Raw genomic sequence first — 135,679 nt, forward strand, 5'->3', positions numbered from 1 at the left:
TCTTGAGCAGTCTGCAAAGAGGAGGAAGTTAACGTTATCATTCCTAGTACTGCAACATCTGCCCTCCTAAGGGTGTATTCGGACAGTCTGGAGGAGGCATACATTTCCATATACATTATCTCTCCAAGCAATTTGTTAATTTCTGAAGACAGAGAGTGGGACTTTGAGGACGTAGGTTGGAACTTGGGCCCAGGAGTCAGGTGGCTCTGTCTGTATTTCCTCGTGTACTACCAGTGCAGTCTTCCAGAGGAATTTTTGAAAACTTCAGTTTCCTCCTCTGTGAGGTAGGATAGACACACTTACCTCATGGGGTTGTTGGGAGAATTGAGATTATGCATGTTAAGTGCTTAGCACAGTGCCTGGAACAGTAAATTTGAAAAATGGAAGCTGTTGTTACTATTATTAGTCTCCCACATCACTTATCATGAGGTTGGGCATCTAGTAGGTCCTTAGTACATCTTTTTTTAATTTGTAAATTTTTATTTTTTATTGAAGTATAGTTGATTTACAATGTTTCAGGTGTAAAGCAAAGCGATTCAGTTATACATGTGTGTGTATATATATATTCTTTTTCCAATTCTTTTCCATTATAGGTATTTATTACAAGATATTGAATATAGTTCCCTGTGTGCTATACAGTAGGTCCTTGTTGTTTATCTATTTTATATATAGTTAATACATCTTTTGAGAATCAAATAGATTCTCCTTCTGAGTTGAGAGTCTACAGTGGGCTCAATAGATCATGTCCACCTGACAAGGTGTCACTTGTGCTCTCTGACCTCCAGCCTGAAATCACTGCAGGAGTGAGGCTTCCACTGCTAGTAGAGGACGCTCCTGCACTTCCAGCCCCTTGTCCCTTGGCTCCCTGTGACATCACATCCCAGTGCTAGTGTGTGCTCTGAGGCATGTCAGGTGAAAAATCTCAGCCAGATCTTCTGTGTCTCAGTCTGAATGTGTGTGAGCAAGAATGAGACTGCGTCAGGTGCCAGGGGCAAGCTGGCCAAGAGGAAGGGCCCTGGGTGGTGATAAGCAGGAACAAGGGAAGGGGCACCGTGTCACACCACGACACACATCCTCAGCTCCCCCGCTTCCATGAAGCCAGGTGTGAGGAGGCCTCCTAGTCATGACACACACTCCCCAAGGTGCAATTTCCTGCAGCCCCAAAAGTTCAGTTGAGATGTGTTACGTTGGTTTTACATAAAGCCAAGGCCACCCCATCCAAACAAGAATTCAAGAGATGCAGTCAAATGGCCATATGTATGGCCAAGGGGATCCCTGCTCTTTTGGGGGATGCGGTTTGAATCAGGCAATCGCTTTTTAAATTCCATGGATAAAACACCCACAGCTTCTAAGATTCCAACAAATGTGAAAAGAGCAGGTTTCTATGATTCTAGATCTTTTGTCATTTCATGAAAGCTTGTCAAGGCTGGATCTGTGCCAAGCCCTGTGCTGGGTGCTGTGGACCTGAAAGGGTCCTCAGCCTGGTGAGGAAAGCAGAGTGACCAGACACACTGTGTGATCAACACTGTGAGAAAGGCATGATAGGGGAATCCAGCCGACATGGCCAAGGAATAATTCATTTTGCACAGAGAGGACAGAAAAGCCAACTGGGAAGAGTAGACAGCGGCCAGACTCAGAAGCTAACCAGACAACTTGCATGATCCCTCAGCTATATGACCTTGGGCAAGTCCTTCAACCTCTCTGAGCCCAACCTTCTCACGTGTACAACAGGGCTACTATTCCCTATCCCAAAGGGACTGTTGTAAGGGTTAGAAATAACACATGTGAAGGATCACAGCCTATACATAGGAGCTCAATTTTTTTTATTTCTTAGAAAAAGTGACTCCTGATACATGTTGGAGGACAGGCAGGAACTCATCAAGCAGACCAGGAGGGAAGAGAGGCCAAGCAGAGATCAGGTGCTGCACGTGCAGAGGTCCAGAGGCTCACAGGGTAGAAGGTGCTGCCGAGGAAGTTGGCAAGGGACTTAAAGGCCAAGCCAAGGAGCTTAGACTTGATTCTGGGGGCACTGAGGGGTCATAGGAGGTTTTCAAGCAGGGGAGGGACAGCATCAATGTGTGGGCTAGGAAGATGTAGTCTTCTGGCCACAGTGCACAAAATGACATGGAGATTCTGCAAGGACGAAGACCAGTGAAGAGACAGAATAATAAACAGCCATGAGCCAGGGAACACTAGCTGCTGGGCCACAAGTGCCACCCATGGTAAGGATGTTGGCACATAGTACTACCCAGCCTGTGTGCAGCAACTCGCACACAGATGGGGAGCAGGGCCCTGCTACTCTGCTGGAAGCTTTTGAACACATGTTGCAGGTAACACAGCCTCAGTCATTCCTTTATTCAGCAAATCTTCACTGAGTACCTACTATGTCCCAGGCACTCTTGATGCTGGAGATTCAGCAATGAACCAGACAAGGTCCCTGCCCTCAGAGCTCATGTTTTAGTGGGGAGGTGGGTGCCTAAACATACTCAGTTACAATTTAGTCACAATTGCTATGAGAGCTACAAATCAGTAGCAAGTGTTTTGAACTGGAGGGATTCTAAACCTGGTCTCCCAGAGGAAGTAGCATTTAACTGAAGACCTAAAGTCTTGAGAGTTTGTCAGGCAAAGAGTGAGGGAAGAGAGCTCCAGGTTGAGGGAATAGCATGTGCAAAGGCTTGGAGAAGCAAAGGAGCCTGGCACATTTGAGGAACTGAGAGGCCAGTGTGGTTGGAACTCCCGAGATGGAGTGTGGTCAGGGTGTGGTGCAAGACAAGGCTGGCAAGGTCCACAGGGGCAGACCAGCAGGGCCTTCCCAGCCATGTTAAGGGCAAGTTAAGGATTCTGGGCACAGCTTGGCCTCCAACGCCAACCTACACCAACCCAAGCCACCTTTCATCTGCTCTTCTGGGTCAAGCCCCCTGGCCCCAGAATAGCTCTTCCCATGACTTTCCTTCCAGTCAAGAATTTTCTCAACCATTTCAAGTGTCTCTTGTCATCACTTCCCAAGAAATTCAGTTCCTGCGGGACCAAACCCTGGCTCTCCCAGGAAGCATTTGGCAAGGTTTCAGGCACCATCAGGTAGCCCATGTTATGCTGGAATATTTACTAAGTGAGTGTGTGTTATTATCCCCATTTCATAGATAAGGAAACTGAGGCTTGGAGAGAGAAAGCACACAGTTCTCTCTACCCGTGGAATTTGGGGAGCTACGTGGCTGTTAGAATCCTATGATTCTATGACAGGGAGAGAGGATGCTAAGGTTTAAGGAAACATGGAGATTTCAGGGTTCCAAAATTCCACGATTCTAAGCCTTAGCGCTCCAATAAACCAGGTTCCTGATCTGTGCTACCTAGTCCAAGTCTGGAGAGGCAGGCACCACCCACGAGCCCTTTTCCACCGGGTCTCCTGGGTCCCACCTCCTGGGTAGACCAGCCAAAGGATGCAATCTGGGCGCCCCCCGATGGCCAGGAGAGAAAGGGAAGGAACGCAGTAGTCAGGAGCCTAACACCCAAGAGCAAAGCTCTGAGGCAGGGACAGGAGTGAAGGCAGGGAGCTCCAGGCCCCGCCCCAGAGCAGACTTCCTGCTTGGCAGACAGCCCGAGCGAGCTGAAGCGGCGGCTGCGGCAGAGGACCCCAGGAGCCATGGGGTGCACGCGTGATGCCATCCTGGATGCGCTGGAGAACCTGACCGCTGACGAGTTCAAGAAGTTCAAGATGAAGCTGCTTTCAGTGCCGCTGCGCGAAGGCTATGCACGCATCCCACGGGGGACGCTGCTGCCCATGGATGCTGTGGACCTCACCGACAAGCTCGTCAGCTACTATCTGGAGGCATATGGTGCCGAGCTCACGGTACTCGTGCTGTGCAGCATCGGCATGCAGGAGGTGGCGGAACAGATGCAGGAGACCTTGCGCAAGGGTGAGTGCGCCCCCTCCACACAGGTCCAGACCAGTATCCCCTCTACACCCTCCTCCCAACCCCAAAGTTCGCCTCTCCCGGAGCTTCCGCTTCCTGTTTCTCCTACCGTTTAATAAAATCCTCCTGCTGGGGAGGCTTCCCACGCCTGGTACTGACCATGGCTTCCGGACCAAGAGACCCCTGTCCCCAGAAACACTTGGGAGACACCACTTAACATTTTCTTACAGGCCCCGGAACCACGCCAGCTGGGATCAAGGCCCCTCCCCAGACAGCAGCCAAGCCAGGTAAAGCCTTCAACGCCCAACCTCACCTACCTGGGCACCTCACCAGCCCCGCCCCACCGTACCCCTGCACAGCCTATCTCTTGTCCCAAGGCCAGGAGCACCCAAAGAGCACAAAGCTAGGCCAACCCTTCCCACCCACCTACTCACACACCTCCTGGGACTGAGCCTGGTTGGGAGGAGAAAGGGAGACAAAGTTAAACTCATCCCACTATAGGTAGAGTCCTGGTGGCATGCCATGCCCACCTTGAGCCCCACCGCTTAGGGTTGCATTCAGGGCAATTTCTAAAGAAAACCTAGTGTTCAAAGAGGGCCAGGCTCCAGCACCCACCCTGGTCCCAGCTCATCTCCTCTCCTCCCTCCCGCCCCAGCACTGCACTTTGTGGAGCAGCATCGGGCGGCCCTCATTGCGCGGGTCACAGACGTGGACGGGGTGCTGGACGCCCTGTACGGGAAGGTCCTGACAGAGGAGCAGTACCAGGCAGTGCGGGCGGAGCGCACCAATCCTACCAAGATGAGGAAGCTCTTCAGCTTTGCTCCAGCCTGGAACCTGACCTGCAAGGATCTGCTCCTCCAGGCCCTGAGGGACACCCAGCCCTACCTGGTGGTCGACCTAGAGCAGAGCTGAGGCATCTTCCCCGGCAGCGGTCCCACAGACAACCCCTGGCAGTCCCAGCCAACTTACCTGGAGTCTCTGATTTTTTTAAATATACATAATATGTGAAAAACCAGCTTGTACTTGGTCTTCCTACTTCCAGCCTGGAAGCTCATGCAGAGCTGAGCTACATATGCAAGCGCCGCAGCGGCTCAGATGAAGCTCTAGTCTCTGCCTGTTCCTGGGGCAGCAGGCTCCCCAAACACTTCATCCTTCCTGCCTAAGTCACCATGGAATGGTCCCTCACTCACCATTTGGTGGCTCCCTTAACGCCACCCCCAGAGGGTCTGCCCTTGAGACCTGTGAACACAAGTTAGCCTTGTGGTCAAGGTCTAAAAATTAAAATAGAAATATGTACAAAGGGCCTGGAACTGTGGGGGGCCAGACTTGACAGATGCATCTAGAAACAGACTCGTCTGCCAAGCTTCTCTTTCGCTTTTTCATAGGAAAAAAATTTGCAAAATGAGAGCAATTTTCAGGGGAAGTGACAAGAGTACCATCTAAGCAGGAAAGAGCACAAACCACCGAGTGTCCCTAGGGCTCCTTCTGGCACGGACACCAGCAGGCGTCACTCCTCCCTCTGCTCCCTCCCACACGCTCCAAGAGGTTATAGGTTACACTCTGCCCAGAAAACATGCCAACCACAAAAGCAACTTCAGGAAATGAGCTCTAGTAGCTGTTCCCTCTCTTGATGAAATTGTGCCCACAAAAGAAAATAGGAGTATTTATTTCCACAAAACAGCACTTAGGGAGCCTTTCCAGAGGCTGTTAGGGAACCAGATTCTAGGACCACATCCTGAGTACACTTTGCACCCAACTTCTTTCTGGCCTGCAGGGGGTGGATGCAAAGCAACAGGCAGGCCCCAAGGAGGCCAGATATCCTATCCTTAGGAGTCAGATCATCAGACTAGGCGATCCAGATATGAGGGTACAAAGTGTGCCATTCATAACAGACCAGCGCAGAATGAAAAAGCTGTATGAAGGCTTCACTTGGAACACCCTCCCTAGACACAACTGACAGATGCAGTGTTTATCCCCCTCCGCCCACCCCACAGTCTAACACTTCCCTATTCTGATGACCAGATCACCAGAGCAACAGGAAAAAACAAGTTGTTTACTGCAGGAGGAAGCTACCAAAAAGCTAAGCTAATGACCACTGTCAAGGCTACAGCGACATGGGACTGCTCCTAATGCCATTTAGGACTCCAGGAGGAAAGCTGAGCTTCCCCAAAAGTGGGAATCAGCCCAAACACTCAGGATCCCGTGGGCTCACCTTCTTTAGCCAAATACCCCATAAAATAAATGATGCTCCCCATTCTACCCTCAGCCCTTTTCTACCAAGTCTTCTTAAATCTTATAAACCAAGACTTAATCAATCCCTGAGATGTGTTTGCTCACTTATGTTCTGAAGGAACTTGCCATTTCCCAAACTGAAGTTGTCTTCCTTTTACTCTCCCCGTATCTCGACATATGGCAACAGCAGCAGCCTAACCAGAAAACAAGAAACACCAGCATGTTCCATAAGGCCCGTAAGGCCCATAGTCAGTCTTCCAACTTACATCCAAACACCTTCCTTTTCAACTTCACTGCCCCCATCTGGCGTATGCCTTCATGTCTTACCACAGCAGGCCTCCTGATCTCCCCGCTTCTAGTCAACCACCTTCAAGGGCCCGAGTATTGAAAACTGATGGAAATGGACTCCCTTCTAATACTAGCACACCTAAGCCCCGCTTCCAGCCTAACCCTGAAAAACCCCATCCAACCTCTCCTACCTTCCTCTTCACATACCAGATCTCAACACTACTTACACCCCCTGCCCTACCGCACGCTGATCCCCCGACTCTGGATACCTTGAAACCCAGCTGTCCTAGCATGCCCGGAGAGGGCCTTCCTCTGGGCTCCAGTGGCACTTTCACCTACTGTCCCTGTGGTAGAGCAAACCACATTGACACACCTATTTTCACACAGGACTCTCCCATTAGAAACCCATAAAAAGACATCTTTTCAACCTCTGTACAGTGCCTTTCAAGTGAAAAATAACAACAGCAGTTACTGTGTATGTCTACTGTCTTAACAGAGGATTCTTTTTTGCACTTCATAGGAACCTAATGCTTCTCATGAGATGGAGCCATAACACTTCCTTGCACAGCAGATGCTCAAACGGAGCAGCTACAAAAACTAGTGCCGGCCTGAGGCAAAAGACACCGTTCTAAGAAACAGCTCCCCTAAGTTGTAAGACTTCTTGGGGGCTTTATTTTTCCTTTTTATCTGGTGGGGGAGTGGGGGAGAAGGATGAGGTTCAGAATTCTACCAGCCACAGCGTACTGGTTAAGGGACACACTTCTGCAGCCAAAGGACAGATTCAAAATCCCTGTTCCACCTCACTCACCAGTTATGAGACTTAAGGCCAGTTTGTACCTCAGCATCCCATCTATAAAGTAGGGGTAACAGGACACAGCTCATCACCTAACATCAACTGGCCCACAGCGAGCACACACTGGTGTCCACAGTGATCTCCAGGATGTTCCTGTTCCTAGCTGTTCAATGGCTTAGGCTCCTCAGTCTGAAACAATCAACATTTTCTGCTCAAACCTCTAAGCATCACAAAACTGAAAAAAAAAAAAAAAAAGCGTATCAACAGGCAATGTTCGCTGGGCCTGTGCTAATTAGAAAAAAAACCGACATGCAGAACCCAGCCTTCCACAAGTGACCTTTTTCTTAGCTCCTGGCTTCAACTGTCTACATGGACAGTTTTGTACAAAACTGAGTTCCCCTTTCCAGACATGATGGGGGGAATTAGCAGAAACGGAGTCTCTGCAGAACTTCAGAGCGTCGCCAGAGAGGTGACAGCACCCCACCAGGACCTCACACCGAGTTAGAACCTACGTGCTAACCGCACTGCCAAGCGACTACACACTGCTAGAGAGGATATGCCTCTGCCACCTCAGTCAGCCTGTGACAGTTCGCAGAAGCCTTCTCAGAGGGATGTGCCTTTTCACTCAGGGAAAGAATACACAGGATGGGCCCGCTTCCCCTCAAATTCTGATTCAAGAGGGGAGAGAAAAAAGAACAGCCATCAAGCTAAATCTGACAGGTTCTTACCTCAAGCAGGCTGCAGTGAGGCCCTAAGGATCCTGCACGGAACAGCTACAAGGAATCAGTGCAATTGTGCAACACTGCCACCCTGAGGTGCGCGTGCAGAATGCTACCTGGAAAGCCTGGCTCCTGCTTCCCTTCAGTTTCTTCTTCCCATACCCACCCCACCCTTCTTGGCATTCTCTACTGGGAATGGCCTAAAGCTCAGTTCCCCACTACACACAAGGAATCCCCTATCTTCGACCCCATAGTCCAAGCTCCCTTCCTGTCTCCAATCCCCGCACCGGTGGCTCTCAATTATCCTTCATGTTAAAGGAGCCCTTCATGCTAGCACTACAATCCCAAGACACTCCAAGGAGCTGAGAGCGCACAATCCATCCACAGAGCACTATTCCCAGACCCAAACTCCTCTGACATACTTCTGTTCCTCCCTCAAAAACATTTAGGAATTTTAAATTCAATGGTCTCTTAAAGCTCTAACTGCTAACACCATAGGATTGAGGGCCAAACAATTTCTACAAGCCCAAAAGTCAAACCTGCTGGCAAGATCCACTTGACACTACTTCCTCGTTTCTTAAAACGCCCAGCACCATGAAGATTACCGTCTGCATGGGAAGGTGAACAAGATACTTTTGGTGAAAACCTCCTAGCTCTGAATTATTTCAAAATAAAAAGTTAAAGATGAAAGGAAAGAGGCTAAGTATTGGAGGGCCCAAAGGCAGAAAAGGGAGTCTGGAAAGACTGGAGAGGAATGGCTGCAGATGGGACCTCACACTGAGCTGAGCCTCTCACAGACTAGAGGGAGTGAGACCTGGTTACAAAACCCCTGGTGGAAGACTGACAGGAGACTGAAGTGGGAAGCAACATACCTAAATAAAGATGTTAATGTATTGAGTCTCACAGGAGCTGGACCCAGCACTGACTTAACCTCAGCCCTATATCCAAGTTACTGAAATCCAGCATGTGATGGGGATAAGGTGAAAAGCCTGAGAACTAAATCAGTGGAAGCAAACAGACCCACAGCACACTTCTCCCCACCACAACCTACCCTCCTCACTTCTCCCTAGTTAGCCTGTCCCAATTCAAAAAAGCCAGGTGCCTAAGTGCTTCCAGACTGCAGGCCATTTTCCATAATTCAGTAATAATGTATTCTTTAGATCTCTAAGGACTAGCCTAAGATCCTCATCAGAGAAATATGACTGGTTATCACTGGCCTAGTGCTTACAAGAGAATGCAGCAGAGGGCCCAAAGTCCAACCCCCTTGAGGTCTCACTCCTATTTTCTCGCCAATGGATAAGCTGGCACCAGAACCAACAACATTCCCTCTGTTGCTAGTTGTCGTCATCCATTCTTTTCTCCTGGAAAAGGACCCCAAACTGGATCTACCCACTAGACACTTGGGACTCTATTTTCTTTTACTTAAGAGTAAGGCCAATCACTGAAGCCCTTTAAAGGACAAGAACTAAATACTAACAGTCCCAGTCAGTAACTGGGTCTCACCCAGAGCTTCAACCTCCTTCACCGCTAGCAGTAGGGATGAAGGAACCACACAACCAAACCCTAACACCAGAACCCTACCAGGTGAAGCACATACAATAAACTTCTCAGAGACATGGTTAGTGCCATTCAAACCAAGCATCACTGTCAAGAAAGCAGATCAAGAACAGCAGAGGTAGCTGAACACACCAGGGGGAGAAACAATGCCATATCCTTGGCTCTAATTCTGAGGGTTTCTCAAGTGTACCAAGTTCAGTAAGCCAAAGGAAAGCACTGCCTGGAGAAGCTCAGCCATTCTCCACCTACTCTTGGTAGAGCACCTCCACACAGTAGGGAGGATAAAGCAGCTATTCCTTTTGACAAAGCCACAGCTTCCGTCTCAAGTCACCAGAGATTGGAAGATGAAACAACTCTTAAGAGAACACTTACAGCATGCTTGACAATTTTAAACCAAGAGAAAAAGCACTTCCCACTAGGGTCCCAGGCGCTCTACGAGCTGTGCTTCTGACAGCAAAGAAGCCTGTTGCTGTTGGCTATAACTTTCAGTTCTGTATAACTAAAACTGAACTGCTTGGCAGGGATGGGAAAGTTTTCTAAACTCAGTTTGAGCTGGAAAAAAGGTGGAGGGGGGGCGATTTTTGGGGTCAGGAAAGGCACGTAAGGTTGACGGGCACTGGAGTCTGAGGTTTCAACTTATCGGCCCCAACCTTTGCCTTTCTCAAAATTATCAATGACCTCAGCCCTCTGGGTATAGGCAGGATGTAAACATGACCCAGCTAGACCACTGTCTCCCTACCTACCAAAGTCCCACCTTCAGGAAAACTAATGGGGCAGGTCACCCTGAAATATAAAGAACTGCCTCTACCTTACTTTCCCAGCTAACCTTCCCCCCTTTACCATCTCCTCTCCTTCCCAAGTCTCTTTCCCTAAGATTTAGCATCCTCTTAAGGCCTACGCAAACAACGTTTGGGATAGGAGTCTGTCCCCTTCAGAACAATGACTTCAGAACGAAATGCCAAGAAATGAAAATGAAGTGAGAAGACAGGGACTCCATCCTGGGGTCGACCATTTCCTGAGAAATGAGAGCCACATCACCCATGCACTGGGCATGAAGTGAGCAAGGCCACGGAACACCTGCCATTAAGTAGGTGCTCAGTTACTCTTCTTCCTGCAAAACACCCAACTGGCTAATAACTATGTGCTCCAATCATGATCAAGCTTGAATACCACCCCCAAAGCAACCTAATTTGTTTGAGCCCCACTCAGAAAAGTGCCAGAAGAGCCAAGAGGCCTTAAAAAAAGAACAGAACTACTGTAAATAATAAACTCACTAAAACCAGCATGTGAATAAACATGGTAAAAGAAAAACTTCCAAATGGTTGGACAATTCTGGGCCAACACACATGTTTCTCATTTACCCCTTTCATTCATCTAGTTTTTACCATAACAGAAAAGTTTAATCTCTACTTTCAAGGATACACTTGACCTTTTCTCCCTGAAACAAGTATCAAACACTTTATTCCAGTTCCTGCTAAGTGGGAACAAATTATTCCAGTTCCCACAAGGCAGGTTGATCTGAAAGAGGAAAACTCCCCACATTCTTGACCTGGACATCAACACTCCAGGACAGTGAAGAGGGGGAAGAGGAAGAAAATTTAACTAAAATGATGGTTTTTAATGGGAACCAGAGATATGGTTACAATTACATAGTCCGACACAAAAAAACCGTGGGTGATCAGGAGTTGGAAGGTTACAAAATAATGAGGGTAACACTGGGTACAGGAAGAAAGCTGCTCCAGAACTTCAGGAGCCAGGCTAATACGGCCTCTCCCTGCGATCCTGTCTGTGCTCACCCCTGCAAGAAAGAGTATCCATTAGGTCTGAGTTACCAACCTCTCTACCCACCCCACCCCCGAAATCCTATCTGCCCCTGCTACCCAACCCCAAGAAATAGCACCTATCTCCCTAGGTAGAGAGTATATGGGAGTCTACAGATTAGCTCTCCCACATAATCTTCCTTCCCTACCCACTATGGTTACAGTCTCAGCTTTCCAACCTAGCCCTCAAAATGAAACCACTGTCCCAAAACCTTGCAATCCCATGACCTCTGTTCAACTGTTCTACTTTCAATTTAGAGTCTTACTTACCTGGAGTCCATCTTGCCAGGGCCAAAGCCACCTCTGTCCCCACCACCCCGGCCCCCTCGGAAGCCCCCACGGTCCCCGCCTCGGCCTCGGTAGCCGCCCCGATCATAGCCTCCTCTGCCACCACGACGATCATCTCCATAGTTTCCCCCTAGGAAAAAAGAAATATGATACATCCCCATATCACATCACCCAAATCCTTCCTACCTTCCCTCTAGCCTCCTTTTTGATCCCAACTCCTTATCACCAGCTCTGCCTCTTCCTTACCCATATGAGAGCCTCCTGGTCCCCCTCCTGGGCCATCTGGTTTAGGGGCCTTACATTGGTTGCATTCATTCCTCCAAGAGAAGTTCATGTTCTCACACGTACTGAGAAAAATAAGACAATGAGTCAGGGCCGGGGGGCGGTAAGACAAGACCTAGAATTACGAACACTCCAGTTACCTTACGGATGGATACGTGAGGAAAATGAGGCCTCGGAAAAGCAAAAGGGCTTGTTTCTCAGGAGCGAGCCAGACAAAAACTGCAGGCTACTGAACCCAGTCCAATACCTTTCCCTCTAGAGCTACGTCACCTAGGTGACTCCTGGCCAAGCCTGTCGAAGTGTACCTTTGGTATCTATTAGTCGGAAAACACAAGCTCTACCATAGTACCAAAGGGCACACGTGCAAGACGGCTGAGAGAAGAATTAAAGAAGTTTCACTCACGGATTAGGACACTTCCAGTCCCCAGCTCGCTGCTGTCCTCCGCCGCCACCGCCGCCACTGGGGAATCCTCCTCGGCCACCGCCGCCACTGCCACCACCTCCATAGCCTCCACGGCCCATGGGTCCTAGTGTAGACACAGTAACAGGTCTGCTCCGCTTCCAAGTTTGCTTAACCTAACCTTCTGTCCCATGTAAACCCTTACCACCCTCCCTCCCCTCTCTCCCCATCACCTCTTACGCCAGCAGAAGTAGCTCCTCACCTCCTCGTCCTCGGCCTCCACGACCATTGCCACCACCCCGATTGAAGTCTGCTCGCCGAGTAGCAAATGAGACCTTGATAGGATTCCCAGAGAATTCTTTACCTAAAGAAATAAAGGAGGCATAAGGAGACTTTTTATTAAGACCTGTGGGTCCAAAAACACACTTGGTACAATCAAGAGTGGACTCCGTCTTCTTGTAAATGTTTACAATCTCATGAAACGTAAGAAAAAATAAGACCACACCAAAACAGGGAGCGTTGGAAGACTCACAGAAATCCTCAAAACACAGGCCGTTTCCCAAAGCTAGTTGCCCTGTCCCCCACCCCTGCCAGCCTCCTCATACGTACCATCAAACCAGTCAATAGCTGCTTTAGCAGAAGGTGGGTCATCAAATGATACTGTTGCCTCTCCCTTCAGCTTGCCTGTTTCCCTGTCTGTGTACAGATTAATCATGGGCTGTCCTGTTTTCTTATTTGTCTGAAGAAATCAACGTGAGATAACATCAGTCTTAAGACAGCACTATCATAACCATACCTTTCTATTTCATGTAGCTTGAATTAAAGCCATCAACTGTTTCTCACTTCAATATTAAAAGATGAAAGTAAAGATTATAGACTACAAATTCAAAAGTTTTAGACACTCCCTTTTTTATCAATTGTGCCTCTTTTGTGTTAAAATGTGATTCCCTTTAGAAAATGGCAAAGGCTAATGTTCTTTCCTCAACAAATTAAGCAGGCAACCATTAAGACTTTTTTTCCACTAAGGTGTGAAATCCAAAAGCCTGCAGCACTGATAGAAAGCACCCACTCTGCTCCACAAGTACCTTAATGATACCAATCTGCTTGAAGTAATCAGCTACAGACTCAATTGTAACATTCTCGCCCAGGCCTTGAACGAAGATGGTGTTGTTGTCTGAATTATCCTGTTCTGCTTGTCAAACGCAGAAAGAAACATGAATTTGAAGAGAGAAGCAAAGGTAAAACAAGTCAGTGACTCTTAATAACTTTAATACTTGCTATTTCGCTTTCAAAGAAAAAAAATTGTAAAGCAAGCAATATACTTTGGTTTAGGTCAGACAAAAGAAATCCCCATCCCTTCTATTTTATTATCTGAGTACCAGTATGCCAGCCACTTCACACATTTAAACTTAATTTTACAACTACCTTTTGAAACATGTTGATACTCACTAAAGAAACCAGGGCTCAGGAGTTAACTGCCCAACCACACAGTATGTACACCAGTTGTTTGTCAATGTTAAGACCCCCAAGTTAAGAAACCTATTTTACACTAAAATCCAGTATATAAACATAATTAAAACAAAAAATACACTAAGTGCTTCCCTTTCTGTGTCTTTTTCGTTCAATAATTTGGTTACGATCCCCATTTTTAAAAGCCACTGCTTTAACTGAACCAGCAGTTCAGGATTATGGTCCACACACAGATACATCAGCATCTCCTGAAACTTGTTAGAAATGCAAATTCTCGGGTTCCTCCCGGACCTATTAAATTGCTGGGAGAGGCAATCACCACATCAGGTATTTCTGATACATGGCTCATTTATAAATCACTATTAAGTATAGCTACACCTGAACTCCCTTCCCCACATTTTCCTTCTTCTCTACCCCTGTTCTTCAGATCCCTTTAAGTTTCAAAGAACATCCAGGGAAAGTCCTGATACCACTTGAGCCAGTCCTTCATGCCACCTCTGGACTTACCAGAGTCATGACGTGATCCTTGGTCCCGAGGGCCTTAAGTGACATGAAAAAAAAACAAAAAACAAAAAAAACAAGGAAAGAGGAGCCGTTAGTCAACAGGCTGAGAAAGACAAGGAGAAAAATTCACACCAAATCCAAACTTATGCAAAATATCAGGTTAAGTGCTCACAGCCTCACTCCAAACCCTGTCCTGGGTTGCCTGCCCAGAGAAAAATCCTAGGCAGGTCTGGGGAAGACAGAGGCCCCTTTTCTTAAGATCTGTATGTAACTTGAGTCCCCACAGGGACAACGCCACACTTCAGAAAATGCTGCCTCCCCCAGCTCAGGCTGGGAAATGTCCTCAGCACAGACTGGGAGGGCCAGGAGGGAGACCCCTTGAAGTTAACAAACCAACTCATAGCTTGGCCCTGTTCTCTCACCCCAGAGAGAAATGGGCTCACCACCAGCAATGTGATATGCATCCATACAGTTACTCCAAACTTTAACACCAAAGACACTTATCCCTTGTAGAACAATTTTTAATTTCATCTTTAGAAACCATTCTTAAAACCATGTTTGTTTCCCCCAAAACCACATGAAAATAAAAATCATACATAACAGCTATTGTATTTTTTAAGCATGTCCCAGGGAACAGACCAGAAATCTTATTTCCATAATGCAGCCTCTATTTTTTTTCCAGAGACCATCTTTGACCAAAGTTTATCTGAATTCATCATAAATATTGTACCCACACTCAATGACACCTAAATCATGAACCCAAGCCTTTGGCTTTAAATGTTGAGACAAATCAAGAAACCTTTTGTTAGTTAACCAAACCAGAAAAGTTCCAGCTTACTGGGAGACTTCTCAAATTTGCCATTTTTCCATGAATTCAGTTTGTGCTGTTTAAGACCTGGTTATTTCCCATGAGCCACACATACTCCCAACCTTTCTTGGAAGTAGTCCACACCTTCCTTCCCAGAGCTAGTTTCTATTTGCCCATCTGAATTGAGTTTAAATGCGTGTATGTAGAATCGCATTGACACCATTCAGTATTTAATATATAAATATATACCAACTTCACCATCCTCAGGGCAGGGCAATAGTTCACATCCCTCGTCCAGAATTAAAACATTTGGAGATATTTACATACACATACATACATACACACACACACACACACTCACTCACACACACTAACCTCGGACACACTGATCAAAAGGATCCTAAAGCCAAGTGGGCCCCACGTGGTCCAGCACACTCTCCAGTTTCTCATTACGGTGCTCACTAAGTGCCGGGTGTGGCAACACTCCTGTCAGAGGCCTACTTAAACACCTCTTGTTTAACCTGGGTCAAACCGAATTGGTACCAGATGCCTGCTGAGTCTTACCCCTGCCTGCCTCCAGGTTAGCACACATCTGGCAGCAGGTGGCATTCTACCCCACCCCTTTCTGGAGGTGGTTCTGGACACTCCAAAACCTTTGACACTTAAAACACGCTAAGACATCTGCAAATGAACAATCAGACAAAGCATTGCTGGGAGTTGGGAATTTTGGAAACTCTGTTCACTTACCACCAAATTTATTGAAGCCACCACGGTCACTTCCGCTGGAGAAGACAAGTTAGAAGAAAGGACATGAAGCTTCCAACGGCTACAAAAGGGCGGTTTTTGATTTTGTTCAACATTCCCCAAACATGGGTAGGTGTTTTGGGAAAATGGTAATACAAATGGCTACTAAAATACATTCCCCTTCCTGACCACCCCTTGTCTGACCTTTGAGCATGTCACACACACGTGTGCAATTTCTCAGACACAATTTTTAAGGATTTTGCTTTAAAAGGTTATATATCTATTTCCTCTGGAAAAAAAAAAAGACCCATTTTCCTTGGTCGTTCTTCTGACGTAGCAGATGTTTTTTCCTCTTGTGGCGACTGGATGACAACCCAGTAGTTGGTTTAAAAACCCTACCCCCGATTTACCCAGAAGACATTTCACACCAGGCTGGGGTAGCCCTGAACACATTTTTGTGGTTTTTTGCTTTGAAAGCAGCAAGCAGACCCAACCCCGTTCCATAAAAAGTCAAAACCAAAGGCAATTTCCCCTTAAAGCGAGACAAACTTAACTAAGCCCTACCCTAACTACTGAGCTGTTTTTGATCTCTCCCCACCCCCGGGGTCACCCCTTCTACACTGTGAGAAGAGCGGAGTATTTTGCAATGTCACCTTTCATACCTGTGGCACATAAAATGCAGAGCAAGTTAACAGTCACATTAACAGTTGTTTTTCTTTTTAAAGTTTTGCATTAAACACACGCACACAACAGAGTTTTCCTTATTTTGTACGGTTTTTGAGATTGCCCCCACCCACCTCTGAATACTTACCATACACAAACTCTTTTTAAAAAACCTACTTTTCCCCAAAAAGGAGTAACACACTGACATTCCTCCCCTCTCAAGGGAGACAGAGTAGGGTCCTTCAAATCATATTTACCAACAGATTTGACAAATGCTTTAACATCAAATCTAAGGTTTTACTTCAACTTCAGCGGGAAGGGGAGGAAAGAAGGTCCAGTTGGGCAAGTAACCAGAGGAAGAGGGACAGTGGAGCAAATAGGTGGGATACCACTGTCAAGCGTACTGTATTTTGTCCAAAAGGTCTGCACACTTCAGGTAGCCCCATGAACCAAGTCACACACAAAATCATTACTGTCAGTCAAATGAGTGCTCGTGGATTCAAATGACTACAGAATACAGAGAGAGAGTAGCCAATTCCTGGAAGCTCAAGTCAGGTTAACCATTTACAACTTCCTCAGAGGACACGTGGGAATACAAGTAACAAGTTTCCCTATTACCAGGAGTGGGATCATCGGTTTCCCTTGCAGACAAAGAAGCCTTTACTTCCATTTTTCTTGCCTAGGATATCAATGACTCCAATCCATATACACCCATGTTTCTTTTTCTTCAGAAATAAAAGTGTCAGTACTCAAATCTCTATACAGAGGTGTGGGTAGAAGTTCAGGCTCCCAAGTTCTCACAAAAATAAAATGGGGATGTATGAAGAAGAAACAGTCAATGCTCCTAAATCAAAGCCCTCACAAATCCCTAGAATAAGACTAACCATGCACTAAGGGACTAGGCTTCAAGGGAGATTCATGCAACCCTCCACACTGCTCACTGATGTTACTCCCTGGCTCACAAGACACCTACCCCATGCCGCCTCTGCCTCCACGGCCGCCTCCACGACCTCTGGGTTCATAGCCACCACTGCTGCGGCTGTAACCACCGCCACCGCCCCGGCCACGGCCCCCACGGTCTTGCTGGCCTCCCCCGTAGCCGCCGCCACCACTCTGGTCCTGATTGCCATAACCGCCGCCACCACCACCACTCATGGAGGACTGATCTTGGCCATAATTACCTGTCAGGAAAGAAAGGATGCCTTTAAAAAACACAAAACAGACTGCAAGGTGGCATAAAGCAGTTCAACTGCACCAGGTGATAAATTACAATAAAAATTAAAATGAAGCTAGGAAACAAAAGCGCAACATTTTCAAGAACCCTTTTAGGGAACGGGTCGAGTAGGATACAATTCCTTACAAAAAGCAGGTATGAGACAAAGCTGAAGACATCTCACCTCCACCACCCCCTCCACCTCCACTGCTGCTGTTGTACTGGTTCTGCTGCCCATAGCCCTGAGGGGGATTATAGCTTTGCTGCTGTCCATAGCTTTGCTGCTGTCCACCATAGCCAGGCTGTTGGCCATAGCCCCCACTCTGGGGCTGCCCATAGCCGCTGCTCTGAGAACTGCTACTGTAACTACGGAAAAGGAAAAAGCAGAATCATGCCAGCATGTCCAAAACCTTCTTTCACTTTCAGTACATCCCATTCTCTGTACCCAACAGAGGCCACCCCCGTTAGTCCTCATGCTCACTCATGCACCCCTAATCTACCTCTCCCCTCTCCCCACAACTCCTTACCTTCCCGAAGTGCTGCTAGGAGCTGGCTGCTGGCCATAGCCAGGGTATGAGGACTGCTGCCCGTAAGACGACTGAGAACTTTGGCTACTGCCATAGCCACTAGTTGAGCCATATCCCTGGGGAGTTGACTGTGTGCCATAGCCTGCTGAAAGAAAAAGGAAGTCACAAAAACTATGATCAAAGAGAAAAGGCAGGGAATAGGTTGAAGAAAACATTATATACCACCTAATGCTTCCCATACTTGAAAAGTCAGCCTCTTTGAAGATGCCTGGAAATCTTGCAACTCACAGTCAGAGATTACCTTTCTCTCTTACCTTAAAGTTTAATATTCCAACTTCTACCAACTTCAGAATTCCAATCTCATCCCACCCACACCAAAGCCAGCCTCGAGGACCACCACTAATCACAGCCCAAGAGATCCCTATTAATTAACAGAATTTTAACCTGCCCTTTAAGTGTGCAGTACAAATAAGACAACCCCATATTATTTACACTTCAGAACCTCAGGGCAAATTCCACCTCCTGGTGTATCATGTGATATACAGCAGTCTGACTTCAAACATCTTCAAGGAAGTCATTTTCTCCCTTTAAGTACCTGAAAGTTTTCTCCCTTTAGGCAATACTCCCCCCGCTCCGCCCTCCCATTTCACTTTCATTCTTAGGGGAAATGGGGAAAAGTGCAACATAAATGGAAAAGTAAAAAGTCAAAGAAAATAATAGGAAACAATTACAAACCAATTAAGTATTTTTGTTTGAAAGGACTCAAATGCTAAAGTGCTTTAAGGGTCATAGACTGGTTAAAGCAAACATTTCAGCACTGCTTAGGTTTAAAAAAAGCAACATGCAGAAAGAGCAGGAAGAGGTGGGGTGACCCACTAAAAGAGACTCACTGTTCTGGGTCTGTCCGTAAGAACTACCATAGCTGCTCTGGCTGTAGCCTGAAGTGTCCGCTGACTGGCCGTAGCCACTGTAACTCTGCTGTCCATAGGGCTGACTGCTCTGCTGGGAATAGCCCTGCCCAGGCTGGGTTGGGTAGGCCCCATAACTGGAGAAAAAGACAAACCGTGCTCTCAGAAAAAAAACACCTTAGCCACCCTTGCCCTTTACAAACTTTGGAAGCCCAGAAATGACACTCACCTTTGGGTTGCTTGTTGAGTATAGTCTAAAAAACAAAAACACAATTATATTACCTTCAACCATCCCTAAAAGTAGACTAGAGCGAAAAGTCTTAACTCAAGCTAGCTTTGGAGCCCCCAGAGAGGAAAGTCAACGAGGCATAAATTCCCACATGAAACCCTAGTTGAGAGAAGCAATCTGGCAGACCGTAGTCAAGTTTTCTTACAATAAAGAAAAGCAAAAAAAAAAAAAACAGCGAATTTCTACAGAGACCAAGAAGCCTTAAGTATTGGAAAAAACAAGAGTCTTGGTGAACAGCTACAATTTTCTGCAACTTCAATCGATGTCAGGAGCTGCACAAATTTGCACACATTTCCTTCTCACACCCGCTCGAAGACGAAGATATCACCAAGAGTCAAGCTAAAGTCACACAGCTGCTTCAGCAGAACAGGTTTTAATTCAAGCCAGAGGCAGAATTGTTCGGAACGTAGCCTCCACTTTTTCAATCCGAAAAACAAGAATGTCTCCTAAGAGGCCGCCCTTCACCCTTTGCCCAATCTTGGAGACTGGAAACGGGAGGCTTTTAATGCAAAGCTAGCCAACCAAGAGAAGAGCGCTCTTTGATCCCAAACAACAGAGATCACCATCAAAGAGCGGTCGCCTCGGGAGGCAAGTCGACTGGTACTCAAGTCCCCAGCCCTGTGGCTCCCCACGAGTGCGTTTTCTTATCTCCTCCTTGCCTGCCTCGGGGCTGTGGGGAGACTCGGAGAACCGAAGGAAGAGAAAGCGCTTTTAAAACGCCACATGTTAGACGCACTGGCCAGATCCACTCGTCTCGCCGGTACAGGAAACGAGGCGCTTCCTCCCGCAGAAAAGGGCAAAAGGACCGGGAGAAGGTGTGGCCTCGGGCGGCCGTTCCTTTCGGTTCCCACCTCCGAGAGAGGAAATTTAGGCGGGAAAAGCCTCGGGCCGGGTCCCCAAGTCCGTTGGACCACCCCCAGCCGTTAAGCGCGCCCAAGCCTCCGCCCCCGCCCGCGTGGCAACCGAGGCGGGAACGAGGCGGTCCCGCCCCTTCCCGAGGGACCCCCGGGGCGAGGCCCAAACCGGACGCGCGCCGCGGAGCCTCCAGCGAAGGGTCTCGCGACAAAAAGCAGGGCCGACACGAGGCGGGAGGGGGGGTTCGCGCCGCCAGAAAGGGGGGAGGGGCCAGCAGAGCGCGTGCGCGCTCCGAATGCCCGGATGCAGCACTGCGACAAAGCGGGCCCGAGCGCGAGGCTGGGGATAAGGAGGAGAAAAGGCTACAGGGACCGGGCATTTCCATCCATGCCTCACGTTTCCAATCACCAAGAAGTGTCCCTCCCAACCCTCACCTCAAGGATAGGGGCTGCGAAGGGAAGACCTCCCGCCCCACGCCAGGCGCCAGAGGAGCGAAACAAGATGGCGACATCGGCCTCCCCCTTCCACCCCTCTCCGCTGCTTCCCGCCAGTGCTGCGAGAAGACCCTACACGCGATCGCCGCCCAGGTCCCACCGAAAAACAAAAGCCCGACTGGGAGGGAACGAGGCCTGGAGCCGGCGCGCCACCGCCGCCTCGCGCCCTTACATACCGTTTGAGGCCATGTCCGCGCACGCGCGCACAGGCCGACGATCAACAAGATTCCAACACCACAACACCGACGCCTCGAGGACTGAGCAGCCCCGCCTCCTGCGTCGAGGTTTATGTACGCCTCCCCGCCTACGCATGCCGGGGGAACGCACCAACTGCGGAAAGGAAAGGGGGAATCGTGGCCTACTCCTGCCACTATTCAGGGACTATAGAGGACCCTAGCAGGCAGAAAGGAAGCGTATTAACTAAGAACCTTGCAAATAATACATATAATCCTCTGTTTTTCTGACAAAGAAGTTAAATTTGCTTTGCAGGACTAAGCCCACGATTCACCCCACCCCTATGATGGCATAATGGTACGGCCCGATTACCCTCTGGGGGCGGGGCGAGGGGCCCAGGGCGGTTGCGGGCGGAACTGTAGTCAAAGCCGGGAGTCGAGGGGCGGGAACCGAAATTCCTCAGGCTGGCCCCTTTCACTGGGCCTCACTTTCGCTCAGGATGGAGACCTCCAGCGCTCCATTCCCCTTACACTGCATCAAATGCATCTTCCCTCCGGCGCCAGCCTCCCTCCTCTGGCTCTAGTGTTCCTCCCTCTCTGGCTCTAGTGTTCCTCCACCGACCCTCTCCCTGCGTCTAGGTATTCACTCATCGTCTTTCAGGCTTGAGTCTCCTGAAGTCCTTACTAGGGTTTGTAGATTGTGACGTTTGCCATGAAAGAAAGCATGGAGTTTACCCCGGACCCTTGGGTCCTAGTCTGGTCAAACACTGATCGCCCACCCACACCTTCACGGCTTGGCCCGTGAGTAGCTTGGCTTGACTCTCTCTTGGAATGGAAAGCCCAAACCCTCCGGATCTCAAAGAGCACTGAGATTAGATCAGGGATTTCCCAGCCTTTTTTATTGATAAAGGGCTACTCTTTATTCTCCTGAAACCCTACCGAGGAACCAATGTGGAGATCCAATAATAACTGATATTTGTATAGAGCTGAAGTGGTTTCAAAATGCACAATTAATTGTTTTCCCATTACAGTCTTATGAAGAAAGTAAAGCTATCTCCATTTTACAAGTAAGAAAAATGAGACTCAGGCTGAGTGCAATCCATGATTATAGAACAGCTAAGGGTCAGGGGTCCTGATTTGAATCCAGGTCTGTGTGGCTGCAAAACACTCCTTATGTTGGTTATGTGAACACTTTGAAGTGTGCTGAAGCCTTTTCACTCCCTATAAGAGCAAGGACAAAAAGTGAAATTCAAATTAACTTGCAACTTGCACTCTAATCAGCCTTGCCTAGAGAAGGAAATTTGAAAGTATCGAATAAAACAAGACAAAGGAGGTTATTCCTGGTACATGTGCCATGCAGATTTTCCTTCCCAGCTTACCTGTGACGTGGGTTCCAGAACTTCCTTTGTAGGTTAGACACGTTTTCCTAGAGAAATAATTGTGGGCTATGCCCACAAACTTCTACTAAATTCGTGACTTAGGCCCTAATGGCCCTTGAACACCCTGTCACCCACCCCACTCCCACTGGGAGGGCAGTGTGACACTGGAGTGAGGGCAAACAGAGGGAAGTCCATCACTCATTCATTCATTGATTCTACAAATATTTATTAAGTACCTACAGTGTTCCAGGGACTGTCCAGGGTACTGAGGATGCATTAGTGTATAAAATAGATGAAGCAATTTAATAACAAAGCTAACATATAATAATAATAATATTTATATATAACATATTTATAATAACACTTTGATAAGGCTTACTAAGTATCAGGCAGTATTCTGAGTGCTGTAAGTATAGCTTGTTTAATTTTATTATTCACAATAAAATGTTGACATGAGGATTACCTTTTACAGATGAACAAAAAGGCATGGAAAGGTAAAAAGCTGTGCCCAGGCCTACACAGAAAGTGGCAAAGCCAGATTCCCAACCCAGGCAGCCTGGCTCAGAGTTCCTGCTCTTAACCCCTGTGCTTCAGCAAACATCGCTTGAGCACTGCATAATATGTACCAAGTCTGGGGCAGACGTAGAGAGAAGAGGATAAAAAAATCCAGTCCCTGAGCCACTGGAACTTATAGCCAGTGGGCAAGATGTGGGTGAGACCCACAAACCCCAAAGTGTATTTGTTTTTTGTTTGTTTTTTTTTTGCGGTACACGGGCCTCTCACTGTTGTGGCCTCTCCCATTGCGGAGCACAGGCTCCGGACGCGCAGGCTCAGCGGCCATGGCTCACGGGCCCAGCCGCTCCGCGGTATGTGGGATCTTCCCGGACCGGGACACAAACCCGCGTCCCCTGCATCGGCAGGCGGACTCTCAACCACTGCGCCACAAGGGAAGCCCCCAAAGTGTATTTGAATCAAATGTGGTAAGTGCTGTAACATGGAATCAAGGACTGTGGAAACTCTTCTGGGAGAGCAAGTCATCCATCAGGTAGACAACCACAGAAGAGGAAAAAGAGGTGGTGACATTGAAGCCAGGCCTTACAGGATAAGTAGGAGTTCACCAAGCAGCAGAGGATACGGTGTAACAGGCAGACGGAATGGCAAAGTCAAAGGCGTAGGTGGGGAAGGGCATTCATGTAGCAGCATGGCAGGGAGTAATAGGCTCAGACTGTGACTTCTGAAAGGCTACCTCAAGTGACTGTTTCTCCAGGCTTATCTCTCTCAGTGGACCTCTCCTGACTCACGAAACACGGGGGCCTCTCACTCCTTAAAAGTCTCCTTACTTGGCATCCCTGCTCCGGGCCCTCCCCCCTTTCCCACTGTCCATTTAGCTCCTTCCCTGCATTCTCCTTCTCTGCTCGCCCTGCAGATAGCAGTGCTCTCCAGAGTTCTGTCTTCAGCCTCCTTTGCTTCTTCCTCGAGACTCAAAAGCCCCAACTGCAGCCTGGTGTGAAACGCAGCCCACAGACAGGTTGTCTGTAGCCTACATGTTGTTTTTAATTTTTTTTAACCATTTGCCAACACTAAAAATAGAGAAAAATCCAAACTTCTGGCTTTTCTTGAAAACTGGAGGCTCTGGCCATCCAGGGCCCACTTTCCTGCAGGGCAAGTGTCAGCTGGGACAAGAAGCTGCTGGGGCATGTGCTTGCAACTGACCAGAGTCTCCATTACTTCCTAGTATTCCTGACATGGAAACCAGAGTCTATTGCCATTTATATCAAGTGTTTAACGTAGTTGTTCTTAGAGTGGAATTAAAAGCAAGGGAAAATATTTCTTCCCTTCAAACGTAAGAAACCAAAGCAGGTCCTGGTTTTCAGGCCTCTACCTGGCCCTTGGAGGCGGTTGAGTTTGTGATTAGTTCCAGATGAGAGGTTCTTAATCTCTTTTTGTGCCAGAGTCTAGTGAATTCTGTGGATCCCTTCTTAGAATATTTTTAAATGCATAAAACAAACATTGTAAGAATACAAAGGAAACCAATTAAATGAAAACAGTTATCAAAATATTTCTTAAAAACATCTTCATGATCAAATATTCAGACCTGATAGCATAATATCTGAATTTTGAAGTAGAATGGAATGTAAAAAATGTTTTAAGATACCTGCAACAGCTGCAATGTGATATGAACATTTCTGAGATTTCTGTTGGTGTCAAAGACCCAGACACTGCTGTGGTTTGTTGCCTATAGACAGCCTATTGAGAAAAATGCTAAATGTCAATTGGAGGTTAGAAAAAATTTAAATGTACTCTTTCCTGTCCAAATCTGTGACCCCCCTGATGCTATTCTCAGACCCCTAGCAAAGACTCCAAGTTAAAAATTGGCTCTGGAGAATCTCATCCACATCGTGCCTTCAGCTCCCTGATGTGTAGGTCCAGCCGTGATGCTCCTGAGTTCCACGCCTGTCTCTTGATCATCTCCAGCCCAATTTTGTCCAGCAGATGCATCACGCAGGATTGGAGGCAGCAGTCATTTGTGGTACATTCAGCTGTTCTGGCCAGCATAGCAGCCCAAGCCTTTGGTCCATCAGGGGTAGCTCTTGTGCAGGTTATAACATCCTTAGCATCACTAATATCAATGGCATGAGGCAACAGCACTGGAATTTCCACTAGAAATTTCCTGTGGTGTTGTTGGACCCTCAGCCTGGTATCTATTATTGGCTGGGAAGCATCCAAACTTGACTCTTAACCTTCTCAAAAACTTAGTCACCACCTTATAATCCCTTTCTGCTTAAACTAAAATAGATTATATCATCTTCAACTGAGAACTCCAATTTATACCATTGTCATTGCAGCACTGCCTATATATCAAAATATTAGAAACCACCTAAGTGCCTATCAATAGGGGATCTGGTTAACTGAGTTATTATACAGCAAAATTTCTCGATCTCGGCACTATTGACATTTTAGGCCAGATAATTCTTTGCTGTGGGGGACTGTTCTGTGTATTATAGGATATTTAGCAGCATTCCTGGCCTCTACCCATATTGGATGTTGGTAACGACCCCCAGTTGTAATAACCAAAGTTGTCTCCTGGCTGGAGGGGGAGGGGGTACAGAGTCACCCTAGATTGAGAACCACTGTGATACAGCTATACCATGAGATTAAGAAAATTAGATAGATCTAAGTGTACAGACACCATGAGATTTTTTTTTAATGAGGTGAATCTAAATGCACAGATATAAAGACTATCTAATCTCTATTATTACTGGGAGGAAGGAGCAAGGTACTGGACAATATGTGTGTAATATGCTATTATTTAGGTTTTAAAGTGAGGGGGGAGAGTTACTGAGATGTGTATATATATATATATATATATATATATATATATATATATGTTTGTTTATGCATAAAATATCTTTGGAAGAAGAAAAAAACTAGGAACAGTGGTTATTTCTGGGGAGGGAGTCTGAGAAACTTGGAATTGAGTGTATGAAGGAAACTCACTTTTCCCTGGATCCTCCTTTATATTTGAATTTTTTACCATGAATGTATATTGACCAAAAAGAAATTGACTCTTACAGAGTGCCATAGCAGTAGGTGGTAAGAGGATGTTGTAGGGTGGGACCAAAGAAGTTTGATTAGTTTCACAGTGAGCAGTGGAATGGATCAGCCTTCCCTATAATAGACGTGATGACTTTGCAGCTGGGAGTCTACAAGACGAACAAGGCATCTGTCAGCCCAAGAATGGCGTGAACCGAGGAAGGAGGAGCCAGCTTGACCAAGGGCCTGTCCTCCAGACACTGTGGCTGGGTCCCTGCCTACAGGGCTCACGGGGAAGAGCAGGCAACATCCCTCTTCTCAGGAACTTTGAGAGGGATGGAATGGGGCTTTGGGCCAGACCTGGGCAATTCTAGCCTGCAGTGTGTCTTTGTGTGACTTGGGAAGACATCCCTTCCTCCAGGCCAATACGGCCCAAGCAGGGCCCAAGGATTAGCGAATAGAGCAGGAGCTGAATTTCACTCAGCCCCTATTTGCCTCTTGGAGACCAGTTTTCTGCGGGACAAAACCCATACCAACCTAAGCAGAGGCCCTGAGGTGTAAGACAACTCTGCTATTTCCGATAAGTCAAAATAAGAATAAAAGAAAGTGACCTTGTAGGTCTAAGGTGAATATCAAATGATATTTCCATCTGCAAATCACCTGTAACTGGGCCTGGAACACAACTGCATGAATAAATGTCCTTTTCTCTCTCACCCGTCCTTCAAGATGCACAGCTTCAAGTAAGAAATAATTGCTTTATTATTTCCTTGGGCAGCGCCCAGGACAGGAAGTGCCGCTGGCTGAGGGGGCTGGTGGTTAACTCAGTTTCTGTGTCTCTGTGGGAAGTTGTCATGATAAACGGAACTGGGAAAGTAAATACTGGGCAGCTCACTGGGCTGTGCTAAGAGAAAACCTGCTTGGACCGGCTAGAAAAGGGCCACACAGTTCACTGGGTCTGAGCAAGAATGGCAGAAAGCCTCCTAGGAGGCAGAGCCAGGAGACAGAAAGGACGGGCGAGGAGTTTGGTGGTCATGGTGACACCAAAGGGCACAACTGTCCTGTCATAATGGCACATCCATTTCCAAATGGGTTAGAGGTCCCAGGGGAACAAACTGGCCAGCCCCAAATACTGGTACCCGGTTCATGAAAATGAAACCTGAAAGGCTCTGGTGGCATTTCCACATCATTGCCTGTCAGGGAGGGTGTCTCACTCTACAGCCAAAGGAAAAAAGAGGAGGGCTGAGAAAAGGTAGCAATACAGGGGCTTCCTGAGAAATAAGCAAAAAATCTGAAAAAAACTTTATGCTTGAGTTGTTTATGCAAAGACCTGAACATGCCCAATATATTTTGTTCAAATTCATTTGCATATTTCGACAGGAAGATACAAGTAAGAGAAAAGTTCTCCTTACTTTCTTTGTGGGGCGCCTAAAATGAAAACTACACATATAAAAAATTGTTTCTAATGAATGTCCAAAGGAACTATCTAGAGCCTTAAGATCCACTTACGTAGTTTTAATTTTTCTAGGCCACATTTTAAGAAATAAAGCAAATCAGTGAGATATTTTACACTATTATTTTTTCAAGCTATGTCTTCAGATCTAGTGGGTCACCAAGATGAGCCTAGCCAAACTGCAATGAATTCTGCTTCCAACTGAACAGCTTTTGAGGGTTTTTTTTCTTTTTAAGAATTTTGCCCTAAGGCTCCTGCCTCTTAGCTGATTAGAAACCAGAGAACTTAGCAACTCCTCTGCACGCAGGCTTTCTGTAGTTTTGGCGAGCAGGGGCTACTCTTCTTTGTGGTGCACAGGCTTCTCATTGTGGTGGCTTCTCTTGTTGCAGAGCACGGGCTCTAGGCGTGCAGGCTTCAGTAGCTGTCGTGCGTGGGCTCAGTAGTTGTGGCACACAGGCTTAGTTGCTCCGCAGCATGTGGGATCTTCCCAGACCAGGGCTCAAGTCCGTGTCCCCTGCGTTGGCAGACGGATTCTTAACCACTGCACCACCAGGGAAGTCCCGCAACTCCTTTTTTTAGTGAAAGCTTCATATGAAACAACTTAGGAAAGTGTTGCTTAAAAAAAAAAAAGTGTGAAAAACATGGCATAGTAAAACTGAGAGATTTGCTTCTCATTTCAGGGGTTTTCTTTTTTTTTAATTTATTTATTTTTAGCTGTGTTGGGTCTTCTTTGCTGTGCGTGGGTTTTCTCTAGTGGCGTCGAGTGGGGGCTACTCTTTGTTGCGGTGCACGGGCTGCTAAATGTGGTGGCTTCTCTTGTTGCAGAGCACGGGCTCTAGGCGTGCAGGCTTCAGTAGTTGTGGTGCGTGGGCTCAGTAGTTGTGGCTCACAGGCTCTAGAGCACAGGCTCAGTCTTTGTGGCGCACAGGCTTAGTTGCTCCACGGCATGTGGGATCTTCCCAGACCAGGGATCGAACCCATGTCCCCTGCATTGACAGGAGGATTCTTAACCACTGCACCAGCAGGGAAGTCCTCAGGGGTTTTCTTACCTGATGGTCCTTACTGAAATAAGAAGACATTATGGGTAAATTTGGCTTTAGTAATTTTTAGGTGGAGATGTATTTCTTCTCTTCAGTAGAAGAAACACATCGTTCCGTCATCCAGAAACCTAACCACCATTGAGTGTAAAACTGGAGATACAGGCATAGTTTATTATTGTCCACAGGGAAAAATAATGTAGCTGTGCTCAACGTAATTGTCTGCTACTTTTTCTATGACAGTAGGAAAAACCCTCTGAACCAGTACCAAAATTGTGTGGAAATTTGCTGATAATCATATCAAAATGTATCTAATTATAGTGGAGTTATGAGGTTGTAATTCACCAGGGCTTGTCTATTTCAGAACTTCCTTTTACTAGTGCAAGACAGCAAGTAGTATTTGCAATGATGGTTCAAATAAACTCTCTGGGTGAGAGTTTTCCTGTGTCATCTTGAATTCATTTCTAGAACTCTTATTCAGCAGTGTTACCTATAGAATGTAATAAGCATTTGAATATATTCAAGTACCACAGAGTAATTGGAATTTATCAGGAAAACTTCAGGATGATCTAGGATACCCTTGTTCCAGCTTTAGCCTAAGTTTTTTTTTTTTGTTTTGTTTTGTTTTTTTTTTGCGGTACGTGGGCCTCTCACTGTTGTGGCCACTCCCGCTGCAGAGCACAGGCTCCGGACGCACAGGCTCAGTGGCCATGGCTCACGGGCCCAGCCGCTCTGCGGCATGTGGGATCCTCCTGGACCGGGGCACGAACCTGTGTGCCCTGCATCGGCAGGCAGACTCTCAACCACTGTGCCACCAGGGAAGCCCTAGCCTAAGTTTTTAATTACAGTTGTCCCTTGAACAACACAGGTTTGAACTGCAGGTGCACTTACAAGCAGTTTTTGGTTTTTGTCTTTTTTCCAATAAATACATACTGTAGTTCTACATGATCTGCGGCTGGTTGAATGGTTAGGTTTTGGAACCATGGATATGGAGAGACCTCGTATACAGAGGAACCACGTGTACAGAGAGCCGACCCTAAATTACAAGTGGAAGGTCAGTGCCCTAACCCTGCCGTGATGTTCAAGGGTCAACTGGATTACAAAAAGCAAATAGTTGTGCAGGACCTACTTTAACTATTAGTTCTCAATAATTCAGACTTTTACTTTAGCCTCCAAAATTTCTAAGGAATGGACCTTTAATTTTTAATCTCTGTTCCCTAGAAACACTGTACCTTTCAAAAAGAGGCCGGAGGGGGACCTCCCTGGTGGTCCAGTGGTTAAGACTTCTTGCTTCCACTCCAGGGGGCGTGGGTTTGATCCCTGGTTGGGGAACTAAGATCCCACAAACCCTGCTGTGTGGCCAAAAAGAAAAAAAAAAAAAAGGCCAGAGGGCAAATGGGCACAGACCTAAAGATAAAGCATGTGCTGAAACATATTCTGATGTTGAAAAGTGTGGGAAAACTGGAGAATCATTACATAGAAATGGTAAAATAAAACACAATGAGGGGCTTCCCTGGTGGAGCAGTGGTTAAGAATCCGCCTGCCGATGCAGGAGACACGGGTTCGAGCCCTGGTCCAGGAAGATCCCACATGCCGCGGAGCAACTAAGCCTGTGTGCCACAGCTACTGAGCCTGCGCTCTGGAGCCTTTCAGCCATAGCTGCTGAAGCCCACGAGCCTGGAGCCCCCGCTCCGCAACAAGAGAAGCCACTGAGAGCTTCCCTGGTGGCACAGTGGTTGAGAGTCCGCCTGCTGATGCAGGGGACACGGGTTCGTGCCCCGGTCCGGGAAGATCCCACATGCCGCGGAGCGGCTGAGCCCATGAGCCATGGCTGCTGTGCCTGCGCGTCCGGAGCCTGTGCTCTGCAACGGGAGAGGCCACAACAGTGAGAAGCCCGCGTACCACAAAAAAAAACAAAAAACAAAAAACACAAGAGAAGCCACTGTAATGAGAAGCCCGCGCACCACAATGAGGAGTAGCCCCCTCTCGCCACAACTAGAGAAAGCCCGCGCGCAACAATGAAGACCCAACACAGCCAAAAATTAATTAATTAATTAAATTAAAAAAAAATACCCACAATGAGGGACTTCCCTTGTGGTTCAGTGGTTAAGAATCCGGGGACTAAGATCCCACATGTCGTGGGGCAACTAAACCCAAGTGCCACAACTAGAGAGAAGCCCACAATGAAGACCCAGTGCAGCCAAAAAACCCTCTAAAAACAAATAAAAAAAACCCAGTGATGTAAGTACCCCCCAGCAACACAGGGAAAGAAATGACAAGGAACTTCCTGTAACAGGAGAGCCTGTGATTTTATAAATGGGATAATATAAAAATAGATTCCAACAGCAAGAACTCCAGTTGGCATGCTGGGGGACCTTATGGCCATAAGTGTCTGATGAGCTGGCTAGGAACACCGTTGGAACCTGCAAAAGGAGCCGAACGGGAGCAGCAGAGCAGAACCCCCACACTGCTTCAACAGCCCTGCTGGCCGTCTCCTCTGAAAATTATATCAGTACTCTTGAAGCCCAGATGGATGGGCAAGGATACACCCCTATGAATGAAAGCTAAAGCTCTGCATAGCACTATAATTTAAATGTATACTTTGTGTAATAATACATGTCATAAAACAAATATTTGGGGGAAATGTGTATAGGTATGAAAACAAAGAAAGGAAGAAGAAAGGAACCCCCAAAACCATTTCTTTATGTAGGTTATATCTATCTATATTTACTGTATTGGAAATTAAAACTGATAATTTTTTAAAACACAAGAACACATTTCATTAGCCATCGGAGAGATAACATCATCACATGTTACGTAGTCTCTGGAAAACTCCAGAGAGTGAAAAAGCAAATAACCTTTTAGTATTATCATGAAAATAGTTTTGATCTTGCAGACCCTCCGAAAGGGTTTGGGAGCACACAGAGGTCCCCAAACCTCACTTTGAGAACTGCTGTGCTAAATTATCATGCTGTGGTAATAACCCCAGTATCTCAGGAGCTTAACACACATAGGTTTATGTCTTGCTTATGCTTCATGTCCACTGAGGGCTGACTGAGGGCTCTGCTCTACATCATTCTCATTCTGGGGCCAAGCTGAAACATTGCTTATTACTGGGGCAAGGGGAAAAAGCCAGTGCTAGAAGGTCCCAGCATTAAAATTCTGGCCTGGTAGTTGCACATGTGTTGGAGGAGGTCATGGAGAGGAAGTGACCACCAGTTGACGTCAGGAAGCTGGACCCAGTCTTTTGGAGGCTCCTCACCCACACCCACCCCCGTCCTTGGAATGTACTCTCTTCCCATTGTTCCCACAGTGGGAGCTATTACAAGGAGGTAGCCTTGAGAGAGTATGGTGTTGCTGAGACCATCTGGACAGTATACATGACTAAACCCAGTTAAGGCCTCTATATAAACTTCTAAGATTCTGGCTGACAGATGTGGAGATCTACTCATCTGTGGCCGCCCAAGACAAGCCTCGTATGTAAGTTCCCTTGCTTATTACACCTGCCACCTACCAATCTGGAGTCTGGAGTGGTCTGTTTCTTTCTTCGACCTCTCTTTGCCCTTTGTTTATGGGGCCAGTTGGTGAACCAACAACATGGCATTTCCACTTAGAGCTCATTGGCCAAAACTAGTCACATGACTCTAGGGGGCCCGGAAGTACAATCCTGCCATGGGAAGAGGATCCTTTCTCCTTGAAGAGATTTTTCTTTTTATTTCTTTTTTTTTTTTTTTTTTTTTTTTTGGCCACACAGCAGGGCATGAAGGATCTTAGTTCCCTGAACAGGGATCAAACCCGTGCCCCCTACAGTGGAAGCACAGAGCCTTAACCACAGGACCTCCAGGGAAGTCCCCGGAACTTTTCTTTTAAATAGTGGAAGAAAGTCTTTCACAGAAGCTCCAGCAGAGTTTCCCTGAGTCAGAACTGAACCAATCACCGGTGAAGAGGAGCAGTGTTGCCCCCAAGTGGCTGAGACCCATCCTCATGCACCCCCTGGGCAGGAGGTAGGGGTCCTACATCGCTGGACGTATTGCTGCCCACCCAATGGCTGAACAAAATTGGAATCCAGTTAGCAAGAAAGAAGGAGAGGAATGGCTGTGACAATCTTCCCCTCTCATTTTTGTTTTGGTCTGCTCTCCCACTAGCATCACGAATAGTGTATTGAGACAGGCAGGAAATATACTTAGGGTGTATCTCTTAAAAAGGAAGATTTGCACCTACAGTAACACTTGCCTAAGAGATATCAAAACCGGATATTGTATTTCATCTCAACCAGCTGAAGCTAATAAACAGGTGTGGCTTTAGACTGACCTTGTATGCCAGACCCTCTGACTGGACCTAACTGAAGACTCTTTCCCTACCAATGAGCAATGGGACTTGTTTTAACCAATTGGGTCAGGTGCCCTCTGTAGAAAACTATGACAAATACCAATCCGTTCGAGAGCAGGGCCAGTCAGGGTCACCAACAGACCACCATCCCTACTAACACCCTGATTGGCCCAGCTTGAATCAATTCTCCTAGACTAAGAACTGGCCAGGGAGGTGAGGTTGTGCCTTTCAAAATGGCTGATAGGATGAGATTGAAAAAAACAGTCAGGGACCTGTGTCCCCAGGCATTGTGGGCCATACTGAGGAGTTTGGTTTTATTATAAGAGACTTGAGTAGCCACGGAAGACTTTTAAGCAGGGGAAAACAATTTTTTAATTTGAGTTAATATCAGCTAAGGCCTCACTCCTGTGGATCAGAGGAGCAGATAGGAGGAAGTGCTACTGGAAGCTGAACAAACAATATAGAACAGCAGGTATACAACGGGATTTTCTGCAATGATGGAAATGTTCTGTATCTGTCCTGTCCAATGTGGCAGACGCTAACCCCATGTGGCTATGGAGGCTTTGAAATGTGGTTAGTGCAACTAAAGAACTGAATTTTAAATTCTATTTAATCTGAATGCATTTTAATATTAATAGCCACGTGTAGTTAATGACCTTTGTATATCTTTCCTTCTGTTCAAAAGTTCACTTTATGCCACTCACTTTTACGAAAGACCTACTTTAGTAACTGTTTTTGCTAACTGAAAGATATACAAAGAGGGTTTCTGCTTTTACCAAAAAAAAAGTGAAAATAGTGTTCAGTGTTTGCTGTGAGCAAGCTATGTCCACCCCAAGCAGCGAGAGTGGCACCACCAAGCTCCTTCCTTGGGAACTACACTCAACATTTCAACATCAAGCTCCCTTAGCTTTGAACTACGTCTGGGAGCATCTGTGCTTTCTCTGGATTTATTTCGTGCAACCGTTAGCAAGAGGTATTCTGAAGTAATTGCTTCTTTGCTTTACGCCATTTTGGCTTACGAAAAGTTTCATAAGAATGCTCTGCTTTCAGAGAGCAGGGTGTTGACCTAAAACAAATAGACTGCCAGATATTTCTCCAGCAAAGATGAATTTATTCGGGATCAGTAGAGAATTGTAATTCAGAGTCTGCAACCATGGCAAGCCACATGCAAGTCCCCACATAGCAAAAGAAGGAGAACTCTTTTATAGAGGGGAAAAGAAAGGTGGGAGGGCTATAATAAACAGAGAGTATATGGCTTTTCATTGGCTGAGTCCTTGCCAGGAAAGAAGAGGAATTTTCTTCTTCCTGTTAGACTCTACTATGGTCCCAGGGTATGGAGCTTCCCCTCTGGTCTTCCAACTCTATTTAATTGAGGCTTCTCTTTATTAAGTTTTTTTTTACAGTTCCTCCTTTTGATCAAGTTGTTTTCTCTGAATGCATCACTGATCAAGAGTCAGGTTTTCTAGTTTCAACAGCTTTTTGTCCCACAACACCAGGAAGGACCTTTCCTGGGTATAGTGTCTCTTGTCAGAGGGAATGTACACAGATTGGAAACCTGTTGAGGTCACATCTGGGTAACAAGGAGGGAAAGGAGGGAGAACTCTCAGTCACTTTCAATCTCAAGTCCACCTGTCATCAAGATCATAGACATTGGAGATCATCTGAAACATTATGTCGTCATCAACAGTTTGGTGGCAAACATCCAACAGGCCTGGTCTGGATATCTTGGGAAAGCTGTCTTATCAGATGTTGTCTCTTTCAGTTCTAGGAACTCTTTACTTTCAGGACACCAGATAATGTGCAGGTCCAGTCAGGGTTCAGTGCTTCCTTTAGGTGTGTCACATGAATCCAAGGGTCTATGCCTTGGAGTTTGACAACCCAACAGCTGGTTAGCAGAACCTGATAGGGGCCTCTCCAGTGAGGTTGAAGAGAGTTCTTCTGAAGGTGTCTTTTCCAATAGACTAAATCACCAGGTTGCAAGATGTCATGTTTAAGGTCTTCATCTCCCAAGGGCACACTGTGAAAAGATTGCTCTACCAAAGTATGATTATTATTATTTCTTTAAACACTTTTCTCTTTTTTTTCTTTCTCTTTATTTATTTCTTTTTTGGCTGCATTGGGTCTTCGTTGCTGCATGGGCTTTCTCTAGTTGCTGAGAGCAGGGGCTACTCTTCATTATGGTGCGTGGGCTTCTCATTGTGGTGTCTTCTCTTGTGGAGCATGGGCTCTAGGCGCGTGGGCTTCAGTGGTTATGGCACTCGGGCTCAGTAGTTGTGGCTCACGGGCTCTAGAGCACAGGCTCAGTAGTTGTGGTGCATGGGCTTAGTTGCTCCGCGGCATGTGGGATCTTCCCGGACCAAGGCTCGAACCTGTGTCCCCTGCATTAGCAGGCAGATTCTTAACCAGTGTGCCACCAGGGAAGTCCAGCATGACTATTTTTAATACAAGCAATTATGCCTTTGAAATATTGGAGTATCTCTCCTTTTATCAGTTGTGGGTCAAAAGAATCAAGAGACAAGTGCATTGGATGACCTGTGACTATCTCAAAGGATAAGATTCATGGGTTCCAAAAATGCGTGGATCTGAGATTTAGAAAACCAACAGCAATGCTTTTGACCAAGGTATTTGGAGGGTCTCTATAAACTTTACCAATTGAGTCTTAATAATGCCATTAATGTGTTCAAGTAAACAAAAGGATCGAGGGAATTCCCTGTCAGTCAGTCCAGTGGTTAGGACTCCATGCTTTCACTGCCAAAGGCCATCCGTGGGTTCAATCCCTGGTCGAGGGTGGCATGTACAGTGAAAGTTTTGTAAAACGGGCCAAACAGCACAGACTTGTTGAAGTATGTGGCAAATAAAATGGGTTCCTTTATCACTATGAAACACAAAAGGAGTTCCCCAAGTAGGGATAGTTTTTTCTAAAAGGATTTTAGCCACAGAAGAGGCAGTAACCTATCTACAAGGGAAGGCTTTAGTCCAGTGTGAAAACATGTAGACCATGACTAAAACATTTATACCTATAAGATGGAGGAAGTTGTATGAAATCCATTTACCAGATTTCAAATGATCCATTAGGCAGTTTAAAATGTCCAGGAGCGGGCTTTCCTGGTGGCGCAGTGGTTGAGGGTCCGCCTGCCGATGCAGGGCACACGGGTTCGTTCCCCGGTCCGGGAAGATCCCACATGCTGCGGAGCGGCTAGGCCCGTGAGCCATGCCTGCTGAGCCTGCGCATCCGGAGCCTGTGCTCTGCAACGGGAGAGGCCACAACAGTGAGAGGCCCATGTACCGCAAAAAAAAAAAATGTCCAGGAGCAGTACGAACAGGCTTCCCTGGGTTATACTCAGACAAGTGGGACAAGTGAGGTAGGCACTTTTTGTGGTGTTGTTAATGTTTCCTCATCGATATTGATTCATGAATGCTATTATTTTATTAGTAGATCAATGGTTTAATGCATGTACAGTGGTGAAAAGTGGGAATTTTAGAGTCTCCAGTAGGACTGGGTTGTTATTTGACCCAAACCAGAGCCTCCTCTTTTTATCAAACCAAGAGTTGTTGAATTTCCAAACTTGTTTTTCCTTTTCTGAGGCCAATTGTTGGGGTTCTCTAGCCAGTTTTTCTAAGTTATCCTTTGGGCGAAATATTCCTTTGGACCATGACAGAGGTTTGGCTGCTCTTGGTCCCATTAAGGACAGCATTCTTGTGGAAATATAAGCAAAGTGATTTTCCTTAGCTTCTAAAGAGTCATATTTAGAATGCCCCAGAACCTTAATAATAGTTAAAGTGGCAGGTAAAAGTATTGCATCCAGTAATTCCTGAATATAAGGGCCATTTTAAATTTTATTTCCACTGGAAGTGAGAGGAAGCCATGTTGCTTCCACAACATTCCAAAATCATGAACTACTCCCAAAGCATATCTACTATCAATATAAATATTGGCAATTTGGGGGAATTCCTTGGAGGTCCAGTGGTTAGGACTCTGCGCTTCCACTGCAGGGGGCACGGGTTCCATCCCTGGTCAGGGAACTAAGATCCCACATGCCGCGCAGCACGGCCAATAAATAAATTAATTAAATAAAAATAAATAAACAAACATTGGCAATTTGGTCCTTGGCTAAAGAACAAGAACGATATAATTCAGCCTGTTGGGCTGAAGTAGCCATCGGTAAAGTTGCTGCCTCAAGACAACATCAAAAGGAGTAGCACAGTATACCGAGCATGATATGAGCCATTGTTACCTTTTAAATAAGAAACATCCGTCAACCATGAGAAGTCAGCGTTATCCAAAGGAATTTCCTGCAGACCATCACAGGGAGTCAGGAGGTGGTCCATCAGTGTTAAGCAGTCATGAGGAATTTCATCAGTGACAGAGTGGAGAAGAGTAGCAGGGTTAAAATTATTACAACAAAAAAGAGTTATGTGAGGAGGAGCAGTTAACACAAGGACTTCATAGGAGGTGAGGTGGTTGACTGAGAACTATTGAGTGTGGTGAAAATTCAGGAAAACTTCTATTGCATGAGATACAAAAATGGATAAAGGGGATCTCACAAGGATTTTCTCAGTGGTCATAACCAAAAAGGCAGTGGCTATAATGGCTCTAAGGTAAAGGGCGTATCCATGTGCCACTGGGTCCAGTTACTGGCTATAACACCCTATGGATTGATGGAGGTCCTTGTATTTTCGGGTGAGTACCCTAAGTGCTCTCTTTTCCCTTCCTTTTCATATACGAAAAGGAAAAGGTGAATCTGAGCATTGGGATTCCCAAGGTCAGGTATGTTCATCAAACTCTCCTTTTAAGGCCTTGAAGTCTATGTTGTCTGGCTCAAAATTGGGTCAGCATTATTATTGCTGACTAAAACATACAGAGGTTTGGCCATAAGAGAAAAATTTGGAATCCAGTTTCATCAATTACCAACTAGCCCAAGAAAACCTCCCAGTTAACTCTTAGTTTTTGGTTTGGGGAAACTTAGGACACAATGAGTCCTATCTAGATCCAACTGTAGCCTTTGTTCTCTTATCAAATGCCCTAAATATTGAACCTGGGCTTGGGCAAACCGTAATTTTTCTTTGGTGAATTTATGTCCCTTTAAGGCTAAAAGCTTTAGCGAGTGGATGTTGTCTTCCTGTGAGGAGGCTTGAAAAGGAGAGCAAAGAAGCAAATCATCCACGTATTGCAACAAAATAAAACCTCTAGGGAACTTTATATCATATAGATCAGCCTTCAGGATTTGCAAGAAGTAGGGACTCTCAGTAAAACCTTGAAGCCTTGAAAACCTTGGCCCTCAGGTTTCTCACTGGTAAAACTGGGAGTCTTACAGGGGTTAATACAAGGGATAATGAGGTATTGAACCTTGTAATCTTCTGTTATGGACGTTATGCCTTGAAGGGCTTCTTGACTTACAGGGTATTGAATAATTCTGAGAAGAGGTTTTGAGGAACCTATTAGAATTTTTTTAATGTATTTTATTATTATTTTATTTATTTTTATTTTTGGCTATGTTGGGTCTTCGTTGCTGCTCACAGGCTTTCTCTAGTTTCGGCGAGCAGGGGCTACTCTTCGTTGTGGTGCGTGGGCTTCTCATTGCGGTGTCTTCTCTTGTTGTGGAGCACAGGCTCTAGGCGCACGGGCTTCAGTGGTTATGGCACTCTGGCTCAGTAGTTGTGGCGCACGGGCTTAGTTGCTCCACGGCATGTGGGATCTTCCCAGACCAGGGCTCAAACCCATGTCCCCTGCATTGGCAGGCGGATTCTTAACCACTGCGCTACCAGGGAAGCCCTCTATTTGAATTTTGATGGGAGGTGTGCTGTGACTTTTGCCAACATCATTTGGAGATTTTTTCCCATAAGAAAGGTGGTAGCTGATTCAATAGGGACAAATGATCAGTGTTTCCAGAATCAGCTCTAGCACTGTCAGAGATGGAAGTCATAAAGAATGTCAAAGGGTCATTTGGTTCACCTGGTTGGTTACTTTGATTGAAATTATTTCTTCCTTTTGAGAGAGAGAAATTCTTGAATGATGCTTCTCTAAGAAGTCTCAGCCTAATAAATGGGTAAGAGCAGAGGAACTAAGTATAAAAGGGTGTGTATCTCTCAAAGGGCCTAAACAAAATAAATAGATTCAGAGACAGAAGCGCCCCTCTTTTTTTTTTTTTTTTTAGCTGTGTGACATGTGGGATCTTGGGGTTGAACCTACACCCCTGCGGTGGAAGCATGGAGTCTTAATCACTGGACCACCAGGGAAGTCCCTGAGGCAGGAACTTCTTGAGGTTCATTAGAGGTCCTCACTATTTGAACTGTGTTAGCACTCTGAGGCAGGGGCTGTTTTATAATAGTGGGGTCAAGAGTAGCTCTGGTGTCAGCTAGGACTGGAAGAAATTCGTCCCCAATCCGGAGAAATGTTTCTCCAAACTGATTAAAAGAGAAGTTTGGGAAGAACCCCTGTAGATCCTTGGAGCCTCATCATTTTGAGAATTAAGAGGATGTTGGAAAGACTGCTTAAAAGGCTGAAAGCATCTAAAGCACTTAAATTTGTAACAATCTTTTTTCCAGTGTCCTGTCTCTGGAATAATAGCAGAAACTAGGAGGGTTTGGGCTTCATTTAGGAGATTTCATTTGCTGGAGTTGAAAATTAAGAATTTTGGCGGTCTTCCTTAAATCTGAAGTGGACGTAGTTTCCCATTCCTTTCTGGTCCTTTTACCTAAAAGGGAAAGTTCCCATCTCAGCTCATTAACAAATATAGAGCTAAAATCTACCTGGGTGGAATCAACATCTAAAGGAAGGGCCATCTTTTTTTTTTTAAATAATCTGAAGCCCATTGCAGTAGCCATGAACAGGTTCATCAGATTTTTGTGTGCAAGGTTGAATTTTGTTCCAATCAACAGACTTTCAAATTTCCCTATTGAGTCACCTAGCGACTGTATGAGCCTGATCATACAATAAATTAGCAGGCTAGTCTCCCAGGTGTAATTCTAGAGATCTGTCAGGATTTTTCTAATTATTTTCAATTTTCATCCAATGCTGGGCCTGGCCTTCACAAACAGGTGTAGAAAGTGGCTGATAAAGGAAATCTCCTGGCCGTCCAATTGTTAGGACTCAGCGCCTCCACTGCCAAGGCCCAGGTTCGATCCCTAGTTGGGGAACTAAGATCCCACAAGCTGTGTGGCACAGCCAAAAAAAAATTAAAAAATAGCTGACAAGTCAGAGAAACCAGGTTAGTAAGTCTGAATGACTTTATTAAATTTCTCAGCAAATCTGTGAGAAACTTCAGTTACTTTGGGAAAATCTTTGACTATGGCTTGCAGTTCAGCTTTAGTTCAGGGAGTATAAGTTATTAAAGGTTTAGCCTCTGGATCCTCAGAAGGCTTAATTTTAAAGGAACAGATTCTAACAGTTCAGAAGAAAAGGGAGCAAGGAAATTTTCATAGAAAAGGGGAAGTTCAGGGAGAGAATTGGTACTGGGGAACTGAGGGTATAGAGGAGGCCTAGGTGGTGTAGGAGGGAAAGAGGAAGTTGGTCCCATAGACAGAGACAAGATGACACCAGAGGTGGCACCTAAGACAAAGAAGCCAAGGAAGAAGAGCCTGAGGCTTCCGGAAGCATGTTTTCTTTCTTTAATCATTTGTTGGGGCTTCCCTGGTGGCGCAGTGGTTGAGAGTCCGCCTGCCGATGCAGGGGACGCGGGTTCGTGCCCCGGTCCGGGAGGATCCCACATGCCGCGGAGCGGCTGGGCCCGTGAGCCAAGGCCGCTGAGCCTGCATGTCCGGAGCCTGTGCTCCGCAACGGGAGAGGCCACAACAGTGAGAGGCCCGCGTACCACAAAAAAAAAAAAAAAAAAAATCATTTGTTGGCCTCAGTTAACCTTAAAATCTTATTTTGCAGAGAGGCAATTTAGACTCTAAATAATGTTGGGAAGCCTCAAAAGATCAATCAAAATAAGCATTCCACTCAGTTCTGGAAACATTTGAGCTATTGTAGTCCAATTTGGCTTTAAGGAAATTAAGTTTGGGAATTTCCAAAGTTCCCCATCATGGCCATCGATATTCTAAATTGCCTTTGTTCAAGTTGGTCAGTTTAGTTAGAAATGAGTATGAGGAAGAACTTCAGTTTTGAAACATAAAATCAGCTAGAGTCCCTAGATGTGGGGCACTCTCAAAATATTTAGATAACCTGGATCCCATTTCTCAGAAGTTTTTCTCTAGAGTAAAAGAAAAATTTTCAAACAGCTTCAACAGCTTCCAGCTTCAAACAGCTCAATTCAGACAGCTTGAAAGCTAATATCAGCCAATTCTAAGGAAACAGCTTGGACCCAGAGGAGCCAGGCCAAAGACTTTTTCAGCCAGTTTCCAGAGAATACCTTATTCCAAAGGAATAGGCCAAAGGTGGCAAAACTGGCACAGTTTAAGTGAAGCAGCCCCTCTTCCCAAAGGAATGGGCCAAAGGCATTTTCAGCCAGCTTTGGTTAAAACAGTCTGATCTCAAAATCAGACTGAAGTATCAAATGAGTACTCACATGCAGAACAAGGCCTTAACTCAAAAGACAAAACCTAAAAATAAACCCTGAATAAATCCTGGAAAGCTTCAAATGCAAAGAGGGTGTGAGCTCCAATCCAGGAGAAAGATGCACCTTCAAACTCCAGGGTTGGTGAGAAAGCACTGAGTGAAAATGGGCTCAATAGTGGGTACCACACCTGTCTGCTCAACAGCCCCAGAGCCTTCAGGGATCTTCTCTGGTCTCTGTATGGGCCACCAAAATGTTGACCTAAAATAAAAAGACTGCCAGTTATTTTTCCAGCAAAGATGGGTTTATTCGGAATCAGCAGGGAATTCAAGCCACATGCAAGTCCCTGTATAGCAGGGGAAGGAGAGCTCTTTTATAGAGGGGAAAAGGAAGTTGGGAGAGCTATAGTAAACAAAGAGTCCATGGCTTTTCATTGGCTAAGGCTTTGCCAGAAAAGGAGTCTTTTTTCTTGCTGTTGGGCTCTGTTTCCTGTTGTAGGCCCTTCTGGTCTCCCAATTCTATTTAATTGAGGTTTCTGTTTATTAATTTTTTATAAAGGGAAACCTGAAATAATGTGCCTGTTTTTTATTAATATAATCTGAATGGGTTTCTATAATCTACAGCTTCCCTCCTCATACACGCTCTCATTTTAGATGCTTAGAATTCAGAAAACCCAAACAGACTACAGGAGAAATATCTGCTACGGTACGAGTACCCAAGGCCCACCATGCTTCATCCCCCATCTTTACAGAAGGGTCCAGAAGGCTTCCTGAGCCCAGGCCTCCAAGTCAGGGCCTTGTTGCCACAGTTGCTTCTCAAAAATCTTGCCCTCACCCCCACCCCAATCATCTCCTGGCACCCTCTCTTACACCCAGGGGCTAAACCGGGCTCAGCCACACCCGTCCACAGCTGCTCTCCTCAGAGGCAGAGGGTCTCTCTCCCAGACCCCAACACAGATCATTTCCTCTTTCTCTCAAGGACCACCCTCCACATGACATAGACCGCACCTCACTAAAATGAATACTCTTGAAGTAGGGCTGCTCATTTGAGACCAAAGTGCTGAGTCCTGGGGCAATTTCTGTCTCCAGTATGCCTCAGCTGCTTGGGGAATGTATTGGAGGAAAGGAAGTGGGGAGGCCCAGGTGGTGATCTTGTGCCAGCATGGTCCCTGGAGACCAGGTGATAGAGGCAGGGGATGGGAGTGTCTGGTAGAGTGAAATGGAAAGAGGAGCAGTTACTCTTTCCTGCCACAAGCGGGAGCTTCAGGCGACATCTTGACCGTACCAGTCAACTTGGCTTCTGGTACAGAATGGAGTCAAATATGTCAACTTTTATCAATGGTCTCTCAAATAGTCCCACTCAGAGGGACACTGCACCGAGTTACATGGCGTGTGCATTTTAGACCCCATCTCAAATTATTTTGGAGCACATTCCAGAAAGTCTCCTTCTTCCAAGCGAGAGACAACAACGTAGTAACTTAGCAAGGCAATGTTATAGCCAAGGGAATAGGGTTGCCAAATTTAGCAAATAAAAATGCAGGATGCCAAATTAACTCTGAATTTCAGATAAACATGAATAATGATTTCCCAAGTATTGCGTGGGACATAGTTATACAAAAAACTTGTTCATTGATTATCTGAAATTCAGATTTAACTGAACATCGTCTATTTTACCTGACAAACTTACCAGGGGTTACATCCAATTTTAATAGTTTTCCAAACTAAAATGTTTGCAGCCTTGCTCTGTGATGACACCCTTCTGGTGTGCGTTAGAGCAGACACCCCAGATTCTTTTCCAATTTCTGCACATCTTCACAAGAAGATGCAGCACTGTCCAGCTTAGTCACATGGAGTGTATGTGGCCCCGACCTTAACCTGTTGAAACAATCTCCTGCCCCCTCTGCTCAGCACCTTTCAAAAGCTTGGCTGGGAGAAACCATATTTTTTAACGATTATCTCAAGAATGTCTTTTTTTCTAGGTCAGTGATAATCAACCTTTTTAGTGAAAAGGCCAATTCAGAAAAAAAAGTAACTTGTTACCAATTTTTTTTAAAGAAATTATCTTTTTTATCAGGAATGTAGTATCAACAACTTTGCTTAAGTGTGCTTTTATTGTTTCTCCAATCAGTAAAGGGCTTCATTCTTTTGGCTAAACTTTCAGAAACTACATAACATGCCTGCTCTTGTGTATCTGATGAAATGCTCCACCTTTTACCAAAGCTTGTGGTCTAGGAAAGAATTTTTGGAGCTGGCTCAGTTGTTTTTCTTTAATTGACCCTGGAATTCACTTAATTGCAAAATGTGCTTTGTCTCTTTTTATTCAGGCGCAACGACCACACAGTAAAAGTGCACAGAGTGTGCTAATCTTAAATCTCAATGAAGTTCTGAATTTGTATACGCCTGAGTAGCCACCACCTAGATCAAGATATAGAACTTTCCTGCACTCCAACAAGTATTTTTGTGCTGTTCCCAGTCACTACTTCCACCAGAGGTCACCACTATTCTGACTTCTATAATCGTTGATTAGTTTTGTTCTTGAATTGTATATAATTGGAATCATACAGTTATTATACTTATATTTGTTGAACATATTTCTGTGAGATCCATCCATGTGGGTGTACATATCAGTAATTCATCCTTTTTCATTGCTGCATAATATTCCATTGTATGAATATATTACAATTGATTTATCAATTTTCCTGTTACTAGGCATTAATGTTGTTTCTGGGTTTTGGCTCTTATGAATAAAGCTTCAACAGACACTTTGTTACACTCATGTCTTTTGGTGCACTCATTTCTCTTGTGTCTAATCATAGAGTATTGTTATTGGGTCATGGTGTAGGTATATGTTCAGCTTTAGTGAATACTACCAAACAATTTTCTACCCACCCTCCCCACCCCTCAGCAGTGTATGAGAATTTCACTCACTTTACCTCTTCACCAACATTTGGCATCGACAGCTTTTAAAATTTTAGCCATTCTGGTGGGTGTTTGGTGGAATCTCTTGATGATTTACATTTTCATTTCTCTCAAGTCATCTTGCACAGCTTTTCATATGCATATTGGCAGTTGGGTGGCCTCTTTTTTTGAAGTACCTGAGAGTCTGTGGTAGGTCAGCTCCAAAGATGACCCCCTCAAGGAAGCATGCCTTCTAGTATTCATACCCTTTGTAATCCCCTTCTCATTGAAATCTGCGCTAGGTTGTGACTCTTTTTAACCAATAGAATGCTGCTGGGCCTCCCTGGTGGCGCAAGTGGTTGAGAGTCCGCCTGCCGATGCAGGGGATACGGGTTCGTGCCCCGGTCTGGGAGGATCCCATGTGCCGCGGAGCGGCTGGGCCCGTGAGCCATGGCCGCTGAGCCTGCGCGTCCGGAGCCTGTGCTCCGCAACGGGGGAGGCCACAACAGTGAGAGGCCCGCATACCGCAAAAAAAAAAAAAAAAAAAAAAAAAAGAATGCTGCAGCAGTGGAGCTGTGCCAGTCCTGGCCTAAGCCCCAAGAAGGCATGGCAGCGTCTGCTCTAGAGTTCTTGGGAACTTCTGCACCACCAGTAAGAAGTCCAGCTGCCTTGCTGGAGAGACCATGTAGAGTGACTACATGGAGAGGAGAGACCTTGACATTACGTGGAGAAGGAGAGAAGCCCAGCCATCCCAGGTGAACAGCCAGAAGTTTCCAGCCCCAGCTGCATCCGACTGCAACCACAGAGACCCCAAGCTGGATCAGCAGCAAAACAACCCAGTGAAGCCCAGTCACCCCACACAACAAAGAGAGATAATAAAATGGGTTCTGTTTAATTAATTTATTTATTTATTTATTTATTCAAAGTTTATTTATTTATTTATTATTTATTTATTGAATTATAGTTCACTTACAATGTTGTGTTAGTTTCAGGTGTATGACAAAGTGATTCCGTTTTTCAAATTCTTTTCCCTATAGGTTACTACACAATATTGAGTATAGTTTCCTGTGCTACACAGTGGGTCCTTGCTGTTTATCTATTTTATATATAGTAGTGTGTATATGTTAATCCCAAACTGCTAATTTATCCCTCCCCCCTGCCGCCCTTTCCCCTTTGGTAACCATAAGTTTGTTATCTGTGTCTGTGAATCTGCTTCTGTTTTGTATACAAGTTCATTAATATCATTGTTTTTATAAATTTATTTTATTTTTGGCTACGTTGGGTCTTCGTTGCTGTGCACCGGCTTTCTCTAGTTGCGGTGAGCTGGGGCTACTCTTCATTGTGGTGCGCGGGCTTCTCATTGTGGTGGCTTCTCTCGTTGCAGAGTATGGGCTCTAGGCGCACAGGTTTCAGTAGTTGTGGCTCGTGGGTTCTAGAGTGCAGGCTCAGTAGTTGTGGTGCATGGGCTTTGTTGCTCCACAGCATGTGGGATCTTCCTGGACCAGGGCTCGAACCCGTGTATCCTGCATTGGCAGGTGGATTCTTAACCACTGTGCCACGAGAGAAGTCCCTGCTGGTTTGTTTTTGAAGTATAATTGACCTACAACACTGTGTTACTTCCTGGTACACAACATAGTGACTTGGTATTTCTGTACATTTCAAAATGATCACCACAATAAGTCTAGTTCCAATATGTCACCATACAAAGTTATTACATAGTTATTAACTGTATTCCCCACACCATACATTTCATACCTGTGACTCATTTATTTTGCAACTGGAAGTTTGTGCCTCTAATCTCCCTCACCTATTTCTTTCCTCCTCCCACCTCTCTTCCCTCTGGCAATCACTTGTTTGTTCTCTGTCTCTATGACTCTTTCTGTTTAGTTATGTTCATTTATTTTGTTTTTTAGAGTCCATATGTAAGTGAAGTCATATGGTACTTGTCTTTCTCCGTCTGACTTATTTCACTAAAAGTAATGTCCTCTTAGTTCCATCCACGTTGTCGCAAATAGCAAGATTTCATTCTCTTTTATGGCTGAATAATATTCCATTGTATATATGCATATCTTCTTTATCCATTCATCTATTGATGGGCACTTGTGTTGCTTGCATATCTTGGCTATTGTAAATAATGCTGCAACAAACATAAGGTGTATATATCTTTTCTAATTAGATAAATACCCAGGAGTAGAATTGCTGGATCATATGGTAGCTTTATTTTTAATTTTTTGATGAACCTCCATACTGTTCTCCATAGTGGCTGCACCAATTTACGTTCCCACCAACAGTCTTCAAGGTGTCCCTTTTCTCCACATCCTCGCAAATCACATGAATCCTTAAACTCAGAGAACTTTTTCTGGTTTTGGCCAGAGAGGAAGATGTGAAGACAGGAAAAGGGTCAGAGAGATGCAACATTGCTGGTTCTGAAGATGGAGGAAAGGAGCCATGAGCCGTGAGAGCAGCCTCTGAAAGCTGGAAAAGACAAGGAAATGAATTTTCCCTTAGAGCCTCCAGGAAGGAACTCAGCCCTGCTGACACCGTGATTTTAGTCCAGGGAGACTCATGTCAGAATTTTAACCCTCAAAATTGTAAGGTAATAAGTGTGTTGTTTTAAGTGACTAAATGTATGGTATTTTGCTATGTCAGTGATAGAAAACTAATACACTAGTTGATCTATAATTTCCCCTTCCACCAAACAGATCAACAGTGAACTGTGTGTCCATGCACTGCCTCTCTTACCCAAAGGCATCCCAATATAATTATTTTATTGACGATGTTTGATTATGGTGTTATGGGCTGACATTCAGCAGCACTATAAAAGTCAACCTTATGGGGCTTCCCTGGTGGCGCGGTGGTTGAGAGTCCGCCTGCCGATGCAGGGGACACGGGTTCATGCCCCAGTCCGGGAGGATCCCACATGCCGTGGAGCGGCTGGGCCCGTGAGCCATGGCTGCTGAGCCTGCGCATCCGGAGCCTGTGCTCCGCAACAGGAGAGGCCGCAACAGTCAGAGGCCTGTGTACCGCAAAAAAAAAAAAAAAAAAAAAAAGAAGTCAACCTTATGAAACTCCTTGCTGTTTTGTTTTTTGTTTGTTTGTTTTGCTGCCCCGCGTCATGTGGGATCTTAGTTCCCCAGCCAGGGAACGAACCCACGCCCCCTGCATTGGAAGCGTGGAGTCTTAACCACCGGACCACCAAGGAAGTCCCTCTTTGCTGTTTTTGCCACCGTGATACTGTGGAGGAAGATTTCATTACACCAAAGTGTCCCCTCCATGAGTACTTAAGGAGAAATTTATTTTCTGTCCTAGTACCTGGAAGAGAGACTCCTGCTTGGGTTTCCCTCTGTGTTAGCTATTAGAAAACTTAGAGCAGTGATTCTTAAGCAAGGGCATACTGGGGTGGAGCAACTATCAGAATCACCAGGGCAGCTTTTGAAAACTACACTTGCACTCCCTCAGAAATTCCAATCTGTCTCCCTAGAAGAAAGTGTTCCCTCTTGCTCCCACAAGATGCATTGCTTTGGGGAGCCCCTGTCCTATTTAGAAAGGTCTTTTGGGTTGGGGAAAGGGTAAGAATTATTGTCTTGAGCAGCAGTTCTCAAATATGGTCTGGGAACCCCTGTAGGAGCCACAAGACCCTTTCAAGAGGTGCTCAAGGGCAAAACTATTTTCATGATGTCAAGTGTACAATGTAGGTTTCCAAAGGATTTTTTTTTTTTTTTTTTTTTTTTTTTGCGGTATGTGGGCCTCTCACTGTTGTGGCCTCTCCCGTTGCGGAGCACAGGCTCCGGATGCGCAGGCCCAGCGGCCATGGCTCACGGGCCCAGCCGCTCCGCGGCATATGGGATCCTCCCAGACCGGGGCACGAACCCGTATCCCCTGCATCGGCAGGCGGACTCTCAACCACTGCGCCACCAGGGAGGCCCCAAAGGATTCTTTTTTAATGGCGGTTATTTTTTTTCTTTTTTAAAATTTATTTTTGGCTGCGTTGGGTCTTCGTTGCTGCACGCGGGCTTTCTTTAGTTGCGGCGAGCGGGGGCTACTCTTCATTGTGGTGTGCGGGCTTATTGCGATGGCGTCTCTTGTTGCGGAGCATGGGCTCTAGGCGCACGGGCTCAGTAGTTGTGTCGCACTGGCTTAGTTGCTCCGCGGCATGTGGGATCTTCCCGGACCAGCGCTCGAACTTGTGTCCTCTGCCTTGGCAGGTGGATTCTTAACCACTGCGCTACCAGGGAAGCCCTCCAAAGGATTCTTGACACATGATGTCCCGATAGACTGGATGCAAAAGCAGATATGAGAATCCAGCTGTATTCTATTAATCAAGACACTAAAAAAGGTTTGCAAATGTGTAAAATAATGCCACTGTTCTCACCTTTTTTTTTTTTTTTTTTTTGGTTTTGGAAATGTAGCTGTTTTCCATAAAAATATGTTATTTACATTAATATAATGAATTTCTTTTTAATGAATTAATATGTATTTCAAGTATTTCTCAGTTTTAATTTCAAATGCAGTAAATATTGATAGATATAAGGCACATAAGCGAAAACTCTTCAGACTCCTCAATAATTTTTAAGATCTCTAAGGAGGTCCTGAGACCAAAACACTTAACTGCTGAATTGGAAGCAGTTTGTAGGTGAGGGTCTTCGTGGCGCGCATGCTTTGCATTAGCCACTCTCCACACCCTCCTCTTCCTACCTTCTTTTTGCCCATGCCTCATTTTTCTGAGTGTTTGTTGAATAAATGACTGGTTCTTTATCTTTGGAGGGGCAAATGCCTACAAATAAGTGCTGGGGGAGACTTAGAAACCCGAAGATTGTGTTAACAAGTCTTAAGTTGTTATCCTAAAACAATACAACAGCCAGTTATTTACCAGCAAAGTGGGTTTATTCGGGAGCAACAGAGATTTGCCATTCGGGACATGCAACTATGTCAAACCACATGCAAGCCACGTAACGCAAAGGAGAGTTAACTCTTTTATAGAGAAGAGGGGGAAGTTGAGAGGGGCTGTTATAAACAAAAAGTCCATTCGAAGAAACTGGGAGTTCAAAGTATAGTGGCTTTTCACTGGCTGAGTTATGACAGTCTCTCATTGGCTGAGCTGCTGCCAGGCAGGGAGAAAATCTTTCTTCCTCCTGCTGGGGGTAGAAAAGTAGTGTCACTTCCTGCTGGAGATGCAAGGCGATGTCTCTTCCAGTTGGGAACTCTATTGACATCAAGTAATATGTGCGTGAGAGCTCCCCCTTCTGGCCTCCCGACTCCATTTCAGTGAGGTTTCCCTTTAGTAATATTCACACGACCACGTTGACCTTCATTTCCTGCCACGGACTAGCTAAGGTTAACAACATATCAGCTGAATCCAGTCAATCAATTCTTGGGTCTCTGTATTTGCATTTCCTCTCTCCCTGATCACTTATTTTCCTTTACTCTTGCTGCCCTGGGATTGTACTTCCCAAAAAAGAAACAGCATGTAGGCTTTGCCTAGGCCTCTGTTTTCTAGGGAAACTGGACTAATAGAGTATTGTTATTATTAGCTTATGTTATTGATAAGAAAATAGATATATTTGTGTGGATACTTTTTGTTTGACCCTCCATTTCCATTCCCCACATTTCTCCATCCTGATCTGTTCCCCCAAAGGGTGACCTTTATGGACCACATCATGGGCTCCCTTGCACTCTGACTTCTGGTAGGTTTCAGATGATGGGAGGAGCTGGCAGGTGATCAGAGAGTAGGAGAAGAGTGAGATAGGGACTTTTCTTTCCCAGCTCCCTCCCTGCTGAGCTACAGGTTGATAAAGGTTGCCTTCCTCCATTGAAGGCACTCCTGTTGGCTGGCCCTCTCCTACAGCCCAGCTCTCTCTTTCCCGGTTCCAGTATCTGCTCCCTCTCTTTGCCTCTCTGTTACTGCTAGCCCCCGGGTGCTTCACCATCCCTGTCGGTTTCCCTGTTCCCTGCCTACACCTCTGTAAATAGTTCCTTCATTAAACTCTCCTCAATTCCTCTTCGAGGCACCATATTTCTTAGGTAGACTCCTACTGAATATACTGATGGGTTGAGTGACTTTCCTAAGGTCACACAGAGTAAGTGGCAAAACAACTGAGAGTACTTACGCTAACACAAAGAAGGGTGGAGTCTTTCTCGGCCTTACCAGCCTGCCCAGCCCCCTCCCAGAATCCTATGTCCTGCCCAACCTGCCGGAATCTGTGATCCTTTTGTTGGGATGGGATTGAATTCCCTAGGGCTCCCGTCCCAGACCTGGCCAGCAACTCCAGTAACCAGAGCTGTGTGAGAAGAAAAGGCCAAGCCATCGGGGTAGCCACACCCCAAAGAGAGGTGAAGTCTCAGGTGAGTCACGCCACTGAGGGGCCACTTTCTCTGTCCCAAGGGCCACTGCTGACCTGCAGCCCTGCCTCACCAAGGACCCAGAACTTTGGCCTCCCAGCCCCTGGCTGTCCTCTCCTTCCACCTTTGTGGGTTCTCCCACCCAGTAAGTGTCCTGGAGCAAGGACACCTGCCCCCAACACCCACACAGGGCCTCTAGAGACGTGAGACGCGCACAGGGCTCTGGGTGGGGACTTCAGGCTCCCTACTTCCTCCTTCTAGCCCCAGATCCACTCAGATTCCCAGAGATGGGCTCCAGCCAGGGAGGGTGGGGCTGTCCCTGGGACCATCAGGAGTCACGGGCTGCCTAGGCAGACAGAGCTGTGGCCGGGAGCAGATCTTCACCCATCTCTGTGCCTCCAGCTGACTCAAATGTACCATGTCCCAGCACCTGCTTCTCCCACTTGCCATCCTTGGTAACCTCAGGGGACAGGGCATGGTTGTAAGGGGCCTGGCTTCTAACCTCTGGGGAGCTGGAAAGCGGGACTCCAGGGGTCTGCCTGGGGAGTGGGGTGTCAGAGGAGGCAGGGGAGGAGGACATCAGCGAAGGTGGGAGAGAGGCGTCGGGAGGGGAAGGAATAGCATATGAGAGGAGGAGGAAAGGAGGCCTGGGTGCCATGGGGGGATGGAGAACCTGTAAAGCTTGGGGGGAGGGGGTCAGGGAGGGCGTGTTGTGAGAATAGGTCTCCAGCCTCTTCCTGCCTCCATCTTTCCAGCCATAAGCCCCATCCCAGGAGCCTTCCAGGACTCAGGTAAGGCAGCTGGACTAGGTGAATATCACCCACAGAGGCAGAAAAGATGGGAGGGGTAGCATGGGTGCTGGCAGGGCGGCTGAGAGGGCAGCGAATTGGGGAAGAGGAAAGTAGGAAGATGGCAGCTGGGCATTGTCAAGGGCTGGATGTCACCAATATCTTCCTCTTTTTATCCTGTGACTCCCAGCTCTCAGTCCTACCCAAGAAGAACCTGAAGATCTGGGTAAGGAAGGGTGGGGGGCTGGTCCTCAGATCTTAAAGGAGGTTAAAGCTGGCTAAGAGATGAGGGAGGTGGAAATGATCAGAAGCTTAGAAGTGCCCAGGTTCTCTTTGTTCCCTGTTCGGGGGCAAACTGAAGTGGATTGGGGGATGGGGCTTTGCCCTGAGTTACCTGGGCCTCTGGCTTGGGGGACAGGGGCAGGTGATGACCTCCACGGTATCCCATTGCAGACTGCGGTCGCCCTGAGCCCTCTGCCCGAATCATGGGGGGCTCAGACGCGCAGCCGGGCACCTGGCCGTGGCAGGTGAGCCTGCATCAGGGCGGGGGCCACATCTGCGGGGGCTCCCTCATCGCCCCCTCCTGGGTCCTCTCGGCCGCTCACTGTTTCGTGACGTGAGTATTCGCCCACGTCCAGCCCCTTTCTTTCAAAAGCCAAGCCCGCCCCGCAGCTGGGTCCCGCGGACTCAGGCTAAATTGAAGCCCAGCTACCCCCGCCTCCCGGCCCTCCTGAAGCTAAGTGCTCTGCGGGGTATCCAGGTTCGGAGTGTGGTGAGGCCGCCAGCAGACTCCGCCCACCACTCCACCAAATATCCGAGTCTGAATTCCACCTTTCCAAAGCCCCCCATCAAGCACCTCCAAATCGCAACCGCTCCTCCCCCTTTCAGAAGTCTGTCTCAACCTCGATCGCCCCAGCCCCGAATCTGGATCGGATTCCGCCCCTCCTGGCTTCCCGCTGACCCCACCTTCATCCTGGTTCCAAGTCCCCAGCCCCACGAGGCCTGCCCCCTCCATGCGGTCCACCTAACCCCACCCCGGCCTTGGCCTTGGCGCAGGAACGGGACCTTGGAGCCCGCGGCCGAGTGGTCGGTAGTGCTGGGCGTGCACTCCCAGGACGGGCCCCTGGACGGCGCGCACGTCCGCGCGGTGTCCGCCATCCTGGTGCCGGACAACTACAGCGGCGTGGAAAGGGGTGCCGACTTGGCCCTGCTGCGCCTGGCCTCTCCCGCCAGGCTGGGCCCCACCGTGCGTCCCGTCTGCCTGCCCCGCGCCTCGCACCGCTTTGCTCACGGCACCGCCTGCTGGGCCACGGGCTGGGGGGACATCCAGGAGGCCGGTGAGTGGGGTGGGGGCGGGGGCGGGGGGGTGCGTCTCAGGAAGTGGGTTATTGGTGAGGTGGAGGGTACCAGGTGGGGCCCCAGGGCAGCCCGCACTGGACGCTTGACGGGGCCGTTCCTGAGATGAGGCTGTAGGAAGAAGAGCGGAGAGGAGCAGGAAGGGACATTGGTTTGGGATGTGGTGGGCGCAGAGATAAAGATATCCAGGAGGCAGCTGGAGGGGACCAAGCTGAGCCCTGGGGAACAGGGGGCTGCATTCCTGACTCACAGCATTTCTTCTCTGGTTCTGCCCACAGACCCCCTGCCTCTCCCCTGGGTGCTACAAGAAGTGGAGCTAAGGTTGCTGGGAGAAGCTGCCTGTCAGTGTCTCTACAGCCGGCCTGGTCCCTTCAATCTCACTTTCCAGCTATTGCCAGGGATGCTGTGTGCTGGCTACCCAGAGGGCCGCAGGGACACCTGCCAGGTGAGGGGAGGCCCCTGCACCTGCCTGAAGGGCCAGGCAGAGTCCTCACCAATAGGAAGCAGTATGAGTAACAGACAAATCCCATCTCTCTCATATTTCTGAACCCCATCTGCAAAAAGAGGGCAAGGTTGCCAGTGGATGGGATCGATGTGAAGATTACAAATGGACAGAACTTGGGGCTCAACAAATGGGCACTATTATCGATGGCAGTATAGCACAGTGGTCACATGCCAGACTCTGGAGTGTTAGCCTGGTTAGAAGCTCAGTGCCACCACTTATTAGCTGTATAGCCTTGGCCAAGTTATTTGACCTCTCTCTGTGCAGATTTTCTCATCTGGAAGATGGGGATGGAAGTGTTACTTGTCGGGAGGTTATGATGATTAAATAAATCATCATATGATTTATTTAATCATCATGATAAATAAATTTGTACATGTAAAAAACATTTAGAACAGTGTGTGGTCCTTAGTAAGAGCTAAATAAGTATTAGCTATTATTATTACTATTATTATCATTATATTATTATCCCATATCCTAGCCTATAGCACAGCACCTATTACTTAGTAGATACTCAACAAATAGTTATTTTTTAAAATGAATTAATCCTTCACAGAAGGGAATTTTCCAGATAACCTGCTGAAGGCCAAAACATGATATATTTTAACCATTTTCCCCAGAAATGTTCCTCCAATGGCACAGAGCTTTGAGGGCACTCAAGCATGCATGGTGGTGCTGGGGATTCAGGCTAGATGGTTTTCAGGGTCCTTCCCAGTTATGAAGTTCCAGGACCTAGGGACATAATCCCTGCCTTCTTGAACAAGACTGCCAACGATTCAACTTCCTCTAGACCAGTGCTGTCGAATAAAACTTCCTATGATGATGGAAATCTTTTCTATCTGCATTGTCTGGTATGATAGTCACTAGCCACACTGGCTATTGAACATTTGAAAGGTGGCTAGTGTGATCAAGGAATTGAATTTTAATTTTATTTAGTTTTAACTAATTCAAATAGCCACATGGGGCTAGTATCTACCATATTGGACAGCACAATTCTAGATGATTCTGCACCTTCTTTGTAACCCTCCTGGGGTCACAGAGGTGCCTAACCTGGAATATAGTGATATCTTAGGGACAATGCCCCAGCATTAAATTGCCCCAGAACCCTTGTTTTAGTGTCTGTTCCTGGTAGTTCTTCCTCCTTACTTGCCTTCAAACTGTCCCTTCTTGCTGCTTTTCTAATAGCCTATTTCCAACAGCCTTTTCCTCCTGAATGCTGGCATCTCTGGTTTACTTTAACAATTTAACAAGGAATTCTAACAACTTAGAAATCAAAGGCACGGTTTGTTTGAACTATTTATTGAACAAGAATCATTGGCTGTGAGTGAGACCTGCAGGCCTCTCTGGCATGGCCTTTAATGCGTTAGCTTGGTGCTCCTGGCTTTGACTGCTCATCAGCCTTTCTGCTTTACAAGGCTTTCTTCTGGTTAGAGTTGTAGGGATTACAGAGGACAAGGCACAGCCAGCAAAGGTTTCTAGGAGAAGGTGGCTGTATGTAGGGCCAACCAGAAGAAGTGTAGAACCTTTGCGAGGTGGTCCGGTATAAGCTGGTGGGTCTCTGGGCTGATCCCATGACACTAAGTCATCTATCATCAGGGAGACTCTGGGGGACCCCTGGTCTGCGAGGAAGGTGGCCGATGGTTCCAGGCGGGAATCACCAGCTTTGGCTTTGGCTGTGGACGGAGGAACCGCCCTGGAGTCTTCACTGCTGTGGCTCCCTATGAGGCATGGATAAGGGAACAGGTGTTGGGCTCAGAGCCTGGCCCTGCCTTTCCCACCCAGTCCCCGGAGCCCCAGTCAGGTCTCCCCGAGCCCACGGATGAGAACTGCACCATCGCCCTGCCAGGTGAGCTGGGGCAGGACCCCTGGATGTCAGCTGGATCTGGGAGATTTGAGTTCAGGTGGAAATTGCCTGGGGTTCAGGAAGCCCCCTCACTCAAGCCTCTCACCCCTCAGAGTGCGGGAAGGCCCCGAGGCCAGGGGCCTGGCCCTGGGAAGCCCAGGTGATGGTCCCAGGATCCAGACCCTGCTATGGGGCACTGGTGTCTGAAAGCTGGGTCTTGGCACCTGCCAGCTGCTTTCCGGGGTGAGTGAAAACCCAGTCTCAGGCAGATTCTTGCCCCTTCCCCCATCAGTCTGAGACACTATCTAACTGGCCCACCCCTTCCCCTGGGTAGGATAGGGGTAGGGGAGTGGGGTACCATTGGGAGGTGTATGATCCACCTCAAAAATCGGGGTCCTAGTCTCTCTGGGGCGAATAGAGGGGTAATACGAATTCGACCCAGGATTGGGTTGGGGGGGTTGTCTCAGGTCCGGGATGCAGAATCCTGCCTGGAGATCCAGAGTCTAAGCCACGGGTGGAGGTTTAGAGCCGAGCATCGGGATCCAGCCCACATCCCCAGTCTCCCCATCCCGCAGCCGCATCAGCTCAGACCTCCCACCCCACGACCTGGACAACTGGCGCGTGATGCTGCCCTCGCGCCCGCGCGCGGAGCGGGTGGCACGCCTCGTGCCGCACGAGAACGCCTCGTGGGACGACGCCTCGAACCTGGCGCTGCTGCAGCTGCGCGCACCCGTGAACCTGAGCGCGGCCCCGCGGCCAGTATGCCTACCCCACCCAGAACACTATTTCCTGCCCGGGAGCCGCTGCCGCCTGGCTCGCTGGGGCCACACGGGTGAGCAGGGGCCCGGCTCGGGCCGGGGGTGGGGGTGGGGGCGGAGCCGGGACGGACACCACCGCAGCGCAGGCCTCCTCCCTTTCTCTTCCAGAACCAGTGCCCGGAGCCGGTTCGCTGCTTGAGGCGGAGCTGTTGGGCGTCTGGTGGTGTCATTGCCTGTACGGCCGCCAGGGGGAGTCAGTGCCGCCGCCGGGAGAGCCGCCTCAAGCTCTCTGCCCCGCCTACCAGGAGGAGGAGGTGGCGGGCCGCTGCTGGGTGAGCGGCAGGGGGAGGGGCCCATGGGTCTGAGTGGGAGGGAGGGGCAGACTGGGGGCGAGGCCTGAGAGAGACAGGAACTGGGCTCGGCGATCTGGGGACGGAGGCGGGGTTAAGGCGGGGCCAGAAGGACTTTGGGGAGGGGCAGCGAGACCCGCCGGGCCTTTTCACTACCTCTAGGTTTAAAGAGAATCCTAAACTGAGGGCCGACTTATTACACAGATTTGTATTGGAGCCTGGCTTGGAGGAGGTGGGATTTGTTACGTCCGAGTACGCGAGAGTGTGGCGTCCAGGAAAGCCCCGGGACCTTTGGCATCCCCTCATCAACTGGCACACACGTAGAGGCTGGTAACACACACACTCTCTCGCTGCAGAACTACTCTCATTGGAGCCTTCTATGCCGGGAAGAGGGGACCTGGTTCCTGGCTGGAATCAGAGACTTACCCAATGACTGCCTGCGTCCCAGAGCCTTCTACCCGCTGCAGACCCACGGCCCATGGATCAGCCATGTGACTCGGGGAGCCTACCTGGAGGACCAGCTGGCCTGGGACTGGGGCCCTGAGGGGGAGGAGACTGAGACACAAACTTGTCCCCCTCACACAGAGCATGGCGGTGAGGAGGTGCCTTTGGGGCTTAGGGGCTCCTGGGAGTGCTTAGATCCATGGTAGGGGCTTTGGGGGTCAGCTGTTGGGCCCCCACTGAGGGAGTCGCCTCCTCTCCCTAGCCTGTGGACTGCGGCCAGAGCCGGCTCTGATGGGGGTCCTGTGGCCCTGGCTGGCAGAGGTGCATGTAGCTGGAGAGCGAGTCTGCACTGGGATCCTCGTGGCCCCAGGCTGGGTCCTGGCAGCCACTCACTGTATTCTCAGGTGGGTCTCACCCATCTCCCTGGCAAGTGGGAAAAATTGGAAGATGGGCCAAAGGACTCTTTCAATAGAGGTTTGTTCTCCTTTTAGGGCTTTTATAGCACAGGGTAATTGCTGCGACGTGTTTTGAGACAGAAGAGAGATTTGGAAGGAGGAATAATGAATGAAGGAGTTAGTGGAATGACCCTGGAGATTCATTCCACCCTTTCCCCTGGACTGGGAAGGACTTTATCAGCAATGAGGGGAACAGGAAGTGACACTGGACCTTGTTCCAACAGGCTGGGCTCTACCACAGTGCCTTATATTGAAGTGTACCTGGGCCGGGCTGGGGCCAGCCCCCTCCCACAGAGTCACCAGGTATCCCGGCTGGTCATCAGCATCCGCCTGCCCCGGCACCTGGGACTTCGGCCACCCCTGGCCCTCCTGGAGCTGAGCTCCCGGGTGGAGCCCTCCCCATCAGCCTTGCCCATCTGCCTTCACCCAGGGGGTACTCCCCTGGGGGCCAGCTGCTGGGTGCTGGGCTGGAAGGACCCCCAGGACCGAGGTGAGAGCCCTGGGTCCTGGGGGTGAGAAGTGGCTGGACACCAGAATCCCTGGGACAACCTTCCTTCCTCTCTCTAGTCCCTGTGGCTGCTGCTGTCTCCATCTTGACACCACGACTCTGTCACTGCCTCTATCAGGGCATTCTGCCCCCTGGAACTCTCTGTGTCCTGTATGCAGAGGGGCAGGAGGACAGGTGTGAGGTACGGAGCCTGGGTATCCTGGTCCAGGCAGGGGAGAGGCAGTGCTGGGCAGCTGGACACCAGGGAGAGGGCAGGGTTGGAATTCTTGGGTGCTGGGTCTCAGATAGAAGGAAGCAGTGCTTCCTGGCTGAACCTTGAGAGAGACCAGGGGCCAAGCTGCCTGAGGATGGAGACAAGCTGTGCTTTGTGTCTGGGCCCTAGAAGGGGCAGGGGACCAGAAGGAAGGGTAAGAGACCCTTTTGGTCTTGGCTCTCATGCTGCAGGTGACCTCAGCACCTCCGCTCCTGTGCCAGACTGAGGAAGGCTCCTGGGTCCTCGTGGGCATGGCTATTCGAGGCAGCAGGGAGCTATTTGCCGCCATCGCACCCGAAGAGACCTGGATCTCCCAGACAGTGGGGGAGGTGCATTTCCTGCCCCCCAGTGGCTTCCCCCACTGGCTCCCAGAAGGCGGTGACCTCTGTCCCCCTGACATGGCCAGGGCCTCAGGTTCCCCTCGAGCTGCTCTTTTCCTGCTGCTACTGACCCTCCTGATCCAGGGCTGAGGGGGCCTGGGTCCCTGGGCCACCTCCCCTTCACCTCCCCCACCCCCTCCAGCCCTCTACTTCCCACCTGGTGGGGCTGGAATGTGGCCCAACCGGCTCTGTTCCCTTACCCAGAACCTCCAGAGCGCCCCACCCACCTAGACTGCAGCGGCTTCAGACAATTGGGCCTCAGTGCCCAGCTATTTTGGGCCCTGGCATGCTTGAGGGCAGGGGGAGCCAGCGGACCACAAAGTTGTAAACAGAGACACGCGTGGCCTTGTGGCATTGCTGGGGGCTGGCTGAGGGACCCGGGGAAGCTCCAGGGAGCGGGCCTCTCCCTCCTGAGCCTCTGTGAGTCAGGCCTTGGGCTCCCAGAAAATGTATCCCTGATAATGTGGCATCTGTCCCTCATTCCTGCCCCAGGGCGGGGGAGGTCGAGTGGCCAGCTGGGTGTGTGTTACCTCCCCAGTGGAATCAGCATCCCCAGCACGCACCTGCTGGACACCTCAGCCCTAGCTCTCTTGGACCCTGCTGCCCCTCCCCCCAGAGCAAGAAGGACTGAGGGTGAGGGTCAGAGGAAGGGTCCAGGAGTCTGGGAATCCAGGGTCTGTCTGCCATATCCTGTACCCGCACGGAGCCTCCCCCATACACATACCCTGATGAATGGTGCCCCAGAGTGTTCACCTCCAGTGTCCCCAGTACACACACATGACACTTGTACCGTTCAAGGGTCCACCACATCCTGCCCAGTGCCCCCAGGGTTTGGGCCCCATCAAGAGTCCCCTGTATGTACATCTCACTACCTCCGCCCACCCCCACTTACCAGTGCGCCTCCCTGCATTCATTCAACCACGTTCCCTGCTAATTGCTAAGTCCCGGCAAGGCTCGGGCCTTGACAAGCCCATGAAGTGCTCCCAATGTGGTGGGGAACACATGGACTGGGGATCGGGAACACATGGACTGGGGATCAGGAACAAGTCATAGAGGAGGTTCTAGCAAAGAATAAGGGCAAAGGGAGACCCATCCGGGGCAGGAGGGGTGCTTGGGGTGGAAACCAGATGCTGAGGGTGGCAGAGGGGTCACCTCTGGGGCTGGGGTCACCACCTCTGAGTTGAGTAGGCAGAAGGTTGGGGAGGGGGGACCTTACAGGGAAGCTGGAAGTTCTTGGGAGATTGAGAAGATGGGCAGAGGTTCTTAAAGGCCCTGGCTAATCGTTTTTCTTTTTTTTTTTTGGTCGCACTGCATGGCATGCAGGATCTTAGTTCCCTGACCAGGGCTCGAACCCCTGCCCCCTGCAGTGGAACACAGAGTCCTAGCCACTGGACAGCCAGGGAATTCCCGGGCCTGGCTTATCTTCAGCTGCCAGAACCCAAAGAGAATATTCCCCTGCATCTATCTCCACAGGGACATACACCCCTACCTGCTCTCCATGAGGCAGGAGATTGATGGGCCTCAGGCTGAGTAGCTGGAGTTTGTCCCCTGTGGGCAGATACTCCAAGATGAAGAGGAGGAGGCGCTAAGCCCCGCCCAGATAAGAGACCATATATTTCTCGTTCTGGAGGTCAAGGAGACCTTCCCAACTATACATGCGCAGAAAGGCTCCTCAGAGGTCAAAGTAGGGGGTGCCACCCCACAGTAAGTGATGCCAACCTATCCATAGACCTCTTTGCTAGAATCCGTCTTGGCTAAGAGTTGCTCACGCACACGTGGGAGGACCCTGAGGTAAACCAAGTACAGACTCAGAGGCAGAGAAAGCAAGATGATTGGCCAAAGGAAACCTGGAAGAAATGCCCCATATAAGTGATTCAGACTACCCACGAGGTCGCGACTCTCTGAGTCCACCCGTGTGTCTATCCACACATACCCTTTTTCCTCCTAATAAACACTTTACTTGTTTCACTACTTTCCGTCTCTTTGTGGAAATTCATTTCTACACAGCTGACGGGACAGGGCCTTGTCACTGGCCACTGGTCCCTGGTGGTCTAGTGGCTAGGATTCAGCGCTCTCACTGCCACGGCCTGACTTCAGTCTATGGCCAGAGAACGGAAATCCTGCTTCAAGCCACTGCAGGCTGAGGCCACCCAAGATCACCCATACCCCGTCAGTCACTCGTATGTCATCCCCCACAAACATTTAATATACCCTGTCTTCTACCCAAACCCACCCACAGTGTTCAGGGTCTTCCCCCTCCACCCCAGCTTAGACCCCTTCCTGAGTCAGTCTTTTTTTTTTTTTTTTCAGAAATGTATTTACTTAATTTATTTATGGCTGCATTGGGTCTTCGTTGCTGCGCGCGGGTTTTCTCTGATTGCATTGAGTGGGGACTACTCTTCGTTGCGGTGCACGGGCTACTCGTTCTGGTGCTTCTCTTGTTGCGGAGCACGGGCTGTAGGCGCGCGGGCTTCAGTAGTTGTGGTTCGCGGGCTCTAGAGCGCAGGCTCAGTAGTTGTGGCTTGCGGGCTGTAGAGTGCAGGCTCAGTAGTTGTGGCGCACGGGCTTAGTTGCTCCGCGGCACGTGGGATCTTCCCGGACCAGGGCTCGAGCCCGTGTCTCCTGCATTGGCAGGCGGATTCTTAACCACTGCGCCACCAGGGAAGTCCCCCGAGTCGGTCTTGTCCCCTTTCCCATTCCAGGAATTCCCTGCCCTCCAGCCTGGGCCCTGAAGTCCTGGCTCAGAGGTCCAGACACCTAGTCTTATGGAAGGTAGGTGGACAAGTGGGGCTCTGTTTTTCTAAAGCTTGAAGCCAACACACTTTCCCAATTGCCCAGATTCATACACTCACAGAGGAAGCTCCTGACCCCCAACCCAGGCACATGGGCCTCCTTTCCCTGAACCTAGGCCACCTGCGCCCTCCTTCTGAGGACGATTCACCTGGACCACCCTTCCCCATCTTTGCCTTGTTAACACCTTTTCATAATCCCTTTAGGTCTCAGTTCTAAAGGCACCTCCTTGAGGAGCCCTTCTTGATGCCAGCCTAGGTCAGGCTCCTGTAAGTGGCTCCCAGAGCCCGCATTCTTCTTTCTCCATCACAGTTCGTAGCTTGAAATTATTCCATAATTGCTTGTCATTATATGATTCAAGACTGTCACCCCAACTTCACCATGAGCTCAGGGAAGGCAGGGACAGTGTCCACTTTGTCTCCTGTGCCTGGAACATATTAGGCACTCAGTAAGTATTTGTGGAATGACTTGCACCACCAGACATGCTCACCTCACCTCACCACGTGAAGATGAGGCTGCAGGCTCCACAGAAGGACCTGAAGAGGCCCCAGCCCGGGGGCGGGCCTGGCTGTCCTAGGCTCAGATGCCAGGCCTCAGGCAGAACGGTGGGAGAAGCAGCTGTGGCCCCCACGGTAACACAGGCCAGCCCGGGCCCTGGGGGCATAACTGGTCGTGGAGACCTGAAAGACCTGGGACCGAGAGCCGCTGGGTCAGGAATCCAGCCATCCGGGTTTCCAGCCCTGCCTGGGGCTGCTCAACCCAACTCCGCCCCCCCCCCCACCCCACACACACACCAGCCTAGGGGTCTGAGAGGACTCAGGACTTTGGCAACGAGAGAGGCCGGCTGAGCTGAGCAGGGAGGGCGGGGCCAGGGGAGGGGCCGGCAGGTAGATGTCCTTTCCCAGGAGCTGCCACTCTGGAAGGAAGATCTGCTGTGTACCCAGGCCGTGCTGGAGACTCGTCCTCACTGCCGGCTGCGGAGACCCCGGCGTTTACTCTGAGCCCGCTGCCTGCCTTCGAAGCCGTCTTGGACACCTGCTCCCGCTTCCCTCTGGTCCTGCCACCTGGATCTTGCCTTTGAACCCCAGCCTGAGGTCCCTTCCTTTGGGTGCCTGGTGTCTTCCCAGGGCCCCTGGTCCTGGGTCATGGCCCAGAGGGCAGGCCTGGGGCCTAGGTGGCTGGAGGCTCTGGCCACTCTGCTTTTGCTTGGATTATTCCGGAATGAGATGGGTGAGTGTGTGGGGGTGGGGAGTGTGGAGCACGGGGTGGGGAGGCGGGGAGGAGGGCGGCCGGTAGTGCACCGGGGCCGAGGGTATAACCCTTTTCTGGGGCACATCCCTTATTCTGGGCTCAAGAACCCCCAGCTTCAGCCTCCCTGGCTCTTGGCCTCTCCCCTCAGCTTTGGCTTCCTGGCAGAGGCCAGCCCTCTGGAGAAGCAGCAGGTAAGGGGGCGTCTGGGCACTTGAGACTTCCCTGCTTACCCCTCCCTCTTTCTCTTTCCCTCCAGGAGCCGTTGGGGCTGAAGGTGAGGCTCGCCGGGGAAGTGGGGGGAGGGGAAGGGGAGGGGGAGGGGCCACGGGTTCAGATTTCCCTGGGGCGTTTGAGTGCCTGACCCTCTCTCTGCAAGGCCGTCTCGTTCACGCCTGTTGTCTTATTTAGGTCCCCCAGTAGCTCTGGGAGGCGAGGATTACAGCCCTCGTTCTTTGGATTAAGAAACTGAGGGGCAGAGAAATGACTTGCCCAAGAGCACACAGCCAGTAAGTGGCAGAGCTGGGATTTAAACCCAGGTCTGACTCCAAACGTGGGTTGTTTTGAGGGAAACAAACCAAGGATCCATCTCCTTGGCAATCCCGGCTTCACCATGTACTGGCTGTGTCTCGAATGCCAGTTCCCTCACCTCTAAAATGAAGTTGAGGGAGTTCCCTGGGGGTCCACCGGTTGGGACTCCGCATTTTCACTGCCGAGGGCCCCCGGGTTGGGGAACTAGGATCCCACAGGCCGTGTGGTGTGGCAAAAATAAAATAAAATAAAATGAAGTTGATTCTGGGGATTCCCTGGTGGTCCAGTGGTTAAGACTCTGCGCTTCCAATGCAGGGAGCACGGGTTCGATCCCTGGTCAGGGAACTAAGGTCCCGCATGCCATAAGTGCGGTCAAAAACAAAACTTTTTTTTAAAAAATGAAGTTGACTCTGTCCCTCTCCTGGGGCTGCAATGAAGAGTCTGGAAGATTAAGGAAGTGAAAGCCCCTTTGGGGCCTGGCGTTGCTTGAACTGCTGGTCTCTATTGTCCTTTTTACAAGGAGAGGGGGAGGAGCCTCACTGGGTGGTTTTCCCTGCTTCTGAGCAGGTGACTTTGTGAAGGGCACTTGGGTCCTGCTCCAAACAGCGGCCTCTGCGGGGGTGGGGCTGTCCTGGAAACTAGACATTCACACCCTGGGAGCCCGGCTGTTCCCTTCGTTTGCTCAACACAGATCCACGACTCCATCCATGTGCCCAGCCCTGTGCTGGGTGCTGGGGACATGGGGATCTGCCCTTGTCCCTGCCCCTAGGGAACGCCCAGGTTGGCTGGTTGAAGCAGACACCGTCATAACGTGGAACAGCCACGTCTGGGAAGCACGGACCTCGGGAGCTCTGAAGTGTCGCCTCACTCAGCCAGCAGGGTCAGGGCAGGCTACAGAGGGACTGAGAATTTGAACCCTCTCCATAGGCAAATAGCAGTTTGCTGAGCGAAGTAGGGATGAGGAAAGGCATTCTAGGCAGAGTGACCTGAATAAGCCAAGGTCTGGAGGTGAACAAGTGTGTGGCCCGCTGTGACAGGGTGTCCAGAGGGATGGCTGTGCCATGGAAGATCTAGAGTCTCTCGTAAGGGCAGTGAGGGCCAGGGAAGGATTTAAGCGGGGGTATGACCTGGCCAGATTAGTAAGGAGTGGAGCAGATGGAAGGCAGGAAGGCCGGTGAGGACAGAAGCTGGATGAGACCTTAACTAAGCACTGGGTCGAGGGTAGCGGGGGCGGGCAGAACTGACCGTGACTGGTGAGCCATGGGATGGGGACACAGGGTGGCTGGTTTCTGTGAACTCACTCCCCAAGCTCCAAACCAGACCTCCTGGGCTATGTCGGGAGTGGCAGGGTCAAGGATGTGGTTTGGGGGACCCCGAGGACCTGACCCCCTCCCTCCCTTTCCTCCCTGGGCAGCCTCCTGCGGCGTGGTCCCCCAAGCACGTATCACAGGTGGTAGCGATTCAGCCCACGGCCAGTGGCCCTGGCAGGTCAGCATCAGCTACAACGGTGCCCACGTGTGTGGCGGCTCTCTCCTGTCTGAGCAGTGGGTGCTGTCGGCTGCTCACTGCTTCCCAAGGTACCAGCTGGGTAGGGGGCAGGGCGGGGAAGTCGAAAGTGGGCTGGAGGTCAAAGTTCAAGGATCAGTGTAGGTCAGAGGTTGGAGGTTCTTGGGTTGTATCTAGGGATATCAATAAAGTCTGTAAGGATCCGTCAGGAGTGAAGGCCAGAGGTCACAGGTCACAGGATAAAACTAGGATGCAGGGTGGACCCTGAAAGGTCAGGAACGGAGGTTGGATGCCACAAGGCAATGGGATCCCAGTCTCTCGGGTCCCAGCCTTCGCCCCTCTGCCTGCAGGGAGCACCACACAGAGGACTACGAGGTAAAGCTGGGGGCCCACAAGCTGAACTACTACAGCTCTGACACCAAGGTCCGCACGGTGGCGCAGGTCATTTCCCACCCCAGCTACCTCCAGGAGGGCTCCATGGGTGACATCGCACTCCTCCAGCTCAGCCGCTCTGTCACCTTCTCTCGCTACATCCAGCCCATCTGCCTCCCCGCCGCCAACGCCTCCTTCCCCAATGGTCTCCAGTGCACTGTCACGGGATGGGGCCACGTGGCCCCCTCAGGTGAGGGTGAGGTGGGTGCTGACGTCTAGAGGCACGGAGGGAGCCGACGCAGGGTAGGATGCCCTGGGTAAGCATCTTTTGCCCCCACAGTGAGCCTACAGGCCCCCAAGACAATGCAGCAACTTGAGGTGCCACTGATCAGTCGTGAGACCTGTAACTGCCTGTACAATATCAACGCCAAGCCCGAGGAGCCCCACTTTATCCAGCAGGACATGGTGTGCGCTGGCTATGTGAACGGGGGCAAGGACGCCTGCCAGGTAAATGCGGGGGGTCCAGGGGAAAAGATGAGACAGGCGTGCCTTGGGAGATGAGGGCTCAGTGGGGCTGGCACGGATGGTTGGAGGCCTGGGGTCTGGTCCTGACAGCTGCTGTGTGGATTTTCTCCTCAGGGTGACTCTGGGGGCCCACTCTCCTGCCCAGTGGGGGGCCGCTGGTACCTGGCAGGCATCGTAAGCTGGGGTGATGCCTGTGGGGCCCCCAACAGGCCCGGTGTGTATACTCTGACCTCCAGCTATGCCTCCTGGATTCACCACAAAGTGGCAGAGCTCCAGCCTCAGGTGGTGCCCCAAATCCAGGAGTCCCAGCCTGATGGCAACCTCTGCAGCAACTACGGGGCCTTCAACTCTGCCCCAGCCCCAGGCTTGGTGAGACCCCTCCTTCTGCTGCCACTAGGCCTGACCCTGGGCCTCCTCCGCCCACAGCACAACCACTGAGCTACTCACCCTGGGAGCTGACTTGCTTCCGGGACCTCCACATCACACCCAAGGGCACACGCCTGCTCCCAGGATGCCTGACTTTGAGCCACTCCTTCCTCCCGGGACCCTGTGGGAGTTCAAAGCACCATCCTGACCTTTGAGCTGTAACCTCCACCACAGGAGTTTACTGCCTAAGAGTCCACTGGCTAGAAACTCTGGTCATCTCCATCTGCTGTCCACAAGCCTATCGGTTGGGCTCCTATGGAGCCCCCAAGGACCCTCAGCTATGACATTGGGCCCCGGCTCCCCACCTGTTTCTAGAAGACTGTCCAGATGCCTGCTGCTGAAAGGCTGGCTGTAGCACCTCACCTGCTCTGCCTGATGAGCCCCATCATTTCACCCTCTCACTGTTTTCTGGGCTGGGGCTGCCTCTGGGCAGCATGCTTTCAAGGACAGAAAGGGCCCCCCTCTTGCCTCACTGGCTGCCACGCCCCCCTGAGCCCCGACTCCTGGACTCCGGAGGACTGAGCCCCCACCGGAACTGGGCCCCGACTTGCACCTGGTGTACGGGGTTAGACGGAGCGAGATGGAGTAAAATGTTCTGAGCACAACTGGCCGTGTGTGTGTGACGTGAAATGAGGTCCATCCGCTCTGGGCCTCTTCCTCACACCTCCAAAGTCCAGAGCCACTGGCAGAACTTACTTTATTAAAAAAATGACGAGGGCTTCCCTGGTGGCGCAGTGGTTGAGAGTCCGCCTGCCAATGCAGGGGACACGGGTTCATGCCCCGGTCCGGGAAGATCCCACATGCCGTGGAGCAGCTAGGCCCGTGAGCCATGGCCGCTGAGCCTGCGCGTCCGGAGCCTGTGCTCCGCAACGGGAGGGGCCCCAACAATGAGAGGCCCGCGTAACAACAACAACAAAATGACGAAACAGGTCTGTACATATTTACAGGCTGGGGTGCAAGGAGGCACAGGTCCAGCAGCAGGGGCACAGGACACTCACTTCTTGGAGAGTTTGACTTGCTTGTGCTTGGGGGGTGCCCACTTGAGGCAGACAGAGTCCACTGTGGGGAGAAGAGGCATGAGAGGCAGGACTGGGCCTCCAGGCCAGGCCGCTCACACTGGCTGCTCTGCCCTGGGCCCAGGCCAGGTTTCACCTCGAGGTGAGAACAGGGGCAGACTGAGTCCTGGGGAGGGGGCTGCCCCAGGCTTCGGTCCTGGGAGCTGGTCAGACTGGCTGGGGATCCGATGACAGCAAAACAGAGGCCTTGGTTCACGGCAGTCCTTACATCTACCCCCCCACCCCCCCCACCACACACACACCCTGGGCAGACTCCACCCACCTGTTATGGGTGGTTTCTTATACTGGGCACTTTTGAGGTGTTCCTCCACCAGCTTGGGTGTGACACAGATCACATGCTGGCCCTTCCAGTACTTGACCATGTTGAGGGACTGGAGGGTGCTGATGATGTCATTCTGGGTGATGCTCGTCATCTGGCTGCAGAAAGGGATTAGAGCAGATGCTGGAGAGAGCTCCCTTGTGGGGTTTGGCTGGGACAGCAAAAGGGGACAAGGAGACAGTTTGATGGCATCACGGCCAATCTTAGGAGAGTCCCTCCCTCTTGAGGGTTCCAGGGGCCTCCCTTACCTAAGGTCCTTGATGGACAGTGTGCCCCGGAAGTCTCGCAGGATCTCCAGAAGGACCCAGGACCAGTAGCTGCGGTAGCTGAGCTTGCCCAGGTCAGACAGTGGCTTCTCAGGGGAGCCTACTGTGCTCTCCAGCTTGGACAGCTCATAACCTGGCAACAGTGGAAATGAGGAAACTGAGGACCCACCCTGCCCTGGCACCCCTCACCACAGCTGCCCTTCCTGGACAGGCCGGGAACCACTCACTGAAAGCAATGAGGAACTTTCCATAGCCACGGCGCTGGTAGGGGGGCAGGGTCAGGATGCAGGCCACGTTGTTCCCATCTGGTGACTCCTTTTCCTGTAGGGGTGGGTGGTCAGGACCTCTGCAGAGGCTCAGCCCCTGCTTCAGGTTCATTCTCCCCCTCTCCCTCAACCCGGGCTTCCCAACCCAGCACCTTCGAGAAATAGCCGACGATGTGGGCTCCCTGCCTGTCCACCTCGGTCAAAATGTAAAAGACGAATGGCTCCACGTCGAAGTACAATGTCTTGTGGTCCAGGAAAAGCTTGGCCAGCAGACACAGGTTCTGACAGTAAATCTGAGGGGTCGCGAGGTGGAAGCAGGCTCAGGGAGCAGGCGTAACTCCACCTCGCCCCATGGAGGCCTGGGCAGGAGCTGCCGCCCTGCCCTGCAAGTGCCAGGCTCCAGACAGCAGCCAGTGCCAGCACGGTGAGAAGTGGGATCCTCACCAGAACAGTCATGTTTAGAATTGGAAGGAGTCTTAGAGTCACGTTCTGATGGATGGGGAAACCGAAAATCAGAGAGCTATGCGCGCTCAAGGAGGTAACAGCAGAGCTGGACCAGTCATGGCTACCGCTTCCGAGCGCTGAAGAGGAGCTCAATCTTCACAGACACGAACTCTTCTGTTTCAGGTCAGGAAACAAGCTCAGAGGAGACAGTGGCTCGCTCAAGGTCCCATGGCTGGTGAGCACTAGGGCAGGACTCAACCTGCTATATGAGTTCTGACTCTTCATAGCTGTGTCCTCAGCACCTAGCTCAAGGCTAAGCGTGAAGCTGGGAGCTTGGTAAATGTTTGCTGAATGGACGACCTTGAGCCTGACTCTGCAGCCTGAGCTGTCTGCCCACTCAGCCACACCGGGACAGAGACCAATGTCAGGAGGGCCAGTGGGACCTGGAGGTTGGTTTCATGGCAGAGATCAAGGACACCTTTAAAATCCACTCTCGTTTGACTCAACAATTGTGTGAGCCCAGCGCTGCTAGACCCATTTTGCTTAGGAGGCAACGGAGGCTCTGGGGGGCAGTTGGGGGGAGTGCTTGCCTGAGGACCCAAAGCTGGGGAAGGCAGAACTGGGAAGAACACCCAGATCTCCTGCTGGGGCCCCTCCTTCCGCCCCCAGCCCCACTCATGCTCAGGAGGGCAGAGCAGGGGGCTCTGGTGGGGCTAAGAATGGGTATTTCCCAAGCTACTTATCATAAGGCTGACAGAGGCCCATGTTTACTAAGCCCCTATTCAATGCCAGGGACTGTGCTAAGTACTTGACTTTGCTGTCTCATTTACTCCACTAACAAGCCTGTTAGTTAACTATTAGCATGACTCCTGTCTTAAAGATGAGGAAACAGGAACAAAGGACCTTAAGTAACTTGTCCAAGGTCAGCTAGGAAGTGACGGGGCGACTTTGAAGCCAGGAGCCACTCAGAAGCCAGGCCTCTGCATCTTATACTCCACTGGCCTTCCCTAGGAGACCTTCCCAGATTGACCAGGCAAGGGTCAAGTTTTCAACGACAGCAAAGCAGGCCCCAAAGGCCCCACCCTGCCACAACAAAGTCCTTCAGGAACAAGGAACTTAGCGGTCTGAGCCACAGAGCTCCCTGGCAGGAAACCTCACACAAAGCAGTTCACACCCAGGAAAAACAAACACCTTTTCTTCAGGCAAAAAGAGAAAGCAGTTTTTAAGAACAGCCTGAGGCAAGACAGTCTCCACTCTGGGTTCCAAAATCGCCTGAACCTAAGCCACCCCAAGCTACCCCATCAGAAGGCAAGTCCTCAGGGACAGAAGGGAAACCCAGAACTCGCGGCTGGCACCACAGGGCCACGAGTTGACTATGCACCAACCACAGGCCGAGTGCCAGGCTGAGCACAAGCCCGCAGTCCTCTTCACACACTAAGGCTGGCCTCTACCCTTTGGCGCCCGTGAGGATCGTCGGGAGGTGCCCAGCGTGTCCCCCCACCTGCCACAGTGCCTCCCCCCGGGGCTCACCTTGTGGTCTTTGCCGTCCACCTCGTACACAGAGATGTTGCTCTTGCGGTAGATCTCCTTCCCCGGGGGCTGCCGCCACTGGCACTGGCCCTGGGGGTGGGGACGGGCAGGGGGAAGCACAGGTATGAGGCCCCAAGGCTCCCCGCTAGGTGCCCCATCCCGCCGAGTGTGGCCTGCAGCAGGCCTCTGCTTCTCTCCACCTGGAGACCCCGGGCTCCACCCTTTACCTACATCGAGTAATCCTCCCAACCATCTGAGGAGACGCATGCTATTTTACAGACGGAGAAACCGAGGCACAGTAACTGGCTAAGTAACTGGCTCAAACATCACACAGCGAGACGGGTTTTAAGTCCAGCTCAGCCTGGCTCTGGAGGACTCTGGAGGGCTGGCACCCATGACAAGGGCATTTCCCAAACCACATACATTTGCCTCAGTGTCTACCCTGTGGGAAACACACCACTGCCCTGCCCCAGCAGGTCCTCCGTGTGGATTAAAGCTTCCCGTCTGTCCGCACCACATGGTCCCATGGCTCGGGGCTGTGCTTACTTCCTCTTTTCCACAGGGGAACCTGGCACTGGACTGGCCTTGATAAACATGTGCTGAGGGCAAGGGACCCCAGAAGGTCCCCATTCCACAGAAGAGGAAACTGGGGTCTGGGGAGGGTCAGCAAGTTGGCCAAGGTCACTCCGGCAAAGGCAGAGTCAGGCCTGGAATCCAGGTCTCTCCAGCCGGGGCAGCTTTTCCTTGGACTCAACTGCTCTGGACCTTGCCTAGTGCCGCTGCCTCAGCCGGCCCTCAGCCTCTATGCCCACCACCGCACTCACCAGGCCCGGCCCGGCCCGGCCCGGCCCAGCCTCACCAAGTGGAAGCGGTAGCTCTTCTCGTATTTCATGTACTTGAGGCAGTACTCGCAGAGCCAGAGCTTGGGCTGTTTCCCATAGTCTTCAGGGAACGGGGAGAAGTACCAGGCGTCGATTTCGTAGTTCCCGATGTGGATCTTGTCCACATACTTCACCTTGGTGATCTGTGGGCGAGGTGGGAGTGAAGGGCAGGGGATGGCTCGGTCGGGGCAAGGGATGCCGTAGGGAAGGGGTGCCCCCAGTTAGGACCCCCTCCCCTACTTACTGCCTCATGTTCCTTCTCCAAGGCTGCTGTTGTGGGGTCCATCTCTGCATAGGTCTGAGTGAGAAAGAGCAGTGGACACAGGTGAACAGAAGTGGAGGTCAGGCCACCCCTCCCGTCCCAGAACCCAGCACTTCCCTCCTGTCTAGCAAACCTGTTTCACCCGGTTTCGGAGCGGACTGGTCCAAGTTCCTCTCCCATCTGCCCACCCACCCATACGTCCCAGACACTCCTGATGCCCAAGTTTGGACCTTTTGCCTGATGAACAGGGCTAGGATCAGGAGGCCTGGTTCCAGTTCTTGGGCTGGTAAGAGCTTCAGCTGTACAACGTGATCAATCCAGCTCTGCCACAGTTGTTGTGAGACAGATGACATAATGGGCTTGGTCTTCCGCTTCCACAGCAGGAACTGGTGCGGACTCCCCGGTGTGCCTGGACCTCTTTCCTGCCCATGGGACTACTCCCAGAGGGCCCTCCCACAGGCACGTCAGGCTCTAGGTGTCCAGAAAGGAACTCAACCTTTCCTCCCTGCAAACCTGGTCATCCTCCTGGGTTCCCCATCTCACTAGGAGCATCACCTTCAGTCCAACTACTCCAGACCAATAAGAGGCCTGCTCTCAAGACTCCTCCTCCTCTCTCAGCCTGGCATTCGAATAATGGCCATGTCCTGTTAGCTCTACCTCCTTGTCATCTCTGGCACCGGTTCCCCTGTCCCACACCAAATAGCCACTGCCACCGTCTCAGGTCTGGATAGTTGACAAGGCCTCTGTAAATTCCCAGCCCCCAGTCTCAGCCCCCTGAGATCTGCTCTGCTATCGACACTCCTGTTCCTGGCCTCCATGCTTTTGCACATGCAGTTCCTTCCACCCTGAATGTCCTTCCCTCTCCTACAGCTGCCAGAAAATGCTTCCTCAGCCTGGTACCGAGCATGAGCCAGGCAAGTGCACGATGAGGCAGAACCTGGCGAGTGATCATGTGTAATTGTTTTTGCTGTGCTCTCCCTGTCCTTCAAGGCCCAGCACCCTGGGAAGGTGTGGTCAACAATCCCCCAGGAGGCCTGACTGCATTCTTCCGATGCAGAATACATTCGTTCCCAAGTCAGGAATTCAGTGGTCAACAACAGTACCCTCCGACTCCTCCTTCTTGGTTTCCCCCATTTTCCAAGTCTTTGGAAGGCAGGGACTACAAGTCAGGTGGCACTCACAGCCCATCTTGTTCCTAGGCCAGATGCTGAAGGAGGAACCAAGTCCAGCCTGACAGTGGACGCAGGTAGGCCTATGACCTACACCAGAGTAGATGGCAGCCTTGCCCTGTAGTTCAGAAGGGAGAAGGAGCCAGTCTTTTACCCAGAACCCCTTCCACAAAGCACTTTGCCTGGATGGCCTCATTTAACCCTTTTGGCAACGCTGAGATACAATGTTCTTACTTCTATTTTACAGAGAAGTAAACAGGCAGGGAGAAGCGAGGTCACTGGCCCTCGGGGACTAGCCAGCTGCCACTTATTCCAAGTACTAAGCACTTACGTCGTAGGCATTACTCAGAACAAGCCTGAGATGGGAGTCTTCACTCTCTCCACTGCACGAAAGAGGAAACTGAGGCACAGAGAGGTGAGCTCACAGAACTGGCACCCAGCACAGCTGGGCATGGGCCCCTCGCCTGTCCAACTCCACACCTAACCCCTGCAAAGATGAGGGAAGGATGATTTTCCTCCTCACATGCCTCTTTAAAACACATTTCCCAACTCATACAACAATCCTCCTCTGTAAATGCATTAAAGAACTACAAAAACACTACTTTCTGTAAATGCTGCAGTTTATTTAGAATTAAACATTAATTAGGCTCTGAAGAACCTTGCTGATCGTTAACTCGCTGTTACTGGTTCTTTGATTTTATCCCCACTGGCCCACTGTCAACCACCCTGCTGACTGCCAGCTTAGAGGTACACCTTTGTGACTTAATGTGCCAGCGCAACCTGGCTGGGGAGCTAAGAAAACCTTAGACCTGTGCTGTCCGGTAGTCACTAGCCACAAGTGGCTACCTAAATTTAAGTTCATTACATTCAAATAAAGTTTAATTCTTGGGACTTCCCTGGTGGTCCAGTGGTAAAGAATCTGCCTTTCAATGCAGGGGACAAGGATTCGATCCCTGGTCAGGGAACTAAGATCCCACATGCCGTGCAGCACAGCCAAAAAAAAAAATCTTTTAATAAAATTAAAAAATTTAGTTCTTACTCACATGAAACACATTTCAAGTGCTCAAGAGCCACACATGGGTAGTGGCTACTGTTTCGGACAGCACAGAGGCAGAACATTTCCATTTATCACAGGACATTCAGTGGACCGTGCTGCCTTAGATGGTGAGAGATCTTTTTTTTTGGCCACGCCATGTGGCTTGCAGGATCTTAGTTCCTGACCAGGGATTGAACCCGGGCCATGACAGTGAAAGTGCCGAGTCCTAACCATTGGACTGCCAGGGAATTCCCAGTGAGAGATCTTTCTAATTCAGGTATTTCAAATTTTTTTATCACAGCACTGTAAACCAACTGTCAAGTTTGTGTATATACATATATATATATTTGTATGTGAGATAAAAGCTTCTTAAAACAATACTTACCTTTAATAAAGTACAATGCACTATGGTATTTTCTAACTTGTCCTAGTTCTTCCATTTTTGAAATTTAAATGGTCACAACCCCACTGAACTAATTTGGCAATCTACTAACAGCCCCACAGTTTGCAAACCATTGCTGCTAAGCCCAGGACGAGCACTCAGAAGGATGGACTGGCACTGGTTGAAAATAATGAACGTCTGGGTGCCTCGAGAGCTCCATAAACCCTCCTCTTGTGTGCACACCCCATCTCACAAATCCAGAAACTAAGATTCAGAGTGGGAGGATAGAAACCCCCCAGGGCAGGCTAGCTTCGTGAAAAGAACCCAAGTTTTAGAATAAAGTGGCAAGAATGATGCAAAGAGCTTGTGCCCCAAAGTAGGACAATCTAGTTGGCCAATCTAATTTCTAACTGGATTCCTAAAACTACCTGTACCTCCCTTGTAAACTGGGGATATAATGCTTACCTCACAGAGTTGCTGTGAAACTTCACTGTGATCATATACTGAAATACTTAGCCTAATACTGTGGCTCACAAGCCTATAAATGTTTGCCATTATTACTCTAATCTCAACCCACCCTTTTACTAGCTGTGTGATCTTGGGCATGTTACTTAACCTCTCTCAGCCTGTTTCCTGTTTTCCTCAGTAAGAACTAATTATCCCTGTGGTGTTGAGTTGTTAGGGAGGATCTGATGAGCTTATACAGGCACAACACTCAGCACAATGCTTGGCAATAGCAAGTGCCCCAAATCACTCATTCTCTTCCTCCCCTTTGGACTTCAGGTCCATCTGTCAATGTGGCACAGCCAAGAGCGGGCATGAAAGGTGCAAGAGGCCTGAGTTCCAGTCCCAGCTGTGTCATTTCCTTGCCACAAGACTGTAGCCAAGCTCTCAACCTCTCTGAGCCTCAGTTTTCTCATCTGTGAAGAATACCTGAGAAGAAGTAGACAGAGTCCCCTACACACTGTAGGAGCTTAAGAAATGGGAGCTACTGTGGTTTTGGCACTGGGACCCAAGGGAGTCAGCAGAGGCAGCTAAGCCTCCTGCGGCCCCGGGGAAGGGGAGGGGCCCGGACCTTCTGCACGTGGTTGATCTCGTCATGCTTGCGCTTTTGGTTGCGAGTGATCTTTCGCTCAGGCTGCTCGGCCAGCTCGCTGAGGTACTTCTCTGAGTTCTTCTGCACGGCATCCTTCACTGTCTTGGTCAACGCCAGCCGGTTCTTGTCTACCCATTCGTCCAGTCGCCGGTTAACTGTGAGGATGGGCCATGAGGGTGCTGCCCTTCCGCCCCTGCCCCCCCAACACCAGACCTGGATACCCCACGTCACTCACAGCCCACATAGTGTACATAGAATTCCTCTCGGCCCTCCTGATCGTTCACTCGAGACTGGATCACTTCAGCAGAATCTGTGAAGGGAAAAGGCTAGGATCACCAGGAAAGAAAACAGGGCTGGAACAGAGTGATCCTTCACACTGAGGAGCAGTTTCCCAGATTCTGTGGCCAAATGTACGCTAACCTCACCTGTTCACATCTGCCACTCCCTTCAATCACTGTCTGAGGTGGGCCAGGTTGGGCTGTTATTCTTATTTTAGAGACGAGGAAAATGAGGCTTACCCAGGGTCACCTATTTGAAAAGTGATAAGAGCTAATACTTAACTGAATTTAAATCTGGCTCCAAATTCAATGTTTCTTTTACTATACTCAGTCGTTCATTTGTTCAGGGGTCACGAGGGCTAGCTGTGCAATCAGACAGCCCCACTTCCTAGCTATATTTAACTGAACAAGTTATTTTGGCTTTCTGAGCCTCAGCATCTTCATCTGTAAAATAAGGATAACCGTGCTCACCTCAAACGGTGAATTAATGGCTCTAAAGCTTTCGGTATAGCACCTGACAAACAGCCGACCATTCGATAAACGAGGAAGGCAACCACTGCATGTCTGGCCCTGTGCTGGGTTGCTGCTGAATACAGTGATGGATCATGAGCAGTCCTGCCCTCCGGAAGTTCCCACTTTGATAGAAGACAGATAGACAGACAATGACAACATAATGGTACATATATTATAGCTCAGGTACGAAGAAAATGTTGCATTTCTTCATACAGAAAGGGAACTTACAGAAGGGAACGACTCAGTCTGCCTGAAGGGGGTCAAGAATGGCATCACAGGGGATATGATGCTAAAAGGATGACTGGGGCTAGCCAGCTAAACAAGGAGAAAGGGAAAAAAGGGCATTCCAAGCAGAGGGCACAGGCGGTAAAAGGCATATGGCCTTCAGAGCATACAGCGTGGTCTGGTCTGGCAATGGCCTTTACTAGGGGTGCTGAAAAACAGAGAGGTTACAAAAATGAATGCCATTCTAAGGAACTTGGGGTTTATTTTGGAAATGAGGCAAAGCAATAGAAGGGAGGAGAAGCTCGCTTCTGTGTTCTGGTAGGTCCTCTCCGCTGGCGGCTGCAGGGGATGGATGGAAGGTGGAGTCAGAGAGACAAGGGAGACCATGGAGGAAGGAGGTTAACAAGAAAAGGGAATGAAGCCTAAGACTGGGCAAAGAAGTGGATTGGGAGCTCTACACACATTAGGAAGAACTTGGCGAACGCCCAACTCGGGGCGGGGGGGGGTTGTAGGCGTCGCCCAGGCAAGTCCGAAAGTCCGCGTTCTCCTCCCTTAGGCCCCGCCCCCGCCCTTAAACCCCGCCCCCTGGCCCTGGGACCCGCCCTCACGCCAGGTGCTATCCGGCCGCCGGCACAGGTACGTTTCTCCGATCTCCACGGTGACTTCTGGCTCGCCACGCGCCGGGGTCGGCGGAGAGACGCGGCCCGGGGACGGGGAGGTCCCCTCGACCGCCACATTCTCGCCGGGCCCGGGCTCGCCCTCCCCCGCGACCCCTGAAGTCGCCGCCGCAATCGCCGCGGCTGCTCCCTGTGCCGCCATCGCTGTAGTGGAAGTGACGCCAGAATACTGCGCCGCGCAGGGCCTTTAGCTCCGGGTCAGCGACTCGTGGCGGATGCCGCGGCAGACTGGAGGGGGGAGGGGTTCTGTTACGTAGCAGGAGCTCATTGGCTCGTGCGACGGTCTCCGCGGCGCTGGGCCAGATTGACGTGGACTGTGCTGGTTGCCCTGGAGTTGTTTTCCGTTTGGAACTATGGCTGCACCCTAGAGTTGAAGAGAGGAAAAAGGCTTTCCTGATGTGATGCCTCAGCTCGATATTTTTAAAGGTCCGGGTGCCTGATCAGGGGGCGCTGCCCCCACTTTACCGGGGCAGAGCCAAAGCAGCCTCCCTGTATGCCTGGCTTTAGGGCAATGAATTTGGGATTAACACCCATCCCCGTGCCGCCCACTTCCGCTGCCAAATACGGGTCTCCCGTCTTTGAAGACTGAAGAAATTGCCTTCCTTGTGAGATTGGGGAAAAGGACAGTTGGGGTGGGGGAAGCAGGACGGATGTGTGTCCTGGAACAGTCAGTGAATCTCTCACAGAATCAAGCCTTTGTAAAGAAAGGACCAGGTCCCCTAAACAGAAACTAGCCAAAGGCAGTGGACATACTGAAGAGCATCTGGGGCTTATTGAGTGAGGAATCCTGGGTTCTGCCCCTACACTGGGGAAGTTGTACAAGCACGTCCATTCCCAGAGTGTCGTTAAAGGTTAAAATATATAAGCCATATAACTATAAAAAGGTTGAACCATATACTTATCTTTTATGTATATAAAACAAGTGTATTGCACAATACCAGACAGGGTAGGTGCTCAAACATTCCCTTTGTCCTCTCTTAATCATCTTTGACTTATAATTTGGTTATTGGGCTTAGAAACAATTCTAAGAGGAGTGTAACGCTCAAGCCCTAAGGATGAGGTTATAGATCAGGAAATGTCTTAAGTATTTGTGAGGCATGGCAGTGGGAAGTGCTGGTAACTTGGCTTTTGGGGAATGAAGGAGTTTGGAGGGAGCAGTAAATGCCAGTTGTCTGGCAGCATGTGAAACAGAAGAAATAAAAATCAGGCAAGAAAAAAAAAATTAAAACTGTAGTACCTTTTCCCACTCTCCACCCACCCCTAGAACTATGTAGATGATTCACCCAGATCCCCTAGAATCTTTTTCTGTTGCTTCTTTGTGCTCATATTTCCTTTGATGGGCTTTCAAAAGCCAGCACCAGAGGCTTGTTTGGCAAACTGCCCCTCAGGCTAATAGAGCTATTTTGCCTCAGAAGAGATGAAAACAGACGTACCTCCCCAATCCCACTCAAATAGGGACATTAAACAAATGACTGTCCAGTGGAGGAGTCCATCAATGATTGTAGAGCTTAGCTCTCTTGCCTGGCCTCCTGCCCTTACCTTTCCCACTTCCCCCACTCCCTTCTGGGAGCACTTTCTCAACAAATCACTCGGACACAAATCCTCCTTTTAAGATGTGCTTCTAGGGAACCCAACCTGAAACATCCCTTCCTATAGCTTAAAACCTTCCATGGGTCCCTGCTGCCTCCAGGATAAAACCCGTGCTTCTTCACTGTAAATTCAAGGTCTTTCACCCTGACTGCCACCTACCTCTCCAGTCTCACCCCCTCTGCTCTGCAGCCAGCAGGATTTTCAGCCTGGCAAGTCACTATGGTTTCCCACCACCAGATACAATTCCTGTCTCCCCTCAATGCCCCACCTCCATCAGCAGTCCCACCAAGCAGGCCCTCAGGCCTTCTCTTTCCCTGGCAAGATAGGCAGGCGGTCACCTCACCACCTACTCCCTGGAGTCCTTTCCTTTTGCCCTCCCTACCAGGACCCCACTGTCCTCTGGGGCCTGCCAGAGCACAATCTGGTGTGCTCCTTTCCTTGGCAACAGCAAGCACAGCTGGCAGACAGTATTTTTAACCTAACTCAGGTTCAGGAATCAGGTGGCTTGGAAAGTTGCCTAGTCTGGTGACCTACACCTCCGCAACCTGTGACTGCTGGTAAGGGAAGAATCAGAACTGAGGCCTAAAGCTGGGCCAACCCGGGCCTTCAATATTGTCTGGGAGCCAGAAACATTTGGTAAATGAAATAAATGAAAGGTCTTTGCATAAACTGCCCAAGTCATCCCCACTCGTGCCAAATCTAACATGCAAGCGACTCGGGGCCAGTTCCATTCCTGGTCTGCCAGGCTGTGAGGACAGAGACTGGAACATGAACTAGTTAAACCCAAGGGCCCAGGGGACCTGAATGGGGGCAGAAACAAAGGCTCACCTGCCCTGCCCACACATGGGGCCCAAGAGGGCATTCAAAATGTGAACTTTAATAACAAACAGCAGGTCAGAGTGGGGGTTCCCCAGGAACAAGAATGACGGAGCTGGTGCTGGAGACCCCAAGGGTCCCCACTTCATCCCCTCTAAGGCCTGGAGGCAGGGAAGAAGTGGACCCCATCGAGGAGGGGAGGTGCCTGGCTCCAAGTAAGTCCATCTGCTTGGGGCCCGAAGACCCGAGATGCACCAGTGTGTGGAGCAGGGTGGCACCCTGCTGGGCCCGGAAGGTCCTGCCAGGGTGTGTGGCCTAGCCTGGGCAGGCAAGCAGGCCAAGGGCTGCGGGGTCAGATGCGGAAGCTTTCCTCCCGGCCGTCGATGTGACGGAGCCGCAGGTAGACGTCCGTGCCAATGCCCTGCAGGGACTGCAGCCGAAGGGAACCACCGAGGTACTCCGCGTAGGCCCGCGATGTGGGCAGCCCGAAGCCAAAGCTGGGGGTGGGCAAGGGGACAGAACACGGGCTTCAGAGGCTTGAGTCTCCTGGGCCCCCCCACCCCCCATTCTGGCCAGGTGGGGCCTCACCCGTGCATGGGTCCCGATTGGCCGCCACTGTGCAGGTCCAGGTGGCCGAAGAGGGGGCTGATCCGGGGGTCCTGGGTGCTGGCCTCAGCTGTAGTGAAGTGGTAGTCCATAACCCGATCCAGGTCTTTGTGAGCGATTCCCCCACCCCGGTCTGAAATCCTGGCAGGATGACGACGACAGGGGTTTGGCTCAGCTTTGGCAGGGCTCACTACCTCCCCAAGTAAACAGTGCTAAGTCGGCCTTCCTGTCGCTTCCACGCAGACATGGAATGTGGTCACCTAGACTCTTGGGCCTTGTTTTTTTAAGCTATGTTTCTCCACCCTCACCTCTGCCACTAACTGCTTATACTTTCTCATAGGACTTGACATTTATTCTCAGCCCAGCACCGCAGACTGTTTATTTCTGACTCCTTCCCCACTCTGGGCCCCTCAGCTGCTGACAAGGACAGGACCCTGGAGCCCACAGCTGGCCCCAGATCCACTCATGTCCAGCTCATGGCAATCTCAGGACTGGAGAATATCTTATCCAACCAGAAACTAAATCTCAGACTGGGGCAGGTACTGGCTTGAAATCATCCAGCAAATCAGAAACAGTGCCCGGAACCCCCATGCATCCCACCCCAACTCCCACCCAGGGCAAACCTGATGACGAGATCGATATCATTGTTGGCGATGGTGATGACCACATCTGGGACATTGTAGGGAGTGTCTAGGTGACTCTCCATTGTGGCTCTATGCAGGGGGAAAAGACCAGTAGGTGGTGGTGCCCCAGCCTCACCCCAGTTCCTGTCTGCCCCCTTCCAAGATATCCAGCAGCCCACCTCATGGCATTCTTGAGCAGCTCGGGCAGGATGTAGTCCAGCGGCATCGGGATGAAGGGGAAACGGGCAGCCACATGTCCATTGATGCGGACTCGGGGGGCATTGCCATACTTGTGTTCACACAGGCGTCTGCAGAAAGGAGCAAGGGTTCAGACCTCAACCAGTGGTTATCAACTGGAGGTGATTCTGTCCCCACCCTCCCAGGGCAATTTCGCAACCTCTAGCGACATTTTGGCTGTCACAGCTGGAGAGTATTACTGGCATCAAGTGAGTAGAAGCCAGGGACCCTTCTGAACATCCTACAAGCACAGGCCAGCCCCTCACAAAAAAGAACGATCTGGCCCAAAACGTTAACAGTGTCACAGTTGAAAAACCCTGCCCTGGACCATGCCCTGGGCAACGGATCAGACCCAAACCTTCCCTGCCCGAAGACGTCACCCCCTTAGCCGTTCTAGCCTCACCTGGCAAAGTCCACCCACTTTTCAATAATCTTCTTTGGTGAGAGGCGAGTGCAGATGATGCCAACAAAGTCAGGCTGGCAGGAGAAAGAAGGTCAGGACCAGGGATCACCTCCACCCACACCGTGGCCACCAAAAGCTTGCAAACTCTAGACTACAGAAGCAGCCCCAAGGCTCTCCCCAGGCCCTCGGCCCGGGTCCCCAGCCCATGGGGACTCCTGGCTCAGTCCCCCCTGCCCCACTTGACATTCCCAGGTAGGTCTCAGGTCCCCGCGCCCCACCTTGTCCTCATGTAGCGCCAGATGATGTGTAGCCAACATGCGGATCCCAAGCCTTGAAGTCAACGTCTTGTCTAAGAAGTAGCGGACGAGCTTCTCATCCTGTAAAGAGTAGGGGCTCAGAAACCCTGTGCCTGGGACTTCCCTGGTGGCGCAGTGGTTAAGAATCCACCTGCTAACGCAGGGGACACGGGTTCGATCCCTGGTCTGGGAAGATCCCACATGCCGTGGAGCAACAAAGCCTGTGCGCCACAGCTACTGAACCTGCACTCTAGAGCCCGCAAGCCACAGCTACTGAGCACATGCACCACAACTACTGAGTCTGCGTGCCACAACTACTGAAGCCCGCTCACCTAGAGCCCGTGCTCCGCAACAAGAGAAGCCACCGCAATGAGAAGCCCACGCACCACAACAAAGAGTAGCCCCCGCTCGCCGAAACTAGAGAAAGCCCGCGTGCAGCAACAAAGACCCAACGCAGCCAAAAATAAACAAAAAATAAAACAAAAACAAAAAATGTTAAAAAAAGAAAAAAGAAACCCTGTGCCCTTCCCAGGCCCTCCCAACAGGCCTGATCCCCCATTGTGCTGCCCCTGACCTCTATGTGCTTCCGGCTCTCACGCAGGCCCTCAGCTAAGAGGGTCACCACGTCCTTGTGGTCGTCCAACAGCTGTCGCACCAGCTGGCAGTATTGGGCATCGTCTGTCTGGTCCTTGATCTGCAGGCCACAGAGTCATGAGCTTGGATGGTCCAGCCCTGACTTCTCAGCCCCTCACCCTGCCCTGGCCCAGCCCTCACCGGAGGGAAGTCTGTCAGCTTCTGGAAGGCACGGATGTACAACTCGTGCTGCAAGGAAGAGGTGTAGGAATTCACAGGGATGCTGTGGGCACCAGGTAGAGAACAGCCACCCGTGCCCACCTATGGGGATTGCCATCCACCCCAATTCATTTGGTTCAAACCCCATCATGGCCTTTCAAGCCTCCATGAAGGCTTGGGTCTGAGTCCTCTGTGGCCCTCAAACATTTTGGCAGGTAAGTCTCTACCACCCTGATTCCGTCTCCCCATTTGCCCCATGGGCAGTGGGCACACTGATCTAAGGTCCTCTCTACTAGGGAAACCGAAGCCCCCTTGAGGCCACCTTACCACATGCAGTATGGTGGGGTTGCAGCCAATGATGAAAGGAAGGCTGCGGAAGCCCTTGATACGATGAGCGATCCTCACTGGCAACTCCTGCTGCAAGTACCGGGCACTTTTCTAGAAGAAGGAGAGGAAGGAAGTTAAGTCCAGGGCCTGAGTGGCTGGGTCAGAGCTCCAGGGACCAAGAGAAAAATAGGGGCAGGAATCTTACCAGAAGGTGACTGCCATCCTGAGAGCGGCCTGAATAGAGCATCATGGTCGGAGTGAGACGGACTGAGGGCTGGAGGGGCAGAGGGCCCTTGAGCACTGAATCTCTGACACCCCGCCCCCATCATATTAGCTCCACCCTTTCCCTGGACACCCACTCCAGCTCTGGACCCAGGCCTCACCGCCCTAGCTGCACACCTTCTCCGCTGCCACATCGATGGCCGACTGGTTGTAAAAGGAGGTGACTGTCTTGGAGCGCTCCCGTGCCATCTCCACGTGGTGGGTATCGGTGGCTGATGTGGAGCGGGCCCGGAGAGACAGTGAGGGCCCCAAGAGAGGCCAGAGTGCTGGCCCGCCCCGGGGTCCGCTCCCCAGCACGGAAGCCAGTATCATCGTTTTGCTCTTCTGTCGAACTGGGCAGCCACTAGGGCTGAGGACCGGATAGATGGAGGCGACCCCAAAACGGGGTAAGAAGGATGTAGGTGGGCAGGGGCACTTCTCTGACTTCAGGGGCGAGAGCCGGTCGAGGATGCTGACAAGCTCAGCCTCCAGGAGCAGCTCCCATCTATAAAGGCGGAAGAAGGGGGAGTTGTAAGGTTCTGAATCCAGGCGCACTATCTTTCCACGTGAGCACTGGTTAGTCAGATTTGGACAATCTCTGCCCATCCCTTCAACCACTTCCCCAAGCACACACAGGCCGAGCCTGGATAACCTTGCTTTCCGGGGCTACTATTCTTCAATCTGATGTTCTATCTGGTAGTCTGGAGGGATCCTTAGACCCATCCAGCCCGAAAACCTCAACCCCCGCTCCCTCTGATCCCGGGCACCCTCGTTCAGGGGGCGGGGCTGACCCCTAATCCGGCGCCTTCGGACCCCGGCCGGTGTCTGGCCTGCGTACCTGCGGCACACAGAATTGTGCACCCCAGGGTCGGCTGCGTTGAAGTAGCGGCTCGGGAGTCCCCGTCTGGTTCCCTCCCTACGCAGGGTCACTTGGTTCGGCCCGGATCTTCCCCATATGGTAGATGCCAGTCCCCCAGCCCCCCAACCCCAGTCCACGCGCGCTCCAGCAATCCAGAGCAAGGGCGGAGGCGGCGGGCGCGCGCTGCGAAGCTTTCGCGGCACGGTCTGAGCGGGTAGCTCCACTTACCTCGGGGCCAGAGCTAGGGCCGGGGTCCGAGAGGAACGGCCCAAAAGTCCACCGGCCGGGCGCCGCCTGCGCCCTCTGGCGCCGTGACGTCACGTGGGCTATGGGCGCCCGGTGCCTCACGGGAGTTGTAGTTTGGAGCGGAGGACTCGCAACTCGCGCCAGCCCATCGTGGTTGTCTCTCTGCTCCCAGGTCCCCAAATAAATAGCACAGCTCTCTCCACAGGGCTCCCGGAGTTATTTGGTATCTCTGGGCCTCTGTCTTCTTCTCTATAAAATAGGCTTTCTGGGAAAGAAATGCGAGAGGGCGAGAAGACCCTTAGATGCAAAGTGCACAGACCAAACCCTACCTGGATTCCTCCCCTGAGGTCCCGTCCTTCTTCCTTCTAGCTCTTGACTCATTTGTGGGAAACCAGACTGCCTGGTTCAACCCCCAGCTCAGCCACTTACCATCTGGGGCAAGTTACTCAAACTACTCAATACTTCAATTCCCGTATTGGTAAAATGAGGTTGTACCAACCTTGGGGTTGTGTGGTCACATGAATTTATATATGTAAAGTGCCCAGAATAGTGCCAGGTGTGGAATTAACACTCTACTAAGTATTATTATTATTAATATTATTACTATTATTGTTACTGAGTCCAAGCTCGCTCTGCTCGCCGCACGACAGGCCATTGGAGACGAGGTGTTGGGCAAGCAATTCAGCAGACCGAGAAGATGGCAGACTAAAGTCTCAAAATAACCAACTTATGGGGGTTTGGATGCCAGTTTCTTTTATAGCACAGAGAGGGGGAGGAGATGAGGAAGTAAAGTAAAAAGGCCATAAGTTTTGCAAATATCACCTGGAATGGCCAGCCTCGGGGAGGGGATGTGTTAATTTCTTCTTTCTTATAGCCATCCACAGGCGGACAGGGTCCAGATGTTTCCCTGAACAAAGGCACTTTGGTTTAACATTCAGGCAGAAGGGCAGGGTTCCCCGAGGCAGGCCATTGTGTGTAGACAGTATCCTTTTAGTGAACAAAAGCAGCAGAACGCAAAGGTTAAAGTAAAAGAAACAGATGGAACATGTAGTCAGATATGGCTCTTCCCTGTTACATTATCATTATTACTAATTAATGCCAGCAACAAACACTGTTTAGGTGACTTTTCTGTGCAAGGAGAGGAGATTGGTGTTGAATTAAATAAATAGACCCTTCCCTGCCCTGAAGAGGAAGACAGACAATTTCTGTGTCATCAGTTGTGCTAAGAGCCACACAGGAGGCTGTGGGAGCATCAAATAGGGTCTGGGAATATTGGTATAGGTGCCGTGTGAGTAGGACTGGTCAGGCCTGGGAGCTGGAGTGGGAAGGACATGTCAGGACAGGGAAGAGCCTGGAGCATGTGGAGTCTGGGAGGAGAGGAGCTGAATGAGGTGACCAGAGCCAAATTTTGAAGGATGAGGGTGCATTTGTCCTGAAGTAGTAAGAAGCCACTGAAGAGGACTTCCCTGGTGGCACGGTGGCTGAGAATCCACCTGCCAGTGCAGGGGACACAGGTTCCAGCCCTGGTCCGGGAAGATCCCACGTGCCGTGGAGCAACTAAGCCCGTGTGCCACAACTACTGAGCCTGAGCTCTAGAGCCTGTGAACCACAACTACTGAGCCCGAGTGCCACAACTACTGAAGCCCGCGATCTACAGCCTGTGCTCCGCAACAAGAGAAGCCACCGCAATGAGAAGCCCGCGCACCACAACGAAGAGTAGCCCCCGCTCGCCGCAATTAGAGAAAGCCCGGCACAGCAACGAAGGCTCAACACAGCCAAAAATAAAAACAATTAATTGATTAATTAATTTTTTAAAAAAGCCACTGAAGGGTTTTAACTGGATAGATCTGCTCCTTAGACAGAATGCTCTGGCGGTAGTGATTGGGACCAGTGAGACCAAACGAAGAGAGACCAGTGAAAAGACAGTTTTTCCAAGCAGGCGATGATGGGAGAGAGACTTTTCAGTGTGTGTTTGTGTGTACTTATACTGACTAGATTTTTCTTCACCATGGTCATGTATTTTCTAAATAGTTTAAAATTTTAAAGCAAAGGGGTAAGTGAAGCAGGAGATATTTTGGAGTTTTGGGGGGGGTCGTTTTGTTTTGTTTTTGAAAAATCTTTTTTGGCTGAGCCATGCGGCTTGCGGGATCTTAGTTCCCGGACCAGGGACTGAACCGTGGCCCTCGGCAGTGAAAGCATGGAGTCCTAACCACTGGACCGCCAAGGGATTCCCTGGAGCTGTCTTTAAACTTCAGCAGAGGTGGGACCCTTCACCACCGGCTGGCCTGCCTGAGGGACTGGGGGAAAGTCTGCACAGATCATGAGGAAGGGGCTCCCTGAGGCTCTGGATTTTCTCTTCGTCCCTCATCCCCACACCATTCCCACCCTTTCTTTTCCCGCATCCCGGCAATACCCTGGAGTGAAGCTGGGAGGACGCTCAGCTCTGGAGGCGGCTGGAGGCAGGCAGGGCTTGAGCCAGCGTTAAAAGGGAGAGGGGAGGGTGCTCCCGCTGGGAAGGCCGAAGTGCGCAGAGAAGCAAAAGATGGCTTGAAGCGTGGCAGATCCCGGCGCTCACGTGGCCGTGGCGTGGCCGGCAGTGCATTAGACCCTGCGCGTTGGACCAGCCCGGCCGGGACTCGCTGCTGCCTCCCGGCGGTGGAGGTTGGACTCGCACCCTAAGAGTCCACCTTCCCGTTGGTCAGGCGCTCTTCTAAGAGATTTATTTACATGTGTTCGTTTCATCTTCATAACGAACCTCTGAGGTAATGTGATTATCCTCATTTTACAGATGGGGCAACAGAGACCCAGAATGATTGAACGACTCCTCCGTCCCCTCTTTCTGTTCCGTCCTCACCCCCCATACTCATGGCAACAGCCACACTGGCCCACCTGTTTTTCCTTCAACATACCAGGCACGTTCCACCTCTCACGAGCTGTGCCCTCTGTCTGGAACACCCTTTCCCTAGATTTCCACATAGCTTAATCCCTTACCTCCTGTAAGCTTTTGCCCAAATGTCAGCTGAATGAAGCCCAACCTGATCATCCTATTTAAAATTGCAACCACCCCCATTCCCCTCACACTGCTTTACTCTTATTTATTTGTTTGTTTATTTGGCCGCGCTGTGTGGCTTTTGGGCTCTTAGTTCCCCGGGATTGAACCCTGGCCCCAGGCAGTGAAAGCACCAAGTCCTAACCACTGGACCGCCAGGGGATTCCTTCTGCTTTACTCTTTATTTTATCCGTAGCATGTATCACCGACAGCATACTATATACTTATGTATTTATCATAGTAATTGCTCAGTTTTTTTCCTAAAATGTAAGACCACAGTATGAATATTTGTCTGCTATACTGATTTATCCTGTGCCCCTAACACAGTCCCTGGCACATAACAGGTGCTCAATAAACATTTATTAAATAAATGGAAGAAATATTGGGCTTTCTTCTTGAGCTATTGAAAGGCAAAGTAACAAAACTACATCTTTTAATTTTTGATAAAGATGTACTTTGGGGTTTCCCTGGTGGCGCAGTGGTTGAGAGTCCGCCTGCCGATGCAGGGGACACGGGTTCGTGCCCCGGTCCGGGAAGATCCCACATGCCGTGGAGCGGCTGGGCCCGTGAGCCAAGGCCGCTGAGCCTGCGCGTCCGGAGCCTGTGCTCCGCAACGGGAGAGGCCACAACAGTGAGAGGCCCGCGTACCGCAAAAAAAAAAAAAAAAAGAAAAGATGTACTTTGACTGCTGTATGGAGAATGTATCTTAGGGTAAGAGACAAATATATCTGAGAGACCAAAGATGAGGCTACTGCATTTATCTAGGTGGGAGGTGATGATGGTTTGGGTCAAGGTAGTGGTCTGCGTAGATTACAGGGAATGAGAGAGTGGTCCAGGAGGAGTGGCTTGGGTGGATTGGGGAGGGGACCATGGTTAAAATGGGAACCCCAGAGAAGGGCCAGGTTTGGGGAAGGTAAGAAGCTCAGTTTGGGGTGCATTGCATTGCATCTGATTGGCCTGTGAGACATACATATGGTGATGTCCAAGAAGTGTTTCTACTCTGGGGTGTGGAGCCCAGGAAAGAGATCTGGGCTCAGGTCAGAGTTCAGAAGCTGTGAACTGTAAGGAGTAAGGGAAGACATCCGTGGAAATAATGTTGCCTCATGTGGCAGTTTGTGTTTCCCAAAGATGCCCCACCCCACATGCCCACATGAGCTTCTTAGAATATGACTTTGACACCTCTCATATCAAGGGGTGAAGTTCTGTGTTCCTTTCCATTAGAGCTAAGCAAATTTGTGATTACAGTCGAACGGATACTATATGATGACTTATGAAGCTAGATCATAAAAGATGATGCAGCTTCCACTTGGCTCCCTGGAGAATTTTTACTGGAGTCCTGAGTTACCACGTAAGCAGTCTGATTGCCCTGTATTAATTGTCCATTGTTGTGTGACAAATTACCCTCAAAATATAGCAGCTCAAAACAATAAACATTTATTATCTCCCACAGTTTCTTTGGGTCAGGAATTTGGGAGCAGCTGAGCTGGTGGTTCTGGTTCAGGGTTGCTTATGAGGTTGCAGTCAAGATGTTGCCCGATGGTCCAGTGGTCAGGACTCTTCGCTTTCACCGCGAGGGCCTGGGTTCGATCCCTAGTCAGGGAACTAAAACCCCATAAGCTGCTTGGTGCCGCCAAAAAAAAAAAAAAAAAAAAAACATGTTGCCCAAAACTACAGTCACATGAAGTCTTGACTGATGCTAGAGAATCCACTTCCAGGGTGGCTCTCTCACGTGCCTAGCAAGTTAGTGCTGGTTGTTGACAGGAAGCCTCAGTTTCTCACTAAGTGGACCTCTCCTTAGGGCTGCTTGAGTGTCCTCATAACATGGCAACTGGCTTCACCCAGAGTTAGTGATCTAAGAGAGAGCAAAATGGAAGCCACAATATCCTAATGACTTAGCCGCCAAAGTCACAAACCATCATTTCTGTATTATCCTACTGGGTCAGATCAGCCCTATTTCGTGTGGGAAGAAACTACACAACGTTATGAATCCCAGGAGGTGAAAATCATTGAAGACAACTTTGGAAACTGGCTATTGTAGCCTGGAGTCTGCCATGCTGTGAGGAAGCCCAAACTAGTGCCTACGGAGAGGCTACAGGGATTAATGAATAGCCCCTGAGACTGCAAGAAGAGAGAGAGAGGCCAGGTTATCAGCCTCCTATTGTTCCAGCATTAGCCAGCATCTGACCACAGTTATGTGAGCCAGAACTACCCAGCGAAAATTCTCGTACTGAATGCCTAACCCCTAAAAACTGAGAGAAAATAAAATGATTGTTTTTCTCTTAAGTCATTATTTTTGTGGTGATTTGTGTGAATCCGCAATGATTCCCACCTCCCGGTATTTATATCCCTCTGTAGTCTCTTCCCACATTGAACAGGGCTGACCAGACAGAAAGGATAAATGACAATATGGGACTTTCAAGGCTAAGTCATAAAGATACTGTGGTTTCCACCTTGCTCCCTCTTAGATGACTCATTCAGGGGGAAGTCAGTCATGGATATAGGAACACTCCAGAAAACTGTGGAAAGAAGTGAGAAACTGGTCTAAGTCTTAGTCCTCTGTATTAGTTTCCTATTGTTTCTATAACAAACTACCACAAACTTAGTGACTTAAAACAACATGAATTTTGACTTCCCTGGTGGTCCAGTGGTTAAGACTCTCACCCTTCAAATGCAGGGGTCGCAGGTTCGATCCCTAGTCAGGGAATTAAGATCCTGCAAGCCACATGGCTGGGCAAAAAAAAAAAAAAAAAAAAAAAAAATTCCTCTCTGGAGGCTCTAGGGGAGAATCCATTTCTTCAACTTTTCCTGCTACTACAGGCCACCCACATTCCCTAGCTCATGACACCCTTTCTCCATCTTCAAAGCCAGCAACCCTGCATCTCTTTGTGCTTTTCTTCTATAGTCACACCTTCCTCTGAATCTCTTCTTCTGCTGCCCTTTTTCACTTTTAAGGACCCTTGTGATTACATTGGATCCATAGGATAATCTGTTTTAAAATCAACAGATTAGTAGCCTTAATTCCATCTGCAACCTTTAATTCCCATTTGCTACGTAAACTAACATGTTCACAGGTCCCAGGAATTAGGACACTGACATCTTTAGGAGCCATTATTCCACTGGCCACATTGTCTGGAAGAAAAGGAATGGGCCTGAGGAGGAGCAGCCAGAGAAGGAAGAGGGCCATCAGGAGAGTGAAAATATCACAGAAGCCAGAGGAAGACAGAGTTCCCAGGAAGGAGTGCCCAACAGTGATTAATACTGTTGGGAGGCCAAGCATGATAAGAACTGAAAAATATGCATTGAATTTAGCATCCTGGTGACACCAGCCGTAAGTTGTCAGGGGAGTATTGGGGGCAGGAGCTAGTTTATGGTGTGCTGGGCAGCAAGGAAGAGGTGAGGAAGTAAAGACTGGGAGTGTAAAATCTTCCAAAAAACTTGATTGTAAAGGGATATTTTTTGCAACTTCTAAAATGAGGAAAAGTTTCAATGCAAATGGGAAGGAAGGGGAAGTATAGGTGAGAGGGGTCATCAATAGATGCTATGTCTGTGAAGGGGGGTGCTCAGCTAGCCCACCAAAGACTTGGGAAGGAGGGACTGTTGGGTTGATCTGGGCTCTGGTTTCGCCAGGTGGCGCCACAATAGAACGGAGGTTAGGATACTGTCAAGGGTATGGCGGTGGTGATGGAGCTGGGAGTGTGGGGGAGAGACGGAGAGAGAGAGATCGGCCAGCAGGAGGCGCTGGTGCAGCAGGAGGGAATGCCTGGGCAAACTAGGCGGATTGGAGGTTATAGTCCTAATAATGTCTGAGATAGTAATTTCAGGGGAAACGCGTGGTTCTTGATCGGATCGCAGTATTCGTTGGATTCCCCGATCCGCTGGTCTCTAGTTCATGGATGTTCCAAAGTTAGAGCAGGGCTTGGGCTAGAGTAAACTCTATATACTGTTAGCCCGATTAATAAAATGTTTAGAACTCCGGAGACTCCATTACCCTTGAGGCATTGCGGCGACCCCGACTACAATTCCCATCATGCCTGGCAGGCCGTCAAATCAGTAAGTACCCACGTCCCTTAATCTGGTTTTCCAGTCCCAGCATTCCTCAGCAGTTTTCATACACAGGCAAGCACTCCTGCCAAACCCTGGGAACACCCAATTGGATCAGGGAGTGTGAGACCAACAGGCCAATCGCCCAGCCAGACGGGCGGGAGAGAGCGTGGCCAAATCCGGCCCGGCCCCTGTTCCGTGGCTGGCTCCCTTCCGGCTGGCGCCTCCGGCGGGACCAGAAGACATGGGCAATACCTGGCGGAGCCCTGGGTGGGTGCGGCTCGCGCTCTGCTTCGCGGGCTTAGGACTCTCACTCTACGCGCTGCACGTGAAGGCGGCGCGCGCCCGGGACCGGGATTACCGCGCGCTCTGCGACGTGGGCACCGCCATCAGCTGTTCGCGCGTCTTCTCCTCCAGGTGCGCGCGGGAGTGAAGCCTTGGGGGACCCGCTGCTCGTAGGAGCGGTGCATGGGGACCAGGTGTGCATGGCGACCAGGTTGCCAGATGAATCTGGGATTGGGGTGCCCGTGGAGCGGACGCACGAAGCCGGACTGCTCAAGGGGGCGTTGCCTGGCGAGACGGGTGTGTCCGAGATAGGAGTGTGGGGTACAGGGGTCAGATAGTGCTGGGGACTGGGGTTATTCGAGGGAGAGTGCACGTGAATCCTGATGACAAGAAATAAGTGACCGGGCAGGACGGGGAGGTGGGGTCGAGTGTAGGGACTGATTATGGTCTTTTTTTTTTTTAATTTATTTTGATTATGGTCTTAAGGATGGCTTTGCCTGGGGACAAGGTGGCCAGATCTGGCTATGCTTGAGGGTCTAGGTTAGTGGGATGACCTAAAACAGAATAGGGGAGAGGTTGGCCAGGGCGCTGGAGATTTAGGGATCCAGGGCAGAGAGATTCTGCCCTGGTTTCCCAGTCTTTGGTAACTCTCTAAAGCAAGGTGAAGGGTTATACTCATCTTGCCATGTTAAGACTTACTGAAGGTCTAGGATGAAAAGAGGAGCCTATGGGGGAGCCATGGCCTGGTGTGACCTGGGAATGGGGGAGGATAGGGGCAGTGACATGGAATCCTGTCCTGGCCAAAGAAAGGCTGTTCCTGTAGGCCATTGACCCTTGGACTCATGTGGGGGTTGGGGGAAGGGCTAGAAGGGGAAGGACAGCCCAGATGCCTTCTTGGAAATAACCCTCCCAGGATAAGGCCCATGGCACTCAGTTGACACTCCTAACCTGGGCCCTCCCCTCCACCAGGTGGGGCCGGGGCTTCGGACTGGTGGAACATGTTCTGGGCAAGGACAGCATCCTCAATCAATCCAACAGCATATTTGGTTGCATCTTCTACACACTACAGTTGTTGTTAGGTGAGTGGCCCTACCCTCTCATGACAGGCCCCTTCCTGTCTTGGCCAGCCCAGCCCCATCCCTTGCAATCTTTGTGACCCAGACATCTGATGGCCAACTGCTCATCACTGAGCACCTGGGAGGTGGGAACCTATAGGAGTCTTTACTGTCAGAGCCAGAAGGGCCCTTAGAGACTTCATAGGAGCCCAGTTTTCTGGAAAAGACTCAGAAGTTCCTTTCTGGGGGAAAACCAAGGGTTGCTTATCTCTCATCTCATGTAGAGCTCAGCAGGAATATTCACTGTTTGGGTCCCAGGAATCATTGAACAGATAGGAGAACCAAGGCCTTGGCAGAGACTGTCAGAGCCTCTCATTTTAGAGACTCTTCCCCAGTAGCCCCTGCCATCTGGGTGGCACCATAGAGTCGTGGCGTGTTCTAGAGGTAGCCAGTCCCTGAAGCCCATGCCTGACCCTTTTCTGCCTTGCAGGTTGCCTACAGGGCCGCTGGGCATCTGTCCTGCTGGTGTTGAGTTCCCTGGTGTCTCTAGCTGGTTCTGTCTACCTGGCCTGGATCCTGTTCTTCGTGCTCTATGATTTCTGCATTGTTTGCATCACCACCTATGCCATCAATGTGGGCCTGATGGTGCTGAGCTTCCGAGAGGTCCAGGAACCCCAGGGCAAGGTCAAGGGACACTGAGCCCTCACCCCAAGCCAGGCTGACCTCATTTGCTCTGCTTTGCCTTGTGATCTTTGCCCAAGGAGGCTACGTCTGGATCCTTAGAAGAGTCTGCAACCTGCCCCTGCCATACTCCCACACGGGACAATGGACCAAACATGCCACACTGTTTCCTTCACCTTAGTGCCTCTGGTTCTGTCCCCAAAGACTGGTTTCCAAAGTCCCTGCTATTGCCCAAGGATGGATGGTTCAGAGCAATAAAATTCCTTAAATAAATTAGCCAAGTCTGAGCCATCTGTCTGCCAGGGACCTTAGTGTTGGGGCTTTCCCAGTCTTTCCTCCTCTGGGACGGGAAGATATGAGTCAGAGGGAGAGTGGAGGGTCTGCTGGGAAGGGTAGTTAGTCCCTTCTTCAGTATGTGGAGTCAGCAAGACCTGGGGTGCCATCAGCCCCCACCCCCAGGAAATGGGCTGGCAGCTTGTCCCTCCTACCCACAGGAGCCAGGCCTTGTCTTCTGGGACAGCCAAGCATGTGAGATTCGCCTTTCTGGTTCTGTGCAGGCTTGCTGGGAAGTTCTTCCTGTAGTCTAACCTAACCCCTCCAGCTGCCTTATCTACCACCCCAAGCCAGTCTTGGCAGCCCTGGAGGGCCAGGTACAGGTTGTGTTTTTGTTTTGTTTTTCCTAGTATGTACTAAGCACTTATCCACATGTGACTCTGTTTAAGGACATGACATGTCAACTCATTTAATCCTTATATCAATTGTATGAGGTAGGTATTATTCTTACAGTCATCCCTTGGTATCCACAGGAGACTGGTTCCAAGACTCACCTACCCACCCCCAAACCAAAATCCGAGGATGTTCAAGTCCCTTATATAAAAGGGCATAGGGAATTCCCTGGCCGTTCAGTGGTTAGGACTCGGAACTTTCACTGCCGTGGGCCCGGGTTCAATCCCTGGTAGGGGAACTAAGATCCCACTGCAAGCTGCGCAGTGCAGCCAAAATAAATAAATAAATAAATAAATAATTTAATTTAATGGCGTACTATTTGCATATAACCTACACACACCCTCCCATATACTTTAAGATATACTTTTTAGTCATCTCTAGATTACTTATAATATTTAATACAATGTAAATAGTTGTAAATACAATGTGAATGCTAGGTACCTAGTTGTTGGTAAGCAGTAAACTCAAGTTTTGTTTTTTGGAACTTTCTGGTTTTTTGTTTGTTTGTTTGTTTTGTTTTTTGGGGTTTTTTTGCAGTACGCGGACCTCTCACTGTTGTGGCCTCTCCCGTTGCGGAGCACAGGCTCTGGACACGTAGGCTCCGCGGCCATGGCTCACGGGCCCAGCTGCTCCGCGGCACGTGGAATCTTCCCGGACTGGGGCACAAACCCACGTCCCCTGCATCGGCAGGCGGACTCTCAACCAGGGAAGCCCTAGAAGCGCCACCAGGGAAGCCCTGGATTTTTTTTTTTTTTTTTTTTTTGGATCTGCAGTTGGTTGAATCTGCAGATGTGGAACCTGTGGCTACAGAGGGCTGGCTGTATATCTTGATGAGGAGACTGAGGTTCAGAGAGGCTAAGTAATTTGCCCAAGATCACACAGCTAGTTTGGGGGAGGGGGTTAGGGAGCCCTCAGGACTTGAATCCACCAGGGCCGTATGGCTCTGGTGTCTTATGTTCTTAACTGGAGCCACAGCTGCCTCTGAGTTGGGGTCAGGGTCCCTGAACAGTCTGGTCTGTTCTGAGTTAGAAGTCAGGAAGAGGAAAAGGATGCACCCTGAGTGTTCCTCCCTCCTAATTGAGTCTTCCAACACCTGTTAGGAAGGTGGGCACCATGTAACCCTGTTTCCCGGGAAGGTGGCAGAGAGGCATTGAGATTTGCTAGTCTCGTAGCCAGCAAGAAGCAGACAGCCTGGCCCCTTGACACCTAGCCCTGTACACCCTGCCTCTGAATCAAAACAGAAGATAAATGAAACCCATTTGGACCCAGGCCTGGGAAGGAAGCTGAAATGGAGAGTGCGAACTGGGGAAGGCCTGCCCACCAAGCCCTTCACCTGTTCCAGTAGGACAGCTCCCACGCTTGGGAGCAAGTTTACTCTGCTAGGCTTCAGTCTAAGCACTTTTACACTCAATAGTTTGGAGTTCTTCAGTCAAGGCACAAACGGGCTAACTGTCCAAGGTCACTCACGTGTTAGGGGGAACTGGGATTTGAACCCAGGCAGTGTGGCCAAGGCTGAGGCCCAGGGAGAGGCGGTGAACAGCCCAGGGTCACACAGCCACAGCCCCAGAGCTGGAAACTGCTGGCTCCCTTCCAGCCCAGGAAAAGCAATGACACCTAACTCCTAGCAAGTTGGGAGTGGAGCAGAGGTGGAGCTAGGGAGACCTAGAGCACAGGCGGCAGAGTGGCTTGGAGCAGCATGAAGGGGAGCTGGGGACTGAGGCTGCTCATCCTGGGAGCCGTGGTCTTCATAGAGGGTGAGTCACCCGTGTTTGGGGAGGAGGCGGTATGGTGGGGTTCAGGGGCTGTCCTCTACCCCAGCAGCCCCCTGCAGCTTGGTGTGTGAGAGAGAGCCTGCCCAGGAGGCCACAGTCAGCCTGTGGCAACGTAACCGTGTCCAGCTGTGTGTGTGGGGGGAGGGGTATGTGGCCGCCTGTGTCCAAATGGGTATGATTTCCTTGGGCTGGATTATAGTCGTTGTCTGCAGGAACTGTCATTATGCTTGTGTGTACGCCCTGTGGCCCCGTCTGCCCCTCTACTTCCAGAATGACCTTAGGCAAGTTCTGGGGCTCTGTGGCCTCAGTCTCCCCACCTTTACATACGTCCTGTCTCTCCTGGAGCAGATGTTCAATGGGTGTGTTTGTGTGTGTGCCTGTGATGGGGAAGAGGCAGGGCAGGGGACCCTTTGGTAGTTTCTGGTGGTTTCTGGAAAGGTGGCGGAGCCCGAGTCGTCAGAACAGGGGGCGGGGTGAGTCTCAATCTCTTTCTTTTTTTTTTTTTTTTTTTTTTTGCGGTACGTGGGCCTCTCACTGCTGTGGCCTCTCCCGTTGCGGAGCACAGGCTCCGGACGCGCAGGCTCAGCGGCCATGGCTCACGGGCCCAGCCGCTCCGCGGCATGTGGGATCTTCCCGGACTGGGGCACGAACCCGTGTCCCCTGCATCGGCAGGCGGACTCTCAACCACCGCGCCACCAGGGAAGCCCGAGTCTCAATCTCTTGATGCCCTCCCCAACTTGGACGTGATACAGGCCTCTAATTATTCCTCTTAGGCCTCCGCAGCGCAGGGCACAATTAAGCTAATGCTCTCCACATGCACAGACCGCCTCTCTGACTCAGCGGTGGGGGCAGGAGTTGGGGGTTCTGCGGCCTGGAGGAGGCTTGGCCTGGTCCCAAGCTGAACCCCAGGCCCTGCCGCTCAGGCCCAGGAGTGCTGAGCACAGCTGAGGCAGGAGAATTAATGACTTTGAGTGTACACTCTGAATAGCTTCCAATAAAAGCTGTTTCTTGATCTCATATAAATATTTTCATTCTGGGAGGGGCTGGTGAGGTAGCCATAGAGTCATAACAGCAACCCACGCCAATCCCCCCAAACCTGTTCCCTCCACCAAGGCTGGGCCAGGCAGGTAAGGCTCCCTGCCCCAAGGCTCACCTGTGTCTCTCTCTTCCCAGGTCTTCAAGCAGCTCCGCGTGGTAAGCTCTGGGGCCGTGGGGCCTGGGCCTTACTTGGGTCTGGGTCGGGCCAGGGGTGAGGGCAGGACAGGGGCCTGCTGTCAGCCTGACCCCCACCTCTCCACAGCATGCGGGCAGCGTGGCCCTGGCCCCCTCACACCTCAGGAGGGCAACACAGTGCCTGGCGAGTGGCCATGGCAGGCCAGTGTGAGGAGGCAGGGGGCCCACATCTGCAGCGGGTCCCTGGTGGCGGAAAGCTGGGTCCTCACTGCGGCCCACTGCTTCGAAAAGTGAGTCACGGCTGTGGTCAAACAGGGTTTCTGGCTTTGGGGCTGAATGATTTGTCCCCAAGCCCCTCAAGACTGAGCCCTGCCCCTAGAGTAACAAAGTACCATTTATTAAAAATATGCCATGTGCCGGGTACATACTATCAAGTTAATCTTAACAGCCCTTCATGGTAGAAGCCTTACAAATGAGGCAACTGAGTTGGGAGAAGGATGGACCTTGCTTAAAGCCACAGGTTTTCTGTCCATCTTTCACCCACTTTGTGCTGTCTGCCATGGTGTCACCGTCCCCCTTTGCATTCAATGCCTGGGTCTTGTCCCCCCCCACTTCCAGGGTGAAAGTCACAGAACTGCACTCCTGGTCAGTTGTCCTGGGTTCTCTGAAGCATGAGGGGCTGAGCCCAGGGGCTGAGGAGGTGGGGGTGACGGCTCTGCAGCTGCCCAGGGCCTATAAGCACTACAGCCAGGGCTCGGACCTGGCCCTGCTACGGCTCGCCCACCCCGTGGCCCACACACCCCTCTGCTTGCCTCAACCTGCCCATCGCTTCCCCTTTGGGACCGACTGCTGGGCCGCTGGCTGGGATCAGGACAATGACGGTAAGTGCTGGCCCAGGCTGGAGCCCAGAGGGGCACTCTGCTTGCCCAAGGTCACACAGCCTCAGCTGCCAACTGTCCCCGTTCCCGGTCTCCCTTGCTCCTCTGAGCCCAGACTCCAGCCCCAACCCCCTCTCTTTGGCCAGTTCCCAGGGCCCTACGGAATATACGCCTGCGTCTGATCAGCCGCCCCACGTGTAACTGTCTCTACAACCGCTTGCACCAGCGGCAGCTGGCCAGCCCGGCCCGGCCTGGGATGCTGTGTGGAGGTCCCCAGCCCGGAGTGCAGGGGCCCTGTCAGGTCTGAGGGGGAGGACAAGGGAAGGGAACGGGAGGGGGCTGGGCACTCAATCCTCAGGGACTGGTGGAAGGACCACACGTAGAGGGTGTCCGCCCAGGGCTGGGGGTCAGGTGTCTGTCCTTGACAACACTGCCCGGCTCCAGGGCGATTCCGGGAGCCCCGTGCTGTGCCGCGAACCTGACGGACACTGGGTTCAAGCTGGGATCATCAGTTTTGCAACAGACTGTGCCCAGGAAGACACTCCTGTGCTGCTGATCAACACGGCTGCTCACAGCTCCTGGCTCCAGGCTCAAGCTCAGGGGGCAGCCTTCCTAGCCCAGGACCCTGAGACCCCAGAGATCAGTGATGAGGACAGCTGTGTAGGTATGAGCAGCGGGTGTCAGGAGCGGGACGTTGGGGGACCTCCCCCCAGGGCTGCATGACTTCTGGGCAGCAGGTGGAAGCCACAGTGGAACAAATTTCAGCTCAGAATAGAAAACTGATACAGGGTATCCACACGCTGCCAGGGGCTTATGAGGGGGCTTATAAGGCCCCTTTCAGCCCCCAGGATGGGAACAGCTCCATTTACGGCTAAGAGGCATAGATGCTTTGGAACTTTATGAATTTGGGGTTTAGGTAAGACGAGGAATTTCTGCAATCTGGCTGAAGGTTTTGGGGCAGGCTTCAAGTTTCCAAGCAGGAACTCCATGGGATTGGAGAGGGCAGGGCTCCCACTCAGTGGGGCATTAGTTCTGGCAATAAGTGACTAACATGCAAACTGCATGCAAAATAATTCCTGAGGCGGAAGCTCTATCTTGATGTTAAGAGAAGCACCAGTGAGCCAGGAGTTCTGGGGCCACTCCAGGCCCAGAGGGTGCAGACAGGCGGGGTAGGGAATGATGAGCAGGCCACTCCCATGATCCTGGACCATCAGATTTAAAAGCTTAGGCCCTGGGTTTTGAATCTCAAGTTGGCTATTTGCCTGTGGTTACTGAGCTAGAAAGTCACTTAACCCCTCTGGAACTTTGGTTACCTTCGGTAATTAGGGTAACCAAGATTCAACTTAAAAGGATATTGTGAAGATGGTTGATAGCACATGGGAAGCGCTTAGCACAGGGCCTGGCACGCAGTGAGCACTTAGCAGGAAGGCAGATGATGATGTAATCCCTGTTTCAGCCTGTGGATCCTTGAGGAAAGAAGGCCCCCAGGCAGAAGCTCCCTCCCCACGGCCCTGGGACGCCAGGCTGAAGCACCAAGGGAAGCTGGCCTGTGGCGGAGCCCTGGTGTCAGAGGAGGTGGTGCTGACTGCTGCCCACTGCTTCATTGGGTGAGTCCCGTCTCCCTTGCCTTTGTGCCCCCACCCTTGCTGGCAGCCCTGCCACCCAGTGCTGTCAATGCTGTCCTTGCACAGGCGCCAGACCCCAGAGGAATGGACTGTAAGCCTGGGGGCCGGACCAGAGGAGCGGGGCCTGAAGAAAGTCATCTTGCATGGGATGTATAGCCACCCAGAGGGGGGCTATGACCTGGCCCTCCTGCTGCTGGCCCAGCCCGTAACACTGGGCTCCAGCCTGCGGCCCCTCTGCCTGCCCTACGCGGACCACCGCCTGCCTGATGGGGGACACGGCTGGGTCCTGGGGCTAGCCCGCCAAGGAGCAGGTATGTAGGTAGGACAGGGCCACCAGCAGCTGTGCATCTAGCCTAGAGGCCGAGGCAGCAGCTGGGTCTTCTCCATCGCCCTGCAGGCACCAGCTCCCCTCAGACAGTGCCTGTGACCCTCCTGGGGCCCAGGGCCTGTAGCCGCCTGCACGCAGCCCTTGGGAGCGACAGAGCCCCCATTCTGCCACGGATGGTGTGCACCAGTGCTGTGGGTGAGCCGCCCGGCTGTGAGGTGAGCCCCACTCCCCCTGTCCTCACCCCACAGACCCCTCACACTGCCACTCATGAACAGTCCTTCTGCCAGACTTGGCCTCAGACCTCTCACTGAAACTCAGCCTTTCTGCCAACTGGCTCCCAAACAGCCAGGCCCCCAGCCCCGGCCTCAGCCCCTTCTGCCCCGTGAAGCTGCCTAGGGAGAGGAGGAAGTCACTGGTGTCCCCTGACCCCTGACAGGGCCTGTCGGGGGCACCGCTGGTGCACCAAGTGAGGGGCACATGGTTCCTGGCTGGGCTGCACAGCTTCGGAGATGCCTGCGAAGGCCCGGCAAGGCCTGCCATCTTTACAATGCTCCCCACCTACGAGAACTGGGTCAACAGTTTGGAATGGCAGGTCTACTTCGCTGAGAAGCCAGGGCCTGAGGCCGAGCCTGAAAGCTGCCCAGCTAACAACAGTATGTGGCCCTGGGGCCTCCTGCCAACACTGCCTCCGCAGACACCTTCTCTCTCGACCTGAGGCAAGGCAGGGCAGGGTCTGGCCTGACCCACCTCTAACTGCCCTGGGTAGAGTGGAGCAGTGGACGGACCCATCTGGATTCAAATTCTGGCTCTTGTCATTGTTTGACTGGGAGAGCACGCCTCTCAACCTCTTCCGACCTCACTTTTCTCATCTGTCATGGGGGCTGAGGAGCGCCTCCTTCCTCCTCCTCTAAGGGAGGAAGGGAGGGAAGCTGTGAGGACGAGGCCAGCCCCACCCTCCTTCCTCTCCCTGACAGGCCAGCCAGCCGGCTGTTGACAGGTGGCTCTGGGACGCTGCAGTCATAGTGAGGCAATTCCTGCGTCACTGCCCCTGCCCCTCTGCCATCCCCCTCCAACCCCGTCCCCCACTGGGGCAGGCCCGACAGCGCAATGGGCTCTGGGAAGGAGCCTGCCCCGACCGACAGCTGCCCCCGCTCCCCTCTGCAGGACAGGGAGACCTCCCCTGTGGATGCCCCCTCCACGTCCAGCTCTGCAGTCCAACGCAGGCATCCCCAGCTTTCTCTATTCGTCATCCCCTCAGATACAACCACGCCAGCCATGTACTTTGAAAATTTCTTTTTTAGGGGGAAGCAATTTTCCTGTTTTTTTAAACTTAAATAAATTGTTACAAAATAGACTTTAGAAAATAAATTACAAATTGTAGTAAAAGGCTCCCCCCTTCCACAGGCAACATTCCCACCCATGGCTCTCTCTGAATCTGCCTCTCCCGAGTGTTGGAATCTGGCTGGTGAGGGTGGCCTGGCTGCAGAGCCTGGCACTGGGTTTCTTGCAGGGCTGGTCACAGGGAAGAGCATGGTGACAAAGGCAGGGGAAAGGAGGTCCTTGAAGGACAGGACGGGAGGAACATCTCACCCCCTCCGTGGGAAAGAAGCCAGATCTGGGTCCTCTTTGCAGGAGGAGAGGAGAAGAGAGCTGGGGATGCCCAAACTACTCCTGAGCAAAACAACGAGATCAAGCCTTTCCCTACAACCTGCCCTCCCCCTACCCCGTATTCTGATCTTTGGAAACTTGAATTTCAGAGGGAGAAGCTGAGGTCTGCAGGCCACTGGGGTGAAGGGTCCAGGAGTGGGGTCGTGGGGGTGGGTGGAGGGGGCAATGACAAGTCCCCTCTGCCCGCCGCTGGTGCCTTTGGGGTTCCTGGGGAGAGAGAGACAAGGCGACTGAGGGCACAAACCCCACACACCTTGTACCCCTCCCCCTCCCTAGCCCTGCAGGCCATTCCCCACAGCCCCTGCCCCCAAGGCCTGTGTGAGAACTCCCAGTTATTTCCCCAGACCTGGTTAACTAGCTCCTCACTCATTCCCTTGGGGTCACGAGAAATCTTTTATCCTGAAAGCCATCTTATCAGAACTCTCAGGGGAATCTCACCACCCACCCCTCCTGCCCTGACAATCTCTGGTCAAGGGGCCCACCATCTCAGGGACACCCACTTTGGGGGCCACTAAATGGAAGGGGCCCTGGGAGAAGGGCTACAGATCCCTAGGGGAGGTGGAGAGCAAGCCCAGGACTTGCTGAGGGAACAGGCTCTCCCACTCCTCCGTAGCCTCGTCCTCCAGCAAGGCTGGGCGGAGGTGTCTTTCCCTGGGATTCCCCTTGACAGAGGATGGGAAATAGGGGCTGATAACTGTTGTTGCTATAGCTGGGCCTGGCTTCAAAGAAACAATTATCTGTGACTCAGTCCTCCAGTTAAAGGTGTGCCAGCGGGGAGGCGGGTGTGCAGGTGGAAAGGGTTGGATCCCAAAAAGGAAATGCGCAGCAGAGAGAAAAGAAGGTTGAATAAAGGGAAGGAGAAGAAACGTGGGCCAACACAGGTGGGAAAGGGCCAAGGGTCTAGTTTCCAAGAAAAGAGGAGGGGGAGCAGAGACAAGATTTGGGGAAACAGGGACAGGGAGCTGGGTGCCAGCTAATGACACTGTTCCCCGACCAGGTCAGCATGGAAGGCACAGTCTGGGGGCACCTCCCATGCCCCCTTCCTTTTTCCCTGCCTCCTTGCCTACTCTAGGGAAGAGCAGAACCTAGACCATCTTGTTCTCTGGAAATCATTACTTAACTGGCTGGATCAGGGGAGTTTCCGGATGCAGCAGCCAGGTGGTACCCAGCTACCTCCCCTCCGAAAACAAAAAGACCATTCCTCTCTGGCTCCGGCACAGCAGAGGAGCCCCGGCAGCTGCCTCTGCCCCTGACCACTCCCTACCACCCCCAACTACCCCAACCCACCAGGCTACCTATTCACCTTGGGGTAAGGTAGCCCCCAGGGGTTCAGATCTCAGCCACTCAAAAGGCAGCATCTGCAAACTAGCTTTCTCTACATCCCAGCCCTGGCCACCTCCTGGAATCCAAGTGATCCTCTCACTCCTTGCTCCCCTTGGGGCCAGTTTTTACCCTCTACTGTGTGCCCGCCTCCTCTGGGACCCTCCAATCCTCTGCCCAAGCCCATTCATGCCCCCGTACCAGAGCTGGCCACTGTCCACTCCTCCTGGTGCTGCTGCTGGTGCTGCAGGAAGCTGATGCGGCGGCGGAAGTGGCGGGGACAGTGGGGGCAGGTGAAGGGCCCCTCCCGGGGTGCGTGGACCCGCCCGTGGCCCTCCAGCCGGGCAGCTGTCCGGAAGGCCTTGCCACAGACGCTGCAGCGGTGGCGCTTGGGGTCCGTGTGGGTCCTGCCGTGGTTCTTGAGGGACAGCAGGTTGGGTAGAAGTTTGGGGCAGAGGGAGCAGGGATACAGTCCAGTGGTGTGGGCCTTCTGGTGGTTCAGCAGGCTACCGGCATGGCGGTAGGAACGCCCACACTGGGCACAGCGGAAGGGCCGCTCCTCGTCCACAGCCGCTGCGGACCTGACGCCTTGGCCTCCATTAGCTCTCCCGGCATTCTCTCCTGGGGCCCTGGGGGGTTCTGATGGGGCCTTCCGGACTTGACCAGGGAGATCCACCTCATCCTCCACAGCCCCAGCTTTGGGACCTCTGGCCTCCATCTGGGGCGACACCTGACTGAGGCCCCTGGCATGAGTCAGCAGGTGGCTGGCGAGTTCATGGTGGGACCGAAAGGCCTTGCCACAGTCAGGGCAGGCAAAGGTCTGGGCAGCCATGTGGTTGTGGCTCTGGCTCTTGGTGGCCACAGGATTCAAGAACTCCTTGGAGCAGAGCAGGCAATAGTGACGGTCTGTCTTGTGGGTGTTGTGGTGGTTCAAGGGCCCTTCCGACTGGCAGGAGGTCTTGCCACAAGGGCTGCAGGAAAAGGAGTGGCTCTCCAGCTGAGGCCGAGGGCTGCTGTCTCCACTGTCCCAGCTATCCATGGGAATCAGACTAGGTCCATTGGGCTGGCCATTGCCAAGGTGGCAAGGACTCCTGGGGACACTGTCCCCTGACTCGTCTTCCGGCTTGGTTGGTACGGGACCCCCAGAAACCCAATCTCCATCATGATTCACCGGTCCTCTGTCTCCTCGCAGCCCATCTGCTTTCCCCGTGCCCCAGGACATTGGCTCTGTGCCTTCTAAACCTGCTGCCTCGAGGGGGCTCAGACTCTGCTCCGCTGGCCTCACGACTCCGGCCTCCAGCAGGGGTACCGACCCAGGACCGCAACACCTGTCCTCTAGTCCCTGGTCATCGACCAGGTTCCCCTCACCGCCCTCGGTGCCGTTTGGGCCTCCCTGACCCCCTTTCGTCTCCTCCTCATGCTCTCGCAGGTGCCGCTCCAGAGATCCCCGGCCAGGGAAGCCCCGGCCGCAGAGGGCGCAGCGCACAGCTGCCCGCCGGGACCGCGCAGCTCGGCGCCGCCGGCTCTCCGAGTGCAGCCTCTGGTGGTCCTTCAGGGCCATGCGGTTGGAGTAGGTCTTGGGGCAGGCGGGACAGCTATACTGGCCCGTCTCGTGGCTACGCCTGTGGTTCAGGAGGCTGCCGGCGTGGCGGTAGGTCCGCCCACACTGCCCACAGCGAAAGGGCCGATCTTCCCGGGGCAGCTTGCGGGAGCCCCCAGCCCCACCGCGCTCCATGTGGACCCGCTGGTGGCTGGCCAGCTGCTTCCGCAGGCGGAAGGCCTTCCCACATTCGGCGCAGCGGAAACGCCGGGGATCCGCGTGGATGCGCCGGTGGTTCTTGAGGGACATGAGGTTTGAGAAGCCTTTGGAGCAGGCCTGGCAGCCAAAGTGGCCGGTCTGGTGGCTCTGCCGGTGATTGATGAGGCTGCCGGCGTGCTTGTAGGACCGGCCGCACACCTCGCAGCTGAAGGGCCGCTCAGAGCTGGCTTCAGTCTGGCAGCCCTTCTCTGCGGTCTCCAACCTCGGCTCCATTTCCTCCCCCTTCACAGTGGTCTCCTCCCAGGCCTCTTCCTTCACCCCCGCCACCTCCTCCAGGGGCTCCACTTTAAGTTCTTTCTGGAACTTCTCCACTTCTGCCTGCCCGAGGCCCTCCTCTGCCATGTTCTGGGGCTCACTGCTGTCTCCTGCCTCTGGAACGGGCCCCACCTGGGGCTCAGAGCCTTTGCAGCGCGGGTGGTTTCGCAGATGATTGCGATAGGCAGCCAGGTTGGGGTAGCAGCGGGAGCAGACGGGGCAGATGAAGTCTCCGGTCTGGTGGATCTTGCGGTGGTTCACCAGGCTGCCCCCATGGCGATAGGTCTTGCCGCACTGGTTGCAGCGGAAAGGGCGGGGCTGGGTCTCCAGAGAACTTTCCCCACCCTGCATACAAAGGCTGTCTGCAAGCATGGCACCTACTCCCTCTCCAGACTTTGTGTCTCCACCCTCCCCAGAAAAAGAGGTCACCGTGCCCTCAAAGGTGCCATCTGCAACCATCCCCGTGGCATCACCTGACTCTCCCGGGTGATGAATGAGGCTGGGAACCTCACCATCGGTGTTCCCAGAACTCTGGCTTTGGTGGTGTCGCTCCAGGCTGCCCAGGTCATCGTAGGTCTGACCGCAGCAGCCACAGATGTGCCCATACCCGGCGCCATCCAGGGCCTCGACCTCCCGCTGCAGCTGATTCAGCAGTTCTGCTTCCGAGAGCTGCAGTGGGGGGCTATGGGTGGAGGCTGCCCCTGCTGCTCCTTCCTCTTCCCCCTCCTCCTCTGAGCCCTCAGTCGTACCACAGGAGTCATGAGCCTGGCGCCGGTGACGCCTGTAGCCAGCCCGCCCAGGGAAGATCATGCCGCAGAGGCAGCAGAGGAAGGGCTGTGCGGAGGCTGCCTCCCCGGGCCCGTGGCTCTGGAAGTGGCTGCGCAGGGCAGGCAGGGACTCAAACTCCTTCGGGCAGAGGGAGCACTGATAGATGCCCGGTGGGTGGCAGGGCCTGTGGCTCAGCAGGCCAGCGGCGTGGGGGAAAGAATGCCCACAGTCAGGACACGTGTGGGAGACCTCAGCTTGCCAGCCAGTGGCAGCTCTGGCAGAGTGGGAAGGGGAGCTGGGCTGGCCAGGGGCTGGTTTCTGGTCTTCCTCCACCCCAGGGAGGCCACCACAGAAGCGAGTCCCATTGCTCTCCTCATCGCCTGGGATGTCCAAGTTGTCAAGGAAACAGGCCTCCTTCCTTTCCAGTCCTTCCTCAGTGCCGCTGCTCTCTTTATCACCCTGGAAACAGGCCTCATCCCTCTCAAGCCCACATTTGTCCCTTTCAGCTGCAGCCTGCAAACAGCTCCCATCACTTTCCACGTTGCCTTCGGCTCCACTCAGACTTTGCCTTGAAGGGTCTTGGGGACGGCTCAGGCCTTCACCGTCTCCCACCAGCTCTGGGGCCCAGCTCCTGCCTGACGGGAGTTCAGCTCCTCCCCCACCGCCAGCACTGCCAGCCCGCCTCCGGTGCCGCCTGCTCCGCCGCCGACTGTGGCGGCGCATGTGGTTCTTCATGGCGGCCACGGTGTGGAAGTGCTTGGCGCAGGCCCCGCAACTGAAGTCTCCCGTCTGGTGGGTCTGCCGGTGATTGATGAGGCTGCCTGAGTGGCGATAGCTCTTTCCACAGTCTCGGCAGGCAAACGCCCGAGGAGGTGACGCCCCCCTGGTCTCGGTCCTGACATCCTCCCCTTCCCCATGGCTCCGGCTGTGACGTTCAAGACTCTCAGCGTCTTCAAAGAGCAGGCCACCCAGGCTACACATCTGTGGCGCGGTCCTATCTGCTGCTGGCGGGACATCAGTGGCCCCCTCTTCACGTCTGCACCCAGGTCCCTGATCTGAACGGGGGGCTGCCTCTGCTCCCACTGGGTCAGCTGGGAGCTCCACCTTGCGGCGACCGAGGGAACCCTCGGCCCCTGGGCCTGTGCTGCGGCGAGCAGCCTTGCAGTGTACCCGCACGTGGTTGCGCAGGGCCATGAGGTTGGGGTACTTGCGGGGACAGAGTGAGCACTGGTACTCTCCTGTCCGATGGCTATGGCGGTGGTTCACCAGGCTCCCCCGGTGCCGGTAAGCCCGACCACACTCATTGCACTTATAAGGGCGGTGGTCCAGGGTGGTGGTGGGGACCTCCTTCTCTTTGTGGGTGGCCTCAGCCAGCGGCAGGGGAGCTGGCAGTACTGATGGCTGCCCATCCTCTCCGGCTCCTTGCCGGGGTCTGTGATGAGCCCGCACGTGGTTTTTGAGGGCAGCTGCGTTGAACAGCTGCTTGGAACATATGGAGCAGGGGTAGACACCTGTCTGGTGGCTCTTCCGATGGTTGATGAGGCTCCCAGCATGGCGGTAGGTACGGCCACAGTCCCCACAGTGGAATGGCCGGTACTCCTCTAGGCTGCTATCTTCCAGCTCCCCAGAGGTGCTCAGCTCCCCAGAGCCATTCAGCATCTGTGTACCAGGGAGCTGGTCCCGGCTGCTCTCGTCTGTGTGCCCATTGGTGGTGGGCATCCCTTTCTCTTCCCACAGCCGCTCCTGACTTTCACCCTCATGGGATTGCTGGTGTTCCAGCAGCTCTCGGGGGAGCCGGAAGGCGCGGGGGCAGTGGGGACACTGGTAAGGCCGATACTGGGCATGGAGTCGGGAGTGATTTTTCAGAGCCATGAGGTTAGAGAACTCCTTGAAGCAGATGGCACAAGGGTAGACGCCCAGGGTGTGGCTCTGGCGGTGGTTGGTGAGGCTCCCGGCATGCTTGTAGGTCTTGCCACATTGACTGCACTTGTACCGCCGCTCCTCCTCAGCAGGAGGCGACTGGGTGGGCTCCTGGCCCGCTGTGAAATTCACTACTGATTCAGCCAAATACTGTTCCAAATTGCTAAGGAGACTGCTGGCCGGGGTGGGGAGCAGTGGGTCTCTGGCAGAGTTGGTGGTGGGCCCCCAGCCCTCTGTGCCTTCCTCAGGATCTGGCTGGCTTTCCCAGCCTTCTCTTTGTCTGGTGGGTGGATCTTCCCAAGTGCCCAGAGCTGCCCTAGGGTCTGGCCCAGATTCACAGCCAGATGTCTCTTCAGTATGTTTCTTCTGGTTTTCCCAGCCTTCCTCAGGGCCAAGCCTCTGGCCCCAGGAGTCAGTGGACACTGTCTCCCCCTGGAGGCATGGAGTGGCTTCCTTGGAGCGCGGAGGCCTGCGCCGCCGGTGGCCTTCAGGAGCATGAGTCCTCATGTGGCTCTTGAGGGCCATGGGATTGGTGAAGTCCTTGCCACAGGTGGTACAGGGGAAAAGGCCAGTCTCGTGGGTCCGGCGGTGGTTGACCAGGCTCCCTGGGTGACGATAGCCCCGCCCACACTGCTGACAGCGGTAGGGCCGAGGGATGCTGTCAGCCTCCTCACTGTCCTGGTTGGAAGATGGATGGAGCAGTTCTCGGTGCCGTGACAGTTCTGGGAGGCTAGGAAAGTGGCGCTGACAGTCAGAGCAGCTGAGTGAGGTGGGCGTGTCCTCCATGGGGCAGTGTGGCAGAAACCTGAAGGTTCAGGAAGAGCAGGCAGGTGGCAGCAGCATCTTCCTCTGGTGGAGGGTCCAAGTCCTAGGAACAGGGGGGCAGTGGTCAGAAGGAAGGCCTGAATTAACTTTGCCTCTAGTTCTATGAGCAACAAGTTCACCAGAGGGCACAGATGGGTTCCCCAAGCAGCAATGCCCAGAGACCTGCTCTCTACTGGATCTATTCTGGAAGCACCATCATTTAATACTTCCCTGCATACAAGCTCCCCAAACATGGGAGCTCCTCTAGGCCTGACTCATCTCTGGAGGTATAGATAAGGAAACTGACATCTAAAGGAATGCAACCTACCTCTGATCACAAACCTATTATTCTGTCTTCAGACCAAATCCCAAAAGCCTTCCTGTCCCTAACCCTCTGCTCTCTATAAATCTGAAACAACCTAACTTCTACGACATCTTAAAAGGAAACCTGTACCTCTCCTAGGACCTTCTATAAGGTAAGTCCAATCCTCCCTCCTTCACCCCTCAGCTAAAGAGTAGCCTAGAGGCATGGAAAAAGCAGCTTCTTTCTTCAGTTGACAGCCTCGGACCTGAGAGGTGAGGTGAGAGGCCCCCTTCAGAGAAAGGGCTGGCTTGCTCCCCCACCTGCCCTATTCCTTTCAGGGTCACAAAGTCACCTTTCTGAAAGACTCTTTTGGGTTCCCCGGATTCCAAACGATCTTCCATCTTGGAAATTTCATCTCCTTTCTGGTTCTTCACCCCCAACCTTTATCTTTCCTACGCCTCTCCATCCCTTCTCATTTTTTCTTCTACCTTCTCTCATAATACTGATGACAACAGCAACACGTGCTACCTAAGCATTACCATGTGTCAGGCACTGTGCTAAGTAAAGAATATTCGTTATGTCACTTAGTCCTCACAACACACTGCAGTGCCTGCTATCCCAGTTTACACACAAGCCAGCCCGTTTGACTCAGACAATCTTCTTTCCAAAGCCCTTGCTCTCTCCATGGCAGGCCCCCATGCCTCCTACAACACCTTGGCCTTCTCTGACTCTGACTGTTCACTCCCTTGGGACCCCAATACAACTCCTATCTCCGACTCTAAACCCCCTTACTGAACCTGCTCCCAGAATTCTCACTTCACAAAGCCCCTTCGCTCAAGAGTCGCCTCTCCTAATCAACCACCAATAAGGTCCTCTTGCCTCACTCATCTCCTCGGCCAGTTTTCTCTTAGGACCCCTACCTCACACCGGTGGCCCCTTCTCGTTCCCGCCGCGGGTGCGTCCGCTGGGGACCGCGAACGGGAATGCGCCTGCGCACTGGGACCCTCACCCTAACTGCAGCCGCGCGCCCCAAGGGGTGGTTGTGGAGGGGCTCTCGAGCTCCCACACACGCACACTCTGCCAGGGCTCCTGGGCGGTGGCAGGGGAGGGAAAGAGGGAAAGGAGAGGGGGAGAAGGAAGGACGTAGAGGAAAGAAGGCGCAGCTGGCACGAGCCAGCAGTCTACCCCCCAGCTCCGCGGACACTTCCTATTGTTACTAGGAAACAGGAAGTGTCCTAGCCGCAAAAGCTTCCCCGCGAAACTTCCGCCTTAAAAACGCTTCTGTCCCGCCTCCAAGCACCGGTTCTACACAGACACATTTCCGGTGCTAAATGAGAAGCGGCTAACGCGCGACTCTGACCCCGCCCACGTAGGTCAAAGAGCTGTGTCGTTATGCACTAACCTTAGCCACACTTCCGGGAAGAGCCGCTAAAATCGTTCCGGTGCATATTGGCTGAGCGCAGAAGAGGATAAAAAGGGTTCTGCAGCCCTGGCCTCAGTATTTTGGCGACTTTTCCTGGGGCTTCTTGTAAAACTTCTAAAGACAATTGAAGGGAGCGTCATTTACTCCTTGCTATTAAGGGAAATGTTGTGGAATATAAGCGGATTTAGGTACTACAAATCTTGGGCATGGCCTTTCTGTCCTCCCACCTTCTAGTTCACGGTGATCTATCCCTAGGCTAGCAATAGCCGGTGCATCCCGTAAACCTATTCCGGTGTCCTCTGTCATTAGCACCCACAGAGACCCCCTGCAAGGTGTTTCTCCGCCACCTTCGGCTGGGGGGGGTGCTCGGATAAACTTTGCCTTCCTCCCTAGCGGGAAAAGCTCCCTTCCACTTCCGCTCGCCGGCCCCGCCTCCCGTCCCTCCCTCCACCCCCAAGCCGGGTCCTAGTGCCTGCCGCTCCCTGGCTGTGTCCCGAGCTCCGTCGGTGAGAGGAGCTGCCGTTGACGCCACAGAACCAGCCCCAGTCTGTTCAGGTAGGAAATGCCGGCGGGAAGCCGCAGGGACCCCCGGGCAGTCCCACTGCGGACGCAATCCGAGCGGGCCTCAGTTTCCCTGTGGGTGCAGAGGGCAGATGGGGTTGTCCTGGCGCGAGCGGCGCGGGCGGGGCGGGAGGAGTGCGGCCCCGGGAGGGCGCGGGCGGGCGGGCTCTGGGCCCAGCGGGTCCTAGAACCCGCCGGCTGTCCCGGCGGACCGGCTGCAGCAGACGCCTGGGCTCGGGCGGCACGGCCGCCCGCCTTGCGCCGTGCGCGCACGAGGGTCCTAGAGCCCGCCATGTTGCGGGCTTTTGTCCCAGGCGTGCGGCCCTCCAAGCACGGTCCCCGGCGCCGGCGGCCCCCCTCCCCGGTCGAGGTCCTGGCCGCCCCTCCCGCGGTCCTAGAGAACGCCATCTTGCCGGCCTTTGTCCAAAGTATGGCCTTCGGTCCATTCATTTGTTCATTCTGTCATCCTTCGTTCACTCCTTCTTGCCACGTTCTCCGATTCCACGTTTTCCCAGGGCTTTTCCTGAGAAGAGGCAGCCCAGGGCCCTGCCCTGCGGGGCTGTCTATCTGCCGGGGGCTTCGACACGTAGACAGTTGCAGGGAGCGAGAATGCGCAATGTTTCCGCAGCTTTCGGCTCTAACGACCTTAAAACTCCCACATGCCTCAGAGACCTCATTTTACTGATGAGGAAACTGAGGCCCAGAGAGCCATGGCGCTCTTACCTCTATAGTCTATTAAGTATTCCTGAGGGCACTGGGGAAGCAGGTATTTGAAAGATGCAAAAGAGTTTTCCCACGGGAGAAAGCAGAGGGAACTGCATATGGAGATGTATTTAGGTGGTGAAGTTTGAGAATTGTGGCTGGAGCTAAGGTCGCAGTCGGAAGGGGCACACTGCCTCTGGAGCTGAGGCTGGAAAAGTGGGTTGGGATTAGGTTGTGGACTGACCAGATTGGATGCCTAGGAGATGATTAGTTCTTATCTCTGCATGGTTCACAGTTCCCCATCTGCCGTCTCACCGGATCTCTCATGGCCTGTGAGGCCTATTGGTAACTACTTGTTTAGAGGTGGGGAGACTGAGGTGCAGAGAGGATAAAAAGTGGCTTTTCACCTCATCACTGCCCGCAGGGTTCTAAACTCTGGGAATTAAATCTCTGCATCCCTGGCATTTAGAGCCTGTTCATGCAGCAGGACGTCTCCCGCCCCCTAAATTCAGTAGTAAACAAAGACAAAGACAAGCCTCCCTCACCAGAGCAATGAATCCACTGTGGGGTACTGGGGGCGATATTTGGACCCTGTGAACTTGGAGAAGCAGAGAAATTCAGTTACTAAATAGTTGTTGACCGACATTCTTACAAACTCCTACTATGGAGGAGGCAGAGGCTATAGACCTGGGTTCAAATACTGCCTCGGAGGTTGATTTGTTCAGTTTGTTTTGGGCACCAAGCATGGTTCTATGTGTAGAGGATACAGAATAATAAAGGTTCCTGGCTCTTTGCCAGCCTAGACTCTCAAGCTGGAGACAGAGAATTAACAACTGAACCATAAAATGTATAAGTGCTAGCAAAGCAATAAGCAGGGGACAGAGGACAGAAGTTTGGGAGGCAGACCACCTGGCTTTGAGTATTGGCTGTGACTATGACTAGTTTCTTCACTTCTGTGTGCCTCAGTATCCTTGTCTGAAAAATGGGGGGAAAATAATACCATTTAACTTAGTCTGTTTGGGCTACCATAACAACAACAACAACAACAAAACATAACAGGGCTTCCCTGGTGGCGCAGTGGTTGAGAGTCCGCCTGCCGATGCGGGGGACGTGGGTTCGTGCCGCGGAGCGGCTGGGTCCGTGAGCCATGGCCGCTGAGCCTGCGCGTCCGGAGCCTGTGCTCCGCAACGGGAGAGGCCACAGCAGTGAGAGGCCCGCGTACCGCCAAAAAAAAAAAAAAAAACAACAACATAACAGACTGGGGGGCACAACAGAAATTTATTTCTCATCGTTTGGAGGTTGAGGTGTCCAAGATCAAGGTGCCGGCCAATTCAGTTCCTGGTGAAGGCTCCTTTCTTGGATCGTATGTGGCCACCTTCTGTCTAAGTTCTCACATGGCCTTTCTTCCATGCATGCGCACATTCATCCATAACAGACTCCTAGGCCATCGTGAGGCTTAGCTTGAGTAGCACACATAAAATGCTTAGAATGATACTTGGCCCATGGTAAATTTGCAAGGAATGTTATCCAGATGAGCAACATGAAGGAAATTAAACAGGAGGGGGATAGAGAGTGATTAGCAGGGGTGCAGATAGCATTAAGAAAGGTGGTCAGGAAAGCCCTCTTTAAGGAGGTGACAGGGAGCTGAGACCCAAATGGAATCAAAGAGATAGCTACACAAAGACCCTCGGAAATAATGTTTCTAGCAGAGGAAACTACTAGTGCAGAGTCCCTGAGATGGGAAGGAATTTAAGTCTTTGAGGGGAAAAAGGGGGAGCCTGTGTGGGTAGAGCCTAGTGAGCCAAGGGGAGAGGAGTGGGAGATAGGATAGGCAGGAGTTAGATAGTTCAGGGCCTTGCTTGCCATGGAAAAGATATTGGTCTTTGTCCTGGGAGCAGTGGAAAGTCTCATGATTTGGCTAATAAACCTTAAGTAAATGAAGACTGGTAGAGAAAGAGCCCAGCCCAGGGACCTGAAGACTCGTGTTTGAGTCTGGGCTCCTTGACTAGCTATGTGTCCTTATGTAAGTTTTTTCCCTTACGGAGGCCTTAATCTCCACATCTGAAAAAGAGGTGTATTAAAAATGCCTCTCTCCTAGAAGCTTCTGAAAACCTAAGGTTCTTAAATGAGTGTTAGTTGGAGGGCTTCCCTGGGGCTTCCCTGGTGGCGCAGTGGTTGAGAGTCTGCCTACCGATGCAGGGGACGTGGGTTCGTGCCCCGGTCCAGGAAGATCCCACATGCCGCGGAGCGGCTGGGCCCGTGAGCCACGGCCGCTGAGCGTGCGCGTCCGGAGCCTGTGCTCCGCAACGGGAGAGGCCACAACAGTCAGAGGCCCGCGTACCGCAAAAAAAAAAAAAATGCCTCTCTCCTAGAAGCTTCTGAAAACCTAAGGTTCTTTTTTTTTTTTTTCTTTTTGCGGTATGTGGGCCTCTCACTGTTGTGGCCTCTCCCGTTGCGGAGCACAGGCTCCGGATGCGCAGGCCCAGCGGCCATGGCTCACGGGCCCAGCCGCTCCGCAGCATATGGGATCCTCCCAGACCGGGGCACGAACCCGTATCCCCTGCATCGGCAGGCGGACTCTTAACCACTGCGCCACCAGGGAGGCCCTGAAAACCTAAGGTTCTTAAATGAGTGTTAGTTGGAATGACCCAGAAAGCATGTTTAGAATAGATTTCTGAGTCCTACCCCATGCTCCCTGCATGATTATTTTCATGCAGGGAGTTCACAGAATCACTCTAGGGAGTGGTGGGTGGAAGAGTCCTCCGTGAACAGGGAAGTGAAGAGCTGATGATGGGTTTGTTTTTTTTTTTTGCAGTACATGGGCCTCACGCTGTTGTGGCCTCTCCCATTGCGGAGCACAGGCTCAGCGGCCATGGCTTATGGGCCCAGCCGCTCCGTGGCATGTGGGATCTTCCCGGACCAGGGCACGAACCCGTGTCCCCTGCATTGGTAGGCGGACTCTCAACCACTGCGCCACCAGGGAAGCCCCTGACGATGGGTTTTTGTGTTTTTTTAATACTTCTTTTTTTGGTTGCACTGGGTCTTTGTCGTGGCATGCAGGCTTCTCTAGTTGTGATACACGGGCTTAGTTGCCCCGTGGCATGAGGGATCTTACTTTCCCGACTAGGAATCAAACCCACGTCCCCTGCTTTGGAAGGCAGATTCTTAACCACTGGACCACCAGGGAATTCCCAATGGAGGGGTTTTAGACAGGGGCCTAGCCTACCTGACCCTTCATTCTTTATGGAGCTTGTGCCTGACACGCCCCTACTATTTCCCCTGGGAAGTGCCTTAGGAGGAGGGATTTACCCCTCCACCTACCTGGTTTCTGGCTCACAGATGGGAAGACTGAGGCCCAGAGCTTGGAACCCACGGGTCCAGCCCTCTGAGAGGGAAACAGAAACATAAAGGGTGCTGGCTCTGGTCTCCAGGGACTTCTACAGGAATGAGAGGAGACCAAGGTGTAACCTGAGCTCAGGGTTCTGGTCATCGTGGGGCTGGCCCAGGTAGCAGATAAGTCTGGGAGGGCCCAACTACTCAAGGCGAATTAAACACCTGGATTCAAGTCTCAGCTGCATGAGTTACTAGGTATGTGACCATAGGTTAATCACTAACCTTCTCAGAGACTCAGTTTACTCCTCTGTAAAATGAGGACAATAATCCCTATCTCAGGAACCTATGAGAGAATTAAATAAGGTTGCACACTCAGCAAGGTTTCTGGCTCTGAGAAGATTCAGTAATTGAGGGCAGTAATTATTCTTATCTCATTCAGCCCTCGCCCAGCCCTGTGAGGTAAGTAGTGTTATTACCTCCCTTTTTTCAGATGAGAAAACTGAGGTCCTACGGCATGAAGTAAATTGCACAGCTAGGAAGTGAGGAAGGTAAGATTCGAAGCCACGCAGTTTGGCTTCGGAGACTGCACTTAACGACAATGGTAAATTGTTTCTCTGGGCCTCAGTTCCCTTATCTGTGAAAGGGGGTAATAACAGAACTTTTTTCATGGTGCTGACATGAAGTGCAAGTAAGTTAATACATGTAAAAAGGTTAGGATGTTGCCTATTGTTTAGCAAGTGCCCGGTAAATGTGAGCTATCATTTTCTTTTTTTAAATATTTATTTATTTATTTGGTTGCACCAGGTCTTAGTTGTGGCAGGCAGGCTCCTTAGTTGTGGCATGTAAACTCTAAATTGTGGCATGCATGTGGGATCTAGTTCCCTGACCAGGGATGGAACCCGGGCCCCCTGCATTGGGAGCACAGAGTCTTATCCACTGAGCCACCAGGGAAGTCCCAGGCTATCATTTTTATTAAGGAAACTTTATCAGACTGTCCAGAGATGGTCTAGAAAGGAGGTAGTGAGGGCCTCATCCAAGGATAGGCAGATTCCCTAGAAACTAGGTGGAATTCAAGCCCTGGAGAAGGCTGGGCCTCAAGCCCTTTAACTCACCTTCCAGCCCTAGGATTTAGTGGGGAAAGTGAAAAAACCAAGCTGAGGGTAGAACATAGCTGTGTGGGATATAGGCCAGAAACCAAAGGGGAGATGCAAGACCTTCCTTTGGGAAGTAAGGCTCAAAGGAAGGATTGGTAGGATTCATAACAGCCAGGAAGGACCTGGGAACTTGCATGGTGTGATGGAAGCCATGAAAAATTCTTGAGCAGGGGACAGAGCATCACATGGTACCTTGGAGAGAAGACTCCGGCTGCCTGTGCACACTAGATTGTGTGTGTAGGGGTGGGAGATTGAGGCAGGGCCACCAGGCAGAAGGGTGCTGATTCTAAAGATGCAGCCCTTGCCAATCACCCGGGGACTCCTGCATCCTCCCTGGGTCATAACTTAGAAGACACCAACCCCTGAGGTATACAGATGAGGAAACAGGCCTAGAAAGGAGTGCTAGAATACAAACCTCCTACCTCCCAGCCCATCTTTTGGACACACCTGGCTCCCCTCCCCTCTCTATAACATTGTCCTTCCCCCCACCCTGGCTGCCCCAGCAGCTGCTGCATCTTAAGTGGATCTGCTGTAATCCTCTTCCCTTCATCCCCCAGGGAGGATGAGCTGGTGTTAAGACTAATGCAGCTGTTAATCCTATTTCCTCCCAGCCATGATCTGCAGGAGCAGCTGGGTGGAGGCTGTCTGGGCTCTGAACAGAGAAAGAAGGGGCCATAGCTAGAGTGGGTGTCCCAGGAGGCCAGGCCAGAGCAGATACATTGAGTATGAGACAGAGACTTCTAACTTCTGCTAGCAATGGCTCAAGCTGCTTTGAGAGTAATTGAACTTCCCATTACCAGAGTTATGGGAGCAAGAACCAAAGACCCATTCCAGAGCAGAGGGTGGACCAGGATTCCTATCTGGGGTGGAGCACCTTACAGCTGTGCAAGGCCAGAATTCTGTGTAAACAGTTGCTGCCTCTGAAAGCTAACCAACCAGAGGGGAAAGACAAAAATACATACGCTGGGGACCTATCCCTTCCAGACAGATGGTGCCAATCACCACATTTAGCCCACTGGCTCTGCCTTCTTCTGGACCTATCTCTGTCTTTCCTGAGCACTTGGAGACCTTCAGGCCAGACCCACATCTAGGTAGCCTCCGTGTCTGCAGCCTTGCACAGGTCTTGGATTCTGAGCTGTAGAAGGAAGATGGTGAGATGGACAGAGCCTGGGCCTTCTGGGAATGCCACAGGGTTTGGAGAAGCTCAGAGGCTGGGGAGGGAAGTGCAGGTGGGCATTTCGATGATCCCGGCTTCCTCTCTTAGTTCCTCTGAGGTCACCTGGTCCACCTCCTTTCATCAGTGAACAGACCAGAGAGGAAACTTGAGCGCAGAGAGACAGGAATGTTTGCGAGGAAGGATGTGCATCCTGGGTGGGAAATGCAGATAAGATAGAGTTCCTTCTGAGGCCTCAGAGGGCTTTGGTGAGGAGACAGGCCTTGGAGAATTGGAAAGGGGTGTGGCTTCTAACTTTGCCTCTCTTGCAGAGAAGCCCCGCCCATCCAGGCAATGGAGGTAGAGTCTTCGGAGGAGAGGTCCCCAGCCCCTGGCTACAAGCGCTCTGGCCGCCGCTATAAGTGCCTGTCCTGTACCAAGACGTTTCCAAATGCACCCCGGGCAGCACGCCATGCTGCCACACATGGGCCTGCAGACTGCACAGAGGAGGTGGCCGAGGCAAAGCTGAAGCCAGAGACAGACCCCAAAGCGGAGGATGCCAGCGGGGACAAGGTATCAGGTGCAGCAGCGAAGCCTCGGCCGTATGCGTGCCCGCTGTGCCCCAAGGCCTACAAAACGGCACCAGAGCTGCGCAGTCACGGGCGCAGCCACACAGGCGAGAAGCCCTTCCCTTGCCCCGAGTGCGGTCGCCGCTTCATGCAGCCCGTGTGCCTGCGCGTGCACCTGGCCTCGCACGCCGGCGAGTTGCCCTTCCGCTGCGCGCACTGCCCCAAGGCCTATGGCGCGCTCTCCAAGCTCAAGATCCACCAGCGTGGTCACACCGGCGAGAGGCCCTACGCCTGCGCCGACTGTGGCAAGAGCTTCGCTGACCCCTCGGTGTTCCGCAAGCACCGGCGCACACACGCAGGCCTGCGGCCCTACAGCTGCGAGCGCTGCGGCAAGGCCTACGCGGAACTCAAGGACCTCCGCAACCACGAGCGGTGAGGGCGCTGGGCTGGGTGGGGGGCAGCTGAAGGGGTTGGGAAGAGCGCACCAATAGCGTGAAGGCGTTGAGTCCCAAAGATCGGAAGGAACCAATGGGAAAGTGAGTGAGGCAGAGCTATGGGGGCGGAGGGTGAAACTGGGGTCTGATTGGCCTGGGTTCCTGGACTAGGAAGGGGGCGGGGCTTGAAGTTGGGCTGCTGCCCAGGAGGTACGAGTGGGGGGCCGGGTCTGTTGAGTGCAGAGATGGATCTAGAACACCTAGACACCCAGCCTGAAAGTTTCTTACTCTGAGGTACAGACCTGTAGCCCTTAGGGGATTGGTCCAAGGTCCCAGCGATGTTAGGGGGCCCTAACATACAGTACAGACAGGCAGCGGGTGTCGGGCGATGGGCTGCCACCTTCACTCCAGGCCTCTCCACTCCCACAGGTCCCACACTGGCGAGCGCCCCTTCCTCTGCTCAGAGTGCGGGAAGAGCTTCTCCCGCTCGTCCTCGCTCACATGCCACCAGCGCATCCATGCGGCGCAAAAGCCCTACCGCTGCCCGGCCTGTGGCAAGGGCTTCACGCAGCTCAGCTCCTACCAGAGCCACGAGCGCACGCACTCTGGCGAGAAGCCCTTCCTTTGCCCCCGCTGCGGCCGCATGTTCTCCGACCCCTCGAGCTTCCGGCGCCACCAGCGGGCGCACGAGGGTGTGAAGCCCTACCGCTGCGAGAAGTGTGGCAAGGACTTCCGGCAGCCGGCCGACCTGGCCATGCATCGGCGGGTGCACACAGGCGACCGACCGTTCAAGTGCCTGCAGTGTGACAAGACGTTCGTCGCGTCCTGGGACCTCAAGCGGCACGCGCTGGTGCACTCCGGCCAGCGGCCCTTCCGCTGTGAGGAGTGCGGGCGAGCCTTCGCCGAGCGAGCCAGCCTCACTAAGCACAGCCGGGTGCACTCGGGTGAGCGCCCCTTCCACTGCAACGCCTGCGGAAAGTCCTTCGTGGTCTCGTCAAGCCTGAGGAAGCACGAGCGGACTCATCGCAGTAGCGAGGCCGCAGGGCCTCCCCCGCAGCAGGAGCTGGTAGTGGGGCTGGCGCTGCCGGTCAGCGTGGCAGGCGAGGGCTCAGCGGCCCCAGCAGCAGGGGCTGGGCTTGGGGACCCTGCAGCAGGGCTGCTGGGGCTGCCTCCGGAATCGGGTGGTGTGATGGCCACCCAGTGGCAAGTGGTGGGCATGACGGTGGAGCACGTGGAGTGCCAAGATGCTGGGGTTGGGGAGGCTCCTGGTCCCTTGGGGGGGGCAGGCGAAGTGGGGGGTGAGGAGGTGGACGAGAAACCACCACAGTTTGTATGCCGGGAGTGCAAGGAGACGTTCTCCACGCTGACGTTGCTGCGACGGCACGAGCGCTCACACCCAGAGCTCCGGCCCTTCCCCTGCACCCAGTGCGGCAAGAGCTTCTCAGACCGGGCTGGGCTGCGCAAGCACAGCCGCACCCACAGCTCTGTGCGCCCCTACACTTGCTCCCACTGCCCCAAGGCCTTCTTGAGTGCCAGCGACCTGCGCAAGCACGAACGTACCCACCCTGTGCCCATCGGGACCCCCACGCCCCTCGAGCCCCTCGTGGCTTTGCTAGGAATGCCTGAAGAGGGGCCAGCCTGAGTCCCAGGCCCCCGCTGGGAGCTCCGCCCCTACAGGGTGCTTCCTGAACCTCCCTTTGCCTCAGTTCACTCTTAGACTCCAGATCCATCCCTTCACCCCAGGCAGCTAGCTCACCTTCCTGACAAAGAGCTGGGGACAGTGGAGGCTGGCAGCAGCCTCCGAGAGACATGGCTCCCTCTGAGCACCACTCATTAAAGCATTCGCTTTGACACTGGGTTGTCTTCTGTGTTCTGGTCGGGGGTAAGTAATGGGAGTTTGGGCATCAGATAAGGTTCAGTGGAGATCCCTGGATTGACAAATTAGAAACTAGAAGGGTCTTTGGGTGCACTGTTTTCTCTATGTTTCAGAATGTCTTGTGACAAAGGGTTCCATGGTCAAGTAAGTACAGGAAATTCCTGTACCCTTCTTGGAGACTCTTGGTGATCAAAGTACATTAAAGTCATCGATAAGTCCTGCAATGAACAAATCTATTTCGCTTTGTTTAGCCCACACTTACTTGACCTGTTACTGAGTAGCTCTACTTCTGTCCTTTTGCAGATAATAAACTGAGGCCCAAAGTTAGTATATTTCCCACAAATTGCAATAACAAATTAGAAAATACACTTGGGGTCCCATTCACAATAACAACAAAACCCATAAACTACAAAGGAGTAAACCTCACAAAAAACATGCAAACCCTGTATGAAGAAAATAGTATCTCTGTCCTGAAGGATATAAGACCTAACTAAATGGAGATATACCATGTAGCTGAGTGGAAAGATATTATTAAAGGATGTTGATTCTCCAGTTTAATCCTTAAGTTCATTGCCATCCAAAAGAATGTTTTAACAAAACTTGAAAATCCTAAATTCCTGTGCAATATATATATATTTAAAAACAGTGGAGGGGACTTCCCTGGCGGTCCAGTGGTTAAAACTCTGTGCTTCCACTGCAGGGGGCAAGGGTTCGATCCCTGGTCAGGGAACTAAGATCCTGCATGCTGTGCTGCCCAAAACAAACAAAGACAAAAAAACAGTGGAAGTGATGTATTTGACACGCTAGATAATCAAACACCAAAGCACTGGAATAAAAACAGGAAATTACTGACACAAGAATTAATTAATTAATAGAGTGGGGGAGAGGGTTCAAAAGCAGCCCTCACTATTTCTGGGAATGTAGTTTATGATAAATATGATTATTCAAATCGGGAAAAACGTAGGCTGTTAAATAATTTGACAGTTATAGCCATACGCTGGAAGGCTACATAACTTTTAAAGTAATTTTGAAAAGACCAAAAATGGAAAAACAAAAATGAGGCGCCACATTTGTGTAAATTGGGAAGATGATTTGATGTTTATCAAAAGTTAAATACTTCATGATGTATGTAATCATTATGCTGTACGCCTTAAACATACAGTGCTGTATGTCACGTCTCAAAACTGGAAGGCGGGGGGGAAACAAACACATTTTTTAAAAAAAGGTAAAATGCATATACTCTCAGCAAGTACACCTCAAAGAGTTTACATCACAGATTTCTTTTTCCAGTTCTGTGGCAAAACTGAAGATGAAAGATTCTTCGGCGCAGCAAAATTTGTGATAACTGGGAACACCCTATATGTCCATTAGCAAAGGACTACCTAAATAAGGCCGCTGTAAGATATATTATGCAACAGTTTTTTTAAAAAATGAGGCTTATCAGTAGTGGGAAGCAGCCGCACAGCACAGGGAGATCAGCTCGGTGCTTTGTGACCACCTAGAGGGGTGGGATAGAGAGGGTGGGAGGGAGACACAAGAGGGAGGAGATATGGGGATATATGTATATGTAGAGCTGATTCACTCTGTTATAAGGCAGAAACAAACACACCACTGTAAACCAATAAAGATGTTTTAAAAAAAAGCCAAGAGAAAGAAAAACACAAAACTCAAAAAAAAAAAAAAAAATGAGGCTTATCAGGACTTCCCTGGTGGCACAGTGGTTAAGAATCCACTGCCAATGCAGGGGACACGGGTTTGAGCCTTGGTCCGGGAAGATCCCACATGCTGTGGAGCAACTAAGCCTGTGTGCCACAACTACTGAAGCCCACATGCCTAGAGCCAGTGCTCCGCAACAAGAGAAGCCACCGCAATGAGAAGCTCACACACCGCAACAAAGAGTAGCCCCTGCTCACCGCAACTAAAGAAAGCCCGCAGGCAGCAATGAAGACCCAACACACACAAAAATAAGTAAATACAATTTTTTAAATGTTTTAAAAAATGAGGCTTATTAATCTATGTTGTTGAGCAATATTCAAAAAATATGTCAAGTGTAAAATAGTGAAGTGCAAAGCAGTGTGGTTAGTATGCTCCCATTTGGGCCGAATTACACATAAGTGCTCAAATTCCTATAGAATATTTCTAGAAAGATAATCAAGAACTGATTCTGGACTATAAATTCCAACCACCAGGGACTTCTGCATTTATAAGCCAAAACAAAGCCAAAGGTCAGAGTGAACCAGATCCTTCTTTCTATGCTGTTATCTGTAGACTTGGGGGCCACCAAGTTGGCAGCCTTAGGAAGTGCCCAATGTGCCACTGCCAGTCATGGGGACTAGGCAGCAGCTGGCTGTAGCCCAGGACTGGTATACCAGGTAGCACCTGGAGCAGAAGTACTAGGTATCCCCTTGGTGTCAGGGGCCTCACTCAGTGTTGTCATGCCCAGGCCCTCATTCCTGTTCTCCACAGCAGAACAAGGGGGCCACATGGCAACAGCAGGGACCAGTGTCATGGCTGCAGAAAGAGGGCACCAGTTTGACCAAGGACACTCACTGCCCATAACCATATCCAGAGCAGGAAAGAAACAGACACCGGACTGGGGGATTGAAAGCAGGGGAACTTTTGTTTACTACTGACTTGATTTTTGGCCTTGAGCAAGATGATTTATCTTGGGGTTTGGGGAGACACCTTTTAAAAATCGGTGTAAAGATACCATATACACTAATCAACAGATATCCCTGGGTAGCGATCTACAATGAAGGATGAAGTGGGTCCCCTGGATGTTCAGAACAGATCCACAACTCCTGCTCCCTTTCTGGGCCCAGACAACACACCCATCCCTTGGTCCCTCTTCTCTGACACCCCCCGTATCCCATACCCTAGTTCCTGCTCCCTGAGGACTCAGTCTGACTTTCAAAAAATTAAAAGCATTAGTAAAATATAATTCATATACCATACAATTAACCTGTCTGAAGTGTACAATTCGGTGTTTTTTTGGTATATTCACAGGGTAACGCAACCATCACAGTCTAATCTTAGAATATTTTCATACCCTCAAAAGAAACTCCATACCCATTAGCTGTCACTTCCTATTGATCCAAGCCCCTCCCCCCACCAACCCATTTCCCGCAGCCCTAGTCAAATGCTAAACTACTTTCAGTCTCTATAGGTTTGCCTATTGTGGACATTTCATGTAAATGGAGTCCTACAATATGTGGTCTTTTGTGACGGATTTTTTACTTGGCATAATGTTCTCAAGGCTCATCCTTGTTGTAGTTTGATCAATTCTTCATTCTTTTTTATTGTCAAATAATATTGCATTGTATGGATATGCTACCTTTATTTATCCTTTCATCAGCCGATGGACATTTGGGTCTCCATTTTTTGTCTATTGTGAGTAATGCTGCTGTGAACATTCATGTACAAGCTTTTTTTTTTTAATGAACTAAGTGAGCCTGTCTTTTTTTTTTAATACATTTACTTATTTTATTTTATTATTTTTGGCTACACTGGGTCTTCGTTGCTGCGCGCGGGCTCTCTCTAGTTGTGGCGAGTGGGGACTACTCTTCGTTGCAGTGCACGGGCTTCTCATTGCGGTCGCTTCTCTTGTTGTGAAGCACAGGCTCTAGGCATGCAGGCTTCGGTAGTTGTGGCTCATGGGCTCTAGAGTGCAGGCTCAGTAGTTGTGGCACACAGGCTTCGTTGCTCCACGGCATGTGGGATCTGCCCCAACCAGAGCTCAAACCTGTGTCCCCTGCATTGGCAGGTGGATTCATAACCACTGCACCACCAGGGAAGTCCCACAAAGATGAATTTTAATAAAACTTTGTGCCTTAACGGCCTTGTCAAGTTGTATCTTTCACTGGTTAAAAATTTGGATCACTTGCCTGGAGTTTCTATATTCTCTTCCATTTCTGCTTAAAAACTGGCCAATTATATTCTGAGTCATTTCTTTCTTACAGTAACTTGTCAAATGCACCCAATAGCAACCAAGGCATGCTACTAATATTCTCTTTCCCCAGTTTTTTGCCTAAAGCTCTAAACTCAGTGGGACATTATTTATACTTAGTTCTATTTCCAGCTTACAGTTTAAAAAGATGCTTCACCACTGCATAACACATATCACCATCTTTCCAGCTTCCAATGGTAGTTTCCTCACCAGCCACTGTCCAGCTCCAAAGCCAGTGACACACAATTCAGGTTTATTTTTTATTGTAGCAACACCCCACTGCTGGGTAATAATTCTGTAACAGTTGAAAGGACTGTTGATGTGGTAACAACCAACCTCAAAATATCAGTGGCTCACAGCAAGAAAAGTTTCTCATTTACATTACGCATCATTTTACAGGTGGGCTACAGCTCAGCTTCATGTCCTGTTAATTCTGGGTTCCAGGCTGAAGAAGTCTTGATATGGCAACTGACAGTTTCATGGCCGAGGAAAAAGAGAAGGGAAGCTCTCAGAATACTCATTAGTGCTTAAAGCTTCTATTTGGAAGTGGTACTTTGCATTTCTACTCACATTCCACTGGCCATAGCCAAGCCCATTGTAAGTGGGGCATGAATGTATAATCCTCCTAATGTGAGGGGCCCAGCAGGAAGGACAGCATATATTTGGAACAATAATCTACCACAGGGCTGTACCAGAAACTGATATCACTGAACTCGTCCATTCTTGCTTCATATGCACTCTGCTGCAGCGTTTTGTACCACATAACGCCTCTCATACATCTTGGTCAAGGGTAAAATCTTGACTCAAGGTAGACAATTCATAGGTAGGTCAATGTAGCCTGACCTAGACCAGTCAGGTTCCTTTTCTTAAGAATCTGAACCATGAAATATTCAGGTGAGGGAGTAAGTGGAGAGGGCTGCAGGTGAAAGGTTGTGATGCAACATGATTTGGAAAAGCCACAACTAACACAGGCCATGTTCCCTGAAAGCTGGGCTGACAGCAGCCAAGCCAGGATTTCAGTGCAAAACCTGCCCTTAGCCCCTCACTCAGGTCGGTTTCCCACAGGGAAGGGGTATACGCAAGGGAGCCCGTGAAACCTCCAGTGCACTTGTCTGCTAAGTCTGCTCCAAACTTGCCACTCACCTGTTCAAAAACCTTCTATAGGTCCCCACAGCCCACAGAAAAAGTTCAATTGTTGAGCCCGGCATCTGAGCCCTCGCTTGGCCATCTAGCTAACTCTTCCAGGAGGTTCTGGACGGCGTCCTGGGTGAGAGGGTAAGCAGCCTTTCAGGGTGGCGCTGTCCAGCACGGCCAAGCGGAAGACACACGCTGCACGTGGACACCCAGCTGTGTAGATGTGGCAGTCTCCGCGTCGGTTTGACAGTCTCTACCAGATTCCAGTAGGTACCATGGGTCGTGCAGTTTGATTCTGAAGGCAGAAAAATGGGGGATTGGACAAAGGAGACCAAAAGGACAGAATTCTGCTGAAGAAGCAGGCCGCAAGGGGAAGAGATGGAGAATGGAGAATCAGGGAAGCGCAGAGGCCCCGCGTCCAAATCAATCTTCCCCTGGGGCAGGATCCATCCGGCTCCGCAGTTTCCCCATTGGGTGGGCATCCAGAGTGTTCGCACGCTTCTGAAAATGAGGGGTTCCTTCCTGTAGGCGTCTAGAGTTTCTTCTGTACACAGGACACAGGATCTCAGGCAGGACGAAGGCGTGGGTAACCTCCCAGACTCCGCCAGCCGCAAGTCCGGGCAGCGGGAGAGCGACCCGGCCACGCCTTCTCGCGTGAGGTTCTGACTCCCTACGCACGCACGCCAGTCTCACTGGCCAGCCGCCTTCCGTCTCCTTTGGCGTTTTGATCATGCCCCTTGAGCTCTGTGATCCAATCGCTTTTGGGTGCGACTGAGGACTCCCTCTGAGGCCCCGCCCACATCAGCGTCCTCTAATTGCTGTTTAATACCCGGTGCTCGCTTCTTCAGGACGCCCTACGGACCAATCCTGATGCTCTTCAGGAACAACATTTAGGTCCGCTAGTCAGTCATTTTCCAAGTAGCGACCGGGCTACCCTTCAGCCACACCCCGTACACTCGGGGCCAAGTGTACCCTCGGATCTGGCGCAGGCACAGAGCAACCGCCATTCTAGGGCCACAGGGAGGCGCTGCAGGCGGGCGCCCAGCCGCGGATGGAGGCTGAGCGGTCCTGTCCCACGTCACTGCGGCCCAATCCCGCCCTCTGACCCCTCCCCCATCCCGGGTCCAGGGGCGGGTCTGAGTCTGCACCAACGACCACACAGCTAGCCCTTCATCGCTCGCGTCGCCCCGGCACCCACATGTGCACCCCATACTTGGTGGCCGAAGTGAGCGGTACTGCAACCAGACGGGCTGGGCTACAGGAGCAGCAGCGGTGACCTGTGGGATCGAAAGTGCGATGGGACAGGGCGGCTGGAACCCAGCTCCCAGACCTTGGTCAGGATCAGGCACCTCCCTGCTTTTACCAGGCTTCGGAGCCAGAAGCCCTGAAACTAGGTGTCTGGGGACAGGCGCCACACCCAGCTGCAGAAACTAGGCATGGGACTTGGAACTCTTAGACATTTAGAGTGGAAGCCTGGAGCTCAGGTGAGTCATGGAAACCCTGGGGTCAGGCTCCTCTGCCTCCTCTACCCGCTTCAGCCACAAGACCCCTGAGAAACAAGGTGAGCTGATGCAGTGCCTGGCTCTCTAACCTGAACTCATATAAGGGGCAATGCCTTTTTCTGGGCACAGGGCCTGGCCTGTTGAACCTTTGCCTGGCAACGTCTTCACTGATTCTTCCCATAACCGGCCCCTCCTCACTTGCCACGCCACTCAAATATCGCGCCCTCTGAGACAGGTCCTTCCGAGTCCAATATATTCAAAGTAACAGGCTCAATTACTTTTTCACAGTGCCTCTTCTTCTTGGCCTCAGGAATGCCCGTAGATATCACACACACACACACACACACACACACACACACACACACACACACACACACACACACACACACACACACACACACACACACACACACACACACACACACACACACACACACACACACACACACACACACACACACACACACACACACACACACACACACACACACACACCCTACCTGGCTGGCAGTGCCCACAGCACCTATGACAGTCTGATCTGCCTGCCTGGGCTGGGCCTGTCCCCAAGGGTGGCCAGGAGGTGGGAGGCTGGTTACATGGAGGCCCTGGACCAGCCTTTTCAGGAACACACATGCACAGGGGAATCTCCAAGCTTTTTTTTTTTTTTTTTTTTTTAATTTCTTACAAAACCACATGTCCCAGCCAGACAGGTCAGTGCAGGCCCAGGCACTGTGGCTTGAGGAGGGAGGCCCCCATGGATGAGGGGCTGCCGACCCCAGAAGGACCGTCTGCCCCTCTGCACAAGGCCAGTGTGAGGAAGGGGTCTGGCTGGAGGCTCTGTCCTGCCCACCCCCAGCTGCTGGGAGAGAAGGTAGACCCGGGGTCCCTGGTGCTCTTAGTGCCTGCAAGGGAAGGAGGGCAGAAGAGGGTCTGAGAGGAGGAGGAAAGGCTGGGGTCAGGGATGGGGCAGGCCAGGGGGCAGGCCCACAGTATCTCACCGAGAATATGCAGCGCTATCAAACCAACGTGGAGACGCTAATGATGACCACCAGAATGAGGACAGTGATGGACAAACAGATGGCAATAAAGACTTTCTTCTGTGGGAGAGGAGTGGGGGTCAGGGAAACTCAGGAGGGGAGGGAGGGCTACCCAGGGTGGGGGTGGGGGGAGGCTGACCTTCCGCGCCTTCTTCTGGTTCTCCAGGGCCATCTTGACATGTTCCTGCCCACGTTCCACATAGTCTGCTGAGCTCAGAATGTTCTTCTCAATTCTGTTGATCGTCTCCCCCTGCTCGGAAGAGGGGGCGGTTCAGGCAGGTAGGAATGACTGGGGGTGGAGGGCCCAGCAGCTCCTCAGTCTGCCCAGCCCAACCACAAATGACTGAAGGACATTCCTGGCAGAAAACACTGCACTAACAAAGATGTGGAGGCAGGACCACATCTGACCAAAGTCCACCCTCCTGCAGGTGGCTTCGAGGCCCCCTTCCACCATGTGGTCCCTTCTGTCCTGCTCCCTCGCCCCGTACAACCTCTACTCGCAGTGCTGGCTGGGAGCTGAGTGCCTTACATGGCTCCTATCTTTTCACACAGGGTGAACTTTTGTCCCCTCACAAGTCTGTCTGAAGTCACGTGTTCTTTAGGCCTGTCTCCCTGCTGCTGTGAAGCTCTCCCTATCCTGGTACTCCTACCGAGTGAAAGCTCTTCCCCATGCCTCCCAGCTGCGAAAGAGCATTGGGTCAGCTCCTCCAGGACAGGGCTGGAAGCTCCCCTTATCCTGAGATAAGGGCCGGGGGAAGAATACCACCTCCCACTCCATCCTTGTACAGACTTTAGGAGGCAGGCCCTCTAGGGGGCAGCTGTGGAGCTCTCAGAAGTATGAGGGTAGATTCTGTTGGTGGAGGAGAAGCCAGGGTTGGGGCCATACCTGGGGTGGGCTCAAGTTTGAGGGATGGGGTACAATGTATAGAGGAGTGGCCATCCAAGTAGCTGTTCAGGAGGACGCAATTTGGGGGCACAGCTAAGGATAGAAATAAAGGCCAGCCTGGGGGCTTGGCCCAGTCTGGAGGGGAACAAAAGCCCCAGGGAGAGAGGCTAAGGGTGGAGGTGGGCTGACAGGCACAACACGGTCTCACGTATGGGGGCTGAATCAAGCCTGGCCAGCTGCCTGGGGTGCCCACCTGCATCTCCACTTCAGTAGCCAGAAAAGTGAAAATCTCATGAAGTTCACGGATACTGCGCTCAAGCTGCTGGATCTCACTGTGCCGGGCCGAGATCTCATTTAGGGCCTGTCGAGTCACCTGTGTGTCCTTCAGTATCTGGAGAGTGGACAGGAGTGAAGGGACAAGTCACAGGGAAACCAGCAGCAGGTTCAGAATTTCCTGCTCAGCTTTGGGGCAGCCCTCAGGCCTAGAACTGGGGCCAGGCCCCTGATGAGTGGTTCCAGGCAGGCTAATTCGTGCCCTTCTGGGCCTCAGGATTCCCTCCATGAAAAAGGGCCAGGACTCAGAGAGGACGGGCGGCCCGGCAGAGGGAGGCTGGCTGCGGCCACTCACATTGGACACAAACACCTCGCTCTGCCCGCTGTCCAGCATCTGCTCCAGCTCCTCGTCAGACACCATTCCAGCATTTGCTGTGAAGGAAAAGGCCAGGCTCAGAGCTGGTCAGGTCACCTGACCCTGTGGACCAGACGCCGCAACTCACTGATCTTCAGCTGCCTCCGAATCCGCTCCACGTTCTTCTCCCGGTATTCGGACTGCATTGAGTTGCACTTGTTGATGAGCTCCACGAATTGCTGGGACAGGACGCCGTGCTAAGGATGGAGAATAGAAGCTGGGTACTCCTGAGAGGATCCCTGCCCGGTCTGGGCTTCAGCATCCCCGTGGGTACAGTGAGCAAAGAGCATGACCTCATAGGTGCCTGCTGCCTTGACCACCTTGAAAGGCTCCCCCGGTTTCTCAAAGTAAAAGCCAAAGCCCTTACCAGGACCTGCAAGGCCCTATATGACCCGCCCCTTCCCCCACTGTCCCTCTGACCTTACCTCCGGACACTGTTCCCTCACCCCTTCCCTCCAACCACAGTGGGCTCTTTACTCCTCCCTGAGCAGAGCACAGCCCCACCTCAGGCCTTTACACTTGCGTGCCTTCGGCCTGGAATGCTCAGACTCCACAAAGGCCTTTAGTCTTTGTTACAATGTCACCTTCTAAGTGAAGTTTTCTCCACCTTATTGCAACCTGCCTTTTCCCGATGTTCTCATTCCCTCTCCTGCTCTTTTCCCTTAATACTTCCTATGTTCTAAAATAATTTACTGATTTATTATGGTGATTGTCTCTCCGCACTGGAATGTAAGCTCTGTGAGGATAGGGATCTTTGGTTCACGGCTGTATCCCAAACAACTGAAAAAGGGTCTGGCACACAGTAGACCTTCAACAAATATTTGTGGAATGCTCGTTGAACACCAGCCTCACTGCTTAGACTAGAGGTGTGCTGGGATGCCCAGGGGTCATAGCGATTGCCCAGATTTTTACAGGCCCACCTGGGCCGTCAGCCTCTTACACCAATGACTACCACAAGCCACCCCCCACCCCGAAAGGCCCTCTCTCCTTGTCCATTTCGCTGATATCTAAAATCTGCTCCTTCTTTGGAGTTCCTTCCTCAAAGACACATCTGCTCTCCTGGCTTCAGCTGTACCCTTTCAAGATGCCCAAACTGTTCCATCTTCAATCTGGGGTCTTTGCTGAGCTCTGGGCCCACCTACTTCAACTCTGATCTCCAAGAACTCCAAACCATGCCTCACTGGGCATTCAGAGGAGGCTGCTCAGACCACCTCAAATCTCCTTACAGGGCTTCCCTGGTGGCGCAGTGGTTGAGAGTCCGCCTGCTGATGCAGGGGACACGGGTTCGTGCCCCGGTCCGGGAAGATCCCACATGCCGCGGAGCGGCTAGGCCCATGAGCCATGGCCGCTGAGCCTGTGTCCGGAGCCTGTGCTCCGCAACAGGAGAGGCCACAACAGTGAGAAGCCCGCATACCGCAAAAAAAAAAAAAAAAAATCTCCTTACAAAGCTGTTGATTCAGTGACCTTCCACCCCAGGGAAGTTCCTCTTCCTGACTTCTTGAATTCTGTCCCTGGGGCAGAGGATGTCCCTGTCACATGGGCAGGGAACCTCCCAGCCATTTGACTGCACCCTCTTCTTCCCTGGGTAGAGCCATTAGCTACCAAGTCCTACCTGAATAATGCCTTTGTCATCTATTCAAGCTTAACTCCCCATCTTGGCTTCTAGAAAGTATCTCCTACAGCCGAGCCCAGATCATGTCTAGGGACTCAGCAACTTCCCACCGAATGGAGGAGAAGAGGGCAGGGATATAATGGACTGGAAGTCATGAGACCTGGGTTGTTGACCTTGGGTGAATCCTATTCCTCTCTGAGTCTCAGTTTCCCCATTTGGAAAATCATCTGGTTGGACTTGATGATCCCTAAGGGCCCTTCCTTCTTACATCTGCCATCTAATGATCTATAAAACACTAGCTGAAATTTCCTAGTTCTGGGAATAATGAACCCACCTGGGTTTTTCTCATTCTTGTGTTGACCGAGTTATAGTTCTCATCAGCTTCCTCCTTCTGGGGCTCTATGGCTGTGGAAAGACACAAGAGTATTGGTAGAGCAGGGGAGTTTGACCTGTGGCTTCTGAAATTCGTTTGGGGACTAGGACCCCAGCCACCCAGCCATACAATAGAGAGGTGATTATGGCCATAGGATGTTTTTTTGGAAATAAAATTTATCATAAAATGACTAATTCTGAGTCTCTGACTGGCAAAAGTATATTTTTCTTTGCAATAAATACATCGGAGAATTCCCACAGGCATGCAGAGGCCTCCTAACAAAACCCCCATCTGCCTGCCCAAAGAATGCACACTGGGCAGCAAGAATTGTAGAAGTACAGCTGATCCTTGCACAACTGCGTGGGTCCACTTATACTTGGATATTTAGAAAATAAATGCATGCTACAGAACTACATGATCCACAGTTAGTTGAATCCACCCATGCAGGACCTGGGATATGGAGGGTGGACCATACAGTTATATGCATATTATGACTTGGGGGGTGGGGTGTCAACGCTAACCTCTGCCTCGGTCAAAGGTCAAATGTAAATGGTTTCATTATAAATAAGGGAACCTGAGAGGCAGGCATATGCTGTGGAAAGAACTTTGGACTGGAAGTCAGGAGACGGAGATTCTAGACGTAGGCCTGCTGTGTGACCTAGATATATATCACTGGCCTCTCTGGGCCACACACTCCCCAGATATACCAGGAGCTGGGCAGGATCAGAGGAAAGAATCTGAGGTCCTAGGAGCTCACCCTTCAGCTGTGCGCGGATATCCCTCCCCAGCTGTTTGATCTCGTCGCGCAGGTTCTGCAAGTCCTGCTTCATGCCTGAACAAGAGAAAGCCATGATGCCCAAACAGCCGCCCCTACCTCAACAAATCTCCCGGCCCACCACCTGCGTGGAACTACAATCCCCACAATCCCTCGGGCTGAGCATGCGTTCTACACCCAGGGTTTGACTCACTCTCCTCGGGAAGGGGCGTGGCCAGAATGGTGACCTGCTGCTTCTCCAACTCTCGGACTTTATTTTCTAGCTTGACAATAGTTTGCCGAATTGTCCGAACCTGGGGAGGATGACCGAGAGGGCTGAAGGAGATATGGGGGTACTCCAGGCCGCTATGCTCCTCGAGTCCTCCAGCCCCCTCGTGAATCCAGGCCGAGACCCCAGCCTCTTACCTTCTGGAAGAATTCATCGTCTGGGCTCCCCAGCCGTGCAGTGCCCGGGTGTACCACCAGCGCGACTCCCTCCTTGTCTTCATCGTCCGAGCTGTCATCCCCCTGCCAGGGCCGGGGTCACTGGCATCACTTCCTTGCTATTGCTCTCGCCCAGCACGACTCACAGACTTCCGGGTCTTTTCTTCCTAGCCCACAGCCACCCCTCCCTGCCCCGAAGACCAGGAGTCCTGCATTCCAGCCAGACCCCATCCCGTCCGCCCGTCCCCAACCCTGCTGCGCCGACTTCTCACCTGCCTCAGCTCGTGGGTCCTGTCCCGCATGGCGGCCCGAGCTCCCTCTCCCCGGCGCCGGAGCCCGGCGGGCCTCAAGATTCTAAGTTTGGAACTCCCGTATCCCACTCACACTCTGACACTCCCCTCCGCCCTCACCCTGCGGACCCCAAAACTGCCCCCCACGAGCCGCCAGAGGCTCTTTGCCTGGCACCATCCACAGTCAAGGGGAAGGAGCCGACCTCGGGGACCCCCAAGTTTCCACAGGTTGGAATTCCCTTTTCTTCCCCCCCCTCCCGCTCCAGTAGCCTCGGCCCCGCCCCCTCTGGGATGACTGGAGCATGCGCACGGGATCTCGTCCCTTCCCCACCCGAGGGAAAGGCGGAGGTCGGAAGCAGCAGGGCCCCGAACGGAAGCAAAATTGCCAGGACGTGAGAACCCGCCCACTTCGCCGGAACTCTCGCATCTTCAAACGGAAATCTACTTGCCAAAAGGGGTGAGAATGCGTCACTGGTATGTAATCTGAGAGGCCCCTCATCTCACATCACCCCACGGTGCACCCCTCCTCGCATCACGTGACCGGCCCGGTCCCAGCCTCTCGGACCACAGAACGTGACGCTTCGACTGTCACATGTCTCGGCTCTGTCAACTCCGTCTCTGGAACACCTATCTCCCCACGACGTCCTCGGCACCCCGGTGCCCAAGTTACCTCCCTTCAGCCCCCACGCGGCGGGGAGGGGGCGCAGACTATCCCCAGAGGCAGTGGGTGGTAGGACCCTGGCTGAATTCGGCTTTATTTCTTTTGGGTCCGGGCGTGTTGGGCAGACGACTTAGAATTTGGAGCTGTCAACATGATGAGACCTTGAAATTCAGCAAAGGAAAAGATCCAGCATCAGAGAGTTGCAGGGTTTTGTAGGCAGAGCATCTGGGGGTGGGAAGTGACCTCACCCGAGGCAGAAACCTCTTCTCCCGCATACTCCTGGCACAGCTTCTGACAGGTGGGCGGCTGGCGCCCGGCTTGAACGCGGCAGTCCTGCTGCACTCACCACCTTCTGAGCAGCGACACCATTTCAGGGCAGCTCAGGCTGAGAAAAGAGTCTATTATATTGAGCAGCATGTCACTTAGACCGCCCCCCCCCGCCAGAACCCCACCTTCCACCGGAGTCTACCCTCTGGAGTCCACAAAAAAATTCCACATTATAGTGGCCTGTGAGCTCTTGAGGTGAGGGCATGACTGTAGGGTTCTCACCAGAATCCCAGCACCTAGTTCAATACCCAGCACATAGTGGACCCTCAGTAAATATTTGTGGACAGAATCTTAGCCTTTCAACTGAAGATGAAGCTTATGGTTCCCTAGTGTTCTCTTTTAGGCCTCAGGCTGTCACGGTGACACTTCCCTAACCCTATCCCTGTAGACATTCATTCATTCAGTGGATATTTATTGGGAATTTACTATGGACCAGACACTGTTCTAGGGCTGGAGATACACGAGGGTGTAACAGACAAGAATGCCTTGCACTTTTGGAAGCTACATTCTATAGGAGGAGGCCCCAAGGCCACTGAGTGAGTCTCAGCATAGCCAGAATGAATATTAGTTCTCCTGGATCCCAGGGTTCTTTCCAGGGAGCTTATATGAAGGTCAAGCAAGGGGAGGAAGGGTCCCTCTCTATTATGGCCTAGTAAGGAAATCTACATTTTTTTTTTTTTTTGGCCATGCCGTGCAGCATGCAGGATCTTAGTTCCCAGGGATCGAACCCATGCCCTCTGCAGTGGAAGCCAGGGAAGTCCCAAGGAAACCTAGATTTCTGTGACTGAGTTGCTGTGGACTTCTGGAAAGTCACTTCTTATCTCAGGGCCTTGATCTCCCATCTCTACAATGGGTGGCAATAGGGGGATGGGGAGATAGTCTTTATGGGTATTCCCTGCTCTAAAGTTCAATGATAGTGAAACTGGCAAGTGCTGTATCATTCTATGTGAGGGGCTTTGATCCTTCTCCTCTTCCCTTTAGAATTCGGCTCATCTGGGGTTGGGGATGAAGGAGTGAAGATGGTGCTGCTCTGATCAACCCACAGCGGGAATGAAGGGTTAGAGGCTTAAATGAAGGGTTCAGGAGGCCAAGCCCTGCCCGCGGAGTTCCCTGGAAATCATGAGGAAGAATTGCTTTGCTCTTGGGTCTTTCCTGTTGGCCTCTGCCTCCCTGCCCCCCTCCTTTCTTTCCCTCTGTCTCTGTCCCTAGTCTCTCTCTGTCTCTCTGAGTGGTACGGTGGACGGGCTTTTGGACATCTGACCTTTAATCCTGTCTTAAATAATTCATTGCTCCTCCGTGGGCCTTAATTTCTCCATTTGACAACTTGGTCTGGTCATTTCTGTTTTGCCTAAGGTAAGAATTGAGGAATATCAGGTGAGGTAAGGAAGGATATGAAAGAGTCTTGCAAAAGCCCCCCTCTGTGGGCTTTTACTACTGTGGATTCCAGGTCTCTCTGGGCCCACCAGTCCCACCTGCCTCTCTGTTTCTCAGCCTTTTGATGACTTGCCTTCTTGGTTCCAGCTATGATCTGGATTTGTTGGTGCCTTTGTTAAATTTCTCAGGATTATGATAGTCATTATTTTACTTGTGGTCTCTGGATGGGATCACAGGGCTATGGGATGGTGACTTAAGGTCATACATAGGAGGCTGGGCTCAAAGCCCCATGGAGTGGTGTGTGGAGGAGCTGGAGACCAGAGGCCATCTAGAGGGAATGGCTCTGGGGATGGAGCTTTCCAGAGCTGAGCCCGTATCTCTCATGGTTTCATGGTTTCAAGGTCCTTTTTGACTCCTCTCAGGCCCTCTGAGCAGCCTTGAAGGGTGCATTAACTATATTGGGCCTCGAATGTGTGGGTGTTGGGGGGTATTTTCCTTTCAGTCTGTGTGAAGGTCAAACCCTACTTGATCTTTTTTTTTTTTTTGGCTTGCGGGCTCTTCGTTGTGGTGCACGGGCTTCTCTAGTTGTGGCGCTTGGGCTCTAGAGCGCGTGGGGTCAGTAGTTGCAGCGTGCAGGCTTCTCTCTACTTGCAGTGCACAGGCTTAGTTGTCCCACAGCATGTGGGATCTTAGTTTCCCCACCAGGGATTGAACCCACATCCCCTGCATTGGAAGGTGGATCCTTAACTGCTGGACCACCAGGGAAGTCCCAAACCCTACTTGATCTTGATGCTCGGCAGCTTGTCCTGTCCCCTCCATCTGCAGGTCCATCTACCAACAGTGGAACCAGATGACCTGGGTTGGAATCCCAGCTCATTCACTTGCTGTATAACTCTGTAAGGCAAGTTACTTAACCTCTCTATGTTAACTCAGTTTCCTTATTTTATAAATGGGGAAAAAAAAGAAAAATGAGAACCATAACAGTACCAATCTCATAGGGTTGCCGTAAGGATTCAATGAAATGATATATGTGTAAAGTGAAAGAACAGTATCTGGTATTAGGTGCTAGCTAAGTGTTTTCTGCTGTTATATGACAGTGATGATCACGATTGTCACGCTGATGATGTCATCAGCCCTAGTGTCTCTGCCAGGGCTTCCACGCTGCTGCTCGTCTTCCTTCCCCTTTCCATCTCCTGAGCCCCACTGTGCGCCAGATCCTAGGCTACCTGTCTTGCCAACTCCTGCCCATCTCTCGTGTCTCCACTTGGATCTGACACACCATATATTTTGCTAATTTATTTTATATATTGTCTGCCTTCACCCTTCCTCTCCACCCTACTAGAATGTAAGCTCCATGAGGACAGGGATTTTCACCTGCATTACTCACTGCCGTGTCCCCATTGCCTACAACAGTGCCTGGCACATAGTAGCTGGTCAATAAGTATTCACGAAGGAATTAAATTATTTCTTTTTAATTTAATAGTTACCTAGCATTCACTATGTGCCAGGTACCAATACTAGTACTTTATAAATATTTGCTCATTTCATCCTCATATCAATTCTATGAGAAAGTACTATTGTTTTACAGAGTCCTCATTTTACAGGGGAGGAAACTGAGGCACAGAGATGTTAAGTAATTTGCCCAAAGTTACACACTAGTAAATGCAAGGGCCAGTATTTGGAACCAGACAGGTAGCTACAGACTCTATGCCCTTTTTAAAAAAACTGTTAATTATTTTATTTATTTATGGCTGCTTTGGGTCTTCATTGCTGCACAGGCTTCTCAGTGCAGTGGCTTTTCTTGTTGCAGAGCATGGGCTCTAGGCGCGTGGGCTTCAGTAGTTGTGACACGCAGGCTCAGTAGTTGTGGTGCATGGGCTTAGTTGCTCCACAGCATGTGGGATCTTCCTGGACCAGGGCTCGAACCCGTGTCCCCTGCATTGGCAGGCAGATTCTAAACCACTGTGCCACCAGGGAAGCCCCAGACTCTATGCTCTTAGCCAGTACACTAGGATCCAAGGAAAACGCCAGCCAGGGATGGCTCCCTGTGTTCCACCCACCTTTGG

The 135,679-nt window shown here is 51.4% G+C and overlaps 11 protein-coding genes across 21 annotated transcripts; 6 read left to right on the forward strand and 5 right to left on the reverse strand.

Moving 5' to 3' along the window:
• The first annotated feature begins 3,594 nt into the window (after positions 1-3,594).
• Positions 3,595-4,902, forward strand: LOC132476447 (apoptosis-associated speck-like protein containing a CARD). Its single transcript, XM_060078411.1, has 3 exons — positions 3,595-3,914; positions 4,142-4,198; positions 4,567-4,902. Exons 1-3 carry the CDS (start codon positions 3,641-3,643, stop codon positions 4,821-4,823), a joined length of 588 nt encoding a protein of 195 aa, XP_059934394.1. The 5' UTR covers positions 3,595-3,640; the 3' UTR covers positions 4,824-4,902.
• Positions 4,903-11,097: 6,195 nt separating this feature from the next.
• Positions 11,098-21,018, reverse strand: FUS (FUS RNA binding protein). Of its 2 annotated transcripts, none has more exons than XM_060120374.1 (15): positions 20,942-21,018; positions 19,357-19,381; positions 19,110-19,264; positions 18,220-18,361; positions 17,877-18,058; positions 17,453-17,660; positions 15,820-15,854; positions 14,268-14,300; positions 13,376-13,479; positions 12,900-13,029; positions 12,553-12,654; positions 12,294-12,417; positions 11,855-11,955; positions 11,591-11,738; positions 11,098-11,298 (listed from the first exon to the last, which is right to left on the reverse strand). In XM_060120374.1, the coding sequence occupies exons 1-15, from the start codon at positions 20,952-20,954 to the stop codon at positions 11,259-11,261; spliced, it is 1,542 nt and encodes a 513-aa protein (XP_059976357.1). In that variant the 5' UTR covers positions 20,955-21,018; the 3' UTR covers positions 11,098-11,258. The 2 variants fall into 2 exon arrangements, with proteins under 2 accessions (XP_059976357.1, XP_059976356.1); XM_060120373.1 differs by having other exon boundaries at positions 18,220-18,364.
• A 29,798-nt stretch (positions 21,019-50,816) lies between these two features.
• Positions 50,817-59,999, forward strand: PRSS36 (serine protease 36). 3 transcript variants are annotated; one of them, XM_060077794.1, is made up of 15 exons: positions 50,817-50,853; positions 51,154-51,189; positions 51,377-51,412; positions 51,640-51,802; positions 52,243-52,523; positions 52,821-52,987; positions 54,641-54,890; positions 55,001-55,130; positions 55,463-55,719; positions 55,814-55,977; positions 56,352-56,589; positions 56,702-56,843; positions 57,119-57,384; positions 57,462-57,583; positions 57,847-59,999. In XM_060077794.1, exons 1-15 carry the CDS (start codon positions 50,817-50,819, stop codon positions 58,123-58,125), a joined length of 2,568 nt encoding a protein of 855 aa, XP_059933777.1. In that variant the 3' UTR covers positions 58,126-59,999. The 3 variants fall into 3 exon arrangements, with proteins under 3 accessions (XP_059933777.1, XP_059933778.1, XP_059933779.1); XM_060077795.1 differs by having other exon boundaries at positions 55,814-55,962; XM_060077796.1 differs by lacking the exon at positions 57,462-57,583 and having other exon boundaries at positions 57,119-57,197.
• Positions 60,000-61,970: 1,971 nt separating this feature from the next.
• Positions 61,971-65,445, forward strand: PRSS8 (serine protease 8). Its single transcript, XM_060079205.1, has 6 exons — positions 61,971-62,055; positions 62,333-62,350; positions 64,019-64,181; positions 64,461-64,732; positions 64,823-64,989; positions 65,122-65,445. The coding sequence occupies exons 1-6, from the start codon at positions 61,971-61,973 to the stop codon at positions 65,443-65,445; spliced, it is 1,029 nt and encodes a 342-aa protein (XP_059935188.1).
• A 676-nt stretch (positions 65,446-66,121) lies between these two features.
• Positions 66,122-76,003, reverse strand: KAT8 (lysine acetyltransferase 8). Of its 2 annotated transcripts, XM_060119997.1 has the most exons (11): positions 75,785-76,003; positions 74,396-74,470; positions 74,140-74,315; positions 70,460-70,513; positions 70,194-70,358; positions 69,335-69,424; positions 67,513-67,653; positions 67,322-67,415; positions 67,077-67,227; positions 66,772-66,926; positions 66,122-66,492 (listed from the first exon to the last, which is right to left on the reverse strand). In XM_060119997.1, the coding sequence occupies exons 1-11, from the start codon at positions 75,993-75,995 to the stop codon at positions 66,428-66,430; spliced, it is 1,377 nt and encodes a 458-aa protein (XP_059975980.1). In that variant the 5' UTR covers positions 75,996-76,003; the 3' UTR covers positions 66,122-66,427. The 2 variants fall into 2 exon arrangements, with proteins under 2 accessions (XP_059975980.1, XP_059975981.1); XM_060119998.1 differs by lacking the exon at positions 67,513-67,653.
• A 2,297-nt stretch (positions 76,004-78,300) lies between these two features.
• Positions 78,301-85,490, reverse strand: BCKDK (branched chain keto acid dehydrogenase kinase). 2 transcript variants are annotated; one of them, XM_060119999.1, is made up of 13 exons: positions 85,323-85,490; positions 82,892-83,174; positions 81,943-82,309; positions 81,749-81,817; positions 81,544-81,654; positions 81,199-81,246; positions 80,999-81,118; positions 80,407-80,505; positions 80,129-80,202; positions 79,668-79,796; positions 79,489-79,578; positions 78,848-79,006; positions 78,301-78,756 (listed from the first exon to the last, which is right to left on the reverse strand). In XM_060119999.1, exons 3-13 carry the CDS (start codon positions 82,135-82,137, stop codon positions 78,612-78,614), a joined length of 1,239 nt encoding a protein of 412 aa, XP_059975982.1. In that variant the 5' UTR covers positions 82,138-82,309; positions 82,892-83,174; positions 85,323-85,490; the 3' UTR covers positions 78,301-78,611. The 2 variants fall into 2 exon arrangements, with proteins under 2 accessions (XP_059975982.1, XP_059975983.1); XM_060120000.1 differs by lacking the exon at positions 81,749-81,817.
• A 4,549-nt stretch (positions 85,491-90,039) lies between these two features.
• VKORC1 (vitamin K epoxide reductase complex subunit 1) lies at positions 90,040-92,296 on the forward strand. Of its 2 annotated transcripts, XM_060077887.1 has the most exons (3): positions 90,073-90,416; positions 91,254-91,363; positions 91,830-92,296. In XM_060077887.1, exons 1-3 carry the CDS (start codon positions 90,244-90,246, stop codon positions 92,036-92,038), a joined length of 492 nt encoding a protein of 163 aa, XP_059933870.1. In that variant the 5' UTR covers positions 90,073-90,243; the 3' UTR covers positions 92,039-92,296. The 2 variants fall into 2 exon arrangements, with proteins under 2 accessions (XP_059933871.1, XP_059933870.1); XM_060077888.1 differs by lacking the exon at positions 91,254-91,363 and having other exon boundaries at positions 90,040-90,416; positions 91,830-91,935.
• A 2,146-nt stretch (positions 92,297-94,442) lies between these two features.
• On the forward strand, positions 94,443-99,237 carry PRSS53 (serine protease 53). Its single transcript, XM_060078826.1, has 10 exons — positions 94,443-94,500; positions 95,692-95,712; positions 95,819-95,981; positions 96,310-96,572; positions 96,716-96,870; positions 97,014-97,233; positions 98,026-98,176; positions 98,261-98,505; positions 98,592-98,737; positions 98,959-99,237. Exons 1-10 carry the CDS (start codon positions 94,443-94,445, stop codon positions 99,235-99,237), a joined length of 1,701 nt encoding a protein of 566 aa, XP_059934809.1.
• Positions 99,238-99,830: 593 nt separating this feature from the next.
• ZNF646 (zinc finger protein 646) lies at positions 99,831-109,202 on the reverse strand. Of its 2 annotated transcripts, none has more exons than XM_060077870.1 (3): positions 108,783-109,202; positions 101,712-107,140; positions 99,831-100,397 (listed from the first exon to the last, which is right to left on the reverse strand). In XM_060077870.1, the coding sequence occupies exons 2-3, from the start codon at positions 107,056-107,058 to the stop codon at positions 100,276-100,278; spliced, it is 5,469 nt and encodes a 1,822-aa protein (XP_059933853.1). In that variant the 5' UTR covers positions 107,059-107,140; positions 108,783-109,202; the 3' UTR covers positions 99,831-100,275. The 2 variants fall into 2 exon arrangements, with proteins under 2 accessions (XP_059933853.1, XP_059933851.1); XM_060077868.1 differs by lacking the exon at positions 108,783-109,202 and adding an exon at positions 108,301-108,582.
• Positions 109,124-119,099, forward strand: ZNF668 (zinc finger protein 668). Of its 2 annotated transcripts, XM_060077871.1 has the most exons (4): positions 109,124-109,358; positions 113,890-113,947; positions 116,039-116,707; positions 117,139-119,099. In XM_060077871.1, exons 3-4 carry the CDS (start codon positions 116,061-116,063, stop codon positions 118,349-118,351), a joined length of 1,860 nt encoding a protein of 619 aa, XP_059933854.1. In that variant the 5' UTR covers positions 109,124-109,358; positions 113,890-113,947; positions 116,039-116,060; the 3' UTR covers positions 118,352-119,099. The 2 variants fall into 2 exon arrangements, with proteins under 2 accessions (XP_059933854.1, XP_059933855.1); XM_060077872.1 differs by lacking the exon at positions 113,890-113,947.
• Positions 119,100-122,098: 2,999 nt separating this feature from the next.
• On the reverse strand, positions 122,099-131,517 carry STX4 (syntaxin 4). Of its 3 annotated transcripts, none has more exons than XM_060078509.1 (11): positions 131,234-131,517; positions 130,944-131,045; positions 130,732-130,831; positions 130,521-130,595; positions 129,725-129,795; positions 127,867-127,975; positions 127,719-127,795; positions 127,344-127,481; positions 126,344-126,454; positions 126,166-126,264; positions 124,872-124,942 (listed from the first exon to the last, which is right to left on the reverse strand). In XM_060078509.1, the coding sequence occupies exons 1-10, from the start codon at positions 131,261-131,263 to the stop codon at positions 126,184-126,186; spliced, it is 894 nt and encodes a 297-aa protein (XP_059934492.1). In that variant the 5' UTR covers positions 131,264-131,517; the 3' UTR covers positions 124,872-124,942; positions 126,166-126,183. The 3 variants fall into 3 exon arrangements, with proteins under 3 accessions (XP_059934490.1, XP_059934492.1, XP_059934491.1); XM_060078508.1 differs by lacking the exon at positions 124,872-124,942 and adding an exon at positions 125,841-126,069; XM_060078507.1 differs by lacking the exon at positions 126,166-126,264 and having other exon boundaries at positions 122,099-124,942.
• Positions 131,518-135,679: the final 4,162 nt, after the last annotated feature.

This window comes from Mesoplodon densirostris, chromosome 16 (genome assembly GCF_025265405.1).
Source record: "Mesoplodon densirostris isolate mMesDen1 chromosome 16, mMesDen1 primary haplotype, whole genome shotgun sequence".
In the NCBI taxonomy this organism is placed as follows: Eukaryota; Metazoa; Chordata; class Mammalia; order Artiodactyla; family Ziphiidae; genus Mesoplodon; species Mesoplodon densirostris.

Bases quoted from the DNA above. Each gene is read 5' to 3' on its own strand.
- FUS (XM_060120373.1), bottom strand. The intron at 14,301-15,819 runs GTAAGTGAACAG...ATGTCACTTAAG, and splicing joins TGGCTTCAATAAATTTGGTG to GCCCTCGGGACCAAGGATCA. The intron at 11,739-11,854 runs GTAAGGAAGAGG...CTTTTTTCCTAG, and splicing joins ACCAGGAGGCTCTCATATGG to GGGGAAACTATGGAGATGAT.
- ZNF668 (XM_060077871.1), top strand. From the start codon at position 116,061: ATGGAGGTAGAGTCTTCGGAGGAGAGGTCCCCAGCCCCTGGCTACAAG. The intron at 116,708-117,138 runs GTGAGGGCGCTG...CCACTCCCACAG, and splicing joins GACCTCCGCAACCACGAGCG to GTCCCACACTGGCGAGCGCC.
- LOC132476447 (XM_060078411.1), top strand. From the start codon at position 3,641: ATGGGGTGCACGCGTGATGCCATCCTGGATGCGCTGGAGAACCTGACC. The intron at 3,915-4,141 runs GTGAGTGCGCCC...ATTTTCTTACAG, and splicing joins GCAGGAGACCTTGCGCAAGG to GCCCCGGAACCACGCCAGCT. The intron at 4,199-4,566 runs GTAAAGCCTTCA...CTCCCGCCCCAG, and splicing joins CCAGACAGCAGCCAAGCCAG to CACTGCACTTTGTGGAGCAG.
- BCKDK (XM_060119999.1), bottom strand. From the start codon at position 82,137: ATGATACTGGCTTCCGTGCTGGGGAGCGGACCCCGGGGCGGGCCAGCA. The intron at 81,818-81,942 runs GTGTGCAGCTAG...CTGCCCCTCCAG, and splicing joins TCGATGTGGCAGCGGAGAAG to CCCTCAGTCCGTCTCACTCC. The intron at 80,506-80,998 runs GTCAGGGGCAGC...TACTCTTTACAG, and splicing joins AGAGCCGGAAGCACATAGAG to GATGAGAAGCTCGTCCGCTA.
- VKORC1 (XM_060077887.1), top strand. From the start codon at position 90,244: ATGGGCAATACCTGGCGGAGCCCTGGGTGGGTGCGGCTCGCGCTCTGC. The intron at 90,417-91,253 runs GTGCGCGCGGGA...CCCCTCCACCAG, and splicing joins TCGCGCGTCTTCTCCTCCAG to GTGGGGCCGGGGCTTCGGAC. The intron at 91,364-91,829 runs GTGAGTGGCCCT...TCTGCCTTGCAG, and splicing joins CACACTACAGTTGTTGTTAG to GTTGCCTACAGGGCCGCTGG.
- PRSS8 (XM_060079205.1), top strand. From the start codon at position 61,971: ATGGCCCAGAGGGCAGGCCTGGGGCCTAGGTGGCTGGAGGCTCTGGCC. The intron at 64,182-64,460 runs GTACCAGCTGGG...CTCTGCCTGCAG, and splicing joins GCTGCTCACTGCTTCCCAAG to GGAGCACCACACAGAGGACT. The intron at 64,733-64,822 runs GTGAGGGTGAGG...TTGCCCCCACAG, and splicing joins GGGCCACGTGGCCCCCTCAG to TGAGCCTACAGGCCCCCAAG.
- PRSS53 (XM_060078826.1), top strand. From the start codon at position 94,443: ATGAAGGGGAGCTGGGGACTGAGGCTGCTCATCCTGGGAGCCGTGGTC. The intron at 95,713-95,818 runs GTAAGCTCTGGG...ACCTCTCCACAG, and splicing joins TCTTCAAGCAGCTCCGCGTG to CATGCGGGCAGCGTGGCCCT. The intron at 96,573-96,715 runs GTAAGTGCTGGC...CTCTTTGGCCAG, and splicing joins CTGGGATCAGGACAATGACG to TTCCCAGGGCCCTACGGAAT.
- ZNF646 (XM_060077870.1), bottom strand. From the start codon at position 107,058: ATGGAGGACACGCCCACCTCACTCAGCTGCTCTGACTGTCAGCGCCAC. The intron at 100,398-101,711 runs GTACGGGGGCAT...CTCTCTCCCCAG, and splicing joins GTGGACAGTGGCCAGCTCTG to GAACCCCAAAGGCACCAGCG.
- STX4 (XM_060078507.1), bottom strand. From the start codon at position 131,263: ATGCGGGACAGGACCCACGAGCTGAGGCAG. The intron at 130,596-130,731 runs GTGAGTCAAACC...TCTCTTGTTCAG, and splicing joins CACGCCCCTTCCCGAGGAGA to GCATGAAGCAGGACTTGCAG. The intron at 127,976-129,724 runs GTGGGTTCATTA...CTCCATCCTTAG, and splicing joins CAAGAATGAGAAAAACCCAG to CACGGCGTCCTGTCCCAGCA.
- PRSS36 (XM_060077794.1), top strand. From the start codon at position 50,817: ATGTCCCAGCACCTGCTTCTCCCACTTGCCATCCTTG. The intron at 52,524-52,820 runs GTGAGTGGGGTG...TTCTGCCCACAG, and splicing joins GGGGGACATCCAGGAGGCCG to ACCCCCTGCCTCTCCCCTGG. The intron at 52,988-54,640 runs GTGAGGGGAGGC...ATCTATCATCAG, and splicing joins GCCGCAGGGACACCTGCCAG to GGAGACTCTGGGGGACCCCT.
- KAT8 (XM_060119997.1), bottom strand. From the start codon at position 75,995: ATGGCGGCACAGGGAGCAGCCGCGGCGATTGCGGCGGCGACTTCAGGG. The intron at 70,514-74,139 runs GTCCGGGCCCCT...TTTCTCACTCAG, and splicing joins AGATCAACCACGTGCAGAAG to ACCTATGCAGAGATGGACCC. The intron at 70,359-70,459 runs GTAAGTAGGGGA...CCTCGCCCACAG, and splicing joins TGGAGAAGGAACATGAGGCA to ATCACCAAGGTGAAGTATGT.